Consider the following 137,090-nt stretch of genomic DNA (forward strand, 5'->3'; position numbering starts at 1 on the left):
GGCCCCTCCTCCCCTAGGCTGCCGCGCCGAGACAGCGCTGGAGAGGCCGAAGATGGGGTTCCCGAGCTGGAATAGCGCCGCTTGCCGCAAGGAGAGGAGGGCCTGGGTGAGGCAGGGGTGGGCCCCGGAGCGCTGAGGAGTAGCCAGCTGTCCTCGGGGCCCCGGGCTCCGGGACTCGGACCGTACAGGCTCCAGGGGTCCTCGGGGGTCCATGGCCTGGGCGAAGCCCGGGGTGAGGGCAGCGGGGAGCCCAGGCCGAAGCGAGAGGCTGCCTCGTTTAGCTCCGACTCCACCTCGTCGCAGGCCGCATACAGGGCTGCCTCGTCAGAGGCGTCGGAAAAGAAGCTCCAAGACGACAGGCTGCTGCTTCCAGGACTTGGGCTGAAGAAGGGCCCGCCGCCCTGGCCCCCTGCATCTCGGTAGCCCCCAAAGCCTTCTGGAGCCGGGTAGTCTCTGGGGGAGCCGTCCCCCCAGGCGTCGGGGTTGTCCTCCAGCGGGGTGGGTGGCTCCGGTGTGGGTGAGATGGAGGTGATGCGGATGCTGGGACACTCGAGGACCCGGCCGCCCCCAGTCCCCCCGGGCCCTCCGCTGGGCCCCCCCAGTCTCACTGACCGGGCTGGCTGGCTTTCCCAGGTGCCCGGTGAGGGCGCTGGGCGCGGAGGTGGAGAGTGCATGCCAGGCCGAGGGGGTGGGGGCCTGGGGATGCCAATGGGGGCCGCGCCATAAGGAGGGGGTTCCCCCAGGGCCAGGCGGCAGCAGGGTGGGGCGTCCTCTGAGTCCAGTTCTGTGAAAGTAGGGAGGGTGGAAGGGAGGGCGGGCACAGAAGAAAGGATGTCACAGAAGATGGGGAGAGAGAGCAGCACTTGAGACAACCGGGCCCATCAAATGGCCAGACCCCCGTGTCTCAGCCACCCTCTCTCCTCTCAGCAAGGAGGGGGTTTCTGAAAAGCTCTTCAGAGTCACAGACAAAAACCCAGGAGAACCCCTATTGAACCTAACTTTATCTCGAGAGAACGACTCAGGCCCGTGGGGCCTGGCCCCACTGTCTATCGCCCCCCAGCCCCCCCCCCACCCCCGCCCTGGGGTCCCGACGGGGGCGAGTCCCAAAGCGGAGGCGGCACGTCGACTGGAACTGGCAGGGACCTCGGAGGCGGGTTTAGGGAGGGCTGGGTTGGGCTGGGGGCGACTCACACATGAACCCAATTAGCAGCGGTTCCCAAACCCCCAAACACCGCTGGCTTGAGCCCCAGTTGCCATCGCAACCGTGGGCTGGGGAGGGGAGCTCCTGGGCAGTGGTGACGAGGGGGAAGTGACTCCACCCTTCTTCCCCCCACCATCCCGGGGCGGGGGTACCGCGGAGGGGCTGCTGCGTGCCGGTCCCGGCTGGGGAGGGGCTGTGGGCAGCCCGGATTCCGTGCGAGCTGTAGCCGCCGCCCCCGGCGCGGTCCCCGCCATCTGCCTCTCATTGGGACCAGACTGGGGAGGGGGAGAGGGAGGGGAGGGCTCCCTGGCTGGACTGGAGAGCGCCCCGGGCCCCGGACGCCCAGTCTTGCGGCCTAGCCCTCCGTCCCGCCGCGACAAGCTCCTGCGCCTGACTTCCCCTTCCCTCTCCCACCCAGGGCTCTAGGGGACGCTGCGCCCGCCCCCCCCATCCCAGAGACTGTCGGCCCAGCGGAGAGGCGGCACGCAGCCAGCGGCACCCCCACCCCCACCCCAGTCACCACCTAAAAAGGAGAAAGTGGTGCCGAAGGCCCCCAATCTCATCTCTGCAGATCCCCGAGCCCCCAGACTCCCATCACTCTCTGATGCCCTCGCCACCCCCACCCCACCCCTAGATTCACTGTTCTAAACTTCCCACATTTGGGGTCTCCGGACTCTACTCTCTCTGACCCCCAAACCCCTTCCCAGCCCCGCACTAACCTTCCCCCGACCCCCCCGCGCCCAGCGGAGGGGCCTCCTTTTCCTCCCCGAACACCAGCTTAAACTCCAGCTCCTCATCCTCGCAGCTTGCTGCCCCCATGGATTCGGCCAGAGCCCCCAGGTCCGGGTCTGGGTGGGAGGGGGAGCTCAGGAGCCTGTTGTGTCTTCACCCGCGGCTCCCTCCCTCCCCTTCTCCGAGACGCCCCCTCCTCTGCCGCTGCCGCCTCCCTCCGGACGCCCCCTCGTTATTATAGAAACTTTTCCAAACTTTTTCCCCCAAACTTCTTCAAAGCGGGGCCCCCCCACCAGCCTGTCCCTGATTGGCTGCCGGGGATGCTCCAGCCCCTCCCCCTGGGATGAGATGGGAAAACCACGCGCCCCTCGTCCTCCCCCACTCTCCCTCCCTCTGTCCTCTCCCCACTCCCTCCCCTTAAAAAAACTGAATTGGAAACTGGTCCCTCGCCGCTTGGTAGGACCCTAAAGTGCCTATTGGCCCACGTTTGTGACGATCTTTGCCACTTGGGAGCCCCACCACCACCTTCCTTAGTAATTCAGCGGCCCCGGGTCTGAGTTCCTTAAAGCCACCCCCTTGCGCCCCACCCCGCGACCCTTCCTTAAATTCCGAAGGTCCGTGCACCACCCGGTAACAAAGCTGAACAATCCCGTTCCCCTCTGCTTCCATCCAAGTCCGCGGTGGGCTAGCTCCGGGTGCAGAGTGGCCATTCCTTCGAAGTCCTTGACCTGAGCCTGCCCCGCCTGGGTCTATTGGAATCCTTTGCCCTGGTGAAGGACGTTTAGTCGGTGTAGCCAACCCGAGTGAAAAGATTTGGGGAACTAGTTAAAGGCTCATGGCCCCAGATAAGCATTAATCCAGACCGGGCTTTACCTCTGCCTGTGTCTTAGCCGCACAGTGCCCCCCACGCCACCCACCCCCCAAAAAAAAACAAAACCTATGCCGTCGAGTAGATACTGACTCAAAGCGACCCTATAGGACACTAGGGCCATTAATTAGCCTCCGTGGGAAGTCAGTTCCCTCCTGCCTAGACATGTAGTCGGAAATGAAACCCTGACTCGCTGACCTCCCGCTCCAGCTGTCCTGGAAATCCTGGCCAGGTTTACCAGGGGTCTGGAGCCGAACGACCCAGCGGGCCACCAAGCAGGACACCTGTCACCTAGGCGGGGAAGGAGGGACCGTTCCAGGTGGAATTTCCAGGAAAGACAAACAAGGTGGGGCTTCGTAGGGCAGGGAGTTAAGGACGTCAAACTCCATTCCCCCCCCTCCCCTCCTGCTCCCTGGTAGCATCCCCAGCCCCGCCCAAACCCGGAGCCTAGAGGGTTAAGGCGGCGGCGTCCGGGTCAGACGTTTACAAACTCGGGAGCCGGGCTGGACCGCGCCCGCTACTCTAATGAGAAACAGGCTCTCCGGGGCTGCGGGAAGGGGAGAGGGCTGGCCTAGAGGCTCCGAGCGCGGCTGCCGCTCGGGCGACTCCCTTCCTCGGTCGCTCGTCCCCAGTCCCGCCCAGGGGACCACCACCACCCCCCTCCTGACCCCCGGGGACTCCAGTGACGTGCGGAGCTACCCCGGCAGCGAGCCCGGGGCCGCGACGCTGGAGGGCGGGAGGAGAATCCTGGCTGGCGGGAGAGAACGTCCGGAGGTCGGGCGGGAAGGCGGCCTGGTTCGATTCCCCCACCCCCGGTGGGTCTCCTTGGGTTACATTTCCCGGCGCGGCCTCATCCAGAAAATACAGACGCACGCGAAGAGGGAGAACGAGGCACACCTCCGATCCGACGTCCACACGCCACCACTGGGGCGAAGAACGCCCCCAGCCCCTCCCCAACCCCCAGAGGAGGGCGGTGGGCGGCGGGGCTGGAGACGCGGGGACCCCGCCCAGGCCAGCCCCGGCTCCCGGCACGCTCGCGGGCGCGCCCTGCACCAGCAGACGTGCGCATTCTTTTCAAATGTCATATTTCCTTTGATCCTGGGCAGCGTTTCTCCGCGCGTCTGGCTCCGCTCCTGCGCGGCCAGCCGCCTCCCCCCTCGTCCCCGCTTTGTGTATTTCTTTTCCCGGTGAGCCCTCCCCCTCCTGGAAGCATCTGGAAGGCCCAGGAGGCTGGCCGCGGCGGCGCTCCTTCCCCAGCGGCTCGGGCCCGGCCTCGCGGTGACTCAATTTCCCCTCTCTGTGGTTTGAGGTGGGGAAGTGGGGCGGGGGTGGGGCGAAGGGAGAGGGGGTGAGCGCTGTTTCCGCTCTGAGGGGCGCGGAGCCACCCGGGGGCTAGTTTTGTGGGTACAGAGGGCATCCCCTCGGTTCCGAAAACCCACTGCCAGCCGTGCGGGCTGCGGGCGGCACCCGGCTGGCGCGGTGCTTGGGCAATGCCTGGCCCCGTGGCTGGAGCAGCGCAGAGCAGGTCCCCGTCCCTCGGGGTGACTCCCTCTGCCCTCTGGGGACCACGGAGACCCAGCGCCTTCCTCCTCCCCCTCCCTCCGAGCACCGCCCGGATTTCTTCGGGGGGCACCCGCCTTGTGAAACAAACGAGGTGAGGTGTTTGTTTACTAACCCAGGCTGCGTTCTCCTCGGAAACGATTCGACACACACACAAACATACGGCAAACCACGAGAGTCACAAGTTTGTATGAAGTTAGCCAAACCAAAAGAAACTCAAAACTGCTCGCTGGCACGGAGCCATTTCGACTCGTGCGACCCTCTGGGACAGGGTGGAGCCGCCCCCGGGTGTTTCCCAGAAGAGAAAGTAACTGGTACCACGAGGGGAGAGCCCAGTCTTTCTTCCCCGGGTGGCTCTCGATCCATTCCGCCGCTGTACCGAACTGCCCCAGAGAGTTTTCAAGGATGAAATGTTTGGGAAAGAGATTGCCAGATGTTTCTCCCGCGGTGGAGACCAGCGCTTCAGCCACTGGGATTCCTTCTCCGCTCCACATACGTCTAAAAGTATCGGATTTCAGCTGAACTGGAGCGGATTTATTTCTAAGAAAACGGGTTTTAAAACGACTCTGCCATCAGTGAACAGCTAGCCACCTTCAGCCATGCATTTGTCTCCATAGCCAGCCTGCTGTTAGTGCGTTGATTCTGACACCGCAGCCCAAAGGGAGCAGACGTCTTCCTCCCCCAGAGCGCTGTGCGCTGGAGTCCCCTGCACTGCTTAGTACAGCGCTTAACCCGAGCGTCACCAGGGCGCTTTAGTTTCTGTCCCAGTGCGTTATTCTGACGGCGGGGCAGGGGGGGCGATTCTTCAGGCAACTTTCCTCGCCTTTTTCTTACCACTGTAGTTTTCCATTTTCTTTAAATTGGACAAAATCGTTTTCATTCGCGTCTCTCTTGCTTAAAAGACTGGTGGAGAGCCCCACTCTTTCAGGTGGATCATCTTTCCTTAACACTTATTTTTAGTGGCGCTCTTCCCCACCTTTAGGAACCCAAATGAGACCACTAAAGAGCCCTGGTGGTGTCGTGGTTACGGATTGGACAGCTAGCTCCGTGGTCAGCAGTTCCAGACCACCAGCTGCTCCTGGGGAGAAAGATGAGGCTTTCTACTCCCTAATGAGTTAGTGGCTCAGAAACTCACAAGAGCAGTCCTGCCCTGTCACATGAGTCACACAAGTCGAAACTACTCAATAGCCATGAATTGGGATTTTTTTTGTTGTTGCCATTTTCAACTTTTAATTAAACCTCCACTTGGCTTGAAGCCACCAGGACACAGGCCCCCCCAACACCCTTAATCTTCTCTTCAGCTCTTCTGCTGAAGAATTTGGCCTTTAGATGACGGGCTGCTTTGGAAGCTGACCTTCCCCAGAACTTTGTAGTAGCCCTATCGCCCCGCATCAATGATGGGAGCAGCTCCAGTCTTCTTTTTGGCAGCATTTACCCTGGTCTGCTCACTGACTAAAGTCCACAATTTATCGAGGTTTACAGTTGGGCAGAAGTTCTGGTTCCTCTTCAAGTGGTAATGTCGCATACTGACTTTTCCAAAGTAACCTGGATGGTATTTGTCGAAGTTGATCCTGTGATGATGCAAGCCACCAGCATTACCCCGGCCTCCTGGATGCTTCCTGTGCTTCCCGATGCGGCCGTGGCCGTGGCTCACGTGGCCCCTAAGTTTCTGGGTCGTCCTCAGTCTGGAGGGCATGTCGGGGGCCATGACGAAAGAGCGGGATTTTTTTTTTAATGAGATTTTGTGGAATGAATCTCCCTGGGCCTAGTCGTGGATTTACCAATATCCCCCAGCAAGTAGGGTTCAAAGTAAAACAGTGGCTTCTGAAGAGATCTGCCTGGCCAGCTCAATTTAAGGCACAGAGGTCAGCTCAAAAACTTATGGCACTGTTTGATGAGATTCTAAATGGGTGATTGGGGTTTAGTTTCTCAAAGAACACAAGATGATGACTGGGGTTTGTTAGAAAGGAGATTAAAGAAAATGAAAACTACAATGGTAAGAAAAAGGCCAGGAATTGTTTTAGTTAGCTAGCTTAGGGACAGGGGATTGCCCCTCCCATGTCCCCACAGAGGAAATCTGGCATGCCAGGAGATACCTAGGAAGACCCCAAACTGACCATGCTTGTACTCAAGCCCCCAAGCCAAGTGGGAGGTACACCTGGGCCGGCTGAACTAGGCCCAAGCTCATGACATAACCCAGGTGGGCTCAACCCAGCCAATACCATCCCAACCCAACCCAAGCCTCCCCAGGCAGAGGCTTGAAAGATCCTGGCTGTGGGAAGGCCTGCTCTCTTACCCTGCTCCTGGGCAGAGGCAGGTGGAGGGAGAGGGTCCCCCTTCCCCAGTGGATGCACATGCACCCGCTCTGGGCCTACTGGGGCGGGGTGGGGACACAGCTTCTTGGCCCACATGCTCTCAGCCTCTAGGGTTCTTGGCCTTCTGGCCTCTGGGGACACACACACACAATGTCCACACACATGGTGCTCTTTCCATGTGGTTGTTCGTGCCCAATTGTGAACCCTTTTGAGACTCTTAAAACCTTTGTCCCGTTCTTCATAAAAACTTAGTTTACAAAATGGGCTTCGGTGTGAATTCTTTCATCACCAAGAACCAAGGTATTACCGACTCCAGAAACCTAACAAGTTGCCTGAAGAATGTTCTCCCCGTCAGAATAATGCGCCTGCCTGCTCATTCTTCCAGGCGGGCAAAGGGTGTCCTAGGAGAATTTCATTGGGAAACCAGCCTCAATCTTACCCTTTCAGACTGCTTTTTGCTCCCCAAACTCCAAGAACAGTTCAGAGGAACATGACTTGAGTCCCTTAAAGATGCCCAAACTGCCATCTTGAGGGGATGCAAACAGAAGGGAGGGTTGGAGAGATGAAATCAGTCCCTATAAAGGGGGCTAGAGCAGACGGAAGAGCGGCCAAGAAACAGGAGCTTCATTTTCTGGCATGTTTGCCGGACAAAGGTCGCTGTGGCCTCGTGGCAGCACTTTGCAACTCACCCCCATCCACACACATATGTTCCTTGTATGCACGTGAGCTTTCCACACCAACATTGTTCTTTACTTGCTGTGGTAGTTACATAGTTGTCAGTTTAAGGATTGAGAGTGAAGGAGTGGAGTCTAGCCTGTCAATCAGATCATAGCCAATGAGGCCTCTGTGAGGGCATGGCCTTCTCCTGAGAATTCTGGGAAATTCTGATTTTCCTCCTTGGAGGTGGGAGACACTTCTCTCTTTCTGCCACTCCCTGGGAGACACCGCAGCTGACAAGACACATGGCGCTACCCCCTGGGAGCTGAAGAAGCCACATGGACCTCCCCTGATGCAACCAGACCTCTGAAGCCGGAGAAGCCACGTAGAGACCGCTGCCAGTGCTGAGATGCTTACGATGCCACTGCACCCACTGGCCTGTGATCTTCCTGCATTCGGCATCATTGCATGCATTTCATGAGTTTGAAGAGGACCTTATGAATTGGTTTCAGACATATGGGCTAATATCGGACTTATGGACATGATCTGGACTGGGCTGGTTTCTCAATGTTCAATTCCTCTTGTATGTATATCTCTTTCTTATACACATAGGTGTGTCCATGGATTTGTTTCTCTCTAGTCTACCCAGACTAACGCACTTGCTGTTTTGTTTTGTTTTTATCGCTCTCTGAGTTGACAAATGGCTTTGGAATATCAGGACATGAGCATCTGGAAATGGTGATAAAAATGTATGTTCAGTTGGTAAAGTGACTTTCACAAAATCAGGTCGATGACAGAGCTGACCAGGCCTCCTGGATCCTGGTGCAATGTGAATTCCACTATGTGACATTTTAGATGGGAATCTGTCTTCACCTGGACTCATCCCAAAAGGGGGGAAACTGAGACAAGAGTTGAGGGTGGCTCAGTCGGCGCAAGAAACAGAATACAGGGCATAGAAGATGAAGAAAGGGGGAAAGCCCATCCAAAGGCATAGTATTGAGCTGCTTGCTATGCAGAGAACCCAGAAGAGTATCCCACCAGGGACCTTCTATGGAGCCTTGGGAAATGGAACTTGCAGCGTAAGTAGATGAACTTGCATCCACCGGTTCTCACCCTGAGTGTGAAATCTTTTACCAGACAAACAAAAGAACTGCTGTCAAGTCAATTCCAACTCGTGGTGACCCCATGCCTTACAGGGTAGAACTGCACCCCCACCCCACCCCCAGGGCCTTCTAGGCTATCATCTTTTAAGAATCCAATCATCAGGTCGGTCTTCTGCAAGGCACCCTGGGTGAATTCAGATGGCCAACCATTCCATGACCAGGAGGCAAAGTTAGGCTTCTCATCAACTTTGGTGGACCAGGATTCTCCCAGGGTCCATGGTCCATCACAGTGTGATCATGATGAGAGCATCTGTGAAGTAGCCAGGCATTTGTGAGGAGAATGCTGTGTTGTTGTTGTTGTTGCTGTTGTTTTTGTTGTTGTTGTTGTTGTTAGGTGCTTTCCAGCTGGTGGTTTTTTTAATCATTTTATTAGGGGCTCATACAACTCTTATCACAATCCATACATGCATCAATTGTGTAAAGCACATTTGTACATTCCTTGCCCTCATCAGTCTCAAAACATTTGCTCTTCACCTAAGCCCCTGGCATCAGGTCCTCATTTTTCTCCTGGCTCCCCCCTCCCCGCTTCCTCATAAACCCTTGATAATTTATAAATTATTGTTTTGTCATCTCTTACCCTGTCTGACATCTTCCTTCACCCACTTTTCTGTTGTATGTCCACCAGGGAGGAGGTCACATGTAGATCCTTGTAATCGGTTCTCCTTTCCAACCCACCCTCCCTCCACCCTCCCAGTATCACCACTCACACCACTGGTCCTGAAGGGATCATCCGCCCTGGATTCCCTGTGTTTCCAGTTTCTATCTGTACCAGTGTACATGCTCTGGTCTAGCCATATTTGTAAGGTAGAATTGGGATCATGATAATAGGGGGGGGGGAAGCATTTAGGAACTAGAGGAAAGTTGTATGTCTCATCATTGCTACATCGCACCCTGACTGGCTCCTCTCCTCCCCGAGACCCTTCTGTAAGGGGATGTCCAGTGGCCTACAAATGGGCTTTGGGTCTCCACTCTGCACTCCCCCCACCTCATTCACTATAATAAGATTTTTTGTTCTGATGATGTCTGATACCTGATCCCTTCAACACCTCAAGATCGCACAGACTGACGTGCTTCTTCCATATGGGCTTTGTTGCTTCTGAGCTAGATGGCCGCTTGTTTACCTTCAAGCCTGTAAGACCCCAGATGCTGTATCTTTTGATAACCGGGCACCATCAGCTTTCTTCGCCATATTTGCTTATACACCCATTTGTCTTCAGCGATCGTATCAGAGAGGTGAGCACACAATGACATGATTTCTTGTTCTGATGATGCCTGATACCTGATCCATTCGACACCTTGTGATCACACAGGCTGGTGTGCTTCTTCCATGTGAGCTTTGTTGCTTCTGAGTTAGATGGCCGCTTATTTACCTTTAAGATCCCAGAAGGTATCTCTTTTGATAGCCGGGCACCATCAGTTTTCTTCACCACATTTGTTTATTCACCCTCTTTGTCTTCAGCAGTTGTGTCTGGAAGGTGAGCATCATAGAATGCCAATTTAATAGAAGAAAGTATTTTTGCATTGAGGGAGTGCTTAAGTGGAGGCCCAATGTCCGTCTGCTACCTTAATACTAAACCTATAAATATATGCACATAGATTTCCCCATCCTCATATATAAATATATATACATATGTAAATGCCTTCATTTAGACCTCTACAAATGCCCTTTGCCTCCTAGCTCTTTCCTCTATTTCCTTTGACTTTGCTTTTGTCCCACTAAGATACTCAGTCTTCATTTGGGTTTCAGTAATTCCTCTTGGTTACATTACCCTTGATCATGCCCTACCAGGCCTCCCACACCCTCCTCACCACCGATTTGGATCACTTGTTGTTCCCTTGTCCCTGGGTTTGTTAACACCACTACCTTTCCCCCCACCTCCTCCTCTCCCATGTCCCCCCGAAACTGTCTGTCCCATTATTTTCTCCTCCAGATTGTTCATCGAGCCTCTTATTTAGACAGACCTGCGGAGATAATAACATGCACAAAAACAAGACAGAGTACATCCAAGCAACAATATACAACAAATCAATGACAAAAGAAACACAACAAGAAAGAAAAGCTTGTAGTTAGTTCAAGGGCTGTTTATTTACCTTTAGGAGTGTTTTCCAGTCCAGTCTGTTGGGGCACCAAGCCCTGGCCCCAAAGTCCACCTGGCAGGATCAGATCGGGCACAATTCCCACACTGTGTCTCCTGTGTTGTCCCTTGTAGGGCTATGGGTCAGTGAGGGACATCGTGTCTCATAGTGGGGCTGACCATATGGTCCTCTCTGTGGACTGGCTGCTCTGATCGGGAACATCGTCCTCAAGGCCTGGTGGGCCAGGATGTGCTCCACTCTCTCTTCCTCCCCATTCATCTGCTCCCATGTGCTCGGATCAGATATGTCCCTCTCCCTGAGCTGCAGCTTCAGTGCCTTCCTTTGAAATAAATTCTTCTGTGGGGAGGGGCAGGTGTCCATGTAGTAGTTGGGATTGGGACCGGCCTCTCAGACCTTGTGCAGTTGGTTTTTATTCACAGCAACCCTATGTCCAAAAGCACAAAACACTGCCCGGCCCTGTGTCACCTTCACAAGTGTTATGTTGGAACCCATAGTTGCGGCCACTGCTTCGATCCATCCTGTCCAGCACTTTCCTCTTTTTGCCGCCTTTCCGATTTACCACGCTGCATGTCCCTTTCCAGGGACCGACCTCACCTGGTACCCTGTCCAAAGTATGAGAGTTCCTAAGGACCACTGTGGCCGTATTTCTTCCCAGAGAGAGGTTTTTGTTCTTCTGGTGGTCCATAAACTCACGCCATCCAGGCAGTACTGACTCCCAGCAGCCCCCCCCCCCCCCCCCCCCCCCGCCCCGTGGGTTCGTCATGAGCGCGATAGATGAAGTGCTCTGGAACGCCCTTTCTTCTCAATGTTATCTACAGTTGGTTACTTGGGGAGAATAGACCTTCTTAGGCTGGCCATAGCCTTGATAAGAGGATTCATTCAGGGTGTGGCCCACCTTTAGTATAAATTGACAGTGTGTGGGAGCTAGCTCACTTCTCCTGCTGAATTTTGGTCCTGCATCTGCTTCGTCAACCCCCTGCTTGTTGCACAGTTGCTGATCCCAAGAGCCATCGCTGGACTGCTGACTTTGGATTCCTTCTGCCAACCTCAGACTCATTCTGCTCCATATCCGCCAGCTTATGGTCTTCCTGCTTTGTTTTCCTGCTTCCTGTTCATCAGCCCCTGCAGCTGCTGGAATCGGAAGAAGCCTTACTTCTGACACATAGACTTGGACTAGACTAGACTGCTCTCAGCCACTGCTACAACTGTGTGGGCCCTCAGGGACGGGTCTCTCCTGATAACATGTCCAAAGTACATGCCCTGAATCTCTGACTATAGCCAGACACAGGCAAGCAGTCCTGATTTTGTTTCTGTAAAGAGCCCAACCTAACGCAGCAAGTAAATACAAACCAAAGACCCTTGGCTGCCGTGAAAAGGACCCCGAGCAAAAGGCAAACTACAGGAGCTGTTGCTGGGAGCCCTTTGCTGGAGCAAGAAGGTAAAGGGAGGCTATGTGAGGCAGGATACAACATGTCTTCAGCTACCAGCCGCTACACTGGGGGACAGGTGGGCAGTCTGCTTCTGTAATGATCTGAGCCCTGGAAACACTAAGAGGCAGTTCTACTCTGCAGCCCCAGAGCAATCACTGTGAGGCCAAATGGACCGGACAGCCCCAGGTTTCCTATATAAAAGATTACTTACTCATACAGAGAGACAGACAGACAGGGAGAAACCCCCATATCCAGAGGCACTTCTAGTCACTGAGTACAGTATAAAGTAAACAGCACCATACAGGAAAGGAAGAGTGATGGATTAACAGTTGCGGTTCTTTTCACGTGTTTTTACTGTATAAGGAAACACTGACACCACATGCTGGTCTTCACAGGATGACCACAAATTTCTGCTCTGAGATTCGGCTTGTGTACATCTGCCAATGACAGGGGCACAGGGATCTGCTTCGTGTGTGTGTTCGCTGCAAACCTAGGCTGCTTTGCTGATCTGTGTCACCCAGACTTAAACAGAAGAAAAACTTCACAGCTTAAATGTTTACCGAGATCTCATTCACATAGCATCCATCCTTTCAAAATGGAAAATCCACACAGGTTCAGCTAAGAGCTCACGACACATGAAACCCAGGTCAGATAAACCCCTCAGGAACAGAAATGGGAGTAACCATACCAGGAGGGTAGGGAGAAGGTGGAGAGAGGAGGATGGAAGAAACCTCTGGGGAAGGGAGAGAGCAGTTGGTGTAAGACATGAAAATAATAATAATTTATAATTTATCAAGGAGTCACGAGGGTGGGAGGGGAGAAGAGAAGGTAAAAAGAGGAGCTGATGCCAAGGGCTTGAGTAGAAAGTATTTAGAAAATAATGATGGCAGCATATGTACAAATATGCATGATACAATTGATGTGTGGATTGTTATAAGAGCTGTAAGAGTCAGTGGAGAGCAAATGCTTTGAGAGTGATTAGGGCAAAGAATGTACGGATGTGCTTTATACAATTGATGTATGTATATGTGTGGATTGTGATAAGCGTTGTATGAGCCCCTAATAAAATGTAAAAAAAGAAAAGAAAAAAAAGAGCTGTAAGAGTCCTAAAAGTACAATCCAGTAGTTTTAGTGTGTGTGTGTGTGTGTGTGTGTGTGTGTGTATGTTTTAGTATATTTACAAAGTTGGCAACACCACTAATTCCAGGATGTTTTCATCATCCCCCCAAAAAAACCCAGACCTCTTACTAGTCACTGCCCATTCTCCCCTTCCTCCAGCCCCTGACAGTCTCGCAGCTACCTGCTCTTGAGGGAAGGCTGGGCATCTGGTATAAATGAAATCATGCAACACTTGACCTTTCCTCTCTGGTTGCTTCCATTTACCATCACGTTTGTGTTCAAGGTCTGCCCATGCTATATCCTGTATTGGTACTTCATCCCTCTGTGTGCACTTTGACATGTTTACATCACGCACACACACACACACACACACCCCATGACAGACACACTGTTGTGTGTCTTCTGTCCATTCTGCTCTACGGTGACCCAGTGAGACAGAGCCTGGGAGGGTGGACCAGTCAACTCTTAGGCTGACAGCCAAAGACTTGAACACTGTAGCATTGTGAGACCAAGCTCCTTCCAGACATAAAACATAAAACACCCTCACTGCCAGAGAGTGAATACTGACTCCTGGCGACCCTGCAGGGCAATGGGTAGAAAGCCTCATCTTTCTCCTGCGAAGCGACTTGTGGTCTCAAACTGCTGACCTCACAGTTCGTGTCGCATAACTACCACCAGAGCCCCTTCCAGTAGTCAGGAAAAAAATTTTTTTAACCGAAGGCTAAGTTTGATAGAGAATCATAAAAATCCCCTTTCACAATACATTCCACAAGCTACGATACTTTCCATGCCTTTGTTTCTCCAGGGACAAATACTAGCCCTTGTCAAACGTCTCCTTAGCTGAAAACGTTTTTAAATGTACACAAGCCACTCAGAGTGGTTGTTCTGTAAAGTCTTCGTCATCTAGGGAGCTCTGGTGGCATCGTGCGTGCATGAAGAGCTGGGCTTCTCAGGAGAGAGGCGAGGCTTTCTACTCCCGTGAAGATTTACAGCCTCAGTAACTCAGCAGGACAGCTCTACTCCATCCTTGGGTTGCTGTGAGTCAGAACCGACTAAGTGGCAGCGAGTTTTGAGGGGGGCTACTAATTACCTATTAGTTATCTATTGCTCTTAAAACAATCGCTATTGTTATCCCTCACGATTTCTGTAAATGAGCGATTCAGATAGAGTGCAGAGAGGGAGCTATGTGCATGCTCCAGAAGGTCTGGGGGAGGGATCAGAAACCGAGGACTAGATTCATTGAGCGGCTAGCTGTTGGCTCTGACTCTTGGCTGAAACTACAGCACGGCTACAGGCTGTATGTACCACATGCATGTGACTTCTCACTCAACTGGGCTTCCTTACAACATCAGACAAGTGTCAGGAGACAGCGAGCTAGGCAAACGCTATCTCATCTTTCTGACCTAGCCTTGAAAGTCACATTAACTCAACTCCCTTGGTCCGGGCAGTGATACACCCCTGGCTGTAACCAAGGGGTGAGAATGTACCCACCTCCAGCTAGTAGTGTCCGTGACATTGTAAGAAGCAGATACGGAATGAGATAAATACATGCATGTGACCATGTTTGGAAAACCCAGTCTGCCACGATCTGCTCACCAGGTCAGGTTATAAATCTACCAGCAATTCAACAACTCACCAGATTACCTTCAGAATGCAGTTTATAGCTAACTCAACCTGACGTTGACAGGTATGAAATGATGCATCTAGCAGGGGTTGGATTGTCTTTCAGGCTTTGAGGTGGTTAATCTGTGTCTGAAGGTTTTATTCTCACTTTTAGCTATGCACTGGTGGTGTAGCGGTTACACATTGAGCTGCTAACTGAGAGGTTAGCAGTTCGAAACCGCCAGCCGGCCATCAAGAAAATGACAGGGCTTTCTACTCTCCTCAAGAGTGGCAGTCTCAGAAACTCAAAGGGCCAGGTCTACCCTGCCCTCTGAGGCCGCTGTGAGTCAGCGTCGAGGCCATGCCGGTGAGTTTGGAGTTGTGCGATGCAGTCCTTTGAAAGCTGAAACCCTGCCCTCGAACGTGCTCCCTGCTAACCACCTTCAACACCGCAGGCCTTGTTGAGCACGCTTCTCGGGAATGTGGAAGGCTTCGTGTCCTTTGGCCCGATCTCCAACCTACATTTAATTTCAAATGCCCTACACGTTCTCTGAGCTTTCTCCACATGCAAATCCCATCTACAGATTGAGCAAATGGCTTACTGAACAATTAGTAAAGACACTACCAAGCGGTACCAGATTGAGGTTAAAGTGCTTTGGACTTGATGACAAATAAGTATTAATGATTCTGCACCAGAACACAAACACATGGTTCTGAGCAACAACATGTGGGGAGTAGACAGAATACCCATCCTTCCGAAGACATCCATGTTCTAATGATCATGTATTGCCCCACGGTAAAGGGGACTTGGCAAACACAGGTTCAGTTAGGGGCCTTGAAATGGGGGTGGTCTGAATGCACCCAATGGAATCACAGGAAAACTTAAAGCAGAAGAAGGAGGCAGGAGATGCCGTATTCGGGCTTTGAAGATGGAGAAAGTAGCCACAGACCACAGGATGTGGGTGGCGTTAGATGTGAAAATACAGAAACAGCCCCCTTAGGCCCCTCCCACAGGAAGACAGGCCAGACCTGAGTTTTAGCCCAGCGAGACTGGATTTGCCTGCTGGCTACAGAACTGCATACGTGCGTCCTGTTTTAAGGCCCCCGAGCCTCTTTGGAAGAACAAGTCGGCAATCCCGTCCTTGAAAACAACAATGAGGCCAAGGACGAAGAACATGTTCTCAACGCGACTGTGGTCATGATCGTGCCACTCCTCTTCAATACGCTGACACCATGCGCGACGTGTGAATGAAGTCACCAAAGCTGTTGTCGCTGGGGGTGGCTTTCTTGAATCCGTGTCATGTGCGTTTCTGGGTTGTTGTTTTTTTTTTTTCCGGTATAGGAGACCCAGGATGGATGAACCCCTAGAGAGAACAATTAGAATAAGGGTTCCTGGGGGTACAGTGGGGGAGGGGTAAAGGGGAGCTGATGTCAAGGAGTTCAAGAAGGAAGCGAATGTCTGGAAAGGGATTGTGGGCGCAGTTGTGCAAACGTCCTGGCTGCGACTGAACTTGGACTCGTGTGGTGTCTGGGTGACCTCCTAGTCAGGTGATTTGGAAGAAACTGTTGCAAGAAATATTTTTAAAGATCGTGTTCTCTATATATATAATTTTTAAAACAACTTTTGGAGGGGGCTGGGAATAAATATTTTAAGTTTGTGTTCATTTGGGAGCTTATGATGACAAATAATTTGCAAGTTTATTTCCTTTCCTGTAACTACGGAGTTAAGCCACAAACAAGGATAGTCAAGACATTTCATCCCAGGAGCCCCTGCTGCTGTGGGGACCCGCCTCGAACTGACTGGACCGCTAGGCTAGGAGGGGCGGGAAGACTTTCTTAGGTAGTAGCACCCTGAGGCCTGGGGGGATTTAAGAACAGACTGTCACACCTGTCTCTGCTCACTTTTACCGAAGACCAGAGTGGGCAGGGCATCCCAGGTCAAGGCTCTTGACCCCGCCCCCTGGGGGAGGGAGGAGCACCAGGCTCCCCTCCTGTCAAGCCCCAGTGAAGGTGCAGACTTGCCTCCTGATTCCACAGGAAGCCCCGCCCACACAGGAAGCTTGTTGCAGTTAGTCTGCTCTGGAACACCTGAGCTGCTGCGAGTCAGAAGCAGCCCAGGACAACTCCTTTGTTTCTGTTTTGAAAGTACAGAGTTTACAATGTTTTCATGGAAATAATGGGGAATTCGTGCAACATCCGCAGAAACTTTCTTGTACAACTCTTTTTAATTTGATCGAATTGTATGAGATGTGAATTGTATGCCAATAAAACTATTTACAAAGATAATTATTGTTATATCTCATCGATGTTCTTACTGGCCCCACCTTCGAAACGTTGCTTATAATTCCTGTGACTCTCTATAGAATTTTATAATTCAACAGATGTACTAGGAAACTTCCAAAGTTTATGGGGGGATAAAAGAAAAAGGAATTAGATCCTGAGAATTTTTTCATTAACTTTTGGAAGCCCCCTCTTGTGGGGTGCTTTCATGAAGAACTTGATAAGAACTCCACGACCGTTGGGTCATTTTAGGCCCATTGTGCCATTCAAGAACCAGAACAAGAACAAGTCACAATATTCTTTACCCCTAGTGTGGCTGACTGGGGGGTCGGGACTTTCTATTCCTGTAAAGAGTTACAGTCTCTGGAATATGCTGAAATCACATCATCTTCACAATCAAAAGATTTAGTCAAATGTGGGAAACTGAGGAAAGGGAAGAGAGTGTATGTGAACAAATTCTTTATTCTCATATTTTAAGAAGCCTGGCAGGTCAGGATTCTGGGTGGAGGGACGCCTTCACATTTGTGGCGTAGAGATGAGGCCCAATCACATTCTCATAACTAAGGCTAACCCCCACTCTATCCTCCCATAATTGTGCTGCCTTAAAGTGACCTCTTACAAGCCTGTGGCTAATGGCTATCTGGCCGGCAGCTTTATCCATAGGAGCAGACAGGTTGCTGCTGCTCTCACTGCTCAGGGGACAGTCACCTCCCTTACCTGCCCCAGCACTGGTGTCAGGTTACTCCTCCCATGAACTCAGGGACCTCTAGGGATAAGGGTACAGCCCACCTTGTTACCTATGTGTTACCTGTAACTAGGGGGGCTTGCATGCCCAAGACTATGTAAGTTGATGTTAAGAAAACATGTTCTCTCTCTGCGTGGACCTGGCTCCAGGAGCCATGGCAGAAGTGAGCATCCCCACACTCTTGTCTGTCTCATCATGGCTTCCCTTCAGTTACATGACCGTCCGTCTGGATGTGAGACTGGATCCCACAATAAAAAGAGTAAAACGATAGCCCACAGATTGGGGGGCGGGGAATTACCAACGACACACTGGACAAGAGTCTAACTACCAAAATCTACAGAACTCTACAATAGCTCAATAAGAAAATAACAAATGAAAAAAAAAAGAAAATAACAAATGGTCCATTTAAGAAATGGGGGGGAAGGACATGAGCAGACCGTTAATCAAAACTGAAACACACCCACACACAATGAAGTACAAATGACTAACAACAACACATGAAAAAAAATGCTCACAAGCACTAGCCTTTGGGGAGATGCAAATTAAAACCACAATGAAGTATCACCTTACACCCACAAACTAGCTCAATTTAAAAAACAAAAAACAAACATGCCCGGGAGGCTGTGGATAGAAGGGAACTTGCATACACTGCTGGAGGACTTGTAAATACATACAGCCACTGTGGAAAATGACACGCTGGTCCTTAAAGCAACTGGGAATTAAAACCCCATATAATCCAGCAATGCCACTTCTAGGTAAATACCCCAGAGAAATAAGAGACACAGCACAAGTGGATGCACATGCTCCTGTTTGTATGGCAGCACCGCTCACAATAGCAAGAAATTGCAGGCAGTCCAAAGGCTCAATAGTGGAAGAATTGATTTTTTAAAATCATTTTATTGGGGGGGGGCGCTCATACAACTCTTATCACAATCCATACATTGATTGAATCAGGCATGTTTGTACATATGTCAACTTCCTTCTTTTCTAGACATTTACTTTCTATTGAGTCCCTGGTATCAGATCCTCTTTATGTTTCCCCTCCCCCCCCCCATAAATCCCTGATAGATTGTACATTGTTACTAGCTTCATCTCTCACACCTACCACTGTCTCCTTTCCCCCATGTTTTCTGTTTTTCTTCCCCCGGAGAGGGGTGGATGGTAATGTGTCAATCATTGCGATCAGTTCCCCCTTTCTCCCTTCCTCTCCCCCTCTTCTCCCTACCGTTCTGGTGTCACTATTCCCACTCCTGTCCCCCGAATCTGTGTGTCATGAGTGCCCATCTCTTATCTATGCCTGTACATGTGTTCCGGTCTAGTCTGAATTGGGAAGCAGTACTGAGGTCATGGTAGTGGAGGGTGGGTGAGGGAGACTCAAGGAACCAGAGGGCTATAGTGTGTTTCATCAATGCTTCACTGCACCCTGGTAACTCATCCCCTCCCTGTGGCCCCTCTGTGGGGGGATTGTTGCACTGTCTACACATGGGCTTTGGATCTCTGCTCCACCCCCCTTGTTCTCAACAATATATTTTTGTTTGGAAGAACAGATTTTTTTTTTAAGTATTTTGCACCCACACAGTGGAATGCTATGCAGCCCTGGAAAACAGTGATGGGAGCATGAGACACCGCCTGACATGGAAGGGCCTGGAAACCATCATGCTGAGTGAAGCTCTTCAATCACAAAAGGACAAATGTTGTATGAGTCCACTACTATATGGACAACTACTAATTGAACAAATCTTAGAGACCAATTCCCAAACAAAGGGATAGAATGCCTACCTTCCATCAACCGCCTTATGTGCTGCTCATAAGAACCACCTCAAAAGAGGAGACCTTTCATTGACAGGAGTCACTCCTTCCAGAAAGGGGAAAGGGGGAAAGACCATCCACTTGATGCTGTACCACCCTGAGACAAGCTGTGACAAATCCACAGGCCTGAGAGCACACCCACTGGACCATCAAGTTCAGACCAGGAAGGGGGCATCTGCACTTCAGAGGAGCCACTGACTGTTCTGTTGGGGGGTGTGGTGGGTAAGTGGGGAGGAGCACTTCACAGCAGGAAGGGATGCTGAACAATTGTAGGGAACCTCAGTGGGGAATAACCCCAGTTTTGTGTTCCTGAGAACGGGCTTCAAATACATTTCTACCCAAACCTCAGTGAACCACACTATGGACAAGCACTGTGATGACCTGGGACACTGGCCTTACAGGGAACACGGCATTCTCCAAGGGCCACCCCAGATGGACTCAGCATGGGAGCCAGCCTGAATGACCTGGGTCCTACCTGAAAACTACCCGCACCCTTGGTCTCAGGACTGAAATACTGCAATGGGAGAGAAAGCAAAAGCTGGCCAAGCCAAGACTGTAGATATGGCGATCATTGGATCTTGGGACCCCTGACTTAGTGGATGTCCTATAATGAAAAGGGACCCAGAATCACCTCATAATCAGTAGCTAAGTGCTCCTCTTAGAGTAATATGACAGGCTTTCATCTGGGAGGTAAGGACCTGCCCTTGTAAGAACTGGTACAGGAAATTTTCCCCTAGCACCCACCCCACCCCCATGTTCAATGTAAACAGATCTCAATCAATTCAGATCAATGTGTACAAAGCAGCAACTCCTGGATTGCAGGTCCCAGTTGGACCACATAAACGGTATCTTAAATTCTATGCCATTGAATAAATTATTAATGTTCTTAATGCAGTCACCTCATACCCCAGGAGGAATGACTAGCAATGTTTTTCTTTTTGTTTGTTTTTGTTGGCTTTTGTTTTGTCATACGATGACTGCCAAAGTAAACCAGAATCGTCCATAACCTGTGGACAAGCACATGGATTATGGGTTCCCACATAATTCTAGCCCCAATCCAAGAACAATAAGTTCTTATAACACAGCCCTGCTCAATACTCACCTTCATGAGGAGATCACTGAGGATAAGGGCGCTACAGCAAAGTGTGGTGAAGAAAGCAGATGGTGCCTGGCTATCGATTGGAATAGTGTCTGGGATCTTAAGGGCTTGTGTTCAAGCAAGCAAGGGAAGCTTCAGCTAAGTCCACACCAAAGAAGCACACCAACTGTGTCATCAAAAGATGATGATAACAAAATCCAAACATGATGCAGGTAAAAGTATCAGAGCTTACATTGTGAACACCAATTTGTAGAAAGCTATGGAGCACTATGGGAGCCCAAAATCCATCTGCAGAGTATCTGGTCAGATTAAGCCTCTGGCAGATCTCCTCTAGCCACAGACGATGGAAACAACAGCTTTACTATCAGACAGATGATAGTAAACTTGATTATGGTGGCTTGAACTGTGGTGTAATATGACACTTGGTCAGCCGACCTCCCCCTTGACCCAACCAGAATTTGCTCTAGGCTCAAATATTTTCGCTTATTCCATGACAGAAATGTCTTCTCTGGCTTTTAAAATATTATCAGTGGTCTTTTCTTTCTTACTCTTTATTTTTATATTATTGTCATTTTCTTTCTGTTGTGTTCTTGTTTTCTATTGCTGTGGTTAACTTTCCCAGTTTGTGATGCACAGAATGAGTCGGTGCATAGAGACAGTAACTGGTGCCATGGTTTGTCGGGTGGCAGGGGGTGGGGTATGCAGGGGGGCAGGAAGGAAGGGGAAGGGGAATTTGGAAGCAAGCAATAAAGGCGGGGGATGCAGGGAGCACTAAAACTGATCGTGACCGTGTATATATGACTTTTTAAAGTGATTTAACAATGGAAGTGTATGATACGTCAATATTATGTCAAGGACAATACTAAAAAAAGAAAGAAGCCAAACTTGACCAGTGGTTATCATGGGTGAAGGAGGAAGAGTTTTTGCTTAGGGGACACTGAGTTTATGGGAATGGTGGTGGAATAATTTGGAAAAGGATACCAATCATGCCGGTACAACACAATGGCCCTGAATTATACGTGTACAGGTTGTTGAATTGGAAAAAGTTTTCTTTTTTATATTTTTGCCACAATTAAAAAATAATAATTACACGAACCACAGTGAGTACAAGGAAGAAGAATGTTCTAAAATGGATTGTGGTCATGATTGTACCACTCTTCTTGGTGTGATTGAACTATTGAATTGTAAATGTGGATGAAATGCCAATAAAACTGTTTTAGGACTAAAAGAGTTATCGTCTCAGAAACCCACAGGGGCAGTTCTCGCGTGCCCTCGGGGTTCCCTGTGAGTCAGCCTGGACTCTGACGCGGGAGTGAGGGTGACGGTGACTGACCCCGGCCACAGTGGCCACGGGAGAGACTCCAGGGACTCCACTGAGTGATTCCGACCAGCCCACCTGCTCAGGGTGAGCAGAAGAGCGGCACAAGCCCAGACAGGCCCAATCCCCTACAATGACGGTATCACCAACAGCAAACAAGGACCGCCACCAGCTCAGGGGCTAGCCAAAGAGCAGAAAAAGAATTATTGTAATTATAAAAGACCAGCGAGAAGTCAAAATATCAGCTGTAACTGCCTGGCCAGTTAACTACCTGCCTAGAAACAAGGGCGGACTCTTCATTCCCGTTCCTACTAGAGTGTCCAATAAATAAACTACTTCCTCTCCTTGCTTTTCCTCTTCCTCCTTAAAATCAGACTAAGGATACTTTGTCTTTCTTTCTAGGATAGTTTGTCTTTCTTTCTAGGATACTTTGTGTTTCTTCACTTTGCTCCCTGTTATAACAAATCAATAGCTGTGGGTTAAGTTTGTTTAAAATCAGACTAAGGATACTTTGTCTTTCTTTCTAGGATAGTTTGTCTTTCTTTCTAGGATACTTTGGCTTTCTTCACTTTGCTCCCTGTTATAACAAATCGATAGCTGTGGTTTGTTGATTGGCTGGACAGTGACCGAGTTAGCACCAGAAAGTTTGTATCCAAGAGCCTTGGGGCAGCCGTGTAGCCCTGCTTTCTTGCGAGTAGGATCTTAGGAGGCTTCTCGTGAAGTGATGTTTGCATAGCTAGCAAGCTATCTGTCTACAAGGTACATGTTTGTTGGGGATGACCTTTGGGCAAGGCCAACAGTGGTGGCTGCAGAAGGTCATGAAGAACCTGGAGGAGGAAGCAGACAGACTCTGGGAACAGGGCACTGAGATTTGACCTCTAAAAGAGACGTTCCTCGAACTCTGTCTGGTCTCTTTCTGGACCTAGTAAGTGTGCTCCTGGTTGTGCAAGGACGGAGTCATCTGGGGAGTGTAAGCACAGGAAGAAGGGTGTGCTGATCAGCCTAGGAAAGCATTTCAGGCAGGAAGAGGTTTGCCAGCCCCTTTTCTCAGTCAGCTGCATGACCCTGCTTCCCTGACCACAGCCAATTGAACAGAGTGGACAAGCGACCCAAACAGCCGATCAAAGGATTCCCTCTGGACCTTGCACTGACACACACAGACGCCCGGCGTGCAAACTGATTCACTATAGTGGTATGAATTCATAGGCTGGGGTTCCCCAAACTGCCTCAGTTCTTTAAGGCCCCCCGTTTAACATTTGCTTAGATCCTATAAGCTAGGATCCCTCATGCTTCATTGTCTCTGTTTTCCCCTCCAGCACCTTTCTCTAGCTTCATTCAACCTACATCACATAGACCTTCTTGCTCTCTGGCTCCTGACTGAGTTTGGTGAACCTTTGGGCAGAGGCTGGATTCCTCCACCAAAGGGGTCAGTCAGCTCCAAGGTCTTTGCTAATACTTGTCCCCTCCTCCTTTTCCCTTCAGGTACCCTAACGTTGTCAGACTTGGGGTGCTTCTCCAAAGGTTCCTTCATTAAATCCATTTTCTATAGGAGCCTGGGTGCTTAGAGGAGCTGGATGAGTGTGTATCCATGGCGATGAGAAGAACCGGGAATGGTGGTGACAACTTAGAAGCAGCTCATCCTCCGTGTGCATGAAGGATGGGAAGAGCAGGTTTGGAAACAGGGAGACGAGATAGATGAGAGAAACCTCGGAAAAGATTATGTTCTGCAAGGTCTGGCTAGGATCGGATCACTCACTGCCCCCCACCCCCACCTGGCACTGCCCCTGTGACGGCTGGGTGCTGCAATCACGTCATTCTAAGCTGCCCCTGCACCCGTGCATCGCTGACTCATGACTGCAAGTCCTAAGGAAGAATCGAGGTCCCGTTCCCATTCACTGATTGCCAGGCAGTAAAATGAGACAGCTGGCTTCCGGTCTTCCTCTGGGAGTTGTGCGTGGGTGGCACCAACAGTGAAGTTCTCCGTTGACAACTACAAGGTGAGAGGTTCAAGTTCACTCAGAGGCCCCTGGAAGAAAAGCCTGCAGATCTAATTCTGAACCCCTGCCGAAGGCTCATAGTAAGTCACAGGCAGACACACACATGGGGTTTCCGTGAGGTGGAACTGGCTCAATAGCACCTGCTTTGGGTTTGGGTGTGAGTCTGCTTCCTGAATAAAAGGGAGGGCCCCGCCTCTCACAAAGATTCAGGTGATGTTCACCAAAATCCCACTGCCACCAAATTGGTCCTGCCTCATCGTGGCCCTGCAGGAGGGGGCAGAACTTCCCTGCAGGACTTACCAGGCCGAGGGGACTCAGAGCCTAGCCAGGAAAGAGACTGAAGTCTTTACTTAAAACCAGTCATGTCGGCACCTCACCCCCACTCAGAGACCCTCGAGGGCCAGACCCGCATCTGGTTTCTTTCTGTCTTCCCTAATACCGAGAGGGCTTTGCCCTTGGCATGTGCTAATCAAGATCTGTGGAAGGAAGGCTGCTTCAGCAATATAGCTCACGTTAACATGACGCCTTCATCCAAATAAGCTCCTCTGCTTGACAACCTGTGTCGCTGTGATGTTGTTTCGCCATCCACTGTTGGGTGAACATTGTTTTGTGTCCTTCTGGACGGCGTTTCTGTCAACAGGGCAACGGTCACCCATTTTTTAGGGCCAAAATGAAATGTTCACATTGTGAAATGAGTAAAGCCGTTTCAAAGGCAACCTAAAAATAAAAAAAGGTGAAGGGCACCCACAGGCGCTGCCATAGAGTCGAGTCACACACACAGTCACCTTGGTAGGGTCCTGGGGCTGAGAATCTTTCCAGGAGCAGACAGCCTCCATCCGGCCTGCAGAGCCGCTGCTGGGTTCTGAACCGCTGACCTGGGGTTTGCCCGGACAACGCTTCCCCAGCTGTGGCCACTAAGGCTCTGTTTAATAGAGAAAAAACAAACAAGCGATCGCCTCTGGTGGGTTTTCGTGGTTTCTGGTCGTTTGTTTTTTAAGAAAACGGGAATTACAGGTGTCAGTAAGAGCCAAGATCCCTAAGGCTGAGATAAAATGTCCATGTCCGAGGAAGACCACCGAGCCCATTCCATCGGCACCGCAGAGTGAATAGGCACAGGGAGGAGCGCAAGGCTCACTGGTGGAGAAGTTGTCTGAAAAGCTGCCCCTCTGAATCTGTGGCGGGGCTGCCAAGACGGTGCCAGGAGAGCTCGCGATTGGGACATGCTGGCCAGGTCCATGAGAAGCCACCGCTGGGTCCTGGCGGCCACTGCGCTGCACCCTGAGGGCGTGAAGCGCTGGCCGCAGGAGCCCCGCAAAGGGCGCACAGCAGCACCCTCTACTGAGAGCAGCTAGCAGGACACCAGTGCCTGACGGCATTGATCAACAGGCCACTTGAATGGCCTGCCACAAAAGGCCTCCATGGCTCACCCGCTGATGCCTACTTCCTCCTCAGGAAAGTGTCACTCTGAGATTCGGGAGCTTTTCTAAACACAGACAACTGGGAAGTGGGGAGCTGACATCCCGGTCCCCATCTTTTGGTCTCCACCACCATGTTTCCCCGCGGGCGTTACCGGGCCTCCCTCCTCCTGATTGATCTGAGCCAGCAGAAACCTGCTCTCCTTTTCCTTCGGGACCCTGAACATAGCTCCCCATCTTCACCTACTGCCTGGGCTTTGCTTGTCGTGACGGCATCTGTACTTGCACTCCACCTGCTCCTGAAATCCATCCTCATACCTCGTTGCCGCCTTCATCCCAGCCACTCTTCCTTCTCTGTCTTCTCCACACTCCCAAGTTGCCTCTCCGGAAAGAAGGAACGCATTCCAGTGACCCTTCCCCTTGCCTGACCTGACATGCCTCCCTGCCTGTCCCTTCGCTGTCTGGAGTCTCAACGGCGGCCCACATTCTCGGCTTCTTCCACTGCCTCGGATCCCATTCATTCATTAACTCACTACACGTGAAACTCCTCTCTCTAAGATCATCAAGGTCAGATGCACTGCCAGGCCGCCGCCAGCCTGTGGCGGTGTGAGTCCTCGGCTCCTCCAGGTACCATCTCTAGCCTCCGCTGGGCCACAGCCTGTGTGAACTCAGGCTCACCTCGCTGGGCCTGCCCTGGGCCTGGACTCTGCATCTGAGCGGGTCCCCACCATTTTCCTACACCACTCTTTTAGGGTTCTCATGCAAACCCAGCCCGGAAGTGCAGGGACATGCGTGTCCCAGGTACTAATCTCACCAAGGACAGGTCTGGCCAGTGCAGGGTCCATTCCTTCAGAGAAACCCGGGGAGCATCCTCTACATTCAGAGCATCTGCTGGAAGCGAGCCTCCTTGGCCCCAAACTACAACCTCAATGAGCCTTTACTTTGAACCTGGCCATCATGACGGCCTTTGCCTTACACCGTGAGCCAAGGAGCCTCCTTTCTCATCTCGCTTTCTGCATTCCCTCACTCCTGTTTCCAGGGATCACTCCACCACCCCCCACCCACCCCCCAAAAAATCTGCAACTAAACCCATGCTCAGACTCTTCTTTTGGAGAAACCCAAGCATAGGTGCTTCTCAGCTAACTACGGTCCTCCTCTGCTCCCTGGGGTTACTCAATCCTGATTCTGCTCCCCATGATGAAGGCTCTTCACTTTCCTCCCTGGCTTCTCAGCTGCTGGCCTGACTTGCACTTCTTCCTTCCTCCCTTCCCCTTCCCTAGATGCTTGCTCTCTCTCTCTCTCTCTCTCTCTCTCTCTCTCTCTCTCTCTCTCTCTCTCTCTCTCTCAGAGGGATGCCATGCACCCCCCACGCCTCAACACAACCCATTCCCACACAGTCTATACCCCTTAGACAGCATCGCTCCCTCCATGTCCTAGCGGAGGAACTTCAAATGCTCCTCTCTCTCCTTGCTCAAATCTTCCACTGGGTGCGGTCCTGGAAGCCAGGGTAGAGCTCTCTTTGCGGGCTTCTGAGACTGTAATTCCTTAAGGGAGTAGAAAGCCTCACCTTTCTCCCACTTTCTCATTTTATTAGGGACTCCTACACCACCCATCTCAATCCATACATACATCAATTGTGTAAAGCACATTTGTACATTCGTTGCCCTCATCATTCTCAAAACATTTGCTCTCCACCCAAGCCCCTGGCATCAGGTCCTCATTTTTACCCCTCCCTCATGAACCCCTGCTAATTTATAAATTATTACTTTGTCATATCTTGCTCTGCCCCAGGTCTCCCTTCCCCCACTTTTCTGTTGTATGTCCCCCAGGGAGGAGGTCACATACAGATCCTTGAAATAGGTTCCCCTTTTCCAACCCACCCTCCCTTTGCCCTCCCAGTATCACCACTCACACCACTGGTGCTGAGGGGATCATCCTCCCTCACTTCCCTGTGTTTCAGTTCCCATCTGTACCAGTGTACATCCTCTGGTCTAGTCAGGCTTGCAAGGTAGGATTCGGATCATGACAGTGGGAGGGGTGGGGAGGGAGGAAGCATTTAGGAACTAGAGGAAAGTTGTATTTTTTATTGTTGCTACATCTTACCCTGACTGTCTCGTCTCCTCCCCAAGACCCTTCTGAAAGGGGATGTCCAGGGCCCTAAAAATGGGTTTTGGGTCTCCACTCCACACTCCCCTGCTCATTCACTGTGGTAAGATTTTTGTTCTTATGATGCCTGATAACTGATCCCTTGACACCTGTGATCACATAGGCTGGTGTGCTTCTTCCATGTAGGCTTTGTTGCTTCTGAGCTAGATGGCCGCTTGTTTACCTTCAAGCTTTTAAGACCCCAGATGCTATATCTTTTGATAGCCGGGCACCATCAACTTTCTTCACCATATTTGCTATGCACCCATTTGTCTTCAGCGATCATATCAGGGAGGTGAGCACAAAATTGTATGATTTTTTTTGTTCTTTGATGCCTGATAACTGATCCCTTCAGCACCTCGTAGTCACACAGGCTGGTGTGCTTCTTCCATGTGGGCTTTATTGCTTCTGAGCCAGATGGCCGCTTGTTTACCTTCAAACTTTTAAGATCCCAGATGCTATCTCTTTTGATAGCCGGGCACCATCAGCTTTCTTCACCACATTTAGTTGTTCACCCACTTTGTCTTCAGTGGTTGTGTCAGGAAGGTGAGCATCATAGAATGCCAATTTAATAGAAGTAAGTATTCTTGCATTGAGGGAGTACTTGTGTGGAGGTCCAATGTCCCTCTGCTACCTTAATACTAACCTTATAAATATATGCACATAGATATATTTCCCTTTGCATATGTACATTCTTTATCTAGACTTCTATAAATGCCCTCTGCCTCCCAGCTCTTTCCTCTATTTCCTTTGACTTCCCTTCTGTCCCACTATCATGCTCAGTCCCCACCAGGGTTTCAGCAATTCCTCTTAGTTACGTTACCCTTGATCATGCCCAACCAGGCCTCCCACACCCTTCTCACCACCAATTTGGATCACTTGTTGTTCCCTTGTCCCTGGGTTTATTAACACCACTACCTCCCCCCACCCCACCTCACTGTCTCCCATGTCCCCACAGAACTATCATTCCCGTTGTTTTCTCTTCCAATTGTTCATCCAGCCTATCTTATTTAGAGAGACCTGAGGAGATAGTAACATGCACAAAAACAAGACAGCGCACATCCAAGCAACAATATACAACAAAACAACAACAAACCAATGACCAAAACAAAACACAAGAAAGAAAAGCTTGTAGTTAGTTCAAAGATTGTTTGTTGGCCTTTAGGAGTGTTTTCCATTCCAGTCTGTTGGGGCACCATGCCCTGGCCCCAGAATCCACCTTCAGCATTCCCTGGGGACCTTGCCGCTCCATTCCCTTGCTGTTCTGTTGCACCCCCTTAATGTTTTGCCTTGGTGTGGCGGGATCTGATTGGGTGCAATTTCCTCACTGTGTCTCCGGTGTTGTCACCTGCAGGACTATGGGTCAGTGAGGGACATCGTGTCTCATAGTGGGACCGGCCATGTGGTCCTCTCTGTCGATTGGCTGTTCTATTTGGGAACATCAACCTCCTGGCCTGGTGGGCCATGATGTGCTCCACTCTCTCCTCCTCCCCCTTTATCTGCTCCTATGTGCTCCAATCAGACATGTCCCTCTTCTGGAACTGTAGATTCTGTGCTGTCCTTTGATATAAATTCTTCTGAGGGAAGGGGCAGATGTTCCCTTAGTAGTTGGGATTGGGGCCGGCCCCCCAGACTTTTCCACTGGTTCCCTACTCCATGCCGGCATGTTGCATTCACATCTTGGAACATCAGGTTGAAGTCTGGTTCCTCTTTCCCTGTGGAGACACAAACAATACCCTTCCCTTGGGTGGGTTAGTGCCCTGAAGCACATCTCTCTCCCAGAGGGACTGCTGGTCTCAAACCGCTGGTCATTCCGTTAGCAATCCAACTAGTATCCCACTGCACCACTCTCAGTCATTGAGGAAATGCAATGAAACCACAATGAGCAATCACTGCACATCTGTCTATCAGAACGTTGTTCCTATTGTTGTTGTTGCTGTTGTTGTTGTTGTTAGGTGGCACCAAGTCAGTTCTGACTCATAGCAACCCCATGTACAACAGAACAAAACACCACTCAGTCCTGCACATGCCTCACCACTGTGATGTGCAGCTCATTAGTACAGCCACGGTGTCAATCCCTCCTGTCAGGAGTCTTCTTCTTTCCCTCGGACTCTCTCTCCGCATCACCAAGCAGTTTCAGGGACTGGGCTCTATTGATAGTACATGATAGTACATGAGCCTTTGTCCGGAGTACATGAGACAAAGGCTCGCCAGCCATGCTTCCTTAGGGGCATGCTGGCTTAGAAAGATGTCCTCCAAGATAAATGTATTTGTTCCTCTGACGGTTCCCAACACATTTGCTATTCCAGGCCAACACCGTAACTCAAGTGCATCTGTTCTGAATCTCCCTGCCGGAGGTTTGACTTGCAGGTGACCTCTCAGAAGCAAATGGACAGGTTTCTCTTCTGCAAAGACATTGGGTGGGTTTGAACCTGTATCCTTTATGTTAGTAGTCAAGTACACATCATTTGTTCTCCCCAGGGACCTCCAACTACCATCATCACCACCACCTCCAAAAAGGAAAAGATGTAGAACCTTCTAACACAGATAGTCCATTGCAGTTGCAATATGAATTTCTTTCAAAGCACTGGGTTGGTGTGTTAGTCTGGGTCCATTAGAGAATCAAATCCACAGAAACTCATGTATAAGAGAGAGTTTTATATAAAGGTTCAGTACACATCAAGAAAACATCCCAACCCAGTGCTGCCCAAGCCCACAAGTCCAACATTAGCCCATATATTCGACACCAATCCACAAAGTCCTCCTCCATCTCTCAAAACACATGCAATGATCCGGCTGATTTGGAAAGCCAAATCAGTGAGCGTGTAAGCGTGTAAGCGCTGGCAGGGGTCTCCACACGGCTGCTCCAGCACCCAGGGCTGTATCAGGATTCGTCCATGTGGCTTCTCCTCAAGGATGTCTTGAAGGAAGTGGGCCTTGCCAGCTGAAGCCGGGAACTGGCTAAGGCAGCTGCACCCTGGTCCGACTGTCACAAAGCAAGAGACCCAAGAACTCAAAAGGCAAGGCTCACCAAGCCATTTCTCTCTCCGCTCTTCAATTAACCCCACATGTGTTTATCGGCCTGGTTGGCACAATAAACTAACTACCTCAGTTGGTTTGTTTGATTTCACTTTCTGAAGTTGATTTTTTTGTTTGTTTATTTTGGGTCCCGACCGCACACCCCACCAGTGAGGGGGATGGGGCTGTCCTGGTGTGTTAGAAGCCCCTCCAGGTTAACCCCTTTCTCCAAAGGCCCCGGGTTCTTATTCTGCCCCTTCCAGAAGCTCACCACCTCACGTGGAGGATGCTCAGAGTTCCTGTGAAAATTCCTTTGTAACTGAGACTGGGCTGCAGGTTAACTTTTGGAAGTATCTTTGGAAACTCATTCTCAGGCAAAATGCCAAGAAAAGAAACACGTGATGAGGAACTGACTTCATTTTTAAAACGTTAATTGGGGTGGGATGGGGCTATGAGTGTGTCTCTCCTCACATATATCTGCATTTTGTCTCCCTCTTTTATTTGTTTACTTTCTCCTCTCTCCTCCCTGCTCTTCCCAGACACCCTCTAACCTTCAAAGCCTGCTTCTTTTGGTGTGATAAGCATTTTTCTTCATAGTTGTTTCCATTTGCATTTCTCTTGTAGCTAGTGGTGGCGAGCATTTCTTCACATTTGTTGATGCTTGAACATCATCTTTTTGGTTCATGTCTTCTTTTTGGATATCTTTTCTGATGAACATCATCTTTTTGGATGATGTCTTCTGCCTATTTTTAATGGATTATTCATATTTTTCTTATTAGTGTTGACATTTTCTATACACTTTAGAGATTAGCTTTTTCCCCCCAAGAGAACAATGCCCAAATTTTCTCCCAATCTGTGGGTTCTCTTTTTACTCTTTTGATGTAGATAAATGTTGTATTTTTTGGTCTTCCCACCACCCCAACAGTTTTATTGGCACATAATTTATATATAATTCAATAGTTCAATTATTTAATCATATCAAATGTTGTATTTGTGAGATATTTGATCCCTTTATTATATCTTCTACAATGTGGGTGTTTTTCATTATGTCAATATTACGTAAAGTGATCTATAAATACAACATAATTACCAACCAAATACCAGCACTATTCTTCAAAGAAGTGGAAAAAACTTCATATGAAAGTAAAGAAACCCAGGATAAGCAAAACACTACTAAAAAAAAAAAACATAAAAAAGAAACAAAATAGAAGTTCTCTTGCTCACAGATTAAAAACCTATCACATAGTCATAGCAGATAAAACAATTTATAGATAGATGGATCAAAATAATGAATCCAGAGATAAAGCCAATACCTACAGACACCAGATGTTTGATAAAGGCCTAAACCACATTAAATGGGGAAGTGATAGTCTTTTCAACAAATGATGCTGGAAAACTAGGATCTCCATCTGCAAAAGAATGAAACAGGACCCACCCTTTATGCCATATACAAAAGGGAACATGAAATAGGGGAAAGATTTAAATATAAGCACTAGAATTAGAAAAATCATAATGAGAGAATAAAGGACAAGTTTAATGGCCCTACTGCATAGCATAAACACACTACCAAACATAAAGAAAAATATACACGACGCAGAAGACAAAACAGAGGAAGTGAACCTCCTAAAAAAAATTTTTTTTTAAAGACAGGAAAAAAAAGAGAATCTCCTAAATATATTACATATGAGTACATCAAAAGTCTTTATCAAAAGAGTAAGAAGAAAACACAGAGACTGGGGAAAACTTTGGGGGTGATGATAAATCTGGAAAAGGGGGCAATCTCAGAAGTCTATAGAAAACTGAGCAATAATAAGAAAAACCCAAGAATCCAACTTTTTAAAAGATGACCTCCGGGCAGGCAATGATCATATGAAGAAATGCTTTTGGTCACTAGGTATAAAAGAAATGCACATTAGAATGATTATGAGATACCACCTCACATTAGCACGGAATTGCAGAATTAACAAAAAAATAGCAAGTAAATCCTGGAGAGGATGTAGAGAGACTGGTACTCTCATACACTGGTGAAAATGCAGAGTTGTACAGTTACTTTGGAAAACAGTATAGCCTTTCCTTAATCAATCCAAACAGAACTACTCTAAGATCCGGCAGTCTCTCTCCTCGGTAGATACTATATAGAAATAAAGAATAAAACACAGACCGATATATACACACCTATGTTTATTGCAGTACTATCCACAATAGCTACAGATTAAATAACCAAAATGCCCATTTGTGGGTAAAACCCCAAAAAAACAAAATTGCACTTTGCAATTCCTCTGAGGAGAGGAACTTACTAGTACGCATTTTTTTCCACTAGGTGAGAGTTGAGCAACTCACTCTGGGTTAGTTAGTGCACCCAGTGGCATCACCTGGGAAGGTTCTCGCTGGTCACAGGGAATTTTTTCAAAAAAGCGGTTTTGCTGGAACCTCGATTTTGTGTGTGATGACCGATTTCAGAGAACGGTGCGCAGCTGTGAAATTTTGTTTCCTGCTCAGGAAAATGCCACAAAAACTGTTGTGATGTTGCACACAGCTTACAATGATAATGCAATGAAAAAAACTCAAGTGTACAGGTCATTTTCTTGTTTCAAAAAAGGTGAAATATCGATTGATGACAAACCTCACTCTGGACATCCCTCAACCTTCAGAATGGACGAAAATGTTGGCAAAATGTGAGTGCTTGTGCTAGAAGACAGATCATGGCCCATTGAAGAGATGGGGACGTTACCTGGGCTGTTTTGGACCTTGGTTCAGTGAATTTTAATGGAAGATTTGGGAATGAGAAGGGTCGCTGTCAAATTAGCGTCTCGGGTTCTGACTGCTCAGGAAAAAGAATATAGACTGCAAATACAAAGAACCGCTGCAAAGTTACCCAGACATTTTTTTTTTTTATCATTTAGTTACCCAGACGTTTTTTTCTAAGGTCATTACTGGTGAGGAGACAGGGTGCTATTTTTACAACCCTAAAAGCAAACATCAATCAAGCCAGTGGAAGACGCCATCGTCACCTTGCCCTCAAAGCTAGTCAAGCAAAATCAAAGATCAAGACAATGCTCACTTGGGTGTTTTTTTGTTTATTTGTTTTGTTTTGTTATGTGAGGGGGATAGTACCTTTGGAGTTCATTCCACCAAGTCAGACTGTTAATCAAGCTTTCTATTTAGAGGTTCAGAAAAGATTGCGTAACAATATGTGACCAAAAAAGTCTTGATTTGTGGCAGATGGGGAACTGGTTTGCCACCATGATAATGTACCTGCTCAAGAAGCCATCTCAGTGTGTCAATTTGGGGGGGGGGGGGGAATAGCATGCCTCTTTTGCCCCATGCACCTTACTCACCTGACATCACTCAGTGCGACTTCTTTTTGTTTCTGAGAATGAAGAGGGACATGAAAGGACACCGATCTGATGATGGAGAAGAGGTGAAGAAAAACCCGAGGTGTTTGAAAACTGTTTTCAAGAATGGAATCGCAAATCTAACAAATGTATTAAGTGTAATGGAGAGTACTTTGAAGGTGACAAGGTTGTTTTGTTTAAAAAATAAACTAAATACAAAACTTGGGGGGAATTCTGGTTTTTTGAAGGGTACCCCCTTGTACAGTGGAATATCATGCATCTCTAAAAACAATGATGAAACTGTCAACTGCCTCATAACATGAACGAATTTAGAAGCATTAAACAAGCTCATAAAGAAAATTAAAAGAAAGAAGCATCCAAGCTGATGTAATTTTTTGGTTGATCTCAAAAATAAATTTTTTAAAATTTTAAGAGCACAGCTTCAAGCCGTGTCTGGCAGGAGAGCATGCATGCCTGGGGCCACTGTCCGGGAGTCTTGTCATCATATTTGAGCAACTACACCTGGTCCCCTAGCCGAGCCCTGATGCCTTATCATTCTGCAATGTTGGTCATGAGGCGGAGGTTCACGTTGATCTCCATTCAGGGCTGGGGATCTCTCTGGTACCTGTACCTGCCACAAGGTAAGGACTGTTAAGCCCAGGGGGGACACAAACAAACACCTTCACAGGCACAGTTAACGGCAAGTAAGTAAGGCCTCCACCATGAGCAGAAAAATCAAAGTCTGCCAAGCCCCCAAAAGAAAAGAAATCATTGCTGATGTCAGGTGGAGCTTGACTGAAAACAGAGGAACACAGAAAGATGCTTACCTGGGTTTTCTTGATGTGCAGAGGCATTTGGCTGTGTGGAGCAGAACACATGATGGATAGCATTCCAAAGAATGGGGGTATTCCAGATCAGGATCCACAAACCCTTAGGTGTGCTCATTCGGAATCTGCACAGAGAACAAGAGGCCCGTGGTCAAAAACCATGTGCATATGGTTGTATGTGTCCTTTCACCACACTTATTCAACCTATATGCTGAGCAAATACTCTGAGAAGCTGAGCTGTATTGAAAAGAACGTGGCAAGCAGATGGGAGGAAGACGCATTAATCATCTGTAATACACACTCCTGCATGCTGAACGTGAAGAGAACTTAACACATTGGCTGATGAAGATTAAAGACAACAGTCTTCTATATGGATTATACACCTCAATGTAAAGGAAACAAAAATTCCCACAAGTGTGTCCATAAGGAATGTCATAGTAAACAGAGAAGAGACGGGGGTCGTCAAGGGTTTCATTCTGCTCCGACCCACAGTCAGCACTCATGAAAACAGCAGTTAAAAAATCAAGTGCAATGACAGTTCTGATATAAAGCTCTTTCCTATACACACAAGGAAACAAAAGTCAAATGACTTGTTGCATTGGAAACCTTTGCTGCAAAAGACCTTTATTTTAAAAATAGATTTATTGGTCTATACTTTGCACATCATACAATTTAATTTCTCAATCATATTAAGGAGCTGTATGCATCATCTCCATAATCAATTTCAGAACAACTCTGTTGCTCATTGTTGTTCTAGCTCCCCATGTCGACCCCTCCTCCCTGCCCTGCCCCTTTGCAATTATCAGTCCAGGTACCAAATCATACAAAACAGAGACAGGACGCAAATAAACAAACAAAAACCAACAACCATGACTAGAAGAAGAAAAAACAAACAGGAAAACCTCATTCAAAAAGAAAGCAGGAAAAATTAAAAATGAAAACAACTTTAGAATGGATCCAAATGAGATCAAATGATAAGGTATTACATTTCAACCTATGGATCTGCCCCAATTGATTTAACAATGCTCTCTCTCTGATAGTAGGCTATTCCCATCCCTGGACTGTGATCAGAGGGGAGTCACTGGAGGGTTAATCCATGTGGGGATCCTGTAAATGGACTTGGGGCTTCCAAAGCCATCCATGGCTGTCTGCAAGCTAAGTGTTCTGATACCATTCCCTCTTTCCAATTTGGATTTTGTTATTCACAATCCTTGGATCACACAGGCTGGTATTCTTCTTCCATATGGACTTAGTGGGCACCTCATTTAGATGGCTGCTTGTTTTAAGACATGCCTTTAAGACACCAGATGCTAGTCTTTCTGAGAGCTGGGCACCATCTGGTTTCGTCACCACACTTTTCTCTAGAACCCATATCTTCAGTGATCTCTTCATGAGTTTCGAGCAGGGCCGTGTCATAAGAATGAATTGTTTTTAGACTGGGACTAGAATTAAGTGTGAGTCCAAAATCCATTAATGTATCTATGGTTATACATGTCTCCGGTTCTCTTTAGAGGCCCTATTATCATTTTATGTAGATAGAGAGCATTATAAATCATCTCCTTGAGACATAAGGTCATTCTATTGATCGTGCCATTAATTTAGCTAATGGTATAGAATTTAAAACACTATTGAGAAAAGGGAACTATACAAGTATAGGCCTACTTCAGACCCCAATACATGAACTCGTGACTTGTACAGAATAAGCTCTTAAGGGACTGGACACTATTCACACAGCGAGGGGCTTATTGATAGGGCAAAGCTTTCAAGAACACTCGTGCACAAAGGCAGAACTCTGCCTATCAGATTAATACATGAGAAAGCAAAAAGGACATTAAAATAGTAAATGTCTGGTGGTCCCAGGCCATTATTTACAGGACACCCTTAAGGCAAGAGAGCCAAACCGAGGTCCAATCCCAGGTCCTTGGGATTGCTGTCACCTAATTCTTAATTTGGACATTTTAGCATTCTCTAAATCTGCTACAGGTGATGTTGAGGTAAAGCCCACTTTATACAGTGGGGTTTGCACACTTAATCCTTTTAGTGTGGCCTATGATGGGTGTTGTGCCCCTCAAAAGAATCTAAAGTCCCAGGAGTCTATAGTACCTGACCTGGGTCACCAAGGAACCAAAACTAGGTCAAAAGTGTCCAAGTCAAAAGTGTTCGTACTGGGTGTATTCTTTCCCCGGGTTCTATAGAGACATTGTTAAGCGTCTTTTCCCCAACGAGAGGCTGCTCCCACCAACAGAAATGCAGTCACCTTCCAAACAACATACATGCTCCCCTCCCTCCATGTGGACTTGGATTTCCAGTAAGGTTCGCTGAGCAGTCTTTGAGGAGAACCTGTGGATTTGGGGTGGATTTAGCACACTGTTGTATGGCAGTGATTGAGTGTTCTTCTCCCTCTCCCTCCGTCTTCAGAAACTGATGGCAGCTGAGGTGAGATCTTCTCAGTGGAAGTGGAAAAGGTGCACTTATAAAGGGGGGAGATATGGTCAGGAGCACTAGGCAGGCTCTCCACCCTTTTGCATGGGAGACCAGATTAGAGGATTACATGACTTGAGGGCAGATGCCTGCCTTCCATGGCATCTTGAGGAAATTAAAAAGCAAAGACTAGATTGTGTCAGACCCAAACCATAGTATTTTCTGGAAATCCACAGGGATCGCTATGAGTCAGTACTGACTCAACTCAATGGCAGTGAGTTTGATTTGTTGGCATTGTATTTTCAATTGCCTCATATGCATGCCAAAGCTGAACGGTGACTAGGAAGATGTAAGAAGCATGAATTCGTTGGATTATGCTGGCGGCAAGAGTATTGACTATACCGTGGGCCACCAGAAGAACCAACTTATCTTGGAGGAAGTCCAACCAGAACATTCCTTAGAAGTGACGATGGCAAGATTTTCTCTCGAGCCATTTGGATATGTTATCAGGAGGCACCAGTTTCTGGAGAAAAAACCATCATGCTTGGTAAAGCAGAGAATCTGGGGAAAGAGGAAGATCCTCAGCAAGGTGGATTGACAAAGTGGCCCCAGCCCTGGGCCCCAGCAAGAGGACCACTGTGAGAAGGGCGAAGGACCAGGCCCGTCTTGTTCAGTTGTGTAGATCAACTCCACCACAGAGCAAGAGCGAAAGCACATTGTGTTGGGGACAAGAGATGTCCTCAGATTAGAACCCATTAAAGCTGGTTGAAGTAATACCTAGCACTTGTGCAAGTCCTCTGGGCCAGGAATGTGCTGGGTCCGTTCCTCGAGCCTTACTTCACCGCCTCCTCACAGTCACCCAGTCTGTTAAGTGAAGCCCAGAGAGACTGAGAAATTAGAAATTAGCCAGACACAGTGGCAAAGGAAAGAGGGACTCTGCATGAACAGAAAGCTGAATTAGGGTTGTGAGATGGGTGTGGCCATTGATCATTTATGACTGTCCAAATCTCTGTAGTCCTCTTGCACTGACGTGCCAGAGCCCTGGTGCCACGGTGGGAGGACCACTGGACTGCCGTCCACGTCTGGCAGTTCAGACCTACCAGCCACTCTTGGGGAGAAGAGTGAGACTCGCTGCCCCCATGAAGACAGGCAGTCTCAACAGTAGTACTGCTGTCGGTCCGAATCAGCTTGATGGTATTGAGTTTGTTTGGGGGGGCAGGAGGGTGGAGCTAATGTGGAGCCAAAAACTGGGGGGGTGCTTTTTTGTGTTAAGGGTGTAGATATGAGACTTAGGCTCTGCCACATTGGACATTTCAGGATGTGATTCTTCTATGTGCTCTGTGAGGAGCCAGGCTAGGGGCAGGGAGCCCACTGGGCTGAGACAGGGGGCAGTCCAGGCAGTGTGGCTCCTCATCAAGACCTCAGGCCCCCTCAGCTTGGTAATAAACAAAAAGAAATACACAAATGAGCGCTTGACCTTCTTGGAGGCTAAAGGAGAACTTGTCCTGGCTCTAAGGTGTTGAAGACTCTCCAAAAGGATGGCGCCCAAGGGTACGGAACAGGGGGCCTGTGGGTCGGTCCCTTTCTACACCGAAAGATGTCCCCCAAAACCTTTTTGACTTCGCTCCCTAGTGCCGCTGTAACACACATGCCACCAGTGAGTGGCTTCGCGGAACAAACATGTATCTATTCTGCGTTTGGAAAGCTCCAGGTGCAGATCAGTGTCGCACTCAGTGGGTTCCCACCTCAGGCTCAGGGGCCCCTGGCCTCGCTTCGGTTCCTCAGCGCCACTGATTTGTAGGCAACTGCCACGTCACAGCCGTCTTTCCCATGCGTGTCTCTGGGTCTGTGGGTCTTAATAGAACTCAGAAGTGAGGAGACTTAGAAGCTACCAACTTGGGTATGGTCTAATTAGTATAACAAAGAAATTCTCCTTTCTTTTTAAAAAAATCATTTTATTAGGAGCTCATACAACTCTTATCACAATCCATGCATACATCCATTGTGTAAAGCACATTTGTACGTTCATTGCCCTCATCATTCTCAAAACATCCACTCTCCACCTAAGCCCCTGGCATCAGCTCCTCATTTTTTTAAAAATCCCCTTTGTAAACAAGATCATATAACAGGTATAAGGGCTAGAGTTTTAATACACATTCTGAGAGACACAAATCTATCCCTCACAGTCTTCTTCTCTGCTCAAACCCGAGTGTATGTGTGTGTGTGTGTCCTTTCCATGATCTAGTCTCAAAAGAGTCTTGTGCAAATAGTTTACACTCAGCTACTAACCTAGGGGTGGGTGGTTCAATCCTACCCATACATGATGTGTTTCTTCCATCTGTTTCCATAGATTTTTTAAAATTTTTTAACTATATAACTCATTACTACTGCCACCATGAGTCAGGATCAACTGCTTGGCATATTTGGGTTTATTTTTATTTCCTCCCCAACGTGATAGCTCATTTTGCCTGTATTGGCACCTGGTGAAGTTTTGTTTATCAGCAACTTGAAGCAAAGATCAGGAAACCCCTGACTAGCTGGAGGAGCCCCGCCCCTGTGGGAGGGATCTGCGTTACCCAAGTAAAAAGCATTTCCTAGCACTTTGGAAGGTGCCCTGGTGGCCTAGTGCCTTATGTGTTGGGCTATAAGCCACAAGGTCAGCAGTTTGAACCCACCATCCATCTGAGAATGATAAGGAGAGGTTTTGGCGCCCTTGATAATTTACAGTCTTAGAAACCCACAGGGATAGTTCTCCTCTGCCCCAGATGGTTGCTGTGGGTCAGAACCAGTGGGATGGCAGGGAGCTACCATCTGCTGTTTTCACATGCAGACCAAAAGTGAAGTCATTGTGTATCTTCATCTGCAGAACCAGGACAATAACTCCAGCCGGCAAGATTGCAACAGTTTGGTGAGAAATGCTTCGTAAACCATCAAGTGTTAGAAAGTCTATCTTACATCATTGCTGAGGTTCTCATGACAACGGTATTGGGAGCACAAAGGGCCCTCCATAGGTTTGACTCACCTTGCCTAGCCCACAATGAACTTCGCACCTTCGTTCATCACACCCTCAGCTGGACTTCTGTTTGTCCAAGTTCTACTCGTACCCTGGAAGTCCAAAGGCTGACTTTGGGCGAGTGTTAAAGGTGATGTCACCAGGCCGAATTAGAGTCGCAGGAAATCAAGAGGGAGCAGCAAAGAGTGGCATTCTGGGTAGAGTATTGGCAAGTGGGAGCGAGACGCTGCTACACTGCTGGCCAATGTCCTGAGAGGAAAGGCGGAGCAGCCATGCGTCATGATTACAGATACTTTGTAAATTCATTTTAGGGATATTAAAAGTGCATATTGAAAATATAAGAACATAAAATTCATTTGTAATCCTATCACTCGGGGGTGCTTGAAATATTCTTTTTTTTAATTCATCATTAATTGGGAGTTCATACATAGACCATTTCACTCCATAGTTTAATTGATTATTTTTTTAAATACTCATATATGTAACCTATAGTTACAAATATTGCATATACGTATATATAATGGTCTTGACAGAGAATGTTGAAAGTACTGTGGACAGCTAGAAGACCAAACAACTGTGCTGACCAGAATGCTCCTGCGGCTGGAGAATGGCAGGTGTCAACGGGATCAGGTGTTAGGCATCAGAAGACCCAAAACAAACAATCACCTGGATGCAAACAGGGGGGGGGGGTTGGAGTGGAGACCCAAAGCCCATCTGTAGACAAAGGGGCATCCCTTCACAGAAGGGTCACAAGGAAGGGATGAGCCAGCTAGAGTGCAATATATGATGTTCCCCTCATTCTTTAATGCTCCCCCCCCCCACTATCATGACCCCAGTTCTACCTTAAAATCTGGCTAGACCAGAACATGTACACGGGTACAGATAAGACACGGAATCCAAGGTAAACCCTTCAGGAACAGTAATGGGAGCAGAAATATCATGAGGATAAGGGGAAGATGGGGAAGGAGGGAAGAAACAAGAAACAACATATAACACTCCCCATGGGGACAAACAACAGAAACATGGGTGAAGGGAGACAGCAGACAATGTAAGATATGAAAATAATACTAATTTATCAAGGGTTCATGAGGATTGGAGGGGAGGGGAGGGGAGGGGAGGGAGGGGGGAAAGAGGAGCTGATATCAAGGGCTCAAGTAGAAAGAAAATATTTTGAAAAGGATGATGGCAACATATGTACAAATGTGCTCGACACAATGGATATGTGGATTGTTCTAAGAGCAGTAAGAGCCCCCAATAAAATGATTTATTTTAAAAAGTGGGGATGGCAAAATTTCATCTCACATACCAGGAGGGCACAGATCCAGGAAAAGGACAAGAAGCAAGTCAGCAAGGTCTACACCACAAGCTGGGCTACCAGGGTGGCTGCGGCAGGAGAGCGCCGACCCTGGGGTGTTGTGTTTTGTTGTAAGCGGTCAGGTCAGGACAGGCTCCATGGCATCTGATGACAACATCTTCCATATCCATAGGAGGAGAGATACTTTTCTCCGTAAGACTGAGTGTTCAAATCGAATACCAGGATGTTTATTTACTATTATAAAGGTTCACGTTTCTCTCTTTAGTCCATGAAGTTGTATCTTCAGCAGGATCATTTTTAAAGCCTAACCCTGACTGGCACAAAGGGCTTGTGGGAACCTCTTGTTCAAACAGATCAGAATGGGAACTGAAACTTTCTAGAAAAGCAGCCCCTCTCCCCTTCTCCTTCACAACAAGGAGACCAAGCCAACCCACCCAGCAAACCCCAAACCCACCGTACTTTCTCCTAAGGAGCCCCCTCTACCCCAAACTGCTGCCTTGACAGTTCACCCCGCTCCACCTCCAGGGTTCAACCAGGGATCAGAAAGCCCCACGGCCTCAGAGGCTGCAGGAAGCCGATTGTGGGTTCCTGGAAGGCGAGGGCTCCTTTCCTGACACCCTAAGGACCCAGTGACCCTGAGCCGGCACCAGGCAGGCAAATGGGAGCTCCGGAAGAAACCCCATTCAACGCAAGCTCCAATTAGAAGACGCAGTGCCCCGTGCCTCGGCTTCCAGCCCCGCCCCGCCCGGGAGGAGGAAGTGTGTGCAAATCCGCTCCTTAGAATCCTTGTCAGGTCTAGGTATTCACGCGAGTCCCCCCCACACCCCCGCCCGAAGAAGTCACCCCGTCCGAGCGGATCGACACTTCCAGAAGCTTCTCGCAACCTTCCCGCGCCATGTCTTCCTCCAAGTTAGGGTGAGTGGGGCGTGCAGAGCCTGATCCGGAGCGGGCTCCCCCCGGGCGGGCGGGCGGGCGCGCGGGCGCGCGGACAGGGGAGAGCGCCGGCCAGGCGGGAAGGAGCGGCTGGGCCCTGGGGCCATGGTGGGCTGGTGGACGCAGCGCCTCTTTCAGGCCGATGGACCACGACGAGCTCCTGGTGTCCATCGTGGACTTGGAGAAGCCGAGGATTGTGGGTCAAGGCGGGTTCGGCACTGTGTTCCGGGCGCATCATAGGAAGTGGGGCTTCGATGTAGCGGTCAAGATCGTGACCAGGTGAGTGATCCCGAGAACCTGCTGTGAGTCCTGGACCCCACCCACCCCAGCCGCCTGGGGGGTGGGGGGATGGGCGTGGCTAGGGGCAGCAGGGGTCTGTGCAGGACCCCTGCCTGACTCCGCAGCCCTCTCCTGGCTTGTAGAAAATCGATCTCCTCCGAGGTGGAGGTCATGACAAAGCTGCGAAGCCAGTACGTGCTGCTCCTGTTAGGAGTCATTCCTGGTGAACTGGAGTGGGACAACGTGTCGGGACCGGCTTTGGTGACGGCCTTCATGAAGAACGGCTCCCTGTCCAGGCTGTTGCAGCCCGGGTGCCCTCGGCCCTGGCCACTCCTGTGCCGCCTGCTTCACGAGATCACGCTTGGGATGTGCTACCTGCACAGCAAGGAACTGCTGCACAGGGACCTCAAGCCGTCCAACGTCCTGCTGGACCAAGAGCTGCACGTCAAGGTCAGCCCACTTATGCCTCAGGCCTGTCACAGGACCACTCCACCCCCACTGGACTCGGGTCCTGCCTGCTCCTGCCGGATACCCTCCACCTCTCCCTCTGGACACAGAACTCTGCGAGGGCCAAGACCCATTCAGAAGCGTCAGCCCCTTCCCCACCAGGAGATTAAAACCTTCACCCACCACCATCAATTCCACAGCTCAGGTCTTCCAGAGAGCCCAGGACAACCTAGACGGGCCTCTGAACTCTATCGCAAGGAAGCCGCACATCCTACCCTTCCTCTGCTCCATCTCACCTATTTGTAATAGGGCTGGGGCTCTACCTGCTGGGCCCAAAGTTCTGCATGCCCTGACCCCTTCTTTTTTCCCTTGCAGCTGGCAGATTTCGGCTTGGCAGAGTTTCAGAGGGGCTCACTGTCTGGGAGAAGTGTCAGTGAGCCCGGGGGCACCCTACACTACTTGGCCCCAGAATTGTTGGCTGATATAAACCAGAAACCCTCCAAGGAGAGCGATGTCTACAGGTATGACACCAGCTATACCTGTGCGCTCGCCTCTCTGACTCGTCCAAGGGGTGCCTGGCCCATGGGGTACCTCGGGTTTTCCTCTCTGCAGCTTTGGAATCCTGATGTGGGCTGTGCTGGCTGGAAGAGAGGCCGAAGGTAAAACTCTAGACAGGTGTGGGCATTCTGAAACCCTGGGTGGGTGTCCTTCTCCCACAAAACACAAGCTTCCAAGCCCTCCCCTTCCTGCTTATCTCAGAGGGACCTACTCCCACCCCTCTTCAGTTTCAACCACACCCCCTGCCCCTTTTGAGGTGGGAGCACATTTCTTCTCTGATCCTAAAGGCCTTCTCTTTTCTCCTGCTCCCCCCTCCCTGCCCCTGCTGCCTGCCAAGTGGTGGTCTGTCCATCCCTGCTGCCGGTGTCCGTTAGTGTGAATCAAAACCGGCCCTCTTTGACGGAGCTGCCGGAGCCTGGGCCCAACACTCCGTGCTTGGAAAAGTTGAAGGAATTGTTAGAGAATTGTTGGAGCCATCAGCCTGCGGACAGGCCTTCCTTTCAGAGTGAGTTGATCATTCGGCAGGCAGCTGGGGCAGAGCTGGGTCTGTCTTAGAACAACATTTGGCTCACCTGCAACCCGCTCTGCTGTCCCTCCAGATTGCAGATCAAAAATCGGTGATATCTTTGCACTGGTTGAGGAAACAGTGGATCCTGCTGTCTCTGAGGTGAACCCCAACCCAGGAGAGGGTCAGGGAGGGCACGCCATGGCTCCCTTTGCCACCCAATGACTCCCCGCTTACTCCTTTATACCTTACCCATCTGCCCCCACCACCACCACCAACTCTCAAGTTGCCAGGCAGTAGATATAGCCCTAGAGGCAACTCACTCGTTAACTCCAGGCTCCTCTGGTTCCTGCAGGTGAAGAAGTTTCTTTCAGAACACAGGGAACCTGACATAGGGAGCTCTTCCCCAGAGCCAGGTCCAAGAGGGGAAGAAAGGGATGGCCTATGCTCTGGGGATTATTCCACGGTCTCTGAGAACCTAAGCAGTCTCCACCTGGAGGAGAGCTCCGGCTGTCTTCCAAAGAAGAGCGTGAGCCTTGCTGAGAAGGTCTGGTCACGTGGAGAGCCGGCTACGGGTACCAAGATTGCAGAAGCATCTCCAAATTCCACTGCCCAGCCTTCCCAAACCCCAGAGCCCTTACCTCTCAGAAGGCAGATGCCCAACCCCATCCCAGCTTGGCCCACAGGTCGTGGGAGCCCAGGGAGTTGGGTGAGTCATTGGTGAGATTGAGGGATGGGCTGGAGTGTCCTGTGAATCCTATTCATTTTCCAGTGAAAAATTGGGGGCTGATGGGGTGAGTCATTCAGGAACCGACCCCCTGGAGAGGGGTCCTGAGAGCTCTGAATTCGCAGGAGACTGAGAGAACTGACAAGAACAGCCCCCACGGGATCTCAGGACCAAATCCAGTACCAGGTACCCACCCTCCACCTTTCTCCTGCTCAATCCTTCCTCCAGCTGCTTCTTGGAGACCTGTAGGTCCAAATATCTTGGGTCGTGAGGGTGGGGGTGGAAGCAGTAATTACTCTCTCAACCCCTTCCTTTAATGAATGAGGATTCCGATGCCCACTGGAGAGGGTCCCACTGAGATCAAATAGCAAAATCTGGATTTGTCCCTGAGCCTTCTGATTTTTTCCAGCACCAGCGCTTGAAGGCCATCGAAGTCCCCCACCCCAGTCCAAGTTCCCTTGTGGCTACGTCAGCCCAGAGGGCCTCTGAATGGAAGAGGCTGTTACCACTTCGTTGTTTTGAATGTCTGTTACCACTTTTCTTAAGCTTCTGCAGACCCCAATTCTAGAGGGGCTGCCTGAAGGGGAAGGTCATGGGCACTCTGACTCGGCCACTAGCTGGGTCAGACCCCATGCTTGCATTTCCCCAGAGTGAACACGAGGTGCCGCTGCTTCTCCTAATATCTCCTAATTTCTCTTTTAGGACAGTCTTTTGTTCTACATGGGTGCCAAGATGTGCAGATTGGAAACAATAACTACATGAACATACAATGCAGACCTGGCCAGCCCACGCAGAGTCCAGCGGCTGGCACAATCCCCCCCGGAGTAGGTTCCAAACCGTGGTCCCAGAGAAGCTGACGGCCGGACTGGGACACTGTGCAGACACAGTGTGAGCCGTACCGCGGCACCATCTACCCCGTACTGTTGAGGCAGCAAGCGTAGGGGTGACTTTCTCGGAGAACTGACCGGCCAGCCAGCTAACTGTGGCTGCTGCTCCGTCAATAAATGTGAAGTTTTAGCCAAAGCGTGAAGTTGGAGTCCAAGGCGCCCACCGGAGGCGGGGACAGACAGTGGTGGTGGGCCTGGACCAGGAGGCACTCTGACCTCGCCCAGACCGGAAACCAGGACGCTGGGGGCTGGGAACGGGCAGTGGTGTGGCACACAAGGTCAGGGACCAGACGGCGGGCAGGAAGGAATCCCGGAGGCCTGGCTCCCCAGGCCGCTCTAATCACAGGGCGGAGCACTTCCTCTGGAGCCTGGGGACCGTCATCCCACCCTAAACCTAAGCTGGGGATGGAGGCTGTGTACCCCGAGGTCCCACCCCTTTTCTTCTGGGCTTCAAAGACAATGGGGATGGTGGGCTCCATGGGAATTAGCGAATCCGAAACCCGCCCGGTACACTCAGCCTTGGTACGGTGGTCCTTAACAATGGGAAAACGGTTGTTTGGAATTTCCCCTTGAACTTTTTGAAGCCCGCTGGTGCCATCACACACCCTCACATGCATATAGCTTCCCAGGTGTGACAGTCCTTGTGAGGGTCACTTGGGTCCCCCGCATGGGGAGCGCAGGAACTTCGACAATTCACAGGCCACAGCGCTGAGCAGAGGGGAGAGAATGCGCAATCCCCAGCCTTATCTGACCCCTCCACCCCCAAGTGACATCTCAACCTCCAGGACTTGCCCTCCCTTCCTGCCTTGGTCGCTCTTGGTTCCAGCCTTCCCCCCAGTCCTTCCATGTCCAAGAGTCCCAAACCCCAAACTTCTGCCATCAAGTTGAATCTCATTCATAGTCACATGGGCTACCATCAGAAACATCTGCAGAAATCACCAGCCCCCCCACCCCACCCCCCAGGAGGAAGAAAGATGAGACTTTCTACTTCCATAAAGAGTTACCATCTCAGAAACCCGCAACCTGTGGGTCACTGAGTTGGAATCGACTTTGAGAGCCAGGAGTTGTCTTGCTTTTTTTGTTTGTGGTGGTGGTGATTTTTTGTTTTCTGTTTTTAACAGGACAGAGACTTGCCCCGGTAAAGTTTTGCAAGGCTGTAAATCTTTACGAAAACTACCATATATTTCTCCCACAGAGCAGAGAGAGTGAGCCCAAGTCCCCACCTTTAGCAACTGACCTGCGTGCTACCGGCTCCTTCAAGCTTCCTACTGCTTTGCGTACTTCCTCCATTCTCTTTCCCAGAAACCTGTGGCGGGCGCTGTGGTTATGCATTGGGCGGCTGACCTCGAGGTCAGCAGTTGGAAACCACCAGCTGCTCCGCGAGAGAAAGAGGAGGCTTGCCAGTCCCCGGAGAGTAACCATTTCAGAAACCCACAGGGGCAGTTACGCTGTCCTAGAAACCCACAGGGGCAGTTACGCTGTCCTATAGGGTCACTATGAGTCAGAACTGCCTTGATGGCTTTGCGTTTTGGAGTTTCCGCGTCTCTTCCCCCACCTCCCTATCTCCCACGGTCCCCATTCCCTTCCCCTGAGCAAGCCGCAGGGGGGAGGTGGCGGTTTTAGGAGACAATCCGAGCCGGGGAGGAAGGCAGGGGAGTCGCCTGGGGCACGGAAAGGGGCCGGGCTGTGCTGTCTGGGAAGTGGGAGGGGGCCTCGGCGCCGGGAGGGAAGCGCTTGTCGCCCAGGGCGCAGAGCCACTGAAGTCGCAGCCTCCACAGCCACCGCCCCCGGGCTCGCTCCCAGCCGGGCTGAGTCCTCGGTGCGCGGCGACGGCGCGGCCGTGAGTCCCGGGGAGAGGACCACCCGGGCTCCTCCGCAGCCCTCCCAAGTCCGCGCTCCCGGCGATGAGGCCCTGGCCAGCGCCCCTCCGCAGTCGGGGTTTGAGGACCGTGGCGGAGACACTCGGCCAGGCCCCCCATCGGCACCGGGAGAGGCCTGCGAGGCCGCGGGGAGGGCCACAGGGCAGCCGGGCTGGCCTCGAGGTTGGGGGCGCGCGCTGCCCAGGGCTGAGACCCAACGAGGGAGCGGCCGGGGCCGACGGCGGGCGCTAACTCGGCGCCCCGGCCCGGGACAGCGGGGACCATGGGCCGCCTCTTCAGTCCTCGGCCGCCCCCCAGCGAAGACCTCTTCTACGAGACCTACTACAGCCTGAGCCAGCAGTACCCGCTGCTGCTGCTGCTGCTGGGCATCGTGCTGGGCGCGCTGCTGGCGCTGCTCGCCGTCGCCTGGGCCAGCGGCAGGGTGAGCGGGGCTTTTATCCACGGCGGGTCTCTCCGCGGCGGGTGCACCGAGGGTCGTCACCTAGGGAGCATTTTCGGGGGCTGGGGGCAGGCAAGAGGGATGCGGTTTCCTCGTGCGTTTTTCTGCTGTCGTCATTGTCCCTCTGCGCTCTCGATCTTACTGCAAACCTACGGTGACGGCCCGAGGCAAGTCGCTCCACCTCTGTGCGCCACCGCCTCCGAGTCCGCGCAGAGAGGTCGCTACGCCCGGGACGCTTGCCGCAGACCTTGCGGAGCGTCTTGGTACTAAAAGAAATCCAACACCGGATTTTCCCGTTTTCCATGGGGGGTGGAAATTCCACACAGGCCCCGGGGGAATTCATTTCCTGGTTTTCTCTCCCTCCTAGGGCCGGTAGGTCAGTGGTACCCACAGACCCCGAGGCACCTCCACCTCACTCTCATTTCATCCTTGAATAATTGGCAGTTTCTGCTGGGGGCGGGGCTTGCTCGGAGGACAGGGTAACGACAGGGGGTCTGCAGATCAATTTTGGCCAATGTCTTGCTCCGGTTCTCCTCGGAGGAAAGGTGAAAACCCCGCTGGGAGCGCCGGTCTTGGCTGGTCCCGCCCAACGTTCCGGACGGACGAGGCGGAGACCGAGCGCAAGGAGCGCGGCGGGGAGCTTATCCCAGAGGTGGGGCAGGTGGCCAGAGCGCAGGCGGAGCTGGGCAGGGAGGCGCTGGGCCCGGCGGGCTCCGAGCTCCCCCTGCCGGGCTCGGGAATTGAGCCAACAAGTTAGCCGGAAAGTACGTGGGATACGGTTTGGGCTGCTAACCGCAAGGTCAGCAGTTCAAATCTACCAGCCACTCTGCAGGAACTCGATGAGACTTTCTGCTCTCGGAAAGGTTTCCAGTCTCGGAAAGCCCCGCGGGCACGTTCTACGCTGTCCTGTGGAGTCGCTAGGAGTCGCGATGAATGAGTGAGAAATGCCTTCTGTGAACTAGGATCTTCCACTCAATTCAGGGACGCTGGTGTGTGCTATGGTTCCTATTTGAGAGCTGAAAAACGATGCTCTGAGAGGCCATGGATTCACAGGTGACCAGGTCTTGGGCCGGTGTCCCACGCTCAGGCGCCATGGTGCAGGCAAAGTGGAGTAGTAGGTTGGATGGTTTGAACCTGTGACTACAAACAGAGGACTAGCAGTTTCACAATATGAATGACACGCAGAGATGCCTGGGCCCTTTCCAGTCTTGGATTTGAGGCACTTTTGAGAACTGGATGGAGGGGGTGGCTGCCGGCTCTTACCTAGGTCCCCCTTTACCTCTGACGAGCACCTCTAGCTCCCCATCCAGCCTTTGCCTAACAGGAGCTCTCCTTCCAGGAGCTGGCTTCCGACCCGGGATTCCTGGCCACTGTGCTGTGCGCTTTGGGCGGCTTCTCGCTGCTGCTGGGACTGGCTTCCCGGGAGCAGCGACTTCAGCGCTGGACTCGTCCTTTGTCCGGCCTGGTGTGGGCCGCGCTGCTCGCGCTGGGCCACAGCTTCCTCTTCACCGGGGGCACGGTCAGTGCCTGGGACCAGGTGAGAAGGGTGACTGCTGGGCAGGGGTGGGCGTGGGGGTCGGGGGCTGGGTTGGACAGGGGCTTGGAACTGGCGCCCAGGGTTTCAGCAGCTTCTCCTCAGCTTGCTGTTTCCTGCAACTCTTGCCCCTCCAGGTGCCCTTCTTCCTCTTCGTCATCTTCACTGTATACGCCATGTTGCCCCTGGGCATGCGGGATGCTGCTATCGCGGGCCTGGCCTCCTCAGGGTCGCACCTGCTTGTGCTGGGGCTGTACCTTGGGCCGCAGCCCAAACATCGACCTGCGCTGCTGCCCCAGGTGAGCACACAGGGCAAGCCCCGGAAACAGGCTGCGACCTGCTTGGCTCTCCAAATGTGGACTGGCCGAGAGCTGTTATTCTCAAGGTGGGCCCAATACTGGGCACGGGGTACAGTACAAGGGCATGTAGGTCCTGAGCATGCCAGGTGGGGGCAGTGCTGCCACTAGATAAGGGCTCTAGACACAGGGACTCTGGGTGACAAATCGGTGAATAAGGATGACAGATAAAGGATGACGGAAGCTTCGCTCAACCCAAAACAAAACAAAACTCACAGCCATCCATTCAAGACTGACCCTACAGGACAAGGTAGAACTGCCCTTGAGAGTTTCCGAAACTGTAATACTTTATGGGTCTAGAGAGTCCCACCCACCCACCCTTTTAGTTTCTCTGAGGAGTGGCTAGTGGTTTCCAACTTCTGACCTTGCAGAAGTTGGGAGGATGTCAAACGCGAGCGTGAGTCGTTTTATGAGACACAGGGTGATGTTGGAAAGGTGGTAGGCCAGCACAGGTTTTTACACATGCAAAGGTTTCTACAATGCCGGGTCATTCCGGCTGGTGCAGCAGCCAAGCAAGGGTTGGAAGCAAAGGGAATGGAGTACCCTAAGGAGCTCACACTATGGCCGAGGCTTGTCCCACAGTAGCTAGGTCCCTAACTGTGGAGCCTGGTGCTTCCCAGCCATCTTCGCCACCAACCTCACATAGACTCCGCCCCAACCCCCCACCCTGGTCTCACCCACAGCTGGCGGCAAACGCGGTGCTCTTCCTGTGCGGGAACGTGGTGGGAGTGTACCACAAGGCACTGATGGAGCGTGCCCTGCGTGCCACGTTCCGAGAGGCACTCAGTTCCCTGCATTCACGCCGGAGGCTGGACACGGAGAAGAAGCACCAGGTCAGCAGGCCGCATGGTTATGACGAGGGAGGTGTTTAAGTCAAGCAAGCACGCACACGGACTAGCTTCCCAAGCTGACTGACTTTGGACAAGCCACTTGACCTTCCCTTGCAAAATGAGCCAAGTCGGAAGGTTATTATTATGAGACTCAAACAGATAGGTTCTTGTAAGAACGCTCCAGAGTCCTGGTGATATAATGGTTAAGCTTTTGGCAGTGATCTGAAAGGTCAGCAGTTCTAAACCACCTGCTGCCCCGCAGGACTGGACTTTTTAATCCCATCGAGAGTTATTGACTCAGAAACTCACAGGGGCAGTTCTGCCCTGTCCTATAGGCTGCAGTGAGTCGGCATCTCAGCTCCATCGCAGTGAGAGAGAGAGGAAAGCTTTTGAATATTATGATACTAAGTGAGATGTGATTCTAATTTGGCCAGCTGTGCTGGGAGTACAGTCCCTAGAGATGAGTGCAGATGGGGTCCTGGGACCCAGTTATGTGCTTCAGGGAGGACCCGTGGAAGTATGTCGGGGAGGCACCTGTTGGGGGTGGGGCCATGTGGGGGCTCTTTGGAGAAATGGTTGGGGCTGGGCTCCTTCCTGGAGATGGACTGCAGAAGGATTGGCACTCATCGGCCCCTCTCCCAGGAGCACCTCCTCTTGTCTATCCTTCCTGCCTACCTGGCTCGGGAGATGAAGGCCGAGATCATGGCGAGGCTGCAGGCTGGGCAGGGGTCCCGGCCCGAGAGCACCAACAACTTCCACAGCCTCTATGTCAAGAGGCACCAGGGAGTCAGGTATGAGGAGCGATGGGTGGCAAGGGGGGACCAGTGGGCTCAGCGCCCCTCCCCCGGTGATGTGGGCTGTGCTCGCTCCCCCAGCGTGCTGTATGCAGACATCGTGGGCTTCACCCGGCTGGCCAGCGAGTGCTCTCCCAAGGAGCTGGTGCTCATGCTCAATGAGCTCTTTGGCAAGTTCGACCAGATCGCCAAGGTCAGAAGGGGCCTCGTTCCCCACCCAGGGGCTGGCAGACACTCCCACCCTGGAACGCCCCTTCCAAGAGAAATGCCTGCCTCAGGAGACCCCAGTGCCACTTCAGAGCTCTCCGGGAGAGGCCTCTCATCAGCTCCCCCCATGCTCCACGATACCCTCAGATACACAACATCTGCGTCTCCAAACACTACAACCCAGACTGGAGCCATTGTTAGATGCTTTAACCCTGGGAGACCTCGCCAAGGGACAGCTGTGCTCAGTCACCTGCTCCGACCCCAGGGGTGTCCCTCAGCCACCTAACCTTGAACCCCTCCAGTGACCTCCATCCTGAGGCTATTTCTGTGTTCCCAAGTCTGGAGACAAGCTCGGTAGAGCCTCAGACATCCCAAACCTTGGGGAACGCTTCTGAGAAAGGCACCCCCATGGGAGACCTCGGCCAGTTCCACAGCAAGTTTAGGGAAGCCCTACACCTGAACTACTTCTCCACACTTCCATCACAACCCCAGCTCTCCCCAGCTCCCTCTTGCCGTCTCTGGCTTCTGAGTGGGCGCCTTCTCACCCCCAGGAGCATGAATGCATGCGGATCAAGATCCTGGGAGATTGTTACTACTGTGTCTCCGGGCTGCCCCTCTCTCTGCCAGACCATGCCATCAACTGTGTGCGCATGGGCCTGGACATGTGCCGGGCCATCAGGTCAGCTCAGGATGGATGTGGGGAAGGGGCAGGCAGGCTGTCAGAAGTCTTCCTTGGGAGAGGGTGATGTGTGGTAAGGAGGGGATGCGGAAGGTAGAAACTGTCTCCCCTGACCCCCTGTTCAGGAAGCTTCGGGCTGCCACCGGCGTGGACATCAACATGCGCGTGGGGGTGCACTCAGGGAGTGTGCTCTGTGGAGTCATTGGCTTGCAGAAGTGGCAGTATGACGTCTGGTCCCACGACGTTACCCTCGCCAACCACATGGAGGCAGGTGGTGTGCCAGGGTAAGGCCAGGCCCCTGGCACCTGCCCTAGGAGACCATGCAGGCCTTCCACGCATTGCCACACTCTCCCCACTACCACGTGGGGCACGCTCCGGGATGCTGGGGCCGACGAGCATCACCTGCAGCTCAAGGGCTCTGTGTCAACTCTGGGAATGATCTGGGAGAGAAAGGAGAGCGCAGGGGGTCCTCCCTGCTGACCCCAACGCCTCCTCCTTCCAGGCGCGTACACATCACGCGGGCCACGCTGGCCCTGCTGGCAGGCGCCTATGCGGTGGAGGACGCAGCCATGGAGCCCCGGGACCCATACCTTCGGGAGCTCGGGGAGCCTACCTACCTGGTCATCGACCCCCGGGTACAAGCCCAACCTAGATCCGTGGCTGGCTGGTTCACCCAACCTACCCCCCACACCCACCCCTCCAGTCAGCAGGCCCGGCCCTTCTCCTCAGCCAAACGTTTCATTCCTGAGACCTAATTGGGTGGGAAGGGGGGCTGGGAGACAAAGCTCAAAGGGCGTGGCAAGGGGGGGATGAAGAAGCATCGGTGGTCTTTACTCTCTGCCCTTTAACACCCCTTCCCCCACCCAGGCCAAGGAGGACGAGAAGGGCCCGGCTGGAGGGCTGTTGTCCTCCCTGAAGGGGCCCAAGATGCGTCCGTCGCTGCTAATGACCCGCTACCTGGAGTCCTGGGGCGCAGCCAAGCCGTTTGCCCACCTGAGCCATATAGACAGCCCAGTGTCCACCTCCACTCCGCTCCTGGTAGGTGCACCGCTGGTCGACATACACACAAGCCCACCGCCAGTGTGTCCTTGGGCCTCAGTCTCTGTCTCCCCAATTCTCCCCCTGCCCCTGGTAAGCCACTTGATGAGCCTTGACATCCCACAGTGAAGCACCATCTGATCACCCAGTCCCTGGGTCCAGACCCTTCCTGGTCATCTACCCTCCTCCCCACTGAAGAAAGCTCAAAGCTCTCTGCCCTTTGAGCTCACCTCAGAGTGAGGCCTTGTCCACCAATTCCCAGACATCACTTCTCCTGATCCTGCAAAGGTGGTCCATCCACTTCCTCCTGACTGGGGAGACTCCATTCCTACCAAGACCCAGGGCTGTTCAGCTCACCTCCTGCTGGCTGTACGCTCTCCCCTTCAAATCAGTTGTTGCACCTGTTCCCCAGCACGTGTACATGGCGACAGGATATATGAGTTGACAGGAGAAATCACAGATGGCCTTGAAAAAAGAGGAAGTCACCTTCAACAGGCTGGGCAGGGCAGGGAGGGATGATTACCTCTGGTCTAGGTGAAGATTCCAGGAGCCCTGTTGGTGTAGTGGTTATGCATTGGGCTGCTAACCTCAAGGTCAGCAGTTTGAAACCACCAGCCAGCTCCAAGGGAGAAAGATGAGGCTCTCTACTCCCATAGAAAGTTGGTCTCAGAAACTCACAGGAGCAGATCTACTGTCGGGATTGCCTGGATGGCAGTGATTGATGGCAGCGGCTGATTCTACGTACAGCACCTTCAAGTAATCAGTGACTCATGGCTGGTGGGGGACCCTGAATCTCCCCCACTGGCTGGCTCTTCAGACTGACGCTCAGCAACTAGCTGACAGACCCCTTCGTGCAAGCACCCAGTCATGTCTCTGAAGACCTGCACCACAATTAGGCTCCCATCTCCTCAGCTTGTGTCCCTCCACTGGCCTGTCCTTCCCAAAAACCTGTTTGCCTTTCCCAGCCAGTTCTCTGCTCATCTTCCCAGAATCCCCTCTACAGGGGAACACCTGACCTTCTGCCTCCTCCTCTCACCCAGCAGGAAGGCAGGATGAGGTCTCTAGAGGGAATGGGGTGCAGCACAGGGCTTGCTAGCAGCCCAAGGACTGTGGGATGCAACCCCCTTCGTACAAGGGTCCCCCAAGCCCACGTGAGACCCACGCCCCCACTCCACTGGCATGCCAACTAGGCAGCCTGGGGGTGCAGGGCAGGAACGCCCTGTCCAAAGGAACCAGGACGTTCGCTTCTTGGTCCCTTCTCTGTTTGCTGCCACCGAACAAGCCCTGGACTCTCGGGACCTTGGCTATCAGCGAGTTGGACTGTCCCACGGGGGGTTCCGGGGTGTCTTCTCGGTGGAGGCAGACCCAGAGGCCTTTCTTCTGGGAAGCCTCGGGCAGGCCGCACCACCAACCTCTCCGTGAGCTGTCAGCTGTGAATGCCTGAGCCCCTGCCCCCACCCCTGAAAGTCCCAGGGGCTGGATGGCTGTTGGAAGTCGGAGCAGCAGCAGCAGCGATAGACTGGACTCTTGTTCCTTTTGTTGTTTTCCTGCTTTGTTTTTTCTGATCATGGTGAAATAGTGGTAACAAAACTCCCCTCCCCCTCCCACCCTTTGTCCGTGCACAATTCAGTGACCCCTGAGGACATTCACCCTGTGGGACCACCCCACATCTGTCTCCAGATTTCCCCATCAGCTTTGTGGAAACAGCACCTCTGAGCAATCGCTCCCCATGCGCCCCACCCCTGCCCCGCCTGCCCAGTAACCACTCATAAGTGGTTACTAGTATCTTGCTCACCACACAGGGGGCGGGACCTGGGGTGGGGACAGTGTTTGTGCTGCTAGATGCTATTGATGAACACTTTCATGTGCGAGCTCTGGGCTAGGTGTTGAGAAGACCAAACCTGGAGGATTTCCTCGCGAAATAACGTCTAGGCCCTGGGGGGAGAGAGGAGGCTGTTGTGGGGAGTTAGATAAACTACACAGACCCCACACCTAGAGCAGAGGATGCATGGTCTCCCTCCCTTTTGTATATGCCTGGGGGCAGGTACGGAGTGGAATTGCCACCCTGCTTCGTTTACATAGCTGAGGGGAGCAAAGGAATCCAGCCATCCTGCTTCTCCTTCTGGGTGGGGGGGCACCCTCAGGGCCCCCTCCTCTGCCCTCCTCACCCTCCTCGCCTTCTGTATTTGGTCGCTCAGCTTCCACTGTGCACCTCCCTCAGCAGAGCAAGTAGCTCTCTCTTCCTCTTCCTCTTTCCCCTGCCTCATCATGCTTGGTAATCTCCGGGCCACCTTTCCGCACCGCCCAAGGGGTGTCACCAACGGCCCCCAGTCTGTGTCTCCCAACGAGAACATTTTGGCATCCAGAGGGAGCAGTAAATTCCCTGCCTCCGAAGAAAAACATGTATATTGGCCCAGGGAGGTGGGTGGGAGGGTCTTCAGAGAAATTGAATCTCAGAAAATGGAGATCCACTCCACGGATAGAAGATAAACAGCTGCCCAGCTCGGGGGAGCAACATTCAGAAAATCAAAACATAGAAAGATCCCCGGGGAGTCTTAAGAAGTCAGGAGGCCCCTTGAAGGAGGAGTAAGGTTTGGAGCCCCTCTTCCAGGGAAGTGGCATTTGGTGGACAGGGAGGAGAAGTCATCGAGACAGGGGACACAGCTGGGCCAAATGCCACCATTGTGGGTAGGACCATGCAGTCCGGCCCCCCATCTGTCTCAACTCGACTGGCTCTGGGACACTCACGGTCTCCCCTTATCCCCCCTCCCCCTGTCCATCACCTGCCCTCCCCCGCCTTCCCCTCTCCCCCCACCCCCCCACCCCCCGCCCCTGTGCTTTCTTAGCAGGAGAAGGCCCTGGCTTCCTTCAGCCAGCAGTGGAGCCTGGACCGGTGAGGAGGCCGGAGCACCTTGGCGGTGGGGCTGTCTGGGTGAACGACTGGGGGACCGACTGACTGTTCCTGCCGCCTTACCCAGATGCTTCTGAGGGTCTCAGTAGTGACAGGCTGGCCTTCCCTGTGCAGGAGCCGTACCCCCCGAGGCTTAGACGCTGAGCTAGACACCGGGGACGCCAAGTTCTTCCAGGTCATCGAGCAGCTCAACTCGCAGAAGTATGAAAAGCACGGGGGGCGGGGGGAGGGAGGAATCAAGGCTCTGGAGTCCCTGGCCAGCGGGCAGGTGATGCTCTGTTCACCTGGGGGGCAGTGAGGGCTTCCCTGTTCTGAGCCAGGCACCAACTCGCCCGACCTCGCCCCCTGCCCTCTCTCTGCCCTGCCCACTCCTCTCCGGTGCTGACCCTCCCCAATGCATGCCAGACAGTGGAAGCAGTCAAAGGACTTCAACCCACTGACGCTGTACTTCAGGGAGAAGGAAATGGAGAAGGAGGTGAGCAAGCAGTGTGGGGGTGCCTGAGGGGGTGCCAACCTTCCTCCCTGAGCCCCTGGTCGGAGTCAGGCCCCGGGACCCCACCTCCCCTACACGGCTCTGCTCAGTTTGTTATCTAGGGGGGTGAGGGGCTGTACTTGTCCTCTCAAAGGAGGGCCACTCTGTGGAATGAGGAGGGGGTAGCTCTTTGGGGAACAGGTAGGGACTGCGTGGAACTGAACTTGGAGGGAAGCTGGGACCCGCTCTTGTCTGGGATTGACTCCTTGATTCGCTGGCTCCACCGGGCACTCCCACTTCCAGTACCGGCTCTCTGCTCTCCCTGCCTTCAAATACTATGCAGCCTGCACCTTCACGATCTTCCTCTCCAACTTCATCATCCAGATGCTGGTGACAAACAGGTGAGACACCCCCCACCCAAGGAAGACCCTGCTCCATGTGCCCCATCAGCTTCCTCTCCCTGACCCACCACTCGCACCTCCCCCTCCCCTTCCCATCTCGGGAAGCACCCACAGAGGCAGCATTGTCGCCCCTGGGTCAGCAGTTCAAAACCACCAGCCGCGCCTGGGGAAAGACAGGGCTTTCTTCACCCACAAACAGTTGTAGTCTCTGAAGCCCACAGCAGTGGTTTTAGCCTGTCTTACAGGTCTCGGCTTTCAGCCTTCTAGGTAGAATGATACATATAAGCCAGGCTTACCCAAAAGTGTTTCTGTACTTGTAGCTAGCTACTGGGAGAGATTTCTTGTGTGTGTGTGTGTGTGTGTGTGCGTGTGATATTTCTACGGCAGCATGGTACCTTCCTTTTGGTGTCACGCCCTCTGTGCCTACCGCCCGGTACCGTCTGCACCCCTGCACCTCCTCAGCGACACCACTGCACAGAGGAAATGTGTGTTCGGGAGGCCAGTGAGAGTCAAGACCCTCGTTAACATCATACGTCCTGTGGACTTTGTACAAAGCCCTAGCGCTTTCACGTGTGCGTGTCTTTCAATTATAACATTTCTGAAGTCAGTTCACACCCTGAGGTCAGCTGAAACCCAGCCCTAGGCCACCCTAGGGACATGTTAAGACTCAGCCTGCGTTGAAGAGTTTAAACAGCTTTGCCCTCAAGGCCCGGATGATTGGCGAGATGCAGCCACTCTTGTAGGTCCCTGTCTTCCTCCAATACTTGTCCCCATGCCAGCACTGCCCTAGGCCCATTGGCTTTCCCAAATGCATCAGAACGTGATGTCTTAGCAGCCAATGGGGACCCCTCCCAGGACCACCCCCCCACCTTATCTCCCAACCGGCCCGCAAGGCACCCTCACAGCACCCAGAGAGCCTCGCCTAATGCTTGGCTGCCTCTCACTCTTCTTTCCCTACAGGCCCCCGGCGCTGGCCATCACCTATAGCGTCACCTTCCTCCTCTTCCTCCTCCTCCTCTTCATCTGCTTCTCGGAGCACCTGACGGTGAGCTGGTCTTGGGGATGGAAGTGGCAAGGTGGGGCCCAGGCCTGGAGGGGGCCCTGTGATGGCGGACCGCTGTGCTCCCTCCACAGAGGTGTGTTCTGAAAGGCCCCAAGATGCTGCACTGGCTGCCTGTGCTGTCGGGCCTGGTGGTCACCCGGCCAGGCCTGCGAGTCGCCCTGGGCACCGCCACCATCCTCCTGGTCTTCCTCATGGCTATGAGCAGCCTGGTGAGGGTCGGGGCAGGGGCAGGGACTCCATTCAGCCCCGGGAGGCTGTGTTGGACTTGCTGGGGGCTGAGAGGGGTGCGTAGCTCAGAGCTCAGAGCGGTGGGAGGAAGGCTGGGGGAGTGGAGGTGGGGCTGCAGTGGGTGTTGAAGAAGTAGAGAGAAGACGTGCAGTCACCCCAGCCTCCCTCCCTGGCAGAGTCAGTGGTGGGGTGTGTCCTCGGTAGCAGGTCTTCTTCCCTTAGCCTGCTGACTATGATCTTAGAGTGACAGTTGATGGATTGTCTAGAGTGCAGAATAATAAAGCCCTAGAATTGTGTCCCTGGAAGGCACCTTAGGGATGGGCATCATACCCACCCTACGCCCACCCTCAGCCATAGGAAGCTGAGGCCTGGAGAGGGTGAGTGGCTGGCAAGAGACTCAGGCCAGAGTAGCACCCTCGACACCCAAAATGCCCACCCACAGGCCCTGCATCAACCGCAAATAGCAGAGGCCACCCCTTTGGTCCTGACTCATCCCTGGGTCAGTTGAGACCCAGTGCAAGGCCCCTTACACCCCTCAGTGCCTCATTCGTCTCCTCTGCAGTTCTTCTTACCAGCATCGCCCAGCTGCCCTTTCCAAGCCACCAATGTGTCCTCCATGGCTTTCAACCTCTCCTGGGAGCTCCCTGGGTCCCTGCCTCTCATCAGCATCCCGGTGAGTGCTCCCTACAGCCCGGACCTCCTTCACCCAGACTCCTCCTTAGTTGAAATCCCCTCGCTGTGGATTGGAACCGACTTCAGTCACTCCGGTGTGTGTCTGACACGCCTGAGCTTCGGATGGACATGGGAGGGGAGGACCGGGAGGCCTCTGCCCCACTCCTGACCCCCTGCCTGGCCCTACAGTACTCTGTGCACTGCTGTCTGTTGGGCTTCCTCTCCTGCTCCCTCTTTCTACACATGAGCTTCGAGCTGAAGCTGCTGCTGCTCCTGCTGTGGCTGGTGGCCTCCTGCTCCGTCTTCCTGCACTCCCACGCCTGGCTGTCCGACTGCCTCGTCGCCCGCCTCCAGAGGGGCCCCTGGGATTCCAGGTGTGCAGGACTGCTGGCCAAGGTGCCCAGGCCCTGGGGAGAGAGCAGAGCTTTGACCTCACCTCACCTCATGGGCCTGGACCACCCACCAGGAAAAGGAGAGGGAGGCTCCGGACCCAGTGGGGCAGTGGAGGCAGGGAGGGGGCAGGCAGGAGTGGGGCAGGGTGAACCACAGCCCTGACCGGAGGCTCCCTCAGGCCGGGAGTGCTGAAGGAGCCCAAACTGATGGGAGCCATCTCCTTCTTCCTCTTCTTCTTCACCCTGCTTGTCCTAGCTCGGCAGGTGAGTCCCTCGGCCCCTGTGAATGGGAGGCAGGGATCCCCCTATCTGTGGCTTGGTCGCTCTCTTAGTCCTAGATCTTTGGGGTTCGGTTCAAGTGGTGTGGCCGCTGGGAACATCCAAGGGCTCCTTCAGTTTCCCCTTCCGTACCCAGCAGGAGTATCCTCCCCTCCTCTCCACCCTCCAATCTGCTGAAACCCTCGCTGAAAGCAAAATCTCCCCCATTCCCCCCAGTCGGGTTTCAATCTCCTTTCAAGGGTAGCTGGGTCTCTCCCAGAGATCCTTGCAGCTTAAATCTATTTCTGTTTGGGGAAGGTGGCGGGCAGGGACACTCAGGAGCTTTGACTTCCCCTGCACTGTGTGGCCCCATGACCCCGGGTGACCCCTCCCACACACCCGCAGAATGAGTACTACTGCCGCCTGGATTTCCTGTGGAAGAAGAAGCTGAGGCAGGAGCGGGAAGAGACAGAGACGATGGAGAACCTGACCCGCCTGCTCCTGGAGAACGTGCTCCCCGCACACGTGGCCCCCCAGTTCATTGGCCAAAACCGGCGCAACGAGGTGACCGCAGGCCCCTGACTCTGAGCCCCCGGTCATTGGAAGGACTAGCTGTAAAAGGAAATCCATCCTCCCTGGGGGGCAACCTCGCAGGCTCTTGTCCGCGCCAGATGCCTGCGTTTTCTCCCAGTGCGGGCTCTGTCTGTGTGTATCTGTAGTTCAAGTTCTACTGCACGGCAGGAATGTCTCTTCCAACGTTCAGCCCCTAACCCTCTCAGAAGCTGAATCAAGTGTCGGGAGAAGTTTGCTGCCCAGCCATGCCTCTAAGCCCTTCCAACAGGGCAGCCACTAGGCGTCTACGCTTTCATTTGAAGTTCATGAACGATTCAGTCCCTTAGTCACAATAGCCGCGCTGGGGGAGCTAGTGGCCACCAGGTTGGACAGAGCAGATGCAGAAAGTCTGGGTGACGCTCCTCTGCTTTTGTGCATCAACAAGTCGATTCTGACTCAGAGCGCACTCCAGGAAGAGAGAACTGCCCCCAGAAGGTTTCCTGGGCTGTCACCTCTCCAGGGGCAGACTCGGCCTCTTCTCCCAGGAAGCCCCAGGTGGGCTCCAAGTGCTGACCTTGTGATTACAGCCGAACTCTTAGCCGTTGTGCCACCAGACTCCTGAATGCTGCTCTCAAACATAACGAAAAAGGAGCACGGCCATCGCGCCCAGGCTGCCTCACGGCGACCCTGTAGGCACTTTGCAGGGTGAGGTAGAACTGCCCCTGTGAATTTCCGAGCCGGTAGCTTTGTGCAAGACCAGAAAGCCCCATCTTTCTCCCGTGGAGCAGCAGGTGGTTTCAAACTGCCGGACCTTGCAGTTAGCAGCCCCACACCACTGGACCGCCAGGGCTGCTCTGGAGCCTCCCGAGTCCCTCTATCGTTGGACCATCGGGAAGGCACCAGTGTGGGCACTTTCTTCTTTAGCCCACCGGCCCACCCACCTCCTCTGCTCTGGATGCAGTCCTGGCGCACAGGGAGGGCCGCCTTCACGGAGGGACCTCCCACCACCAGCTCTTCACTCTCCGGGTCAGAAGTACTCTGCTTCACCCAGCCTCCTCTCGTCTAGACACCGCACATCTTCTGACCGATCCTGTTTCTCTCTTCACACTGGCTGCTAGAAATCTCAGGGCCAGCATGAAGGGCCAGCCTCCTTTGTCCACAAACCTCAGACCCGATTCTGTCTTTGCCTTCTTAGCCTTGTTTTCCCAATCGCGGCTTTGTTTTCTCTTCCGAGTTGTGCACGCTTGTGACTGACTCAACACCTCTCAGGAAGAAGCCAGGACATACCGTTTCCAGGTGATTCCCGCTTCTAGACGTGATGCCCTGCCTTCAGCCGGGAGGTGATCCTGACCCCAAACGTTGTTCTCTTTTATTATTTTTAATTTTTTTAATTGAGCATTAAGTGAAGGTTTACCACTAAGTAGACCATCACTCTGACATTTTATAATCCCTACCCATTTTGTCTCTCAATGCATGCTCATCTATTCCGCTTTCTCCGTGTTTGCGGTTTCTGTCCCGCCTCCTTCCCTAAGCCCTTGAGCTTTGCCATTGAGTAAATGCTGCTGCCTTTTTTAAAAACCATGACTGGTAATCATTCTACCACAAGGGTAAGTTCAACTCTAGACCTAACGGCTGACTCAGGGCCATAGTCTCAGGGCTTCCTCCCATCCCGTTCTGACCAGTAAGTCTTATTTCTTTTACAATTTTGAGTTGGGGTTCGCATGGTTTTCCTACTCTGTCTGGGACCTGCTCCTGTGATCCAGAACCATCGGGAAGGGTAGCTGGGCACCATCTAGTTCTTCGGGTCTTAGGGCTGTGGAGACTAAGGTTTGGGTGTTTCGTTCGTCCATTGGACTGATTGTTTCCATATGTCTTCCTATGTTTTTTTAATCACTCTTCTTCCTCCAGACTGGGAGAAACTAACGGTCCCACATTCGATGGCTGCTCGTGAGCCCCTAAGACCCCAGGTGCCACTCGCCCAAGTAGGATATAGACCTTGACCTTTGTGAACGTGTATTGCACCAACAGATCTTCCTGTCTCCCTTGCCTCTCTTAGAAAACATAATGACAGCCCTCTTTGACTCCCAAATCCGAAGCTGGCCTGGCTCCTGTCCCTCTTTCCAGATCCCCCTTCAACTGAAGGGCTAGGAATGTGGACGCAATGGGAAGGTCCCGTGCAAACCTAGAATGGGGAATAAGAAGATGGTGCTCACCCTCCCCCCACTCCCTCCCACCTTCTCCAGGACCTCTACCACCAGTCCTACGAGTGTGTGTGTGTCCTCTTCGCCTCAGTCCCGGACTTCAAGGAGTTTTACTCGGAATCCATCATCAACCACGAGGGGCTGGAATGCCTTCGCCTGCTCAATGAGATCATCGCCGACTTTGATGAGGTGACTGCCCGCCCTGGCAGCTGCGAGGCCAATCTTCTTCCCCTTCCCAGCTTTTCCTCCTCTACTCTGGTCACCCCCTCCTACCCTACCACTAACACTCCCTCCCCTGCCGAGACTGCACACTCGATCCCTCCCCAGATCCTGGGGCTGGGCTAGTGGGAGGGAGAAGCCCAGAGCTTAGAGAGAATGGAGACACGACCTCTTCCCGTCACAGCTGCTCTCCAAGCCCAAGTTCAGTGGAGTGGAGAAAATCAAAACCATCGGCAGCAGCTACATGGCAGCCACAGGGTTAAATGCCGCTGCCGGCCAGGACGCACAGCAGGTACGAACCCCCCTTCCTCACCTGCAACCTCGGACACTGGTGGATGGGCCCATACGTGGGACTTATTCCTGTTCCCTCCTTGGCCCATCCCGGTGGGCCGCCCTCTGCCAGGATGCCGAGCGAAGCTGCAGTCACCTTGGCACCATGGTGGAATTTGCCGTGGCTCTGGGGTCTAAATTGGATGTCATCAACAAGCATTCTTTCAACAACTTCCGCCTGCGTGTGGGTGAGGGCCCACCTCCCTGGCTGTGGGCATCTAGCACTTCCTCCTCCTCTCAGGCTCTTCCCCCACCAGGTCTTTTGTGAGCTGCCCCAGGGCATCCCTGGGACACCACTCCCTGGCCCTTCTCCTCCTCCCTTCTGAATCTCCCCAGTGGGGTGGGTTGGGAGCTATAAGGCAACTGCACCCTGTCCCTAAACCAGACTCCTCGGGCCGGAGACCTCCCCTCTTCTCTAAGACTCTCCGGGCCTTCTCCTCTCCAGGCCCTTGAGCTTCCCCTTCCCCCTCCTCCCTCCAAGTTTCCCTCCATCAAGTTCCCCACTTTGCCTCCCCCCTTAATCAGGGTTAAACCATGGACCAGTGGTGGCAGGTGTCATTGGAGCCCAAAAGCCACAATATGACATCTGGGGCAACACGGTGAATGTGGCCAGTCGCATGGAGAGTACAGGCGTCCTGGGCAAGATCCAAGTGAGGGGGCCACCCTGGAGGCATGGGAGGTGGTAGGACGAGGCAGGGTCACCCCACACCAATCCCCTTCCAATTGCAGGTGACTGAGGAGACGGCTCGGGCCCTGCAGTCCCTGGGCTACCCCTGCTATCGACGGGGCATCATCAAAGTCAAAGGCAAAGGGCAGCTTTGCACCTACTTCCTGAACACAGACTTGACACGCACCGGACCCCCCTCAGCCACCCTAAGCTGAGTCTCCCGAGACCCCCAACAAGGAGACTCGGCGTTTCTGGGAGCTGACTGCTGCCAGGAGCTTTGGGTAGAGCCTTTTCCTTTCTTGCCAAACTGACTGCTTCTCTGTGGGAACGTGCAGGCGCGAGCCTGGGTGAGCCTGGGGGTGTTGCAAGTGGGTATTCTGTTTGCAAACTGAGGAAGGTGACTGCCTCCGACTTCCTGCCCACTTACCAACCAGATTCCAGTACAGTGTGCACCTTGGAAGCAGAAGGAGCTTGAATCGCATGATCCGAAGCAAGGACTTGTCCTTTCCTGTCACCTGCTCACAAGCATCGGAAGGGATATCCAGGGAAATACCATGTGACCCTGGTTTGTTCAACTAACACTAAATAAGCACCTATTATGTGCCTCGCAGGCAAAGGAGTCACACGCCTACGAAGCAATCCACTAGGTCCCTCCCAGTTTCAGCTCTTCTCAGACGGCCCGCCACGCTTTCTGATGGTACTTGTAGACAACTTGGGGGTGCCCCATGATCAGATGCCCTCTACCCCTACTTCCTTCTGCACAGCATCACCAGGGCCTTGAAACTTTGATGGCTTATTCCCACCTGCCCATAATTTGGAGTCCAAGAGCTGCCTAGGCACACCCAGGTCTTCCTAGCTGTTGCCCATGGAATTTGGGGGCTTGCTTCCCTGGTTAGTCTTTTGGAGAGGTTTCAAAACTATGGGTTCCGTGGCCACTTCCATCTTCCTAAAATGGTGTTTGAGCAGAACCGGACTGAAGCGCTCGAAAACATCAGTCAACCCTACCAAATAAGGCCTCAATTCCTCTCACTCTGGGATTCTTTCCTTCCTGGGGGGGGGGGGGTACCAGGAGCACAAAAGGCCACCCTGTGCCATGGTGCGTGCTGGAATGTTGACATATGAATTCTAGGAGGGAAGAAAAGGATGGAGATTCCCTAGATCGGCAGTTCTCAACCTGTGGGTCGCGACCCCTTTGGGGCTTGAACCACCCTTTCAGAGGGGTCACCCGATTCATAACAGTAGCAAAAATACAGTGATGAAGTAGCAACAAAAACAATGTTATGGTTGGGGGGGTCATCACAACATGAGGAACTGTATTAAAGGGTCACGACCTTAGGAAGGTTGAGAACCGCTGCCCTAGATGGTCTCCTGGTGAAAGGATGAAGCTTATTGGCAGGAAGTTGGGAAGTCACATTATCAAAAATCTCTCGTAGGCTTCCGGGTGGATGATGTCATGAGTTTTCTCAGAAGGGCCTGAGTCAGGGAGTCTGGAGGGCTAAGGCCACACAAGAGGTCCTCCAAGGTTGGCTTCCCTGGGAGTCTTACACCCACCATCATCAAGCTGGCCCTGACTCGTATCAGCCCTGTGGGACTGAACAGAACCTACTGTATAGGTTTTGTAAGGTTTCTGGAGTGGATAATACCTCAGTTCTTGGCGTTTAACGATTTGAGAATTCCACCCAAAGCCATAATCCAAGTGGAGTCTTATGAAGGACAGAAGTTTCCAGTTTTACAGTCTCAAAAGGGTACACGCTATTTCTGGGAAGCGTGCCAAGCTGTGCAGAAGTTTCGCTGAGGTTCACACCTGGACGGAGCAACCTCGTGGAACAATGCACCCAAACATGCAGAACTGGGGCCAGAGGCTGCTAGCGGGCACAGGAGAGTCAGATCGCAGAGCCAAGGGCGGGGAGAGTCTGTGGCCCTAAGTCAGCCTGGAGTGGGCGTTTGTGCGCCCTGGGGGGAGGGGGGAGGAGACCTCACCCTCCGACTTGCCACTGGTAAGGTAAAAGAGAGCTGCCTTCCCATGAGGCTACTTCAAGCCTCAGGCTGGGGAGGCGTGGTTGATGGTATTGGTTGACCCCATTGGCTGGGTTGAGCCCACCTGGGTGAGGTCATGGGCCCAAGCCTAGTTTGGAGTTCCCAGCTGCACCTCCCACCTGGCTGGGGGCTTGAGTATGAACACGCTCCATTTAGGGGTCTTCACAGGTATCTAATGGTCGCCTGATTTCCTTCCAACCTCCTTTATGGGGTCCTTTGGTGGCATGGGAGGGACAGCCCCCTGTCCCTATGTCTTGCTAAATGTCTGAGGCCATCCGTCTTTATAGAAGCCTACAGCCTCGTCTTCCTCCAGCAGAACCACGAGTGGATTCGAAACACCAACCTTTCAGTTAGCAGTCCAGCTCTTACCCACTCCCAGCCTCACCGGAGTTCCTTTGTCTGTAAACAAAACAAGATAAAATAAAAAGACCCACTGCCTGCGATTTCATTCTGAATGAGCGCTCCCCCACAGGACAAACTAGAATGGAGCTTAGTTTCACTGAGGTGCTAAGTAGTGATGGAAGCAGACAGCCTCGCCTTCCTCTCATGGAGGGGCTAGTGGCTTCGAGTCACCACCACCGTGTGCCTCTTCCCAATGCTTGCATCGTCCTGCCCTCAGGAATAGGTCGACCTGAATGTTTCTAAGCTAGCAGGCTAGCTACCTCGGTTACCTCCTGAGGGGAGCTGGGATGATTTCTCTGCCCCCCTTTGGGCCCCATCTTTGAGGCAGGTGGTGCAGTTTGACAACTAATCTAAAGATCTAAAGACTGGTGGTTGGGACCCAGCCTGTGGCACCATCAAACAAAGGCCTGTCAACTGCTTCTGAAAAGATTACCACCCCCCAAAAAAAAACCAAAAAACAACCCAGACTCACTAGCCTGGATGGCAGCTTGTGGGACCACAGTTCTGCTAGATAACACAGGCATTGCCGCAAGCCCACCAAAGCCAACTGAACACATCCGCGGCTTGCTTGATTGATTTATTTGTTTGTTTGTTGGCTGTGATTTATTTGTTCATTTTTATTTGGGAGGCGGGGAAGCCCTTCCCAAGTTGAAAATCATGGGGCGCTAGAGGACGTGACTGCTCAACTTTTGGCAGCTGACCCAGGGTTGACCCAATTTCAGACTTCGGTTTTCAGAGTGAAGCGGCCACTGAGAGCCAGGCCCCCCAGCATGCTTGCTTCCCCTGGCCGTCCCTCGCCCCCTCCCTTCGGCTCTTCCGTTCCAGCCCCCATGCTCACCCTCCTTCCTGGCGGACAGAACTAGGTCAGGCTGAGTCAGGGAGGAAAGCACCCCTCCACCCCCAGGGCACAGGCCCGGGTCAGTTCCCAACGCCATCCAGGATGTTGGTGGAGGTGGCTAGGCTGTCGGTGGTGTTGGGTTCCTGCGGGGTGGGGGTGCCTTTCACGGTCTGGCCCAGGGTGCCCCCTCGGCGGGAGCTGGACACCTCAGAGCCCGTGGCCTCCAGCATCTTGGCGATGAAGCCCACTCCGGCCGAGCGCAACAGGCCCCCGCCGGCGCACGAGTACAGCACGGGGTTCACGCTGCTGCTCAGGAAGGCGAGCGCGATGAGCACCTTGCGCGCGAGCATCAGCTGCAGCCCGGCGGCCCCGTCCTGCGGGCTCCGGCCGGCCAGCGAGCGGCCCGCCTCGGCCACGTTCACCACGTGGTAGGGCAGCCAGAAGACAGCGAAGGCCAGGATGATGAGCACCACCAGGCGGCCCGTGCGGCGGCTGCGGCGGAAGCTCCGGGCCTGCAGCCGGCGCCCTATGTCGGAGTAGCTGGCCACCACGGCCATGAAGGGCAGCAGGAAGCCCGTGAGAGTCTCAAAGAGCAGGTGGAATTCCATGTGGCCCTTGGAGGAGTAGCACACCTTGCAGATCCGGGTCTTGTTGTCCCCTGCCACGATCACCTGGCGGTACACCAGGACGGGCGTGGCCAGTATCAAGGACGCCACCCAGATGCCTGCCAGCACCCGACCCACCATCGCCTTGGTGCGCAGCTTCTGGGACAAGAAGGGGCGGGCCACGGCCAGCGAGCGGTCCAGACTCATAGCCGTGATGAGCAGGACGCTGGCGTACATGCTGACCCCACAGATGTAGAAACAGAGGCGGCAGCCTGACAGTTCAAAGACCCAGGTGCCCTGGGCGAGGAAGGAGAGGAAAAAGGGGGCGGTGAGCAGGACAGCCAGGTCGGCCAGAGCCAAGTGAAGCACCATCAGTGCGGTGACAGAGCGCTTCTGCATTTTTACCAGGATGCTCCACACCACGAATCCATTGCCAGGCAGCCCCACGGCCAGTGCCACCGAGAGTAAAATGATGGCCAGTGGGGCGATGAGGGCATTCACCGGGGACACGGTCGTGTTGGGGGAGGAGGCCGTCATGTTCTCAGCCATGGTAAGTAAAGGACCTGGAGAGCGAGAGTGGACATGCCTGTGAGGGCAGGCGCCAAGGCGCTCCTGCTGACCTGGGGGATGAGTCCTGGGAGAAAGTCTGCTTTCTTGACCAGGCCCCGGGGCTCCTTCCTGCCCACAACCCACTTGCAAAACAGACCCCACCACCGCAGCATTTCCAGATCTTTCCGGCATCCTTCTGTTAGGAACCCTGAAGCCCAGGAACAAGCCCAGTCCCTTGAAAAGCCAGCAGCCTAGCTGCTCGGTCCAAGGCTGGGCCTTAAGCTCCTGGGGTCCGTGGACCTCCTCCAGCCGCCTGCCCACTCTCGGGAGTCTGCCCACTAGATAGGGAAGAGTGAGAACAAAGGCTCACAACTCCTCTTACCACTGTAAGTAAGGCTACTCTTGCCTCTTGCCTCACCGCGGCACCCCCTGCCACCGCCACGCACACACACCAACCACCACCGGAGGTACTCACAGGCTTTGCCAAGGGCTGGCTGGATGCGGGTGCCAATCCCAGGGCCAGGGCAAGACCGTGTAGCCTATCCCTGGGACCTAGCCCTGGGGCTGGGTTCTGTCAGCTAAGTCAGCCAGAGAGGAAGTACCACAGAACAGGAGGTGGCGGGGAGGCGCATCTTCCTGAGGGTGGGGCTGAAACCCCCACCCTCTCCCTTCACCCTCTGGGTTTCAAGAGAGCCAGTGGAGAGGAGGAATCCTCTGGGGGTGGAGCTAACTGAGGGGAGGGCAGAAAGGGGCAGTCAGGGGAATGTGGGGCAGTGGGAGTGAGTTGGCTGGGCATGGCTGGTCTCCAGACTGAAGAACTGGACAGAGTCGTAAATTGTGTCATGCAGAAGGGGAGAAGGAAGCAAGCGAGAGGAAGAGACTCAGATTGAGAGGGCAGATTCTGGTCTGGTAGTTTTCGCTTTTGGGGTGCGTGGATAATGTAGATGCTTAGATTCATAGGAAGTGCAGTTGCAGATGTGACTAGGCTCTGGGTACGATGAGGTAACAGCACGGCTTGAAGAGCGTGAAAGTGTCGCACCTTGTCCTTGACTGCAGTTCAAGTGGTGAGCACCCCATCCCTCACATGCCTTCAGGGGATTGGCTACACATTCTAGGTCAACCAATCTTCTGTTTTCTTGAACAAGAGCCAGAGGCCAAAGACCTCCATTAGATAGAATGCCACTTCCTCTCACTGGCCCTGGGCACTTGTCTTCTGCTCGCCTGTATGGGATTTAAGGGCCGGGCGCTAGGCAAGGCACCTGCCGACCACTCGCACCTGTGGCACACAGATAGAGAAGGGGGCGCGGGCCTGAGAGAGCGAGACTGGGCTAGTGTCGGGAAGCAGGACTGGAGAGCTAAGGCAGGGATGTCCCCAGCCATCCTGCCAAGAGGGGAACCAGGAAGGTAGAAAAGCAAACCAGGCCCTCTCCCCTGCCTAGGAGGGCATACCTCCACAGAAGTTAAGAATTGGGAGGCCCTTCTTCCAATCTGACTGTGAGCCTCCTTGCTTCATTCCCAACCTGTTTCCCTCTGGCAGTGCTGAGGAAAGCTGCAGGGTGGAATGGTAGTCACGGAGGTCTCTAGTGGCTGACAAAATGCAGAGTGGACCCAGTGACTGTCAGGTAGAGGATATGATGAAAAGAAATGGACTAAAACCACAGCAAGAACTGAGGTCAGAGTTGAGGAAGAGCGTTCTGACCACACCGGGTGTGTGAGACGCTCTATGTGACAGAGGAAGTTAGGAAACCTCTGTCCCCACTGCTCCTGAGAACCCAAGTTGTTGCTCCCGGCCTCCAGTTGCTGGCAACCCCCTCTGCCTTGCTGGTCCGCTCCATCTAAGGCCAGACACTCTGAGCTCACTCCCTGTCCCCAAGCTCTGAGCTCTAATCCAGCCCCAGTTCTGTGCTGTACAGTGGCCCTGGAATGACCCGGAGGCCTAGATTTCACACACACACACACCCCTACCCCTCCAACCTTGATCTTTGCCTGAGTGTATAAACTATCACTAAAAGAGGAACAGGCTGTCAGTCAGCTTGCCAGAGGTCACCCTGGTTACTGAGATACACAGCTCTAGACGGAGAACTCCAAGGCCCACTTTGACAGGTTGGTCACCACCCGAGGGCCCATGTGTGTGCGCCTCCATGTGCCCTGAAAAGAGCCCCTCCCTACATACCCAAACTCGAAAGTACCATGGATCCAGGTCACCGGGGCTGGGGAGGGAAGGCCAAGATGCCCAATCAGAGAACCAGGTGGCTGCAGCGCAACCTAGGCAGGATGCACCACCAGGAGGCGCACCCTGACCCCCACGCTTCACAATCACAGTTCCCAGCAACTAGCAAGCAGTCCTGCCACATGGGCACATGCCAACCTGCAAGCTCACAATACCAGGGACCATCACCACCCTACAAGCCTGCAGGTGGGAAACATCTGTGCCTGCCGCCGAAATACAATTCTGTCCAGCCAGCCGGTGGTCCGAGAAGAGTCCCCGCCACCCCACCCCCACCCACGAAAAAACACCCCTAAACACCTTTCTGGGGTGCTTTTGAGCGTCCCGAAGGGCAGTGGAAGGGATGGGGAAGACGCAGACCCCGGCGCAGGGTTTGATGTCAAAGGTCTCATCCCTGACTGTCCCTCTCCACTCTGGCCCCCAGGCCCCCGTTGATCCTGCCCTGCCCCCCCACCTTGAGCCGCGGGGTAGCTCGCAGCTCCATGGTGCCCTCCCTAGAGCGGCTGCTCCCTAAGCCCTCTCCCGAGCCCTCGAAGAGGCGCGTGAGGAAGCGCGGGCCGGCCCGGGGCAGGAGGTCCCCGGCGGTGAACACGTAGAGCACGGGGTTGACGCTGGAGCTGAAGAAGGCCAGCGCCGTGGTGCCTGCGCGCACCGTCTGGCACGCCCCGCCGAGCCGCGCCAAGCGGCCGCCCTGCGGGGCGAGCGCGGCGGCCGCCTGCAGCAGGTTCACGGCGTGGTACGGCGCCCAGAGCAGCCCGAAGGCCAGCACGATGGCGCTCACCAGGCGGCCCACGCGCGTCCCGCGCCGCCCGGCGCCCCAGCGCGCGCCCCGCAGCCGCGCCAGCGTCACGCCGTAGCAGCCGAGCACCAGGCCGAAGGGGAGCACGAAGGCGCTCAGGGTCTCCAGGCCCAGGTGGGCGGCGGCGTGCCCGGCCGTCGGGTGGCACAGCTGGCACACGTCGCCGGGCCAGAGGCGGCGGTAGACCGGGGCGGGCACGGCGAGCAGCAGCGCGGCCAGCCACACGGCGAGGAGCAGGCGGCGCGCCAGGGCCGGGCTGCGCAGCCGGGGCGCCAGGAAGGGCCGGGTGACGGCGAGGCAGCGCTGCAGGCTGAGCAGGCTGGTGAGCAGCACGCTGGCGTACATGCTGAGCGAGCACACGTAGTACACGGCCTGGCAGCCCGCCTGGCCCAGCGGCCACACCCGGCCCGTCAGGAAGGCCACGAAGATGGGCGCGAGCAGCAGCACGGCGCCGTCGGCCAGCGCCAGGTGCAGCACGAGCGTGGCGGCCAGCGGTCGCCCTCCCGCGGGCCGCCAGCCGGCCAGGCTCCACACCACGAAGCCATTGCCTGGCAGCCCCAGCAAGGCGGCCAGCAGCAGGAAGGCGGCGCCGGTGGCTCGCGAGGCCTTGGAGCTCAGCAGCGTCTGGTTCTCAGGAAAGTTGTAGCAGTCCATTCTGGCGCGCTCGCGCGTGCGCGCTGCAGTAAAATGGAAGGGGCCCTCGAAAGGCACTGAAAGGTGGGATGGAAGCCGGGGTTACCCCAATTGTCCGGAAACACTGGCCTTTGCCATCCCACAGCCCTCTGCAGCTTGCTCTCTCTTCTGCCTGGGGTCTCTGACTCCCCGCAGGACCCCAGCCGCAGGCAAGCCCGACTGCTTCTTTGAACCCCAGTTCCCCTACTCCCAGACAACTGACTCCTCCCCACACACACACACTCCTGACTCCCTCCCAGAGACCCGCGGTTTCCAGCCCCGTCTTGCCCCCCAGGCTCTCCACCTCCACCACTCCAGCCCCACCTGGCCATTGTCCAGGGGCTAGGAAAGGCACTAGGGCTGACCCACTTACCCAGCTGGTAACAAGGAACCTGGGAAGTTGAAAGCTGAAGCAGCAGGGCCCACGGAGCCTACTCTGGTCCGGTGCCTGTCCGATTTGCAGAGGGTGAGGCGTGAATGGGGAGGGACTCGCTCAGGCTCATCCTGCACCTTTTCTGAGGCCTCTCCCTCACCCCACTCCTTCCGAGCACTAGCAGGTCTGGGCCTGCCTCCCCCAGGAAACTGGATTATCTGAAAAACAGGTAAAAGGCCTTGCTCATGGAGGAGAGTAGAGACATCCTGCCGAATCCTGATCCCACGCTTGCTTCTGCTCAAGCCCCTCCTCCCAGCTCTGCTCCCAGTGTCCCTAGCCACCACATTCTTAGGAGGTGGGAGATGCAAAAACAAACAAACAAAACTCACTGTCATTGAGTTGATTCTGACTCACACCGGCCCCATAGTGCAGGGTAGATCTGCCCCCTGTGGGTTTCTGAGACTAGCACTCTTTTGGGGGAGCAGAGAGCCTCATCTTTCTCCAGTGGTGTGGCTAGTGGTTTCGAACTGCTGACCTTGCTTTTATCAGCTCAATTCATCACCTCTATGTCACCGGGGGCTCCTGTGAGGAGACCATCTCCTGGGCTGCACCCTGGCATCAGGGAGGATTAAGGAAGATCACGGTGGTGAGAAGCAGCCCTCTGTGATGGAATGGTCAGTCAAGGTCGGAAACGAGGGAGGGATTTCAGGAGAACCTGGGAAATGGATGGAGTTGAGGGACGGGAAGCCAGGACGCCAGGAGCATGGTCCAAGCAGTCTGAGTTTAGGGCTTGGGGTCACATAAACCTATGCTGGGGAGGTCAGCTTGGCTCAGGGATCAGGATGAGGGAGTAGGGTAAGATGAGAGAAGATGAGGAAGAGATGTGGGACCGTTCCAGAGGCAGACAGAGGCTTCCTTCCAGAAAGACGGAGGCGGGGAATTGACTTCCCAGCTCCTGCTGTGCAAGGGTTGCCCAGAGGCATGCAGGCTCGACACACGTCCAGCTGGTACTTGTCAGGGGTTGAGTGAACTGCCCAGCTTCGGACAAAGCCCCTAGGCAGGAAACTGGGATGTCGTCAGCTCATTTGAGAGGTTCCTCCCAGCCCAACCCAGCCCATGCTCACAATTGTTGCTATGTTTGAATATGTTGCTGCTGCCACTGTGTCCATCAGTCTGTCTACTAGAGGGACTTCCTCGCTTGCTGAGTCACCACGTTGCCCAGCATGATGCTCCTCTCCAGGGATAACCTGCCGGAAGCACAGGAACTGAAGTCTCACCATCCCTGCTTCCAAGGACCATTCTGGCTGTACTTCGTCCTAGTCCGAGTTGTTTGCTCTTCTGGAAGACCCTGGTGCTGAAATTCCAGCGCATCTGTTCTTCTCCAGTCTTCCCCACCCAGTGCTCAACTTTCACATGTAGAGGAGGCGCTTGAAAATTTCATGGCTCAGGTCAGGCCCCCTCGACAACCTTGCTCCTCAACACTGCGGAGTTGCCCGTGTGATCTCCTGACTGCTGCTCCCGTGAGCATCCATTGTGGAGCGCAGCAAGAGAGAACTCCGTGGGGAGCGAGAGGCCATACGGGGCACTCAGGGCTGAAGTCTGATGCCATCCAAGGAGCACCCTTCCCCCACCACACACAGACACCAAGAATTCCTGCCCCCTTCGTGCACAGGATGTAGCAAAAGGAGAAAGGTGGCTTGTCCAGTGAGGCTGACACGGGTCACCCTTCCAGTGAATGAGGTCAGGGAAATGCTGACCCAGGCCCTCCCTGGTCTAACCGGAAAGCGGAAGGAGGCCGGAAGAACAGGGCTCCAGGCAGGATCCCGACTTCAGTGGACAGAGGCAAAGCAAGCCCCTCCTCACACACCACCCTGGCATTTGCTCATGGTCTTCAAGGTCTTTCTCTAAAGCCGCAGTTCATGGACTTCCCGGCAGGTGGCAGCACATACAGCGCCGCTCTCTGGGAACAAGCCTTCTGAAGAAGGTTAAGAGCCAGAAACCATCCCTGGAAATAGTCTTCCAAAGAATGGGAAACAAAAGGGGCTACAGGCAGTCTTCTTCCATTGCACCCGTTCACTCTCGAAATACACCACACACACACACACACACACACACACACGCACGCAAGCTTCTGCGACCTTTTCTAGCCAGTTTTGGGCCACGAGCCTTTATCTGTGATCCCATCGAGGCCCCTCCCCCTCTCGCTCCCTTTGGACTTTGTCCTTCTTACAGGCCAGGCATCGGGGCCAGAGTCCGGAATTGACTCATCAGCCACTTGACTGTCTGTCAGATGGGAAAACAGCAATAGAGCACACCAACACTTCAGCCCCAAGCCAGCAGAGAAGCCACTCAGCCCTAAATTCACTTCCCTCCTTGGGCGATGGAGTACCTCTCAGCCCTCAATCCCAGCGGCCTGCTCAGGTGACTTCTCACTCTCCTTTCCGCCCTCTGCCCCATTGGGTCCCTCTGCATTTACTGGGGCCCCTGCTCCTCCTCCCAACTCCCACCCTGCCCGTGGGCTGGCCCACTGCCCTCACCATCCCTCCAAGGTAACTCCCTGGGCTACCTTAATGTGTAAACCTAGATTACCCCTTACCCCCCCCCCACTGCCCCACCCTCTTCACCCCGGGCCCTTCCGTGACCTTTCTCCCCAACAACCAGGTCTGTCTCTAATGTGAGCTCGGAGGTGGGCCGCAGGGTCTGGAACTCGGCTTCACTGCCCCAGAGGCCGTTCCGGGTCTGCGACCACAAGCGGGCCACCCGGAAAGGTCTGACGGCTGCCACCCTCCAGGAGCTGCTTGACAAGGTGAGTGGGCAAGCCCTGGGCCCCTGAGAAGGGCCCGCCAGGGGGGCAGGCAACGACATGAGAGCTGGCCTCTCCCCGGGGCTAACAGGGATGGGCACTCTTTTTTTTGGGGTTGGGGAGCAGTGGGTAGGGCGGGCTGGATGGGGGGACTGGCGCTTCAGTCATTATATGGAATGGAGATTTGGACGGTAGACCAAACCCTGATTCTGCTGTCAAACCTTGAGAAGTTATCCAACCCATCAATGCCTGTGTCTTGTCTATACAAAGGGAGTAGGAAATCCACCACCTCTAAAATAATCTATGCAAATGCTACAAAGGAGCTGGCCCCTGGGGAGGGCTCCACCAAGGTCAACGATCATGATCAGGGGACTGAAAACACAGGGTGGTGAGGAGGCCCTGGCGTGTGGAGGGGAGTGGGAGTGGCCAAGCAGGAGCCAACCGGGGAAAGGACCGCTCAGGATGAGAGCCCCCCAACAGCACAGGAAGACTGAGGGGCTATGAGGGAGGGTGGCAAAAGGCCAGGACGTAGTCAGGACATCCTCCTGTGTCTGCGCTGACAGGGGGATGCTGGGCAGTTGGAGAGGACAGGGCCCTACCCTTCCCCCCCCCGCCTCTTCCCGGACACAGGCGCTAGAGACCCTGCTGCTCAGTGGAGTCCTCACGCTGGTGCTGGAGGAGGACGGGACCACTGTAGAAAGTGAGGACTTCTTCCAGGCGCTGGAGGATGACACCTGCCTGATGGTGCTGGAGCCAGGGCAGAGCTGGAGCCCCAAGGTGAGAAGTCCGCCTGCAGGTTGCTGTGGCCTCTATGTAAGGGGCCCTGGTGGCAGAGTGGTCACTCGTTGGGCATGGTCAGCAGTGGAAGCCACCAGCCACTCCACAGGACAAAGACGAAGCTTAGGAACCTGCAGGGCGGTTCTACCCTGTTCTCTAGGTCTCTGAGTTGGCACTGACTCCCTGGCAGAGTTGGTTTGGTTGGTTGGTTGTTATAGGCATTCGTTGCTCTCCCCAGCTTCTCCTCGAGCCCCCCACCACCACCTGCTCTGGTGGGGAGGGCGCTGGAGAGATGAGGGGCTGTCCACAGCTGTCCATCTTTACAGTGGATGACCATCCAGGGCTGACAGGGGATTAGTGGTGGGTCAGGATGAACGGAACCATTGCGCTGACTTTGGAACCCGACAGGGTGGGATGCTGTCGTATGGCCTGGGCCGAGAGAAGCCCAAGCACAGCAAGGACATCGCCCGCATCACTTTCGACGTGTACAAGCAAAGCCCCAAAGACCTCTTTGGCAGCCTGAACGTCAAGGCCACATTCTACGGGCTATATTCTATGAGCTGTGACTTTCAAGGGCTTGGCCCAAAGAAAGTACTCAGGTGAGAGATCAGCAACAGTTGGGTGGCCCCCACAATTCCTGCACTCCACCCCCAACAGCTCTTGCTTGTGGAAGGCCCTGATCCTCCAGCTCAGTGGCCTTTCCCATCGCCACCCACCCTCTGCCTTCCCTCGTCTCTCCCCTCCAGGGAGCTCCTCCGCTGGATGTCCACGCTGCTCCGGGGAGTGGGCCAAATGCTGCTGGGCATTTCCTCCACCCTGCGCCACATAGTGGAGGGGGCTGATCAGTGGCAGCGGCAGGGCCGCCTCCATGCCTACTGAGGGTCCCGAGCTTCAGCCCCAGGCTTGTTCCGGGAGACCCACAGGTACAACTCCATGACACCATCAGGTTTCTGGACTGGGGCAGTGTGATAGGTGTTCTGTGCCACCATGGCACCTATAAGATCGGGGTGGAGTCTAAGCTGTCAATCAGGTCACAGCCTGATGGTACCTCTTTGTGGGTGTGACCTTCTCCTAAGGAGGGTCCTGGGAACCTCCCCACCTCTCTCTGGTGAGCCACGTGGCTCACGTGGCTGAGACCTCCAGAGCCTTGTGATGCTTCCACCCCCTATTGGATCCACAAGACTCTACACCAACCGGCCCATGATGTTCCTGCATTCTGCATCATTGCACGTGGCTGCGTGAGTCTGAAGAGGGACTGATGGACTAGTATTGGACTTACGGACTTGAGTTAGACTGGGCTGGGATGTTTTTCTGATGCATAATTACTTCTTGATATAAAGCTCTTTCTTACATATTTATGAGTGCCTCTGGATTTTTCTCTAGTCAGCCTGGCCTAACACAGGCAGGTAGGGCGACTTGATCATTTGCTGAATTTCCCCACTGTCCTCTGGCCCCTTCTTGGCAGGAGCCATCAGGACAAAGCTTCCCGCCCTGAGCCCACACCCTTTCCTGAAGAATGCTGCCCCCCTATCCAGGCCCCGTTTCCAGCCTCCCACTTACCCCGCAGGGTCAGAGGCCTGCCCCCCGACACCTTGACCCCTCCCTGACTGCTGCTACATCGAGCCTTCTTCCCAACTCCTCCGTCCTGTGCCCAGAGAGAATCCTTGGAGTTTACCTGGAGATATCTCTGTGTACGTCCCCCACAAAAATAACCACCACATTTCTCATAAAAATATAGAAAATATTTACTGACAAGAATCTTTGACTCTGTCCCCTGTCCACCCACCCCATCCACAATGAGCTCCGGATGCGACGGCTCAGTCCTCCAGGATCGAACTCAGGACACGCCTCCGCTTGGCCACAGCCCCCTGCTGCTGTTCCCATGCCCCTCGCCGCTTCAGGAAAGCAGTCAAGGCCACATTTCGAGCCACATGGTGGCCAAAGGGGTCTCTCAGCAGCTCTTGGTTCCGCTCCCCTGCAAGGGAAACCACGGTTTCATCACCACAGGCCCCTGCCAAGCTTTCCCTGAGCCCGGGCCTGCCTCTAGGAGGGCGCGTCTCCACAGAATGGGCAGCAGGGCTGGGGGCACACGACCACATGCCAGCGCGGGGAAAGAGAGAGGGGGCTGCTAAGAACCCCGGGCCTAGAACAGCCCGTGGACCTCAAGCCTCTGCCCAGTTTTAAGTCCATGTCTAACCACCAACCACCTGGGAAAGCACAGATGAGTCCAAAGCGCAAGGGGCCTCTGGTACTTACCCAGCTCGGCAGCAATCTCCTTCCGGGCCCCCAAGGCTGCTGCACCCCAGATGGCATCCAGCACACGGCTGCCATGGCGACTACAGGCCAGGGCCACGTACTGTCCCTGCATTGAGATAAACAAGAGAGCGGTCCCCGTGAGCAGTCCAGGGCAGCCCTGATGGCAAAGTGCCTACACAGTGGGCTACAAACCACAGGTCGGCAGTTTGAGGCTACCTGTTCCAAGGAAGGAGACCTGAGTTTCCACTCCCAAAGAGCAGGACAGTCTCAGAGACTCACGGGGCAGCTCTAACCTGTCCTACAGGGTCGACGTGGAGTTCCGAGGGAGTCAGGAGGACTAACGTCTCAGAGTCAAAAGAGGCCTAAGAACTACCTTCTGGACAAACGGGTGAACAAGCAAATGTGGTGAAGAAAGCTGATGGTGCCTGACTATCGAAAGATAGTGTCTGGGGTCTTAAAGGCTTCAAGGTGAACAAGCGGCCATCTAGCTCAGAAGCAACAAAGCCCACATGGGAGAAGCATACCAGCCTGTGTGATCACGAGGTGACAAAGGGATCAGGTATAAGGCATGCAAAAAAAAAAAAATAATTATATATATATATATATATATATGTATATATATATATATATATATATATATACCATAGTGAATGAAGGGGGAAGTACAGAGTGGAGACCTGAGGCCCATATATCGGCCACTGGAGATCCCCTCATAGAGGGGTTTAGGAGAGGAGATGGGTCAGTTAGGGTGCGAGATAGTACCAATGAAGAACACAGCTTTCCCCCAGATCCTGGATGCTTCCTCCCTCCAACTACCATGATCTGAATTCTACCTTGCAGGACTGGATAGGGCAGAGGTTGTACACTAGTGCATATGGGGGCTGGAGGCACAGGGAATCCAGGGTGGATGATACCTTCAGGACCAGGGGTGTGAGGGGCGATCCTGGGAGAGTGGACGGTGAGTGGGTTGGAAAGGGGGGAACTGATTATAAGGATCCACATGTGACCTCCTCCCTGGGAGATGGACAGCAGAGAAGGGCGGGAAGGGAGACTCCGGATAGGGCAAGATATGACAAAATAACAATCTGTGGATTATCAAGGGCTCATGAGGGAGGGGGGAGCGGGGAGGGAGGGGAAAAAAAAAGAGGACCTGATGCAAAGGGCTTAAGTGGAGAGCAAATGCTTTGAGAATGATTATGGCAAAGAATGTACAGATGTGCTTTATACAATTGATGTATGTAGATGTATGGATTGTGATAAAAGTTGTATGAACCCCTAATAAAATGTAAAAAAAAAAAAAAAGAACTACCTTCTGACTGGAAGAGCACGTCCCCGGGCACACGCGGGTGTAAATGGGTGGTGGGCAGACCAGACAGAAGGGAGAAATCTAACCTTTAGGATCTGCAGCAAACGGCGGCGGCGCTTGCGGGTCACCGAGGGGCTGGTGAGAACAGCATCGAGCACGTGGGAGCCCGCAGGGCTCTGGGCCAGAGCCAGGAGCTGTGGCCCTGTCAAGGCGCTCAGGCTCTGGAGCACAAGACCAGGGTTGGAGAAGTGCAGCAGATGCTGTAGCAGTAGGGACCCAAGGACGGTCACTTCCCCCAGTGGCTTGGCCTCGGCCACTTCCACCTGGCACGACAGGGACAAGAAATGAAGCAGCAGCCACCAAACCAGAGGCATGAGCCTGTGGTCGGGTCACTGCCATCTCCACCGGGAAGCGGTCAGCAACCTCACAACCCTCGCCTCGGGTGTAACAATTCCCAAGCCCTGCGAGGCCTAACCAGCATGTGTCACCTGATGCTCCGCAGGCACTGCATCCTCCTCCTCCGCTGCCAGTCCGTAGTACACCTCATACGTCATCAAAGTGGCAAAGAGCGGTGCACAGGCCACCTGCCGGGATGAGGGATCTGCGCAGTGGAACGCCTGGACAGGGAGACAAGGCTCGAGTCTGGGAAGTACGCACTCCTACCCGATTTTCGAGGCAGGAGGAAGCACCGGAGAGAAGGGAGAGGCAGCCTAGCTTCACAAGCCTGACCTCCACGAGGGCAGGACTTCATCTGCGTGGCTGTCCCTCATCTTCTACACATGCGCAACCGAGAGTGAGTATGCAGTTCTCCCTAAACCACCCTCTCCCTCCATAACAATGAGGTGGGTTCTAGGCTCCCTTCCCTGTACCTGTGGACTCCCTGAGCACTGGACTTTCTGAGCTCGCTGGAACAATGACGGATGATGGGCTCGAACTGGACCGAGGCCGTAACTGGGCTGTAGGTGACCCTCACTCACCTTCAACAGCAGCTGCAGGACCTGGGCTTGGTGGGCCCTCACTCTGCGGCAGGCTCCCACCAGGGCGATGACCACTCCTGGGTGGCCCTGAGCCAGCACAGCTTCCAGGGCAGGGCTCAGCTCCTCAAACACAGGGGTCAGCTAAGGGGAGACATGAGATGAAGAGCCACTGGCATTCTGGTAATGGCAGGGCAGGTGGCTCAGAGACAGCCCTGCTGGGAACAAGCGCGCGTGCTGGTCAGACACAGAAGCGCGGCCTCACAGGCAACCCACACGAGCCAGCTCAACTAGTCTCTTCAAGTCCGTGTCTTTATAGACACTGGCCCCAGCCCCCAGGACCGTCCGGACTTGCTGGGCACCAGCAGAGCGATGGTGGCCAGGCTGGGGCCGAGGCTGCTGCCCCTCCCCACACAGGTTTATTCCAATCACACAAGTGCCAGCACACTTCCTCGTCATTCTGTCTAGGGTGCCTTGGCTGCCACAGACCCACCTAATGCCACAGGAGGACGGAGGTCCTTTGCCGCGTACGCCCAGTGTCCTCCTGGTCTCACTTCCCCTCCCCCATCTCTACTGTTGAGTCTTGGGACAGGGGGGCGGGAGCGCTAGAGCTGACTGTGATCACACAAACACATTGTAAAGGAGATTTAACCTGGGGAGTGGGGAGGGGAATGCTCTAAGACTGAGGTGGTGGTGACACCACAATGACCCTTGGTATGATTGAACAAGCGAATTGCATATGTCAATTATGAGCCAATAAAACTGCTGGGGGGGGGGGACAACGACTCAGGCCAAGAAACACGTCTACCTCCGCATCTTCTAACCCAAACAGTGGCTAGAAACCCAGTGTGGCAAAGAGACATTAGCTCTTCAGCCAATCAACCGTTTCCACCCCATTTTGTCAACACAGAAAAGGCTTAGAATCCTAAAGTCCATGGATCTGAAGGATCTGACTGGACAATGAAGGCCAACAGTATGTTTGGAGTTTCATGTACAAGATGAACAGTGACAACCTCCAGGAATTAAGAGACAGTTTCTTTAAATGTGGACTAAGAACATGGACACTTAAGACTACCTTTAAAAAAAACCCCAAAACACAGAAGTGTGTTTTCTTCTGGAGATAAAGAATGGAAGGTGGCATGGAAGTTCACATTTTATCTAGTTCATTAATTCCACAAGACCATAAGAAGAGGAGGGAACAGGAGAAGCCCCCGTGGTTCTACTCCATGCTACATGCGCATGGCGGAGTCTCTAGACGGCACTGCACATCCTCCGTGCGTCGTTTCGGCAGCTCGAACGCATGCTCAGAGTGGTGCAGTGCTTACAACTGGACTGCTAGCCCGAAACTCACCAGTTTGAAGCCAGCGCCCTCCCTGGGGGAAGGCTGCCTTCTACCCTGTAAAGCGTTAGTCTCAGCTATCTCGAGTGTCTATAAACCAGACTTACTGCCATCAAGCCACTTTTGAGTTCTGTGAGTTTAGACTGTACATTATTAAACTATCCCTGTTCCCTTGGGAATTAAACTCTTACTTTGAGGCTCTGAGTTTGGCATTGCATTTGGCTTTTTATGTAGTTAAGCTGGGCTAGAGGATAATGGATTGTGATGTTGCCTAAGTCCAGTGCTTATAAGGTCACATGGTAGGCATGTCAGATCACCTAGTCCCATCCTCCAAGAGTACCAGGTTCATTTAGCAAAATCCATTCCAAAGAATGGGGAGTGCGCTGACCTCAGCCAATTTCAAAATGCTCTTTACTCTGCATCGGCTAGATGATGCAATGTAAGAATGCATCTGTTCTGAAAGCCAAGCCAAAGAAATGTTGAAATCAAAACACATGAGCCAAAAATCATGTAAATCAAGAATCTGAGAACTGAAGACCATGCTAAGTTCCATGCAATAAATTGCATTAAATGCACCTAAGACAGTTTTACTCTTTCTGTAACTTTTAAAAAACAAAACCCTTCCCGACAGAATCGCTGAAGACAGAACGGGTGCATAAACAAATGTGGTGAAGGAAGCTGCTGGTAGGGCAACGAATGTACAAGGTGCTTTAGTCAATTGAGGGATGGATGGATTGTGATAAGAGTCGTACGAGCCCCAGTAAAATGATTTATTAAAAAAAGAAAGAAAGCTGATGGTGCCCATATCTTTTATCAAAAGGTATAGTGTCCGGGGTCTTAAAGGTAAACAAGCGGCCATGTAGCTCAGTAGCAACAAAGTCCACGTGGAAGAAGCACATCAGCCTGTGTGGTCATGAGGTGTCAAAGGGATGAGGTATCAGGCATCAAAGAACAAAAAATCATATAATTGTGAATGAGGGGGAGTGTGGAGTGGGGACTGAAAGCCCATCTGTAAGTAACTGGACATCCCCTTACAGAAGGGTCATGGGGAGGAGAGGAGCCAGTCAGGGTGCAGCGTAGCAACCATGAAACATACAACTTTCCTCTAGTTCCTAAATGCTTCCTCCTCACCATCATGATCCCAATTCTACGTTACAAAACTGGCTAGACCAAAAGATGTACACTGGTACAGATAGGAAGTGGATACACAGGGAATCCAGGGAGGATGATCCCTTCAGGACCAGTGGTGAGAGTGGCAAGGAGGGTGGAGGGTGGGTGGGGTAGAAAGGGAGAATTGATTACAAGGATCTACATATAACCTCCTCCCTGGGGGACGGACAACAGAAAAGTGGGTAAAGGGAGACGTCAGACAGTGTAAGATATTACAAAATAATAATTTATAAATTATCAAGAGTTCATGAGGGGGGGGATGAGGAACTGATGCCAGGGGCTTACGTGGAGAGCAAATGTTTTGAGAATGATGAGAGTAACGAATGTACACACGTACTTTATACAATTGATGGATGTATGGATTGTGAAAAGAGCTGTATGAGCCCCAAATAAAATGATTTTTTAAATGTCCTTTATGAATCAAAATAGGCACATCTGGAACACACTTCCTCTATCAGTCAATATTTTTAGATAGTTAGAACCTGGTCCTAAGTCTCAAGGAGACTTGATTCTAGAAAATAACTTCTTAGCAACTGCCTGCCTCGGTGTCATCTGTTCACAGCCACGCACCGACGTATACTTGTTCCAGCGTCTATTATGAACACAGCCGTTTTGGAAGCCAAGGTCATTTTCCCCATGTTTAGAAACCTCCTCACGGGAACCACCAGCTCCAACAGGCCTCAAGCTGCTCTGTGTGTACCTGAACACAACTCCCTTTTGCTTCCGACCCGACTGCTGTGCATGTTGGTAGTGTCATTCTGTGTATTTATGCTTTGATTCACAGCAGCCTCTCCTGTGATGGAACTGATTCAGGATGAACACAAACTGAAAATAAAAATAAAGGCTGGAAAAGCAACCCACTGGGAGGGGAGAGGGGTGACTGCTAGGTCTGAAGAGACCTAACAGGCATTATTAAATCGCCTCCAATACCAAACCAATGCCATCGAGCCAATTCTGACACAGCAACCCTATAGGGCAGAGTACAACGACCCCTTATGAGTTCCTGAGATTATAAATCTTACAGGAGCAGAGAGCCTCATCTTTCTCCATGGAAGGCTGCAGGGTTCGAACAGCTGACCTCTTGGTAGTAGCCCAACTCATAACCCACTATGCCACCAGGGGTCCTCTTATGGAATTCAAGTTCCTAATTGGACAAACTAGCTTCACAGAACACTGAGCAACTTGAATATGGACCTGATATTACGTAAGACAGACCTTCTTACTCAAGGTAGAGATTGTGGTCTCAGAGGCTGACATCTGAAAAAGGGTAGAAAAATGCGTACTCATAGCATGAGAGAGATGACTATAGGAGATCAAAATGATAGCCCCGACTTGAACGGTTACGTCTTGGCCTGATCTGGTTTTCAACACTATCTGTGGTTTGGTTTGGTTTTCCACACTGGGGTTTACCCGGATGTATTTTGTCATTTGGGGCCACCGTCTTGAAATTTTGTTATATGTCTTTCTGTTTTTAGGTACATGAAACCCAGGATTGACGAACCTATAGAGACAGCAAGTAGAATAAGAGTTCCTGGATTGGGGGTGCGGTTTACAGTGGGGTGGGGGTGGGTAAAGGGGAGCTGCCGACGTCAGGAGGTCAAGAAGGCAGAGTGTTTTGAAACTGACTCTGGTAACAACTGTACAATGCTCCTTGGTGTGACTGAACTATGGAATATAATCACTGTATTAGATGGTTTGGGGGGGAAATACATACTTATTTCACTATGCTAAGAATTTCTTAAAGATAAAAGACAAAACTATGTAGTGGTTCATAGGACCAACGCACTGCCATCAAGTCGATGCCGACTCACAGCCACCCCACAGGAGAGAGCAGAACGGGCCTGTGGGCTTCCCGAGACTGTAACTCTTTACCCCAACTTCTTCCCGCAGAGCAGCTGGTGGTTTCGAACTGCTACCCTTTCGGTTAGCAGCCCAGCTCAAAACCACTGTGCCACCAGGGCTCCACACCAACCACCAACTCATGGTGCTAGCAGAACTAGCAGAAACTGAGCCTAGAAACCCCTACGGGCCAGCTCCCGAGACTCACCAGCTCAGGGGTAGTGACAGCATCCAGCAAGCGCTGCAGAGGGAAGTTGGCAATGGGATGTGCAGCCAGGGCCTGCAGCTGCCCCTTGAAGTGATCCTCAAAGAGGTTCTGGAGCCTTGGGGGCTCCAACACCAGAAGCACCTGCTCCAGGAGTCTGGAGCTGGTCTGATCCCGCAGAAACAGCAGCAGGGGGCTGGGGACAAGGAGGAGATCAGCACTAGCCATCCTAGAGATGCAAATCAACATGACGACATCGCAGCCTACACTAAGACTGACAGCAAAGCTAAAAAACAAAGCAAAACAGAAAGTAACACTGCTGGAAAGGATCCAGAGATTGGAAGCCTCATACAATGCTGGTGGGACTGTAATTACGTGCGGCCCTGTGGAAAGCAGTAAGGCTCTTCTTCAAACTGGGAACAGAAAACCCATACAACCCAGTAATCCCTCTGCTGGGCCTAAACCCTCAAGTAAGAGGCACAACATGAACAGACATGCGCACACCCACATTCATCGCAGCACTGATAACAATACCAAGATGGAAGCAACCTACAGGCCACCCGTAGAAGCGTGAATGAAGCAGCGTTGGCACGCACACAGGCCCGGTGAAACCATAAGCACTCAGGGCTTGGAGGGACATGAAGGGCACTATGCTGAGGGAAATTAGTCAATCCCCAAAGGGCCAATATTGCATGAGACCACTGTTACAGAGAAGAAAGGGAGGGCAGTCAAAGGTCTTCATACCAAAGGAAAAGTCTTTGAAGGTTACCAAGGGAGCAGACAGATAGTAATTTGGGTGAAGGGGAAGACAGTATTCCACAAGAGGGAGAAAAGAAATCAAAGCAGGAGGGGGAGGTTGGTAGGCATGCTATTGGGGGAGATTGATAAATACTTAAATCACTGAACACAAAATTGATGAAATGTAAGCCCCACCTAATTCACAATTTTTTTTAAAAGTGTTTAAAGACAAAGCAAGAAATCAAGCAGTATTCACTCTACTCCATTCAAATGCAATCGCATCCTATCACCCACCCCTTTCACAGTCCGATCCACCTTGGCCTTCACCATACCTGCCATCTGCTGAGGCCTGGCGAGTACTCAGGTAGCCGATCACTGCACTGCAGAGATCGGCACAGAGCTGGGGCCATCTGTGATGTAAGATCTGCAAGGCCACTTGAAGGCAGAAGCTGGAGATTTTGTCGGTGATAAACACTATGAGAGAAGGTAGACATAATCAACGTAGCTTCCTCAAACGCCAGACAACTGGTACAGCCGGCACAACCTCTAACCTTAGGCACAACTTACAAGCCACGAGGGACACAAAAGGTCTTTACAGAGTGCTTTGCAGTATCAACAAGATCAGATGAGAAGACACACAAGGCTGATGTAAGCCAGGGCCTTGTTTAAAGGTAACCAAAAAACCAAATCCACTGATACTGAGTTAATTCTGACCACAACCACCCTGTTGGACCGCAGATCTGCCCCTGTGGGTTTCTGAGGCTAAAAATATTTATGAGAGTTGAAAGCCTCCTCTTTCTCCAGCAGAGCAGCCGGTGCTTTCAAGCTGCTGACCCTGTGGTTAGCGGCCCAATGTGTACCCCACTACGTCACCGGCGCTAGAGCCCTCTCCTACTTTCCTCCTTACCAGCAATGTCCGTCAGAAAGCAGGCGATCAAGTCCTGAAGGCGATTCGAGAAGCTTTCAGGGACCTCAAAATCAGTCGGCTTCCGTTCCCAAGCGGGGGCCCTTGGCACATCTGAAGGCGGACCAAGAGCATGCGCAGTAGTGAGACCACACTCACCCAGGAGATCGGTGATGGCCACACGGAGCACCCAAATGTCTCTTCTCATCTGGATGGCTGAACTGAGACGACGCTTTGTGCTTCGATTTTTCTAAAACACTGCCACCGGCACCCCATGGGCAAAAAGAGATGGTCCAAACGCCCCAACCAGGTATTCCGGCCAAAATCACACCTCATCTCAAATCTCTAACCTTGTTTCCCTGAAGTTTTCAAAATAGAAGTCACAGCCTATGCATGTGACACATTATCGATTTTGTAGAGATCAGAGAGCATGTTCTTGTTTTTTGTTTTGTTTTGAGGCTATATTTTAATGAAATAGGACAGAATACAAAAACCAAAGAGAGGAAAGAAAACAGCAGAATAGATGGCATGTAGTAATCTTGAGCTTGAATTCATAACATGCACATATAGACATGCTCCGCTATGTTTTCGTATTTTTTGCTGTTCATACAGTAGACGGTGTTTTTTTAAAAAAGGCTGAAATCCATGGCTCTGTATGAAACACACACACACACCAGCCTCGGCATACACATAAGGCCTGTCCTAATTTCTCTACTTCTTTAAGGTCAAGTTCCTCCATGAAGGCTGCTTACATTCTCCTTCTGTACTTCCTCAGCTCTCCTTCCCTCTACCATCCACTGCCCCCTCCTGTGATACTCACCAGATGACTGGGACCCACGGGCCCTGCCTCTCTCTGACTCCAGAAGAGTCCCTGCTAAGACCTGCAGCAGAGTTCTGACCACGAAGCTGCCGTGTGTGTCTCCACAGTAGAAAAGAAAGTCACCCGACACCTCTGTGGCTAATGCCAGGACCAGGTCCTCCAGGGTCTCAGCAGGACCATCCTTCCCGTGGTCGTCGCCCTGCTCCTCCTCTTCTCTCGGCGCCGCCGCCGCCTCCTCCTCCTCCTCCTGCCTCCCCAAGAGGCGGGGCAGCTGCAGCAAAGCGCTTTGCATCACATGGACCCCACACCGATGACAGGCCACAAAGCGCAAGTTGGGGTGCAGAGCAGCCCATATCCGACAGAACGGTTTCAGGGGACTGAACCCCAACAGTTCTTGGAGCATTTCACTGCCAGTCCTGTTAGTGGCCAAGGCTAGGGCCTGACCCTTCACTTCCTTCAGTACATTCTGGACCATCAACTCTGGAAAGAAATAGTTAAGGAAAGCAGAGAAAAATAAGGTGATGCTCCATCACTCGGCCAACGGGGGCGGGGGAGGGGGGGTGAGGGGGCAGGGGCGAAGACGAGGCGATGAGCGAGAAAACTTGGTCCCCACGTTCTGAGGACCCTACCAGTCTCCATGCCTGTGCCGGGAATTTGTCCGGATCGTACTTTCTCTTGGGCCTACTCAACCATGCTGCTTACCTCTCTCTTCCCCCGACTCAGGCGCTTCTTTCAGCGCCGAGAGCGCGCGGCGGAAATACCCCAAAGCTTCGGGGCTCAGGTGAGGGTGCGCATCCACTGCCGACTCCGGGCGCCGGTCCGGAGGCGGGCGGGGTTGCCGCTCGCGGCCTGGCGGGGCGGCACCCGACCCCGCGGCCCCGCGCCCTCGTCTGCCGCCGGCGGGGCACCGGCGCCCGGGCCTGTGCGGGGAGCGCGGACCCAGCCCCATGGGCGCGCCGACCGTCCCGGCTCGGAAAGCTGCCGCGGAGGGCCGCACGCAGCCCAGCTCGCTACCGACGCGCCGGCGTTCCCACGTCGCCGCGTAGTGCGTCATAGCCGCGCGACACCGCCGGCCGAGCGCGGGGGCGTGTCCTCCGGAAGCCCCGCCTCCTCGCGCTTGTCCCGCCCCCTGGGCCGCCCCCCGGGCCTGGGAGCGGAACCAACTCCGACCCTAACCCGCAGCGGACTCTGTCCCGAAGCCACCGCTCTCCCGGAGCCCCGCCTCCACGTCTCCACAACCCTCGGGATAGCTATCCTCCTTCGACCCCACCTTTGACCCTGCCTCCCTCACCTTCGACCGCGATTGGCGTTCTCGAGCGGCAGAGGGGCTGAGCCAGACGCCGCCGGCCGGCTGCTCAGGTGCAGGTGAGGAGCGCGGGGCGCGGGGCGCGGGCCCCGACTGGGCGGAGGGACCCCAGGCCTCGAGTTCATCCTGGACCAGGAAGCGGTCCCCCGGGCTCGGTGGGACTGACCCAGACCAGAGGCGCCAGCTAGTCCGGGACACTTCCTGGGTGCTCCGTGAGGGGCTGCCGCCCCAGGACCCGCCCCCCCGCCCCCGAAGTCAGCCCCATTCAGAGGGTCCCCAGAGGACTCCAGCCCACCTGACTCCACGCCCCACTCCCCACTCTCCCAGAGAGTCTTGTCGACTCATAGCGACCCTACAGGGCCGTGCAGAGCCGCCCCTGGGAGTTTTCAAGGGTGGTTGGTGGTTTCGAACTGCTGGCCTTGTGGATCACAGCCCAACGTGTAACCATTGGGGCCCCTAGCTTTAACGCCCTCAAAAAAGCAAAACTCAAAACTCATGGCCAATGAGTCAATTCTGGCTCATGGTGACCCTGTAGGGGAGGGGGGAACTGCCCCTGCAAGTTTCCAAGACTAACTTTAAAAAAAAATCATTTTATTGGGGGGGTCTCTTACAAATCGTGTGACAGTCCGCCCTTTAATTGTTTTAAGCACACTTGTACATATGTTGACATCAACATTTCCCAAACATTTTCTTTCTACTTGAGCCCTTGGTATCAGCTCCTCTTTTTTCCCTTCCCTCTGCCAGCCTGCCACCCTCGTGAATCCTTGATCAATGATATATTGTTGTTATTTCATGTCTTACACTGTCCATTGTCTCCCTTCACCCACATTTCTGCCCTTTGGGGAGGAGCTATATATCCAACCTTGTGATGGGTTCCCCCTTTCTCCTCCACCCCCACAGTCTCTACCATCCTCCTACTCTCATGATATCACTACTCCCACTACTGTTCCTGAGGGCTTTATCTATGCTGAATTCCCTGGGTCGAGAGCTCTTCTCTGTACCCATGTGGGTACTCCGGTCTGGCTGGATTTGTAAGGTAGAACTGGGTCAAGGTATTGCGGGGAGGAAGCATTCAGGACATCAGAGGAATGAGATACTGTAACTTTACGGGAGTAGAAGGCTTCATCTTTAGCCTGCAGAGTGGCTGGTGGTCTCTAACTGTCCACCTGATAGTCAGTAACCCTACGCTTAACCCTTCCACCACCAGGGCTTCTTTCCTTCACTCCCTGGGCCTCCCCAAAGAGATGCCAAGCCCTGCCCTGGGACTCCCATTCAGTGGGCCCCTCTGATCTCTCTCCCCTCCTCTCATAGGACCCCAATCAAATTTGCTCCCTATCTTACCCCACCTGCCACCCCCTCCCCACACTAATCTTCAGAGAAAATTTTTGTTTCCACAGTTTTCCTCCTTTGCTTGAGTCCCAGCAGCTCTCATGAAGGGTCAGGTGTGTGTGGTAACTGGCGCCTCTAGGGGTATTGGCCGAGGCATCGCACTGCAGCTCTGCCAAGCTGGAGCCACGGTGTACATCACGGGCCGCCATCTGGACACACTCCAGGCCACAGCTCAGGAGGTGAGCACTTCTGGGACCCAGGGGCAGAAAGGACCTGAGTGGGCCTTTCGGATTCACCATTCCTCTCTAGCCCTCCCCTAATCCCAGAGGGTTGAGCCAAACAGGATACTCACTCAAAGTGAGCTAGGTAAGCGCCTCAAGTAACCAGATCAGGTCAGGTTTTGCCCCCAAGTGAGTTTCATAAGAAAGAAAGAAAAAACGTGTAGTTTGAGCCCTTCAGGAATTTTGGGATTTCCTCTAAAGGACTGTGGATGTGTGCTTTGTACCATGCTGGGCAAAACTTTGTGGAACCAGACATTTTCCTTTGCCAAGTCAGACTTCCCAACTCCATTTCTGTGTGACAAATATTTGGGTGCTGGGGGGAGCCCTGAGATTACAAAGATTACCAAAATACAGATCTACTTTTAAACAGTAAAATTCAAAAAGAAGGCAGATGCAGGAGGGATTGTTTCCATATTGGGATGATGGTGAGGGCAAGTGTGTGTGGACTGTGGGGTGTGCAGAGGGGGAGCATGCCCTGGAGAAGGTGGTTTTGAGCCGGGACAAGTCATTTTCATGCATTTCGGTTTCTTCCATGAAAATCACAGAAACCATTTCCACTTACCTCCTACCATTCATTCAAGCTGACTTTTGTACGCGACAAATATATCTAGAGCATCATTTTCTTCTACCCCTTCTAATCTCGAAATCCTGTGTGGCATACCCATGTCTGTGGATATGCGTCAATTGGACATGAACGGATGTCAAGTCTCAGTCTCAGTAGATCAGTTTCATTCATGAAGGCATTACTTCAGCAATGAAGATAAACGTCGCCGGAAGCTCTTAGAAAGCACACGTCAAATGTAAACACGAGCCATGTGGCGGAGAGTGTCAGACTGACCAACCCAGGCGAGCTTTATGAGTACAGCTAACCCAGTGTCTTAAATGCTGTGACTGTGAAATGTCATAAATTTTATAAAGCCATATAGTTTCACAGTTTCATTTATAAGTTAGTAGTGTATAAGTGCGTTGTTTTTAAAATACAATAAGTTGTCTAAAGAAAATATGCGGTCCCCTTCGGGCATCATTTTGACACGTGTCTGTAGAGACAGGTATGTAGGAAATGCCCATGAACCTAGTGTGAAACTGAGTCGTAAAAGGAGCCCTGGTGGTGTGGTGGTTATGTGTTGGGCTGTGATACTCGAGGCTGGCAGTTTGAAACCACCAGCCACTCTTCAGGCAAAAGAATGACAGTCTTGGGAACTCACAGGGACAGGTCTACCCTGCCCTATAGGGCCTCCAGGAATCAGGATGAACTCAATGGCAGTGAGTTTGACTGTGTTTGTTTTGAGCTTTTTTATTTTGTTTTTAAGTTTTTTGCGCCAGGTAAGAAAAGCTAGGGGGAACCGTCCGTCAGAGGGCGCTACACAAGCAGAGAGACCGCAATAGAAGATTCCGTAGGCTGCTGCAAGGACTAATGCCCGAGTGGGACGGCACCAGGCAGCCCACTCCAGCGAGCCGAGCTGGACGAGAGGCTGGAAGGCAAAGAGTGGATCTGGGGAAACCATGACGGGGAGCCCTGAGTTTGTGCTTTAAGCAGTGGGGTTGGTCTCAGTGAAAACACTAGACCGTCACTCTGCTAGGACATAAAACAAACGTGTTATTAAGGGACTAAAACCATTTTAGCAAAACTGATCAAGATTTACACACATTTGTGCAAGATTTTGCAGTACTCCAGACTTCAGCGAGAACAGAATGTGTTTTAAAAGTCCTGGGGGCGCTATGAGTCAGGCATGGGATGATCGAGCCCACTGGCCACTCGGCAGGAGAAAGATGAGTCTGTCTGCCCCCAGAGAGATGTACAGTCTCAGAGCCCCTCTACCGGGCAACTAGAAGTTAAAAGTAACCCCACAGTAGTGGATTTATTTTTGTTTGTTTTTGTAAACAAATGATAGGGGAGCTTTCGCGAGTCTGTGAGACTATAAATGTCAACATTTTCTGAACATCAGTCTGGCTAATTCATTACGTTCTGAGAGGTTGTCACGTATGGACGTTTTCTGCCGGGGGCTAACTGTCTGCCACCCCAACAAATCGAGTGTCAACCTCGGTTCCAAATTTGCAAACGGCTAACAGAAAGAAACAGCAGAAAATCCTAGAGAGGGAAAACCAGTTGTGGAGTCAGGATGGGAAGCGAGATTTAACAAGGACTTATCGTAGCTGCCAGGTTAATTGCAGGCTTTAACTTCTGTGCGTTGCGACCGGTTCTATGTCCGACCTCCTGCTGGCCAAGGCGCCTTCTCTGTATGTTTAACAAGCACATCTTTGTGCAGCTCAGAACCATGACTTTTGCTTCAGTGCTTCTCACGCATGGACTGTGCTTCAGAGAGTGCACGCCGGCTGCAACGTGTAGGATTAATCTGAGAAAGAAAAGCTGGAAGTCAGCTGAGCAGTCATGAGGCGCCTTGGCAGTTCCCACGAGGAGGTCAGAGGGGATCTCCAGAGCGGGGCTCAGGACAATAAATAGCTCTATTGTTCTTGAACGCGTCATCCTTCTTCCTCGGACTTTGGGGAGGGATCATAAGGCTGAATGAGATGTAGAAATCGCCGATGCCCAAGGGCCATGATATATTTATCAGTGTTCAAGAAGGAGAAGGGGACACACAGTAAGCAATAACTAAGCACAATCAGGCTTTATGAGGTGGCCCTGCTCCATACGGGCCCTCACAAAGAGATCGCTGAAGATAAATGGGGGCTGTAGCAGCGGGTGTGCCCAGCATTCAGAAAGACTGTCTGGGGTCTTAAAAGCAACCACCCATTTAAGAGAGGTATCAGCTAAACCTGCACAGAAGAAACACACCAACCTGTAAGATCCAAGGATTATAACTAAATCCCCCCCCAAAAAAAAATCCAAGGTCAGGGGAATTGTATTAGAGCATAAATTCTGAGTACCCAGTTTCATAGTGGCTACACTTGGGGCTGAAATTTGTAGGGTCAGCAGTTAGAAACCACCAGCCACTCTGCAGGAGAGAGACAGGGCTTTCTGCTCACATAAACAGTTATGGTCTCAGAAAATCACAGGGGCCGGCTTACCTGGTCCTATTATGTCACTCCGAGTCAGCATCAACTCAATGGCAGTGAGTTGGGGGTTACTTTGGTTTGCTTTGGGTTTGGGCTTGCTTGGTTTTAGGTGACAGTGAAAGCCCAAATCCATTTGCAAAGTCCCACTTGGATTAAGCCTCCATTGAATTCCCTCGGACCACTGACCAGGGACGGGCGTAGCCTTGTCCTCAGACAAAGTGTATTAGAAAGTGACTGAATGCAGATATAATTCATTTTAAAAATTCTTTCCCTTTTGGGCTCATTTTTGTTGTGTTCAAGTTTTTAATATTTTCTGCTTTCTTTTGGATTGAGGTTTCTCTTTAGTTTTATTTTGTTGTTGTCAGATTTGTTTGTTTTATTATGATTATTTTCTTCATATGAAATCCAGGCCAGGTAAATCTATCGAGAGAAGTAACTGGATTCAAGTTTCTTAGGGTTCTTGGCAGAGGAGGTTGGCGGGGACACGGGGAGCGAATAACAATACAAAAATGAAGGAAATGTTCTCAAATGGTTTGTGGTGACGACCGCGCAGCTCTGTCACATATTCAAGCCACTGGCTTGTGTGTGGTGCACGCATGCTCTGGTAGGAAGACTGATCCTGGAGCCGAAGGAGTCAGGGTAAGCAGACTGGTGAGTGACAAAGGATGGGAGCTGGACCGACCAGGAAGGAGGAAAAGGTAGCTACGGTTTCTCTAGAGAACACCCCAGACCTTACTGCCCTCCAGGTGCCCTGCCTTGCATCTAATAGGCCTGAGGAACTGTGTCTTCGTGTTCAGCCCACCTGCCGCTGGGCCCCGTGAGTGGGCCTCTGTCAATCCTGCAGCTCCTACAACACACACCGCAGGGCAGCATGGCCTCAGTGGCTCCCTACGAGGCCCAGGCTTTCATTGTTCCCAAAGCCTCTTTCACTTGGGGAGTTGCTGGATGCCACAGACTCGTGTGTGACGGTGAACTTTGTCCCTCTGCAGGCGCAGTCTCGAGGGGGCCGCTGTGTGCCAGTGGTGTGTGATTCCAGCCAGGAGAGTGAAGTCCGCCGCCTGTTTGAGCAGGTGGACCAGGAACAACATGGGCGGCTGGATGTGCTGGTCAACAACGCCTATGCCGGGGTCCAGGTGCCCTCTGAACTCCGACCCTGGCCCCATGCTCCTGCCCTCCCCCCCTGACTCCAGAATGCTCCTTCCCACCCCTCCCATCCAGTGCCCGACCCCTCATTGCCCCCCGCCTTCAAATCAGCGCCTTCTTCCTATGCCTTCTAGGCCATCTTCCACAACAAGGATCTTGCATTCTGGGAAAGCCCCGCTTCCATATGGGATGATATCAACGATGTCGGGCTCAGGTGGGTGTCCCCTAGGCCCCCGACAAGAGTGGGGCTCCCCTTGCTCATGGAGCCAGCCTGAGGGATGGGCCCTTTCTCAGTAGGCCCTCCTCCCCTTCGCCTTTTAGCCTCCCCGGCCCACTGCTAGTCTCCTTCTATCTCGTTTGCCCCTCTTACCTCTGGAGAAGTTCCTTGCAGGGGCGTCCGGGCCTGGGGGTATCGACTTTGCCCTAGTGCGATGGGTCCTTGTCATCAGAAGGAGCCCTGGCTTCTCCCCTGCTGCTCCAAGCCCTGCTCCTCCCTCGTGAGCCGCACCACCCAGGCGTGGCGTTTCCAACAGGGGTTAGAGGAAGCCGTGGTTTTGGTTGAGATCCAGAGAAGGTGAATAAGAAAGAGGACTAGCCCCCCCCTCCCCCCCCAGGCATCCTCACTTGCAAGGCTGCATTAGCTTTTCCTGCCCCTCAAGGGTGCCCAGCATTATCTGGAGCCCGCAATGCGCCAAGAGTGTCTCCGAGTTGCTTTCAAGAACGTTCTTTGTTAGTGGAGTCGTGTGCCTTTGTTTCCCCACTGGTTGTTTGGGGACCGACACTTGGACTGTTACACTGCCTGTCTCTTCTCCCACTAAGTTAGAAGAGATCTCTGCAGAGCCAGAGGCCCTGGGCATGTTTTGTAAATCACTCCCCTAGTTGACTGATTCCTTGCATGCGTGCTGGCCCCACACTTTCTACACACTTGGACGTAAATGCATGTGCATGTGTCTGTGTGCCAAAATGCTCATGGAAAATGAGATTGCAAGATCGTGGACTTTGCTAGAAACTCTTTGAAGCTGTGTATTTGCTTGTATTTATGGTCTACTTAAAAAAATCAAACCTACCCATCTTTTCTGTAACAGTTTCTATCTCGGTGTTATGCTGAGAAAAGCCGTCACCCAGGTTTTCCTGTGGCGCTTTCAGTACTTTAGTGCTCTCATTTCTTGTACTCACTTCCTCAATCCTGCTGGAATTCATTTTGAATGATACACTGAGAGCCGAGGTTCCCCCCCACCCCCATTGCCTGGCAGTCCTTCTGAATCTGTGTATTGACGGATCCCGTTTTCCCGTTGGTCTGAATTGCTCCCTGAATTCTCACATACACTTGCATGGCGTGACTCTGGTTGCACAGATTTGTGTGTTGCCGCACCAGCACTGCGAAGGAGGTTATGTAGAGGTTCCGCACTGGGCTGCCAACTGCAAGGTCGGCAGTTTGACAACACCAGCCGCTCCGCAGGAGAAAGACAGGACTTTCTACTCCCCTGAAGAGCTACCGTCTCGGAGACACACAGGGCCAGTTCTAGCCTGTTCTGTCGGGTCACTAAGTGATAGTGAGTTTGATTGGTGAGCTAATGCTTGCTTTAGCTCTCGTGACACACCCACCGCCACCACCACCACCCCTCCAGACACTCCGCCTCCTCCGCTTATTCCTCTCCTGGAGCTTTGAGTTCTTCCGTCAGTTCCTCCAAACATCAAGATGTCAGTCGGCAGAGTTGAATGTGAGGATTGGCTTAATTAGAACGGATGTTTTACATGTTGGTCCTTCTAATCATCAAACGAATTATGTCTACCCTTAGGTTATGTTGGTCAGGATTTTATAATGTTTTGCACGTACATCCTATACACTTTTTAAGTCTCCTCCTCCTCCTGAGGTCTCGTGTTTCTAGTTGCTCCTGTGTTTTACTCCACTGCATGTTCTAAAGACTGTCCTTTCTCACCTGTCGGTGACTGGTTGGTTGTGAGGGCCTCCAGCCCCTGGCCACCCAGGTCTACAGCTGTCCCTGTGCCGACGACAGCCACTAGAGGGCAGTGGACACTGCCTAGGGGCTGCAGCCGCCCGCCCAGCACTGCAGTGTCCACTACCCTCCCCCCTCTTGCAGAGGCCACTACTTGTGCTCGGTGTATGGGGCACGGATGATGGTCCCAGCTGGGCGGGGACTCATCGTGGTCATCTCCTCCATCGGGGGGCTGCAGTACTTCTTCAATGTCCCCTATGGCGTCGGCAAAGCCGCGGTAAGGAACTAGAGCAGGTGGGGGCAGCGAGATGGAGTCCCTGGTGGTCAGAGTGCTAGGGCTGGCTTGCCCTCCCTTTGCCCCGCCGTGGGCAACGAGCACCTGGGTGGGCTCCTGCACTGGCCAGACTAGCACCACCGTGGGGAAGGGAGGCTGCCATCGCCCAGGAAAGGCAGGGCAGGAGGCTGGGGTAACCCCAGGCGAAGCAGGAAGATGGCATGGCTAGGCCCTGGTGCTCACCCTACCTCCGTCCCCCCACAGTGTGACAGGCTGGCTACTGACTGCGCCCAGGAACTGCGGCGCCACGGGGTCAGCTACGTGTCCCTGTGGCCAGGACTAGTGCAGACAGAACTGCTGAAGGAGTATGCGAGCCAGGAGGACTTGGCCGAGAACCCCCTGATACAGCAGGTTGGCAGAGGGAGGGGGAGGGGGAGGGCGGGAGAGATGCGGAGCACGCAGAGGAAGCTGCCTCTCCATCCACAGTGGCAAGACAGCTGCAACTAAGAGCAGGCTCCCCACTCCTGCTCATCAAGGGCCGCGCCCCGCCCCGTGCTGGTCCCTCTCATCCTACTCGGGAGCTCTTCTCTCCATGTTACCGCTCAGAAACTGACACTCACAGTCACGTGCCCCGAGTGGAAAGGCTTATTACTAGGGAGGTGAACACGCTAGGCGCTCGCACACCCATGCTCTTGACCCCCAGGAAGACCAGGTCCTGCCACTCAGGAGAGACAGCGTGCCCTGGTGCCGGGGTGTGGCCCTGCCCTAGAGCACGGAGCGCCGGGCAGAGAAGCTGAAAGCGGGAAGAGAGTGGGGCAATGCACTGGGGTGTGGGTATTAACCCTTCACCGCTCTGCCCTGTGTTTCAGCTCAGACCTCTTTTCTCAACTGCGGAGACCACAGAAATGAGTGGCAAATGCATTGTGGCGTTGGCAACAGGTGAAGAGTTTGGGGGCAAGTGGCCACAGACGGGCTGGAGGGTCTGCAGGGCGGTGGCAGCCGGTGCGAAGGCCCCGGGTCAGGGTGGGAGCGGGGAGACTGAGGAACAGAACCTTCTTCTTTCTGGTCCCCGGAGGTCTAAGAGGCCAGAATTCCAAGTGTGCCGGCTACAAACCTTAGGAACTGGCCCCTAGAGGGGGTAGGCAGCAGCTGCTCTGGAGTAGAGAGAGAGACAGTGCTCCTGGGTTCGTCATCCTGGCCCAGGGGTGCACAGACCCACTGAGCCCAAACCCTGCTCCTCCGTGTGCCGGCAGACCCTGACATCCTGAGCCTGAGTGGGAAGGTGCTGCCATCCTGTGACCTTGCTCGCCGCTACCACCTCCAGGATGTGGATGGTAAGCATCCCAGACCCCGCAGTTCTGTTCCCTGCTTACTCCGTCTCCCCTGCCCTCTCCTTCCCTGTATCCCACTTGGTCTCTTCAGCCTGATTTTGGTGAAGAGTGGGGGGCAAGTATCTAACCCTCCCCTTCCTGCTGTCCCCAGGCCGCCCCGTCCAGGACTATTTGTCGGTGAAAACGGTTCTCACCCACATCCCCAGCCTACGCTGGCTGGCCTCCTACCTGCCCAGCTTCCTCCGAATGCCCAAGTGGATTATGACCCTCTACACGAGCAAATTCTAATGCTCCTGGCCTGGGGGGACGTCGCCTCCCCACAGCTCCTCTCAGCCAGGCCAGGGAGGCCTTGGCCTCTCAGGGCAACCGGGCAGCTGCTTTCACCTCTGTGGACCCTGGATACGACTGTGGGAAGACCTGTGCTGTGTGCCCTTAATGAGCCTTGGGGACCGGCGGGTCCTTTTTGGGGGCTTGGCTGCCCTTGTCCCAGCCTTTTGCTTTCTGAAGCGCCTCTAGTGACATACACCCGGGGCTACGCAAAGTCTCGTTTCCCCTCCAGCTTGGTTTTTGGTTCTGTTTTGTAGCTAAGCTCAATAGCTTACTGATGATTCTTATTTTTAACTCTACAGTGAAGTCGGTTCAAGGCTTGCAGAATAGATCTGGTTTCCAATCCACAACCCTTTTGTTCTGTTGTCTTGATTGTAATCCCCACAAAGTGCCGTCATCTCCCCCTTCTACCCTGTCGCCTGTCACTGTCACCACTCCTGCTCCTTTCCCGACCCCGCTGAACGTTGTCCTTCGGTCAGTGCCACCCGTGTGATTTCAAAGGCCTGACCACTCTGATGCCAGTCACTGGTGTCATCGTCCCCTCAGTGACCTGCCTGAAAACTGAACCATATGGTGAGTTCCTTTCCAGGCCTGGAGGGTGACGAGGGGCCGTAGTCTGTCCGACCCGTAAGGCCGGCCTTTGTGTTGAGATTGTTTTTGAACTGTTAGCCGTGTGTGTGGTGGAGGGTTACAGGCAGACCATCAGCCTGACCCTCAACAGTTCATACACATTCTATTTCCGCTGCTCCATTGCAGTCCCTCAATCCCGCTTCTTCCCTGGGCCTCCCGTTAATGTCCCTCCTCCCCAACCCTCTGTGCGTTGTCCGTGGGAGATGCTGCCTTTGGATCTTCAGTGGTGGATTTTTCCAGCACAAGGATGAGTTTCATTCTAGACCTGAAAGGTGGCCAAGGGCCACAGTCTTGGGGTTCCACCAGACTGTCGACCAGCAAGCCTGGTCTCTTCTATGGCTCTGAGTTTTGTTCCACATTTTCCAACCACTCTGTCCAGGAGCGTCTAGTCCTGTCCTTTCCAGAGCAGCTGGTGGTGGTAGCCGGGCACCATCCAGTTCATCTAGGGTCCATGCTGCGTGTAGAGGCTGCTGTTTGCAGGGCCGCTGGCGTATTGGACTAATGGTTTCCATCTGTCTTCGATTTTCATCATTCTTTCCTCCAGGTAGAGAGAGACTAAGAGTTTCACCTTCGATGGCTGCTCGCCAGCTTTTAATGCGCCTGGCACCACTCACCGAAATAAGCTATAGAACAGCACTCCTCAGCCTGTGGGTCGCGACCCCTGGTCAGACGACCCTTTCACAGGGGGCGCCTGCTTCATAACAGTAGCAAAATTATAGTTATGAGGTATCAATGAGGTAATTTTATGATTGGGGGTCACCACAATACGAGGAACTGTATTAAAGGGTCGTGGCATAAGTAAGGTGGAGAGCCTCTGCTGTAGAGCATTGTCATGGTGAGCTATGTCATGCCGATTGACTGTGGAGCCCCCAGGCCCAGAACTCATTCCTCCAAAGTGTTTGGTTATGCCTAAGAACTCCTCAGAACTCGGCCTCCCCTGCATGCGCGCGCACGCACACACACGCACGCCATGTTCCACCACATTCATGGACTTAAGTATAACAAAGGTGAAATGAGTATGCAAATGTTCTCCATTAGATCTGCATGATATCCTCCCACACCTGTTCAGCCTGCGTGTCCGTGCACCCAGGCTTCTACTCCGGCGTCCCCCCTCTGCAGGGTCGTGTCTCCGGCAGCAGCATGTTCCCAAGGGCTGGCTTTGCGTGCCACAAGATGTGAAACACATGGGAGAGAGCCTCAAACACGAACAAGCCGTTCAGAGTCTCAGGGTCTCCATTCCCAGGATAAGACCCCTTGCTCCCAGACCTGTTCCCACTGTTTCCCAGGCTCGCCTGCAACCCAGGGCAGGCGCAGGACCCAGTCTTGCACTGCTGCTCCACCCCTTATTCCTCGTCTCTTCAGGGATGGCCGCTGCCTTCCAGCTGGGCCTGACCAAGCAGGGGTGGGATCTGGTTCCCAGAAATGTGGGAGAGAGACCTTGCCCGCCTGCTGGCGAGAGGCAGAGGAGCCTCCGACGGCCCTGGCGCTCCTTGCCCTCCTGCCTCGGTGAACAGCACCTGAAAGGACTTCAGCAGAACTGATTGCGTGAACCCAGTAGGGCTGTTGTTCCTGTTCAGGGACTTGTCCTGGCTGAGTCAAGGTGACTGTCTTTTTGTTCCAAAGAGGATCCAAGCACCATTCTGAGGGAACCTTCTAGCCAGCATGAACCAGGAAGGATGACGGATGGCAGGTGTTGGCCAAGGGATCTGAGCTCCTGAAAGCCCCTTTAGACCCATGAATAGGTGGAGTGGGGAGTGGGGAAGGGAGGGGAGTGACGGGGTGAATGCAAAGCTGACCCAGGAGCCTGAGCCCAACAGGTAAACTAACATGAAGTGATGTGACTGGACCCAGGGCCCCTGCTCTCTCCTGAGCCCATTCCCACTCACCCACACCCCCCAGGCCCTTGCCCTTTCCGAGGTGCTGTGTGAAGCATCCACCCCATCCCTGGGACACCTCCTCCGTGGGACACCTTTTGCCCATGACCTGTCAGGCTTCCCAGCCCTCCATACGCCTGCCCCCTTTGCTTCCACCCTCTGGTCAGATGTGCGCTGTGGGCTAGACCCTGGGTCAGGAGGGACTGGGCCTACAGACAGGCCTTCTGAGGTGCCAGTTGGACTTCAAAGCTCTCTGTTCTCACACGTGTATTTTCCCGTCACGGAGGTCTGTCCTAGGAGTTCCTGAGTGATATAAAATAACTGAAAGTGAGGCGGTAGAACAGTACAACACATTGGAGGACCACAGTGGGAACTCCAAGACATGTTCGAGAGACGACCTGATCCCCTCTCCCCCAGCCTGGGCTCACTCTGCTCTGGTTATTAGGAGACTCCTGACCCAGACCCCACGTCAAGGTTATCTCAGCGCAAGATCATGGGGCCAGCGGGGCCCACCTGGACTTGTGTGACAGAAGCAGAGAGGACCTGGGAGCCTAACTTGATGGGGGAGCATCCGGGAGAGAAGACTCACCCTTTGGGCCTTTGGAAATGAAGGCCCTGCACAGGAAGCAGAGAGGAGGCAAGGGCAGGCCGTGGCCAAACAGGTAGAGCTTGGTTCCTCCCCTCATTGAAGAGGTGGTTCCGGGAGAAACACGCAAATCCAAAACTGGGCAGATGCTGCCAGGCAGGTGGGTGTGTCCGTGCCTGGTAGTGCCAGCATCCTCGGAGGGGCTTGTGCAAGAATTGCCAACATGACATGGTACTGATTTGGGCTGTCAGCTTGAAGCCGGTGGATCACCAGGGATACGGTTGAGGGACTGCAGCTTAGGCAATGATCCCAACACTTCACAGAGGTCCCAGTCCCTCCTGCCGCCTGCAGGCTGAGATCGGAACTGCTGCCCCCTGTTGACAGCGGGGAGAACTGGCACCGAAGCGTTGACTAACCCAGCGGATTTAAAAGGCTTAGCACCAAAGGATTCTGGACTTGACCCTGCAACTCCGGCATACAAGCTTTTTCCCTTGCATCATGCTTGTTTGTTTGTTTGTTTGTTTGTTTGTTTGGAGGGGGAGGGGAGGGGTGAGTCTGGTGCTGCCAATGGTTAAGCAGTGTGGTGCTAATCAAAAGATTGGCAGCTCGTGGGCCTGGGCTGCTGAACAGTGTGAAGTAGCCAGATGCTCACCCGCATGCCCTCAACCAGCTGCTGCAGGCCCTCTGCCACCTCCTCCCAGCATCTCCCAGGGACACCCCGAATGCACAGCCCCACCCCACCTCATCTCAACAGCCACCATTATGAGCAGGTGCCCCCGGAACCCCAATGAGGACCCAGAGACCGCCATCCACTGCCGACTCATCCTCAAGCTCCGTGCGTCCCACATCCTCCTGCTTGGGCCGGCCCGGGGTGGCTTTGAAGGATTCTGCCACATATTTTCTGCAGTTTCACGAGGACGGGGGCATGCTGAGAAACGGGCAAAGCTGTAGAACCAACGAGATAGCCGAATTTTCATAAAGGAAGCTGTCCACAATGCCCACCGAATAGAAGGACCCCACTCCCGGGACTTCCCTGAGACATGGTCCCTGAATGAGCAGGTGAAATGCATCAAAGAATTGGGTGACTAGGGAACCCACTGGTGCAGGCTGGGTGCCCCGGAACCTGGCCCAGCTGAGTGTCCCCTGGACAAGCACACCTGGGAGACCGTAAAGAGCGCTCGCTGTAAACCTGGTGTCCCCTCGGCCACAGGAGTAACTTCCAGCGTCACCAAGACAGCAAGTGCACATTGAGGTTACCTTCTCTATAAATTACCAAAACCTCTACGTGTGCTCATTTGTTTCATTCCTTCCCATAAAGTAATTTGGTACCCACCACACACACATACAAACAAAAGCCAGGTGCTCTGCTTCCATAAAGATCGGCGTCCAGAAAACCTTGGGGACAGTTCCCTCTGATCCCTGGGGTCCCCTGTGCGCCAGAAGCACTCAGGCGCCTAACAGCCGAAGGGAGGGAAGCAGGAGGAGACTCGGTTTAGGCAGGCGGGGTGGGAGCTGGGCAGAGTAGTGGCAGGCCTCCAGGCCCAACCAGCATGTTGTCTTCCGAAATGGACCACACTACCGCTCCTCCACCCTTCGCTTAGACTGCTCCAAGTCTCGGAGTGCCACCCCCCACCCCCAAGTACCTACTCAAACTGTCGTTCCCCAGGGCCCATCTCAGCACCCGAAGCCTATCTTCGTTTCGCCTGTCGCTGCTCTTGCTCCCCTCTGGAGACACCCTCTCCAATGGCACGGCCCTGGCCCTTGATGGCACTGTTGTTAGGTGCCATCCGGCCACATCGGACTCAGCCACCCAGCGAGCAACAGCAAAGCCCCGCTGGGTCCTGCACCCTCCTCACAATTGCTTCTGTTGGACGGAGCCCCTCCTTCCAGCCCCGCTATCCATCCATCTCGCCGAGGGTCTGCCTCCTTGCCGCGGCCCCTCCATTTCACCAAGCATGGGGTCCTCCTGATCACGTGTCCAAAGTACCTGAGATGGAATCCTGCCATCTTCGTATCTGAAGGGCATTCTGGCTGCGCTGCCTCCAGGACAGGTTGGTTTTGGACAATATTCTCCACCGGCACCGCGATTAGACACACCAGTGCCGCTCCGCTCTGCTTCTTCAGTGGCCAGCTTTCATGTGCGTAGGAGGCTACTGAAAACGCCAAGGCTTGGGTCACACGTGCCTGGGTCCTCAAAGTGACCTCTTCATAACACTGTGAAAGGTCTTTGGCAGGGGATTTTCCCAGCGTAATATGTCATTTGATTGATTGTGACATTCTAATTCCATGAATGTTGATCGTGCTCCAAGGAAAATGAAACCCTTGACATCTTCAATCTTTTCTCAGTCTATCAGAATGTTCGTTGGTCACATGACAGCCACACCTGTCCTGCTAATTCCTCTGAACTAAAGGGTGACCCCAGTCCTCTAGGTCAGGGGCTGGCTGGGTCTTGGACCCCCATTTCCTCCACCCAGAATTTTTGGACCCTACAGAACAGAAAGGAAACAGACGTGACAGTCTCACACTGGCTGAGTAAGTGAGGACGCCACCCTCCCTCTCAGAAGGCAGGTGGGCTAGGCCAGCCTGCAGCAGGGTCTGTATCCTAGAGTTGGCCCTCTTAGGCTGTTCTGTCCTTTACTGTCCATCAGGCTTGGCCTCAGCCTCACACACCTTCAACTAGGTGGCCTGGAGCCTGGGAGAAGACTTCCCAAGAGGGCAGCCAGTTGTGGGTGCTATGACATCTCTGTGGGGGTGGGTCCCTGAGGAAACTTGTCAACCCTCTTCATGCTCCCTGCTCCTCAACTCCCACTCCTCCCTGTCCTCCCCTGCTGCCTCATGTCAAGTACCAGGAGACAGACAAGCCTGAGTCATGTTGGGCACACAAGGGACAGGGAGGCTCCAGCTGCTTACGTTGGCAGTTTCAGACATGCTCTTTCTTTACAATGATTCTGGGGCTCCACACCACTCCCATCCCCTCCCTCCCTCCCAGCGCCTCAAGGCCTGGAATGTGGCCACCTCCTGACCAACGCTCCAGCTTCGCCCCACGCTCCTGCCCTGAATCTAGAAGTCCCCGCTGCTCATCTGATCCCCCAGAATGCGGCTGGTCTTGTTCTCCCCTCTGTGGTTCACCACTCACCTTCACTCACTCACCCCTTCGGAGGACCACACCTCCCATCAACGCTCCCTCCATGCCCCACTCCAGTTTCTTCTTGGCATTCGTGACTCTGAAAGCATCTGGTTTTGTGCACTTGCCTTATTAAAGCAGGACTGGCGACACAGCAGTGAAAGTACTCAGTTATCAACCAGAAGGCCAGAGGTTCTAGCCCACCAGCTAGCTGTTTGCTCTGTCAAGATTTATAACCTTGGTACATAAGCGTCAGCAGACAGACCTGGAACTATCTATTAGTTTCTGGGGTTTTTTCTTTTTTGTTTTTGTTTGTTTTTCTTTTTATCGTGCCCTATGTCTATGTATAAGATAGGCAGGATAAACAATCCTGAGGAGAAAACATTGGGATCAGTAGTTGGTGGTTCTTGGGGACATGGGAGAGGAGGGGGCGGGGAGGAGGAGTGAGGAGCCAACAAACTCACAGATAAGGAAACAACAAGAGATCTAAAATTGATGGTAAGGAGGGCATATAATACCTAACGGGATTTAATCAAGTGCAATGTATCCGAGAGGAATTACTGAGAGTTGAATGGAGTGTGAGCACGATGGATAGGAGGAAGGTAAAAGGAAATAGAGGAAAGAACTAGGAGACAAAAGCTATTTGTAGGGTCCCTAATAAAATGTAAAAAAAGAAAAGAGGAGAAAAGAATGATTAGGGCAGGGACTGTACAGATGTGCTTTATACAATTGATGTATGTATATGTATGAACTGTGATAAGAATTGTATGAGCCCCTAATAAATTGTTAAAATTTTTTTAAAAAAGCTATTTGTAGAGGTATAGCTATATGCATGTATATATGTAAATATATTAATTTATAATGAAAGGGATAGAGACCAATTTACATCTATTTATAGGTTAAGTATTAAAATACCACATGGATGGTGCCTGGATATCAAAACATATAGCATCTGGGGTCTTAAAGGCTTGAAGGTAAACAAGTGGCCATCTAGCTCAGAAGCAACAAAGCCCACATGGAAGAAGCACACCAGCCTGTGTGATCAAGAGGTGTCAAAGGGATCAGGTATCAGGCATCATCAGAACAAAAAAATCTTACCATAGTGAATGGGGCAGGGGGAGTGTTGAGGGGAGACCCAAAGCCCATTTGTAGGCCACTGGACAGCCCCTTATGGAAGGGTCGCAGGGAGGAGATGAGCCAGTCAGGGTGCGATGTAGCAATGATGAAACATACAACTTTCCTCTAGTTCATAAATGCTTCCTCCCCCCCCCCCTGCCCCCATCATGATCCCAATTCCACCTCGCAAGTCTGGTACAGATAGGAACTGGAAACTCAGGGAATCCAGGGTGGATGGTCCCTTCAGGACCAGTGGTGAGAGTGGCGATGCTGGGAGGGCAGAGGGAGGGTGGGTTGGAAAGGGAACTGATCACAAGGATTTACATGTGACTTCCTCCCTGGGGGACGGACAACAGAGGGGTGGATGAGGGGAGACGTCAGACAGGGAAAGATATTACAAAATGATGATTTATAGATTGTGGAGGATTCATGAGGGAGTGGGGAGTGGGGAGTAGGGAGGGAGGGGGGAAATGGGGAGCTGATGCCAGGGGCTTAGGTGGAGAGCAATGTTTTGAGAATGATGAGGGCAATGAATGTATGGGTGTGCTTTACACAGTTGATGTGTGTGTGGATTGTGATGAGTTGCATGAGCCCCTAATAAAACTATTAACAATAAATAAAATAACAGATGGATTTTGGTCCTCTACTCAAGGCCTCCTTTAACACAAGAACACTTTTTCTGACAACCTGGCACTCTATGATGCTCATCTTCCTGACATGATTGCTGAAGACAACATGGGTGCATAAGCAAATGTGGTGAAGAAAGCTGATGGTGCCTGGCTATCAAAAGCTATAGCGTCTGGGGTCTTCAAGGCTTGAAGTTAAACAGCAGCCACTCAGCAGGGAAGCAAATAAGCCCACATGGAAGCACAAGAGCCTGTGTGATCATGAGGTGTTGATGGGATTAGGTATCAGGTATCAAAAGATCCAAAATAAAAAACTATATTAATGTGAATGAGGGGGGTTGGAGTGGAGACCCAAAGCCCATCTGTAGACAACTGGACATCCTCCCCACAGAAGAGTTATAAGGAAGGGGTGATTCAACCAAGCTGTAGAATAGCACCAACAAATCACACATCATTCCTCTAGTTCCTGAATGCTTCCTCCCCCCCACTACCATGACCCAGGCCTACCTTACAAATCTGGCTAGCCTGGAGAACACACATTGGTACAGATTAGAGCTCTGGACACATGGAATTCAGGACAGAAAAACCCCCCAGGAACAGTAGTGGGAGTAATGATACCATGAGGGGTGGGGGATGGCTGAGGAGTTGGAGGGAGAGAAAGGGGCAACCCATCGCAAGGTTAGGTATATAGGCCCCCCCCACCAAGGTGATGAATAACAGAAATATGGGTGAAGGGAGACAAAGGACAGTGTAATAATAATAATAACAATATATAACATCAAGGATTCATGAGGGTAGGAGGGAAAAAAAGAGGATCTTATACCAAGGGCTCAAGTAGAAAATGTTTTGGAAATGATGGCACCATATGTACAAGTATGCTTGATACAATTGATGCATGGATTGTTATAAGAGCTGTAAGAACCCCCAATAAAATGATTAAGAAAGGGAAAAAATGTACAATATATGCAGGATCAAACTGACGATAACTTGAAAGGTTAGATGGGAACTTGGAGCAGACAGGGAGTTGATGCTAATGAAAGAGAAAAAAACTGAGGAGGAGGTGAGCATAGTTTCACAACTCCCAGAGCATAACCAAACTCACTTCGTTCAGTCAATGCCGAAGCCAAGTGTACCTCACGGAGCAGGGTAGAACTGCTCCTATGGGATTCTGAGGCTGTAACTCTTTACGGGAACAGAAAGCCTCATCTTTCTCCCACAGAGTGGCTGGTGGGTTGAACTGCTGACCTTGTGGTTAGCAGCCCAACCCTTAACTCACTACACCACCCAAAACTCACTGCCACCGAGTCAATTCTGCCCCATAGGGACCGTTAGGCCGAATAGATCTGCCCCTGTGGGTTTCTGAGGTTGTAAATCTCGATAGGGGCAGACAGCCTCTTCCTTCTCCTGTGGAGTGCCTGGTGGATTTGAACCACCAAGCTTGTGGTTCGCGGCCCCACGTGTGCCCCACTGCACCACGAGAATCCCTTCAGAACACAATCCGTGTCTTTGAATTGTACGCCTAGCTGCTGGCGAAGTGTGTCTGCTCTGCTGTGTAGATTCTCAATCACAGCTTAAAAAATACACTTATTTTAAAATAAAATAAAAGTTGTACACCCTTGGGAGCCTTAAGAGGCCGCCCTACAGTGTACTATAGGATTTCTCTGAGTTAGCGTCCATGAAACAGCATTGGATTTCCTCATCACTAAAAGGTGTGCCTCCCCAACTCGAATATAAGTCAGTGGCGTGAGAGGAGGCGGGAACCGAGATGGAGTCCATGGCACTGGCAATGGCAATGGCAATGGCAATGGCAATGGCAACAGCGCGGTGGCGGACGTTGAAGTCCGCCCAGCCCGTAGGCGGCGCTCTACAGTTACCGGCCCGTCGGCCGGACGCCGTAACGCCGGTGGCGCACGCACCGCGGTGCAGCTCTGTGGTCCTGGGGGACGTGCAGGCGCCCGAGCCGCGTGGGCTGCTCCACGTGTGACTGGACGTGGGGACCCCCCCGCCCCACAGAGGTAGTGAGCCGCGACGGAGGCCCGCGGGGCCGGCTGCGCGCAGGGCCGAGAGGGGATAGGCAGCGGAGTCCCAAGACAGGGCGCCCCTCCGCACCCCCAGCCCCTCCCCCGCAAGGAAGCCCACGCCCACCCCGGGGTGGGGGCAGAGCCATCGTTGTCCCCATTTGCTTACGCACCACGCCCTAGAAAGTTCTTTTGGACAGCCCCACCGCAGACCGTAAGCTCCCTGCGGGCAGGCGCGCGGAAGGGACACAGCCCCCACCTGTGTAGTCGATGGAGGGAAGGGAGAGGGGAAAGGTGGGAGCTGGCCCTGCCGCCCAGGGAACATCATCTTCATCAGTGACTGTTTGGTTTCCAGAAGGTTTCCCAGGTTTCAACACCATTTCTTGGATGCCTTTCCTGAGTCAGCACCTACCATATCCTGGATCAAATAGGAAGCACTATCCTAGGGACTGTCCCTCTGGGATCCTCCTCTCTTAGGCTCGGCTTGGGGGCCCTGCCTTCCCCTTTCACCCTCTTGTCCATCCCTTCTCTACTCCAGTCAGGAAGTGTGCCATGGGCACATGGTGACATCAGCCGCAGAGGAATTTCCCCAGCCATTTACAAGATACTTTGGAGCAGGAAGGAGAAAAAAAAATCCGAAAGCCCAGACCAAGTGCACGAGGAGCCTTGAGATCCGGGGGAAATGACCTTCCTGCTCTTCCAGTCATTCCAGTACCCTGGTCTATCCCAGGGATTAGAAACTTTCAGAAGTTCAAGAATCGAATCGGACCTTGAATGCCCTGATGCCCTGTAGTACTTTCTCATAAAGTGGCTGACTACCTAATGCTTGACTATTTCTCATGATGTCAAGCTCACCACCACCCACTGAAGTCCTTTTCACCTTTGGATAGCTTTTTAATTATTATAATAACTTAAATAACTCACTACAATTATTTAATTAATCTACATCCGCTCACTGGTCTTGGGTCTTGCCTCTCAAGATGTGCAGAATCAACGTAGTTGATTGGCCACCCTCTCTTAAGGAATCTAAAGGTTATGTGTTCTGTTCCTCAGGTCTTCTCTCTCCTCAGCTCCTTTCTTTGAAAACAGGCTCTCCTTGCTGTCTTGATTTCTCCCCCTGGACCTTAGGGTTTTCCCAGCTCTCTCCTAAAACCGACCACACGCTCCCAACTAGGTCTGGCTCTCAGAAGCTAGAATCTATGAGAGCTCTCCGTCATTCCAAAGGTCTCCCGGTGCTGTTCAATGTCATGTTAGTGTTTTTGGTAAGTGAATCACATGGCCAACTCCTACTGATGCTGCTGGATCAATCAGAACCCCAGGTCTTCACCCACGGTCGTTTCTTCACTTCCCACACATCCTGCTAGCATGCAGAAGATCATTTGGAGACACATGATTCACACTCATCCTTCTAGCCCTATGACAGACTATCTGATCAAAACCAACCCCACGATCTAACCCATCAAACCAGTTTCCGTCATCCAGCAGTGCCCCCAGCCATGTCAGTTATCTTCACTTTTGAGGAAAGCATCTCACTGGAATATGTATGTGTGTATAATATATATATATATATATGATGGAGCTGCTGCGTGCCCAGCTCTGGCACTGCCACCTCTGGTCTGTGACTTTGTACCACTGAATATCACTGGGCTGCTAGAACATAAGTGAAGGTCAAGTGGCCCAATAAGCCCTCTCCAGCCCCAGTGTCCACTTCTGGGGTGGTCAGGGTGAAAGAGGAACCTGGGGGGAGGGGCGTGCCACAATGCAAAGTGACACTGGGGCCTTGCACACATGGGGAGGTGAGCTGCAGTTCTGCCTGAGAGCTGTGTGGAAAGCACCCTGCTTGGCTCTTCCCCTTTCACTTCCTTGACAACTTGTGCGTCCCCCCCCACCCCTCACACTTGTAACATTTGGCTTTCCCGTCAAGCACCCAGTGTTCCCCAGCTGAGTGTTTTTATTGCAACTTTGAAGAACTGTTCCGGGGGACACTGGACCATCTCTCGCTGTGCTGTTCCGGGACATGGGGCACGCTTGTCACAGTGTGTCAGCATTCTCTATCTCACACTGGATGGTCCACCCCCATTCCCCTCGCTTCCTGCTCGCCCCTTACCTTCTCATCTCTGGTCCGGGGTAAATGCTGACCGCGGGGGCTCGTTTGGACGGTCACTTAAAGGAGCACAGTAGGACTTGCCCGTGACATTGATGAATCCTTCTGCCTTTGGGTTGAGGTGGCCTGCAGGAGTGGTGTGAGTCCCCATTTCAAAGGGTATCCCAGAGTAAGATTGGTGGGGGCTCCTCTAGTCCTCAAAAAAAAAAAACACAAAAAAAACCCCCAACATCGAGCCAAGCTATAGGACAGGGTGGAACTGCCCCTTCCAGATTCTGAGACTGTAGCTTTACAGAGTAGAGTGTCCTGTCTAGCCCCTGAGGAGCAGCTCCTTGTTTCAACCTTGGGATCTTGGGGATCGCAGCCCAACATGTAAGCACCCCACCACCAGGGCTCCCCTTCCAATGTCCACCAGTCCAGTGTCTGGGCTTTTAAGGAATTTGAGTTTTGATCTACATTTTACACACACACACACACACATTCTCTCTAGGACCATGTGTTGTGTCAATCCCTGTATGGAATGGTCAGTGGTGATCACAGGGCACCATGTAGGTTTGCTGGTCTCAAGGGAAATGAGGCCATGGTTCCTGTAGATGACTTCTCCTGAAGACTCGCTTCTTTAACATGTTGGCTTCCTCTTTCCTTCTTTCTTTGTTTTTCAGCCTCTTCTGAATCTCGAAACATTGATCGCTTGAGAACTGGATGATCTAAGAGTCCCTGTGTTCTCCCTGCTGGACACTCACCCCTAGCTTTCCAAACGTCTCAAGCCCTTCCACATTGTCCTCACACGCCCTGCCTTTGCCAGTGAAGCAGAGCACAGCTGGCAGGGTGAGACTGCAGGGAAAGTGAGTGAGAGAGGGTCTTCGGGAACTGGACAGTCCGGTGTGGCACCAGGCTCTGTCACTTACAAGCCGTCTGATCGTGGGCAGAGACTCAGTTTCTTGTGATCTTGGTGGTAAAGCGTTTGGTCATGATCGCTCATTGCTATTAGCCTCAAAGTCACGGCACCTTGTTACCGCCTCTCCGTATTTCATTTTTTCCCTTTCCTTCTCTGGCGAGGCTTCTTTGCCACATCCCTGCAAACCTGTCCTCAATGCGGCTCTGCCAGAGCTTGTTTGTGCGTGCCCTCCCCTGACACACCTCCCACCCAGAGCACCCATTACCCTGTCGGGTAATTACTCCCTGAACACACCCAACCCCAGCTTGACCTCTGCTGTCTTGACCTCCCACACCCTCTCTTGCCACCTTCAGGACATCTTCACATGAAAACAAACGTGTTAGCCTTTTGATCCATTTTACAGCTGTTTCAATGTTTTAAAACAGTGAAGGAGAAATACAGGTGGATTAATCCCCTGGTGAAGCCCCTCTGACCACAGACCGGGGATGTGAACAGCCTGCTCACGTGCAGAAAAGCACTGGGAAGGGGATGGTTGCAGATGCTAAGAGTTGTATGAGTCCCTAATAAAATGTAAAAGAAGAAAAGAGAAAAAAATGATTAGGGCAAAGACTGCACAGATGTGCTTTATACAATTGATGTATGTATATGTATGAACTGTGAAAAGAATTGTATCAGCCCCAATAAATTGTTAAAAAAAAAACTTAGCACCCTGTCATTTGATCTCCCTTATGATCCATTTAAATGTGTTCTCATTTTTAATACATTCTAGTATTTCCTTTTTTTCTTTAATCATTTTATTGGGGGCTCGTACAATTCTTATCACAGTCCATACATGCATCCATTGTGTCAGGTACATATGTACATTTGTTGCCATCATCATTCTCAAAACATTTGCTTTCTACTTGAGCCCTTAATATCGGCTGCTCATTTTCCCCCTCCCTCCCCATGAACCCTTCATCATTCATAAAGTATTATTTTGTCATGTGTTACACTGCCCAACGTCTCCCCCCGCCCTCTTCTCTGCTGCCCCTCCCCCAGGGAGGAGGCGATATGTAGATTCTTGTCATCAGTTCCTAGTATTTTCTTTTTGATGGAGGTTTTTTATCTGTTTTACTTTGTTATTGTTATGTTTTTATTTTATTTTTTAATGTCTTGCTCTATGTGAAATCCAGAATAGGCAAATCTCTAGAGACAAGTAACTGGCTTCATGGTTTCTTGGGGGGGGGTGACCGGGGAGTTTAGGGGGGCAATAGGGAGATACTGACCATGAGTACCAGGATGAAGAACATGTTCTAAAGCTGTCTGTGGTGGTGACTGCACAACTCTTCCTGGTGTGATTGAACTATGGAATTGGTGTGTGAGATGTGAAGTACACACCAATAAACTATGGGGGGGGGGTAAAAGGAGGAGAGATTGAAGAAAGGAAAACCATTCGAAGTGGTCGTTTCTCGTCTCCTGCCGCCCTCCGTCCTTCTAGCCATGTTTCAAGACCTGTGTGGGCTCCTCAAATCCCCGTGACCCTTAGCTTTACAACCGAGTCTGCCTCAAGGTCTTCGACCCACTCTGTTCTGCCCGACACCGACCCTGCGCAGGGCTCCCTTCCTCGCCTCACCTCCAAGCAAGCTGATGGAGACATGGCTCTCGATTCCAAGTTCTGCTGAAGGATTGGGGTTTTCTAGCTCCACACCACCACCCCTGCACATACATAGACAGAGTCCCTGGGTAATATTAACAGGTAGGCGCTTGGCTACTAGCCGAGAGGTCGGTGGCTCTGATCCACCCACAGGTACCTCAGAAAAACAGCCTAGCAACCGACCTCCGCCAGAGCACAGCCTAGAAACTGAGGGATGCCCAGTTGGACCCCGATCCACGCCAGGGGTCCAGGAGGTGGAATCAGGTCAACAGGTACTATTTCTCTCCCCCTTAGTCAACTCCACACCTGTATTTCCCCATCGCAAACCCCTTTCCCCATCCCTGTGGCAAGAATTTTAAGCTGCGGGGCTCAGAGCTGTATGCGCAGGCTCTTACGGTATAGGTGCTTGCTGCATTGTCGAGTGTTACTGGAAGAAAGAAAGGATAATGAGTTTAAGAACCAATATTGTAAGCCATTACAGGTCATCAGGTCTGGAGCAAGCCCCTCTTCACTAGCTTGTGTCTCCCGGGCCCCCCATGGGCCCCTCTTCTGTTCTGACTTGCCTGTTGACATGTCCGCCGCGCCCACCAGACCTGTTCTGCTCAGTAGTAGCCACGAGACAAAAGCCACATGTGGCTGTTTACATGTTCATTAAATGTAAATAAAAGAGCCGGCCACTCAATGTGTCTCGTCCTGTGTCCATAGACATATGTGGTCCCGCAGAAACTCAAGCTCTCCGCCCGGGGGGTTGACAGAGGACCGGAGCCGAAAGCCTCGCTTCCATAAAGAAGAGCTGGTGGTTTCAAACTGCTGATGTTGTGGGTAGGAAGCCACGTCATCACCCACTCTACCGCAGGGTTCCTTCTGTACATATCGATTTAGCGCAGCGGTTCTCAACCTGTGGGTCATGACCCCTTTGGGGAATCAAATGACCCTTTCACAGGGGTCGCCCGATTCATCACAGCAGCAAAATGACAGTTATGAAGTAGCAACGAAAATAGTTTTTGGTTGGGGGTCACCACCACATGAGGACCTGTTTGAAAGGGTGGCGGCATGAGGAGGGTTGAGAACCCCTGATTTAGTGGGTACCACATCGGCCAGCACAGACACTGACCATTTCCATGACCACTGCTCCAGACTGGACGCCCGGAGCGGGCAGACAGAGCGCAGGCGTGCCTGGCTCAGCTCCTCGGCCTCTGCTCACTATGCTGCCGGGGCCCGTGCGGAGGCCACACGTCCGTCACTTGAGTGAATGAGCAAATTGCTGCCCCACCCTCACCTGGCCCACAGGAGCTCCAGCATCTGCTGGGACATGCCCTTCCTGATTTCACACCTTGACTTCTAAGGAGCCGCGACAGAACGCCTTTCCTCCTTCCAAACTGGCTCTGGTCCTTGCCAGGGGCCGTCAACTGGGTTCCAACCCACAGTGACCCTGTTTAGGACAGAACAAACCCCTGCCCGCTCCCGGCCAGGGTCACGGTCGTTGCTGTGGTGCAGCCCATTGCTGCAGCCCCGCTGTCCATCCACCTCGCTGAAGGGCTACCTCTTTCTCGCCATCCCTCGTTTTCATCGCCAACGCCGTCCCTCGGGATTTGGGAGCATGGCGAGTGTCTGAGTCTGTGGCACTGGGAGGGGAAGGGGAGGGTGTGGCCGTGCAAGAGGCGGTCAGCTTGCTGGGAGGACTGCAAGGCTTGAGCTCTTTACTGGAAGCTCAAATCGGTGCCTGCGGCGCTGGTCACACCCACCTGCGCAGTGGACGGACGGACACACAGGCTTGGGTGTTAGCGCTGGCCTGCCCGTCTCAGAGCTGCGTGAGCGTGGGCAAGCCACTTAATCTCAATGAGCCCATTGTGTACGGTGTCACCTCACTGCAAAATGTGCATAATAGTACTAACCACTTGACATAGTTGGTGAGCCCTTGAACCAAGGTATCTGGGGCTCAGTCGATACTCAAACATCCTTTCTGCCTGTCAAGAGCCGGGAACTCCCTTCCTCTGATCAGTGGTCCGCCAGCAGCACCTGGATGGCTCTGCCCTCTCCCACCCAGGCAGCCAAAGAGAACTCCTGGCAGCTCGGTCCTTCTGCCTGGAAGTAAAAGGCTTGTCATCAGTTCCACGGCTCTTATCTCCAAGGACACCTGCGTCAGCTGCGTCTCACCTGCTTCCCTGCTAGCAGATAAGCAGGGAAGTGCGTCTGGCCTTCTTGCACCCACCTTCACGTCAGCACACATGCCTGAAACACCCTCCCTGATCCCTCTTCCCCAAACCGGGGCCCTGCCCTCCTGGAGAAGGCTTGTCTTTCCAGAGACTCACTTCCTTGCTTAAGCGGCCTTGACTCACTCAGCCTTCCCAGTGTCGAGATTGTGACTCAACCAGAAAGATCTCACGCTTATCTCGGCCTTCAGCCACTCCCCTTGCTTCCTCCCACGATGACCACGATGGGAGCCTCTACCTAGAAAATCAGCACCCACGGGCATTTGTAGGTTCAAGTATATGGTTGGACACGGGTGTGTGAGAATAGGAAGCAGGAGCGAGAAGTGCGGCCTTCCCCCCACAACAAGAACAACATGTGGCAAGGAGGGATGGCTAGACCAGTTATGAGTCCCATTGGCCAATCGGCCATCGACATGGCTGCTGTTTACTAAACTCTTACTCAGTGTTCTAAGAAAGCACTTTACATATATCTGTCTGCACTTTAGTCAGAGTAGGCAAGGATTCCCATTTTGTTCCGTACTTCTGGTGAAGAAACTGGGACACACCGTGGTTGAGTAACTTGTCCCAGGCCACACAGCTGTGTCAGGCGCAGTGGCATATGTTTGGACTCGTAACGACCCTGCCCAACAGAGCAAAGCCCTGCTGCCGCCGCAGAGTCGTTCTGCCGTTTGAGCTCGTAGGGAAGCCCCTGTGTTCATTCATCTTGTGTGTGTGTGTGGGGGGGGGTCTTCCTCTCTTTCACCTCGATGTTACCAAGCATGAGGCCCTTTCCCAGGGACTGGTCTCTCCTGAGAAGTTGCCCAAAGGACGTGCTTCTAAGGAGCATTCTGGCTGTGCCGGCTACAAGACAGAGGTTTGTTCTTTTGGCAGTCCACGATACTTTCAGTATTCTTGACCAGAGCCAGAATTCAGATGCACCAAGTCACCGTCCAACTTTCCCATGCTCGAAAATGCCATGGCTTGGCTCAGGCACACAGTCTTCAAAGTCACCTCCTTGCTTGTCAACACTTTAAAGAGGTCTCGGGTAGCAGATTTACCTAATGCGATGTGTCCCTTGACCTCGGAACTGCTGTTTCCATCCACAAGGACTGATTGTGGAGCAAGACTAGATTATTTACAGCTTCAATCTTTTCTCTGTTTATCAGGATGTTACTTATTGATCCACTCGTGAAGATTTGGGTTTTCCTTTCTTTAAAAAAATCATTTTATTGGGGGTTCGTATCGCTCTTATCACAATCCATCCATTCATCCATCCATCTATTGTGTCAAGCACGTTTGTACATTTGTCGTCATCATCATTCTGAAAGCATTTGCTTTCTGCTTGAGCCCTTGCTATTGGCTCCTCATTCTTAGCTTGTTTTCTTTACATTAAGTTGTAATACAGGGGAGAGTGGAGGGTGAGTGGGTTGGAAAGGGGGGACTGATTACAAGGATCCACATGTGACCTCTTCCCTGGGAGAGGGACAGCAGAGAAGTGGGGAGGGGAGACTCCAGATAGAGCAAGATATGACAAAATAACGAGGTATAAATTACCAAGGGCACATGAGGGAGGGGGGAGGGGGGAGGGAGGGGGAAAAAAAGAGGACCTGATGCAGAGGGCTTAAGTGGAGAGCAAATGTTTTGAGAGTGATTATGGCAAAGAATGTACGGATGTGCTTTATACAATTGATGTACGTATATGTATGGATTGTGATAAGAGTTGTATGAGCCCCTAATAAAATGTTAAGAGTTAAAATAAATAAATAAATAAATATATATTTTAAAGATGTAATACAGACTGAAGGCTGCAGGCATTGGCGTTTCTTTTAGTTGCTGTTATGGTTTTGGTGTGGATCTTCATCGCCATGCCCTCCTTGCTTTCAGCGACCAAGGCCCTATCATTTGCATTCTTCTTCACATACCCCGGCTTCTCTGATGGCCCGTCCAGTCTGCAGAGTAAGTAAGGGTGGTGCGAGGATCCAACCCCGAAGCACAGCTTTCTTGATTTTACATCGTGTCTGCTTGCACAAGTGCCTCTTGATCCATGTGCAAGTTCTGCAGGAGCCCAGTGAAATGTTCCGGAATGTCCATTCTTCTCATGGCTGTCCATAGTTTGCTATGCTCCACACAGTCAAACACCTCTGCATAGTATAAAACACAAGTACGGACAAGAGGTGAATTACTAAAGTCGATAGGATTCTGTAACACCTCAATAAGAAAAAGATCCCTAATAGTCTAATTGAAAGATGGGCAAAGGACACGTATAGACAATTCACAAAGGACGACACCTGAATGGCTGGCAAGCACATGAGGAAACGCTCACGATCACGAGCCATCAGGGAGATGCAAACCAAAACCACGAGGAGATGTCATCTTCCACCCACAACGGTAGCCCCATTCAGAAAAACAGAAACAACAAATGCTGGAGCGAGGGTGGAAAGATTGGAACTCTCAGGCACTGCTGCTGGTGGGCTTGCAAGCATGTCCAACCATTATGGAGAATGATGGGGGCACCTAAACAACTGGTAATAGAAATACCATACGGTCCAGAGATACCATTGCTTGGCATATACCCCAAAGAAATAAGAGGCAGAACACGAACAGACACATGCTCGCCCATGTTCAGTGTGGCACAGTTCACAATAGCAAGAGGCTGGAAACAGGCCAAATGTCCATCAGCGGAATGGGTAAGGGAACTCTGGTGCCCACACACAATGGAATACTGCGCATCCCTAAAAACCAGCGATGGATCCAGGAAACATCTCATGACATGGAGTCACCTGCAAGCCATTATGCTGACTGAAGTTAGTCACAAAAGAACAAATATCATGTGAGCCAACTATGATCAAATAAACCCCAAAACTTTAAAATAAAATTGAAAAAGATAAAACACCAGGATGAAGGCATGTTTCGGGTCCCAGTCAAGTAATCTAATCCAGTCTCCCAAGCAACAAAACAGAGAGCCTGTCTAGGGTCCATGAACCATCTATCACACTGTCTGGATGTGCATCCTTAAAACTCACTCGCCTCAACTGGAGTCACTTTTTCAAGGTGCAAAGAGAGGGAGAAGACCATTCGGTGCCTGTCATGCAAAATCATGCTAAGATCACCCCAAATCGACAGACAGTCCCACCAGAATGATAAATGAAGTTCAAGTCAAGATGGGGGGAGGGAGGCATGTATGTTTCGGAGAGGAAATCCATTTCTCTTGGTCGGAAACCAGAGGAGCAACCTCCCATCAGGAACAAAATGCCCTTGGACTTAGGGCTGACACTCCTTGGTGTGAGAAGATGCAGATGACTGCTATCCCAAGGTCTAGAGCTGGTGGTCAGTGGACTTTGGTTCTGATTGCTTGCTTTGAGGATGCCCAATGAATGGTGGGCCAGCACTACCATAAACTTATTATTTCAATGCCCTCTCTGCTTTATTATGACATGCCTTAATCTGGTAGGCATAGTCCGGCTGTTGTGAACGAATGTAATGGAAAGTTTTGCTCAATCACCAACCCCACTGTTTGTGTAAAGAGTGTCCCGTCACGTAAGCGTTTAAACTGTGAAAGTCAACAAGTCATGTAAGGAGTTTCTTAGCCAACCTATGCATGTACTTTTTAATTGCTTAATGGTGTTTTATGTTCTTATTTTAGAAAATCACATTTCCCTGAGCTGATGCCAAGGGCTCAAGTGGAAAGAAAGTGTTTTGAGAATGATGACGGCAACATATGTACAAATGTGCTCGACACAATGGATGGATGGATGGATTGTGATAAGAGCTGTACGAGCCCCGATAAAATGATCTAAAAATGAAAAAGGAAATCACATTTCCTTTGTTCTTTTATTTTCGCAAACCATTTCATGAGGAGCTAATCCAGGCATCATGCCATTCCATAGTTCAATCACATCAAGCAGTGTTGTGCAAATTGCAAAATCAGTTTCAAAACATTTTCCTCCTCCTTGAACTCTTGCTATCAGCTCCCTTTTACCACCCCCTCCCAACTAACTCCCCCACTGTACCCCCAGGGATCCCTTATAGTTATCTCTATATATTCATCTATCCTGGGTTTCATATACCAAAAAACACATAACAAAGTATCAAGAAGGCTACCCACAATGATAAAATAGTCAACGGTGTTTTAACTTTTATATGCTTGGCTAAATGAGTGACCCTATCAGCAGGATTACCTTATGCCCCAGGATGATGGATCATGTTCCCTAACATAGAATGACAATGACATCTCTAAGGTGAACCAGAGGCATATATAAATCATAGATAAATGAATGGAGTTGGGGCTCACAATTAATTCCAGCCCCAGTCTAAGAACAATCAGTACTTATGCCCTGACCCTGCTTGATACTCACCCTCATGAAGAGATCACTGAAGAGATGGGTGCCGAGATAGTTACATTTTATTGTGCCAACCTGGCCAATAAACACATGTGGGGTTAATTGAAGGTCAGAGAGATAAATGGCTCAGAGAGCCTGACGTTTCTAGTCCTCGGGTCTCTTGCTTTGTGACGGTCAGACCAGGGTGCAGCTGCCTTAACCAGTTCCCTGCTTCAGCTGTCAAGGCTCACTTCCTGCAAGACATCCCCAAGGAGAAGCCACATGGACCTACCCTGATGCAGCCCTGGGTGCTGGAGCAGCCGTGTGGAGACCCCTGCCAGCGCTGAGATGCTGACACGCTCACTGATCTGGGCTTCCTCCTGCAGTGGCATCATTGCGTGTGTTTTGTGAGATGGAGGAGGACTTTGTGGAATGGTGTCGGACATAGGGGTTAATGTGGGACTTGTGGGCTTGGGCAGCACTGGGTTGGGGTGTTTCCTTGATGTGCACTTACCCTTTATATACAACTCTCTCTTCAACATGAGTTTCTGTGGATTCGTTTCTCTAAAGTACCCAGACTAACACAAGTGCTATAACAAAGTGTAACAAAGAAACCAGAAGGGGCCCAGCTATCAGAAAGCATCATGTCTGGGCCTTTAGAGTCCTGTCTTGAACTAAGCAGCCAACTAAGGGAGGCATCAAACAAGTCTGCATGAAAGAAGCCCAGCAGCCTGTGTGATCTAATGATTGCAACACAATTCAAATCCAAAGACGAGAATGAAATCAGAGCCTCCCTTGTGAACACCTGGTCTGCAGAAGGCTCTGGATGGAAGTGGAGGGCCAACCCCCACTTGTAGGATCCACACATGGAGTAAGCTTCCCGTGAATCCCCTCAGACCAATAGTAGAGGGGGCTGCACAGCCCTGTTATCCCACGCAGAGCGGTGGGAAGATGGTTATGGCAAAGGTAGTTAGGTTAAAATGCACTATCAGTTGATAGGCCTCCTGACCTATTTTGAGTTTATCCTAGTTTTTAATATTTTCTGCTTTCTTTTCGATTGAGGTTTTTCTCTGGTCTACTTTAATGTTGTTAGTTTTGTTGTTGTTTTGTATATGAAATCCAGAATAGGTAGATCCATAAGGACAGTAACTGAATTAATAGTTTCCTGAGGTCATGACAGGGAAAGTTGGGGGAAATGGGGAGCTAACAATGAGTACATGAAGGAAGAAAAATGTTATAAAATTGATTGTGGTGGTGACTGTACATATCTTCTTAATATGATTGAACTGCTGAATTGTATAGTATGTGAATTATATATCAGTAAAACTGCTAAAAAAAAGTAAAATAAAAAAACAAACCACAAGTAAACATCATTCTTGTATTCTCTGCTTTCAGCCAAGATCCATCCAACGTCAGCAATGATATCCTTTGTTCCAAATCCTCTTTTGACTCTGGTCTGAATTTCTGGCAGCTCTTTGTCAAGGTACTACTACAACCATTGTTGACTGATCTTCAGCAAAATTTTACTTGCATGTGATATTGATATTGTTCTATGAGGGGGTATCTGCCCCCCAGCCCCCGAAATGGGGGAAAGCTCCACTGGTCATTTTCCCCTGCTAGGTGAGCATCGTGTAACTTGTTCTGAGCTAGTGCACCCAGTGGCGTCACCTGGGAAGGTTCTCTGGTCACAGTGAATTTTTTCATAAAAGTAGTTTCACTCAAATCTCATTTTTGTGATGGCCAATTTCAGAGAACAGTGTACAGCTATGAAATTTTGTTTTCTGCTCAGGAAAAATGCCGCAGAAACTGTTGTGATATTGAACACGGCTTACAAGGACAGCATTATAGGAAAAACTCAAGTGTACAAGTGATTTTCTTGTTTCAAAATAGATGAAATATCTATTTGATGACAAACTTCATTCTGGATGTCCATCAACTTTCCACATGGATGAAAATATTGACTCACATAGTACATTTGGAGTTTGTTCCACCAGTTCAGACTGTTTATCAAGCTTTCTATATGGCGGCTCTGAAAAGATTGTGTTACAGTGTGAGACCAAAAAAAGGCCTGATTTGAGGCAGACTGGTTTTGCTACCATGTCAATGCACCTGCTCACAAAGCCATCTCAGCGCACCAGTTTTGGCTAAATAAATAAAAGCATACGTCTCTTATCCCACGCCCCTTACTCACCTGACCTCACTCCGTGAGACTTCTTTTTGTTTCTGCAAATGAAGAGGGACATGAAAGGACAGTGATTTGACGATGCAGAAGAGGTGGGGGAAAAAAGATGGAGGTGCTGTCAGCCATCCAGGCAGATGAGTTTGAAAAATGTTTCCAAGAATGGAATTGCAGATTTGATAAATGTATTAAGTGTAATGGAGAGTACTTTAAAGGTTGGTTTGTATAAAAATTAATATATAGCCTTGAGTATAAAAAAATCCAGTTTTGGGGGGGTAATCCTCATATAATTAGAGCATTCTGTTGGATCACCTTTCTTTGGACTGGGTACAAATATGTATCTCTTCCAGTCAGTTAGCCAGGTAGCTGTCTTCCACATTTCTTGGCATAGATGAGTAAATGCTTCTGTACTTCATCAGCATGTTGAAACATTTCAACTGGCATTTCGTAATTTCCTAGAGACTTGCTTTGGGCTAATGTCTTCAGTGCAGTTTGGACTTCTTCCTTCAGCGCCATTGACTTTTGGTTATACACTGCCTCTTGAAATGGTTGAATGTCCATTCGTTCTTTCTTTATCGTGGAGAATTGATTATATGACTTTATTTCCATGGAGATTTTTTCCATTTGAGTTAGTTATTGTTGGTCCCGTGACTTCTTTTGGCGTTTCCTTATCACACATACGTGTGCACACATTATCTTTAAATATTGCAACTTGAGGCTTGAATGATTTTCCTTCAGTTCAGTCAGTTTCAGATGAGCTGAGCATGTTCTTCCTCTGGTTTTCTAACTCTAGACCTTGCACGTTTCATTAGAACACTGGATTTTGTCTTGTGCGGCTGCCCTCTGAAATGTTCTGTTCAGCTCTTTGACTTCATCATTTCCTCCATTTGCTTTAGCTACGCTACGATTCACAGGACGTTCCTGTCTATCCACTTCGGTTTCTTTCCTTCCTGTCTTTTTTAATGATCTTCTGCTGTCTTCATGAATGTTTATATATATATATGTATATATATAAAATTTTGTCTTTAGCTAGGACTTTTATCTTGATCATATAACTAAAGATTGTTACCACCACCTACTCCAACTATCTTGTAGAAGGGTTAATATAATGAATGTTAGAGAGTGGATATGAACATCTGGAACATCTCGAAGGGCCAAAAGCAACATTAACTAACAAAGAACAGCTTTCTTGTAAGCCATTGCAAAAAAAAAATTAATTATCTTATTGGGGGCTCGTACAGCTCTCATAACAATCCACACATCCATGTGTCAAGCACATTTGTACATATGTTGCCATCATCATTTTCAAAACATTTTCTTTCCACTTGAGCCCTTGGTAGCAGCTCCTCAGTTTCCCCCTCCTTGCCCCGTGCAAAAATGTTCAAGTAAAAAAATTTAAAAAGAAAAGAGGAGGGCAGGGAGGCAACAGGACGTTCAGATTGAACAAAATCCCATTTCATCGAGTGCATTCAATTCTGGCTAGCGCGTTAACACACCGCAGGCCGTAGGACTACTAAAACCCAACCCCCCTCTACAGTACCCTGTACACAGCTGTGTTCCAAGCCCACTCCCTCCCCAGATGTTTCCAACTCTCAACTATTTCCCAGCCTGTAGGACCTGCCAACGAAGGCGCATGGAGCTCTTTTTAGGCAGGAAGTTATAAAGGGCTGGGAGGATGGGGGGAGTTTAACCGGCACAGACAAGAAGAGGCCAGAAGCATGGGCAAGGCTAAATTGAACGATTCCATTCTGTCCTGAAAAAAATGGCAAGGTACCAGAGGTGGCTTTTACACTGAGATGTACTGTCCTGGGTGCTGTTTTGGAACGATGGATGCAGAGACCTCACAAAGACTGATCATCGAGAAGCCTGGTAGAGTTGGGAGACCAGTGGGAAAGTTCTTTTAATAATCCAGCAAATAAATGAGGAGCTTGAAAAGATACTTACCAAATATTACGGGGAAGTAGAAAGCAGTGGTGGTTCAGTGGTAGGATTCTCGCCCGCCCTCAAGAGACCCAGGTTCGATTCCCAACCAATGCGCCTCGAATGCGTCAGTGAAGGCTTGCCTGTGCCTGTGATGCTGAACATGTTTCAGCGGAGCATCCAAACTCAGGCAGGCTAGGAAGAAAGGCCTGACAGACAAACTTCAAAAACCAGTCTGTGAAAACCCTTTTAATCACAGTGACCCGATCCCGTTGCGTATGGGGTACCCAGGGCTTGGGGGTGGGGACCCAATGACAAGGAACAGAAATCACAATGAGAAGCGGAGAGAGAAGAGGGCCATGCCCTGTAAGAAGCACCACTGCCGTCAAGTCAGATGCACCCCATAGCAGCTCCGTAGCCCCCACGGGACTTCTAAGATGCACATCTTTAGGGAGCCGAGTCCTGCACCTTTCCTCGGAGGAATGTCTCGTGTTTCAGCGGCAAACCTCTCCGTTTGCAGCCCAGTGATGCTCCACCGGGAATGTTTACAGCGGGAAACAGCAAGGGCCAACGTTTAGATGGGGTAGAGCAGCAGAGACCACGATATCTTTCTGACTTTCCGTGCTCGAGGTGTCTCTAAGAAGCTCTGAATATGAGTGTGCATATTTCTTTATTAAATCTCTTTCTTATTAAAACTTGCGAGACATCTGGGCTGCAGGTATATATGTGGGTGTCATCGTTTGCAAGTAGTAATTAAAACTCTGAGTGTGGGTGAAGTCACCCTGAGCGAGGGGTCGGAGGATGTGCGTACCAAGCGCAGAGCCCCCAAGGGCTCTCTCACTACAAGCCGCTGGAGGCTGACATTTGTTAACCTTCGCTCTAGAACCGGGTGTGCAGTTAGAAGAGGGTGAAGGAAAGGTTCTGCAAATCACCAAGACACGGGGAGAGAATGCACAGGTCAGAGATGGGCCAAAGTCGGGTGGAAGTCACTAGCATCAGACCCGCTGAGGTCGAGAAAGACAGGAGAGGACACATCAGCTTTGACCATGGCAGCGGCCAATGCGGTGCCAGTGCCAGCGGTGGAGGGCAGGCAGTGAGTTTTCCGGAAGGTGGAGCAACTTCTTCAGCTAGACTGCAGCTCGAGCCGCTGACAGGCCTAACATGCCCCAGACTCCGGGGCTGCGCGAATGCACGCGGACGCAGAGCCGCGCGTGCGCACTTTCGCAGGAACGTCGCGGTCCCGGAAAGCAAAGCGCGCGCACTCGCCCTCCGGGCCGAGCGTACTCCGCGCCCGGTGCCGCTCCCAGCCTGCAGAGGGCGCTGGACCTGCGAGAGCGAGCGGGCGCCGGGCGTGGCGCCGCTCTAGCCTGCTCCCGGGCTCAGTGGCGAGCGCCGCAGCTCCGCGTCCCCCACGCCTCCTCTCAGCGCAGGTGGGTCCGCCCGCGAGGAGCGGGAGTGCCTCGGAGCCCTGGGGCGGGCGGCAAGGGGCGCCCTCGCGTACGCAGAGGGGCACCCATCGCCTCGCTGGTCGGGCTTCAGCTTCTTTGGATCGGCGGTGGGCAGGACCGCTGGGTGGGAACCCGCGGCCAGGTGCGCTCCTGCTTCTGGGCGTGCGATGCTTGCTCCAGGACCCGTTTAATCCTTTGGAGGGGTGGGTCTCTGCGGCGGCCTGCGAGAGGCTTCCGGGGACGGCTGGGGGCGGGGCCCGAGGGGCGGGGCTCTCGTGATTGACACTCTCTTCCTAGGCTTCTTGGAGTGACCTCCAGACCCCCTCTTTTCCTTGAACCCTGAGCCGGCAGCATGGTGAGAACCCCGAGCCCAGCCCCTTACCTCTGCATGCCTGCACCCTCGCCTCGCTTCCCCGTGGCCATACCTCAGTTGCTCTGTAAGAGCGTGCCCCGGCCCCCTCCCAGTGAGGGGGTCCACCGGTCCGCCCCTGCAAGGACAGCCTGCACCCGTGTCCCATCCTCCTGTAGCACGGACGACTGAAGGTGAAGACATCGGAAGAGCAGGCTGAAGCCAAAAGGCTAGAGCGGGAGCAGAAGCTGAAGCTATACCTGTCCGCCACCGAAGCCGTCTTCCAGAAGGTGCGACTCTCAAGGGGAGACATAGCGGTTGAACTCAAGCATCAGACTGCTTGGATCCAAATCTGGGTTCTCACCTAGCTGGGTGACCGTGGGCAAGTTATTGAGGCTTTCTGGCCCTCAGTCTACTCATCTGCCAAATCTGAGTGATGTGGAGATGCTGTGTGGTGGAGATTTCAGTGGGTGAATCTCTGTACGCACTGCCCAGGGTGCACCCACAGACCCCGCAGCAGTTCTGTCTGTCACTTAGCCCCTCTGAACCTTGTCCCCTCCCTTCTCAGCGCCAGGCGGGCGAACTGGATGAGTCGGTGCTGGAGTTAACGAGTCAGATTCTGGGAGCCAACCCTGACTTCGCCACCCTCTGGAACTGCCGGCGACAGGTGTTCCAGAAGCTGGAGGCCCAGAAGTGTGTAGGGGTTCAGGGTCCCCCTCCCCTGGCCCGGGCCGACCCCTGCCCTGCCTGTGTCCAGGGATGGCAGGGAGGAATGGGGCAGCCAGGGGCATAGGCAGAGGGAAGCGGGGGGCTGGGTACATCTGATGGGAGGGAGGGGGAGCTAAGCATTGGGTGTGGGATGGCCTTGACCAATGGCTCCCCATTGGTTACAGGTCCCCAGAGGACTTGGCTGCTCTGGTAAAGGCTGAACTGGGCTTCCTGGAGAGCTGCCTGCGGGTGAACCCCAAGTCCTATGGCACCTGGCACCACCGCTGCTGGCTGCTGAGCCGCCAGCCTGAGCCCAACTGGGCCCGGGAGCTGGAGCTCTGTGCCCGCTTCCTCGAGGCGGATGAGCGGAACTGTACGTGCCACGGACTCAGTGTCCAACCCCACCCCAACCCTCTACTGGCCCCATATCCTGGTCTTGCAGCCTCAGTGGACCCCAGAGTGGGAGGGGTGCCTAGAGCAGTGGGGGGGGGCAAGTGCATCTCCTGGGGAGTGGATAGGGGTGTTTCTGGGGGTGCAGCCAAGGAGCTTCCCTTGCTTTGCTTTTGAGCTGTGCCTTCCTCCATGCCAGTCCACTGCTGGGATTACCGGCGGTTTGTGGCTGCCCAGGCAGTTGTGCCCCCTACAGAGGAGCTAGCCTTCACTGACCACCTCATCTCCCGAAACTTCTCCAACTACTCCTCCTGGCACTACCGCTCCTGCCTCCTGCCCCAGCTGCACCCCCAGCCAGACTCTGGACCCCAAGGGCGCCTTCCTGAGGATGTGCTGCTCAAAGGTGGGCAGCGTGGGGGCGGCCACTGCTGTGCATCTGCCCTCCCCACCACTCTCTTTGACCCTGCTCCTGTCAGCTCAGTTCATTGAGCACTTACTCCTTCTGTACCTGCCTTGGGCATCCGCAGGGCCAGAAAGCCCTTGGTCGCAGGGAGCTCAGTGCAAACAGGCAGATAAAATTGGCCTTCGCATCCTCTGTGCAAGGCCAGTGTAGATGTGAGACTGTGGGCTGGAGGCACTGCCAGCAGAAGGCATGAAGAGTGGGTGTGAGGGTGACCAGAGCCTGCCTGACCACAGCCCACATCCCTCCTTGGCCTTGGCAGAGCTGGAGCTGGTGCAGAACGCTTTCTTCACGGACCCCAATGACCAGAGTGCCTGGTTCTACCACCGCTGGCTCCTGGGCCGAGGTGAGCCACAGGGGAAGGGATGGGGTTTGGGGAGGCATAAAAGAGGCTCTGAGGAGATCTGAGGCCGTCTCCTGCCCTAGCTGACCCCCAGGATGCCCTGCGCTGCTTGCATGTGAGCCGGGATGAGGCCTGTCTGACTGTTTCTTTCTCTCGGCGTCTCCTTGTGAGTACTGCGCTTTTCGCCAGCCAGGGAGCCTCCTGGGGCTGCGGGCCTGGCCACTGTTGGAACTGACGGGTCTGCCTTTGTCCCCGGCCAGGTAGGACCCGGGATGGAGACCTTGCTGCTCGTGGTTGATGAGTCTCCCCTGGCTGTGGAGTGGAGGACCCCGGATGGCAGGAACCAGCATAGCCATGTCTGGGCATCCTAAGATTGGTGGAGCTGACCTGGGGGAGGTGCTGGGAGACTGGGGCTAAGCGGGAGTGGGGGAGGCTGGTCAGAAATGTGAGGCCAGGGTATCTCCTTGACTCGGTGAGCTCAGCTCTGTGACCTGCCTGCCGCCTCCTTCAACGACCAGTTGCCCCAGCACACGTTCCGTGTCATTTGGACGGCAGGCGATGCCCAGAAGGAGTGTATCCTGTTAAAAGGTGATGCTGCCCGCCTGCCACTCCCACCCGCTGAGTGGTCCTCATCCCTCTCTTCCTGTCCTGAGTGCCCTTCTTGCCTGCCGCCTGCTTTTCCCTCAGGCCACCAGGAGGGCTGGTGCCGGGACTCAGCCACGGATGAGCAGCTGTTCAGGTGATGGCAGGGAAGCGCAGACCAGCAGAGGACACTGGACTCTGGGCACCAGGCAGCTGGGGAGGAGGCTGGGAGCTCAGGAAATAGTATCAGACTGGACACTGGGTACGACCCTCACCCCACCCCACCCCCACCGGCCTGCCTTCAGGTGTGAGCTGTCGGTGGAGAAGTCCACGGTGCTCCAGTCTGAACTTGAGTCCTGTAAGGAGCTGCAGGAGCTGGAGCCGGAGAACAAGTGTGAGGCCCCATTGCCCGAGTCCCTGTTCTTCAGGCCCCCCCACTTCCTGCAGGGGGGTGCGCCTCTCTGGAGTGACCCCTTGGGGAGAGCAGGAGGATGGGGAGCAGGGCCAGTTTAGGCGAGAGCTTCCTTTGCTCCCGTTCCTCCTCAGGGTGCCTGCTCACCATCATCCTGTTGATGCGGGCTCTGGATCCCCTGATGTATGAGAAGGAGACCCTGCAGTACTTCCAGACCCTCAAGGTGCGTCGGGCCTCAGGGAGGAGGCAAGGGAGACCAGTGGGCAGGAGGGTGGCCAGCGTGCTCACCCACATCACCCGCACCAGGCCGTGGACCCGATGCGGGCTTCCTACATGGACGACCTGCGCAGCAAGTTCCTGGTGGAGAACAGCGTGCTCAAGATGGAGTATGCTGACGTTCGCGTGCTGCACCTGGCTCACAAGGTAGCAGCTGCCCGGATCGCGCATACCTCTCCCCACAGCGGTGCCTGACGCCCTGCCCTGGGCTCCAGGACCTTCCTGGGCTGCTCTCCTAACTTGGACTGAGCTCAGCACTGTCTGTCAAGCGTACTGCCCATCCAGGCCTGGCTTTCTGCCCCTCACCTTGCCCTGCTTCTCGGCTCCTTGGCCCAGTGTCCTCTCCTGAGTCACCAGGGCCGCCTCCTGTGGCCCCTTCCAGTGGGCTGGTCACAGGTGCCTTCTTCCTGGAAAGCGACCCCTCTCTGCCCCTACTCTGTGCCCTGCGTCTCACCCCCACATCATTTCCACAGGTTTCTCACCAGCTGTGCAGACTCTGTTCGCTCTCCGCGCCTCCTTCCCAACCAGCCTTCCTAACGTCCTAACTCATCTGCTCTAGCCTGTCTGTGCAGCCAGCTCAGCGCCTGCCCTCCCGCCCACCAGCAGATTCCCCACCCCCACCAGTCCTCTCCTGCCAGGGTCTTTGTTTACCCCGTGCCCTCCTGTCCTCTGGGCCGTCCTCCTCCTGTCCATTCCCCTGCTCCCCCCCACCCCCAGCACTCGCGCTGCCCATGCTCTTGAGACCTGCGTGAACATGTCCTGCCCTGCTTCACCCTTTCCTCTGCTGGGGGCCCCAGGAGCCCGAAGAGAAAGTGCTTCTTGAACAATAGCTGAGGACCGTGCCTCAGGTCCGTGACCCTCTTCACCGTCCATCTCCTCAGGACCTCACTGTGCTCTGCCACCTGGAGCAGCTGCTCTTGGTCACTCACCTTGACCTGTCACACAATCGCCTCGAGACCTTGCCCCCAGCCCTGGCTGCCCTGCGCTGCCTGGAGGTAAAGCACCGGCGCCTCTGTCGGAGCCCTCGGTGGTCCTTCCCGCCTGCCTCCCCACTTCCTCAGAAGTCTCCAAACAGAGGCCCACACCGCTGAGCCCCCATGTGGGCCAGCCTCGCTCACCCCCACCCCGGAGCCCCCCGCCCCCACCCCCTCCATGCCCTGACAGCCGACAATGCTCAGTTGCTCACCCCAGTCCTCGGGCTGGAAGCTGCCCGCTCAGCCTCGCTCTGCCCTGCCCCCCCAGGTGCTACAAGCCAATGATAACACCCTCACATCCCTGGATGGCATCACAAACCTGCCCCGACTACGAGAGCTCACACTGGGCAACAACTGTATCCTTCCTGCTGGTGCCCCAGTGGACGGAGGGTGGGGCTGCCCAGGGCTGGGTACGTGGCCCTCCGATGAGAGAGGGAGGACAGGCTGGCCTGGGGGCTGGGTGGACTGCCCCTGACCTGCACTGGTAGATTCTGCAGGCAGGCAGCCAGGTTCACACACGGACAAGGCTACAGATGAGGAAGTTTCTTTTTTCTTTTAAATCTAGATCTGCGACTCCTCTTCCAAAAAGTAGAAGTTAAAACAATCTTTAGCCAATCTTTCCACCCGAGAGCCCTGGGCCACTACTGAGTATCGGGGCCACTTTAGACCAGGTTAGGCCTCACCCCCATGGCCAGGTTTTTGCAGCCCCTGCCTTGAAGCTTACTCTCCCTTCAGGGAAGCAGGGAGATGCCCGCCTGGAAGATGGGCTTCTGGGTGGCAGTGCCCCCGCACATGAGAGCGAGCCTGGCGGGCACACAAGAGCCGCAGGTGGGAGGGAGCCTGCAGAGTTTGCCTTGACTCCTTCCTGTCCAAGGCCTCCGGATGCCCGCCGTGCTTCAGCCACTTGCCTCCTGCCCCAGACTGGCTCTCCTCGATCTGCAGGGCAACCCGCTGTGCCATGTAGTGGGCATCTCGGAGCAGCTGGCCGAACTGCTACCTTCAGTGAGCAGCATTCTCACCTAAGGAAGCCCCTCACCCTTAACTTATTGGGACTAAAATAAAGAATGGGGAGAAACGACAATATAGTACACTCGCTGCCTTCAAGTCAATGCCAACTCAGCGACCCTGCAGGGCAGGGTGGGGCTGGCCCTGAGAGTTTCCTAGACCATAACTCTACGGGAGTAGAAAGCCGCCTCTCTTGAGGAGCAACTGGCGGTTTTAAACTGCTGGCCTTGCAGTTAGCAACCCAACACATAAACCACTACGCCACCAGGACAGAGCCCCTCGACTCACCAACCAGTGTCCTCAGCCGCCACCACCACTGCCACATCTGGGAGAGAGTGGAGAGGCGGGCTGGTTCCGCTTGTCGTCTGCCCTCTGTCTGTGCTCTCCAGGCCTCTGCCCTGTCATGGAGAACTAGTACCTCGGGGTCTCCCCCCCCCCCCACCACCGTCAGGGTTCAAGTTCTGAACCAGTGAGCTCAAGGGTTCTATGTTCCCAGGAGGGGTGGCACAGGCTCCCCTGCTCTGCCCTGTAACAGCAGATCAGTCCCCCTAAAGACCTTTGGTCGAAAAGCCCTTGCAAACCTTTGATTCTCACGAGAAGGTGATTGCACTTCCTGTTAAAACTGCCGCTGAGACTCAAGCCATCGAGGCTAAGTGGCGGCACCAGAATCATCTCTGTCTAGGATTTCTAGACTCCGCGTTCTAGCTCCTGCCCGAGATGCCCAGGCCAGATGTCTTAACCTGGGCAGCCTGCTGTCTGGAGTTGGGTTTTGCCTCCCAAGGTGCCCCCAACACACCTGGGAGACTTCCTGTCCTGACTCTAAAAGCCCTGAGGCGCCTGGCCTTCCTGGAGGGCGGAACGTAAGGAGTGGCAGTGTGTGTGGGGGGTAGCGGTCCAGGGCACTGAGTCAAACCTAACTGGGTGGGGAGGAAAGAGAAACTGCTCCAAAGGAGGGTGAGAGTATGACAAAAATATTTTCCTGGTGCTCAGGAAATCAGCCTGGGCCCACCTGGCTGGGACACTTAGGCCTTGCTCCTTCCCACGACCTTGCCCATGCATAGCTGCACCTCCACAGAGCCCTGTGTACGTACACCTGCCCACCCAGAACTTGGTTCTCTGAGGGTGTTGGGGTAGAGGCAGACCCCCTGCCTACCTCGGGCTAGAGGCCAGACAGGAAAAGATCAGCATGGGTGGGAAGGGCTGCCTGCCAGGTGCCAGAGCCTCGGTGTCCCCACTTCCTGGGACACCTCCCTGCTCGATGCATCACCAACCCAACCTCTGCTTCCTTGTCTCTTCCTGCCCACCCTGCTTGCACTGCCTGCTCAGGGGCCTGGGAGGGAGCCAGGACGCCTGTGGGGTGGAGTGAAAGCCCTGGCTGATGGGTCCAAGAACAACCTCCCAGAAGAGCCTCCTGGCCTCTTTCTGCCCTGGGGTCCTTGGTGGCACCCCCTTGTCTCCCCGTGCAGGGGGTGGAGTTGGGATGCCCACAGGGCAGGTACCCAGAGCCGGTTGGTCAGCATTCCCAGCAAGAGTTCCAGAAAGAAGGGGGACTCCAGCTAGTCAGATACTCCTTGGGGAGGGGAGGGGGAGGCCTGGGTTCCCACCTTGACCTCAGAGCAAAGGCTTAAGGCTCTCTCTCAAACCCCCTGGCCAGGAGGAGAAAACAGATCCACCCCACCCCACACCTACACCCACTCCAACCTGGAGTGATATAGACACACACACACACCATGCTAGGCACTGGAGCAGCTGGAGGGACAGGAGGGCGGCGGAGGGGGGGTGTCGCTGGAGCTGGTAGAGCCGGCAGGTCAGGGGCTGGCTGGTGGAGCCAGTCTGCGGGCCTGGCTGCTGATGTCACCAGCTGCAGCCGGGATCCCAGGACCTCCCTGGGCAGGATGAGTCCCAGGCCCACAGGCCTGTTTCGCAAGGCAGAGGCTGGAAGGCTGCACTGGCAGGGAGGCAGGTGCTGGGTCACAGGGTCTGCCTGGCAGGGCTCTGGATGGAAGGGCTCCTGCCTCCTGCCTGGGGCTCAGGGCTTCTTCCCTCCTCACCCACATCAGGGCCTGGGCTCCCTGCACTTTGACCCTGACCTCTGACAGACCCCCACGTGGCCCCTCCCTGGCTCCTGCTCCCTGCCCCCTGCATTATCTCAGTTCCTCGAAAGGGAGACGGAGGAGTCCCGTGTCCCTGCCTCCTGACAACCCCCACAGGGCCTGGAGCTCTTCCTGGGTGTGTATGGGGGCGGGGAGGGGGGCTGGCGTGGCACCCAGCCTAGCGCCTAGCGAGCTTCCCCTTCCCAGCAGCGCGGCTCCTCCCTCCCCTCATAAACTACTCGACGGCCCGCCCCGCAGCTTCCATTCGCCGCCGTGTCCAGCCACTCGGTTGGTCCTGTCCCATCCCATCAGCTCCGACCCGGGACTCGGCATCGCCGCCGCCGCCAGGTGAGGGGATCCTGGGCCGGCGGGCTCAGCCCGCAGCCAAGCCACGGCCCGGGACGGCAAGGCACGGGCTCGGCTCGGCTCGGGCACCTGCTGGGCCCCGCCCCTGCCCGCCCGCCCGGAGGATGCCCAAGCCGGGACCCCGACGCCCTCCCGCCTCCTTGGCGGGGAGCCTGCGAGAAGTCTGCTGACAAATGGGGGTGACCCCGTAGAGCTCCCCTCTGCTGGGCGCAGGCATCCGGGCTGTCGGGCTGGTCCAGAGGCTGAGACAAGTACCTGCGAAGGGAACGTTTCGTGGGATGGGTTCTGCGTGGGGGTCTTGATGGGGCACCCGGAGTTGGGGCCGGTGTTTGGGGGACATCAGTGGGGGGGGGAGAAGGCTCCCTCTGGGTGAGCCTGCATGAGGTCTTTGGGGTGGGGGTCTCGGGATGGGCTCCTCGGGCTGGCGCTGACTCCGCTCGCACTAGGTGGCTTTCTCCCCAGTGTGTGACCGCGGCACCCGCCTCTCCCCAGGCCCAGTCATGGACGGTCCGCGGTCGGACGTGGGCCGCTGGGGCGGGAGCCCCTGGCAGCCCGCTACGCCTTCGCCGGAGCCCGAGCCCGAGCCGGAGCCGGACCGAAGGTCCCGGCGCTCGGGCCGCTCCTTCTGGGCCCGCTGCTGCAGCTGCTGCTCCTGCCGGAACGCAGATGAGGACTGGGAGCGAGACTATGACCACGACGGGGGTCGGGGGTCCAGCGCGGGCGGACGAAGGCCCGGCTCCCGGGGCTCGGCCTCCCGGGGCTCCGGCGCCCGCCGTCCTCCCTCGCGGGGCGGAGGAGTGAATGCAGCTGGGGATGGCACCGTCCGAGGTGAGGCCTGATCCCGCCGTGCAGCCCAGGGCCCTTCATGCGGCCATTTCTGGGGTGCTGGGAGGCTAAAGAGAGGGGCTCCACTCGCTGATGGGCGCTGTGGCCTTGCAGAGGGCATGCTGGTGGTGACCGGCGTGGATCTGCTGAGCGCCCGCTCCGACCACAACCGCCAGGAGCACCACACGGACGAGTTCGAGTACGACAACCTGATTGTGCGCCGCGGGCAGCCCTTCCACATAGTCCTCTTCCTGTCCCGGCCCTACGAGTCCTCGGACCGCATCGTTCTAGAACTCTTCATCGGTTAGTGGGGACGGATGGGGCCAGGGCCCAGGAGTGTGTGTGTGTGTGTGTGTGTGTGTGTGTGTGCGCACGCTTCCCAGGCCTGGCACTGGCTCAAAGAGGCATCTTTAGGTTCCACCCCCACCTCACCCCTCAAGGCCACAGGATAGGTCAGGGACCAGCGTTTGAGTGTGTCCCTAGCTAGCTGTGTCTCAGGGTCACACTCTCCTCAAGCCCCCAGAGCCACGTGCCCCCTCTTCACCTGCCTTTCTGGAATCTGCCTCCAGTGTCTGTCTGTCCGCGTCTGCTCCTTGGGCAGGGCTGGTGTTCTCCCTCTCCCTGCCCCGCTCCGTCTGGCTCTGGCACTCTGGTCCCATGGCTCTCGGCATTGCTGGGTGGCCCCCGTTGACTGCCCAGGCTGGTGATTATGCTAATGCTGGGGGCAGGAGACTCCTCATACCCTTTGATTAGGGCCTACCCTTGCCCACCCCAGCTTCTAATGTCCAGGTGCCCCCAGCACCTCCACCAGGGAATGCCCTGACCTCTGGAGGCTGCAGCCCTAAGCAGCAGGCTGTCCTTTCATGAGGGATGGAGGGCTGGAACGCTGCCTGGTGGCCAGGTCCTGAGACAGTCAGGCGGGTGGGAGGGTGACAGTGGCTCTCCTCCCCACCTCCGAGCTTTGTGCCAGGGAACAGGTTTGGGATGTTGTCCCAGAGCCCTGCCCAACATGCAGGCGAGCACCGGGTGGGGACACAGCTGCTCTCAGAGACACCATCACAGACTGAAGCAATGACCCAGCTCAGGCTCAAATGCATTCTGGGTGTGGGTGGGGCTGGTCGTCCCAGATCGGGTTCCCCCCTCCGCTGAGAGTGCTCTCCAGCTCATGGGCGCTTCTCCCATTGTAGGTAACAACCCCGAAGTGGGCAAGGGCACCCACGTAATCATCCCAGTGGGTAAAGGGGGCAGCGGAGGCTGGAAGGCCCAGGTGACCAAGGCCAGTGGGCAGAATCTGAACCTGCGGGTCCACACCTCCCCCAACTCCATCATCGGCAAGTTTGAGTTCACGGTCCGCACACGCACAGATGCTGGAGAGTTCCAGTTGCCCTTTGACCCCCACAACGAGATCTACATCCTCTTCAACCCCTGGTGCCCAGGTGAGCCTGCTAGAGTCAGAAGCCGGTGGGACAGTGGGGAGGGCGGGGCAGAGGGGCCGGGCAGGATATCCTTCCCTTGAGTCAGTCTGGGCACCTAGTGCCTGCCTTAGGACAAGCCAACCCCTTGTCCAGGTCGAGAGACCTAGTTCCAGTGTAGAAAGGGGACCACCCGAGGTCATACAGCTTCCCCTCTGCAGGTACAGGGCCCTGGGTCGGTCACTCTCCCTCCTTCCAGGGAGCAGTCCTCTCCGGCCAGGAGCGTCCGTCTCTCTGTGGACTTGTGTCCTGCAGAACTGGTCTGGGGGCAGGTGGGGCCCAGGGAGATGGGGTGGGCAGCCAGACATGTGTGTTGTGGGGCCGCAGACGACATCGTGTATGTGGACCATGAGGGCTGGCGGCAGGAGTACGTGCTCAACGAGACTGGGAGGATTTACTACGGGACCGAGGCACAGATTGGCGAGCGCACCTGGAACTACGGCCAGGTAAGACTGGCGAATCACACACTTTCCCTTAACCCCGCCCTCCCCTGGTGTGGGGGCCAGCTAGAGGCAGGGGTGGGGGAGTAGGCTGCAGGCATCCATCTGACCCTCCTTTCAGTTTGACCATGGGGTGTTGGACGCCTGCTTGTACATCCTGGATCGGCGGGGGATGCCCTATGGGAGCCGAGGGGACCCAGTCAGCGTGTCCCGAGTCATCTCTGCCATGGTGAGCACCGCTTGTCCACTGTGTGTTGGCCGGCCAGGCCCTGCCCTTTCCAGAGTCCTGCACAGGATATCCTGAGAAAAGGACTCCCACCTCCTCCTCCCCCTCTTGCCCACCCTGGCTCTGCTGTGCCTCATGTAGCGTGCAGAACCAAACCTTGGGCTGGCACACCGGGAATCAGGAATTGCATTCCTGTGTGGAGGGCCGGTGGAGCCTGGCTGCTGTGCACACATCCTGAGGCCTCCAGGGGTGAGGGGTGGCCCCAGGGTCAGGCGCTGGGCTGCAGAACTCCTTTCCCCAACTCGCCCCTCCTCCTCTGCCGGGCAGGTTAACTCCCTGGATGACAATGGGGTCCTGATCGGGAACTGGTCTGGAGATTACTCTCGGGGCACCAACCCATCGGCATGGGTGGGCAGCGTGGAGATCCTACTGAGCTACCTACGCACCGGCTCTTCCGTCCCCTATGGCCAGTGCTGGGTCTTTGCTGGCGTGACCACCACAGGTAGTGAAGGGGACCAGGGTGGGAATGGCCTGGCCCCAGTGGGCAGGGAGGGGGCAGAGAGGCCAGGCTCCTCCTCTGCCCAGTCAGGCCCAGCTGTGGCTACAGAGCAGGGTGCAGGCGGGGGAGTGCATGTAGGCTGCCTTAATTATCATTAATTAGTATTAACTACAGGGAGAGGCCTGAGGGAGGGGAGGGAGAAGGGGCGGGCAGGAGGCCTGGTGTTCCCTAACTCCAAAGCTCCCTGACCTGAAGGAAGGCCTCCTTAGCCTGGTGACCCCTGGTGGTTCCAGCCCAGCTTGGCCATCCCAGTTGCCCCTTTCCCCTGACGTTTCTGACCTGATCCCTCCCTGCCCCTGACTCTTTGCCCAAATTAATGCTGGCCCCACGCCCCCTGGCCCCTGTGTCCTCTGCAGTGCTGCGCTGCCTGGGCCTGGCCACCCGCACTGTGACCAACTTCAACTCA

The 137,090-nt window shown here is 53.2% G+C and overlaps 10 protein-coding genes and 1 pseudogene across 14 annotated transcripts in view; 6 read left to right on the plus strand and 5 right to left on the minus strand.

Annotated features, from left to right (window-relative positions):
* NFATC4 (nuclear factor of activated T cells 4) overlaps positions 1-2,163 on the minus strand; it is a 9,393-nt gene extending 7,230 nt beyond the window's left edge. Inside the window, exons 1-2 of one of the 2 annotated variants that reach the window (XM_075531097.1) lie at positions 1,921-2,163; positions 1-784 (exon numbers count right to left, since the gene is read on the minus strand). The exon at positions 1-784 is cut by the window's left edge and continues 312 nt beyond it. In XM_075531097.1, the coding sequence (XP_075387212.1) occupies positions 1-784; positions 1,921-2,020 (884 nt within the window). In that variant the 5' untranslated portion in view covers positions 2,021-2,163. The remainder of the gene's footprint in view (positions 785-1,920) is intronic. The other variant, XM_075531096.1, reaches the window with a different exon arrangement.
* Positions 2,164-5,580: 3,417 nt separating this feature from the next.
* LOC142425514 (large ribosomal subunit protein uL15 pseudogene) lies at positions 5,581-6,073 on the minus strand (annotated as a pseudogene).
* Positions 6,074-42,211: 36,138 nt separating this feature from the next.
* RIPK3 (receptor interacting serine/threonine kinase 3) lies at positions 42,212-46,615 on the plus strand. 2 transcript variants are annotated; one of them, XM_075531629.1, is made up of 10 exons: positions 42,212-42,396; positions 42,541-42,693; positions 42,837-43,143; positions 43,516-43,661; positions 43,753-43,799; positions 44,036-44,203; positions 44,298-44,365; positions 44,559-44,912; positions 45,056-45,116; positions 45,633-46,615. In XM_075531629.1, the coding sequence occupies exons 1-10, from the start codon at positions 42,377-42,379 to the stop codon at positions 45,785-45,787; spliced, it is 1,479 nt and encodes a 492-aa protein (XP_075387744.1). In that variant the 5' UTR covers positions 42,212-42,376; the 3' UTR covers positions 45,788-46,615. The 2 variants fall into 2 exon arrangements, with proteins under 2 accessions (XP_075387744.1, XP_075387745.1); XM_075531630.1 differs by having other exon boundaries at positions 42,553-42,693; positions 45,633-46,611.
* Positions 46,616-47,679: 1,064 nt separating this feature from the next.
* On the plus strand, positions 47,680-66,387 carry ADCY4 (adenylate cyclase 4). Its single transcript, XM_075531541.1, has 26 exons — positions 47,680-48,118; positions 49,476-49,673; positions 49,808-49,969; positions 50,710-50,859; positions 51,499-51,647; positions 51,732-51,843; positions 52,409-52,536; positions 52,662-52,820; positions 53,039-53,171; positions 53,404-53,574; positions 56,421-56,467; positions 56,600-56,686; positions 56,891-56,960; positions 57,261-57,358; positions 58,319-58,403; positions 58,493-58,630; positions 59,212-59,326; positions 59,409-59,416; positions 59,511-59,695; positions 59,893-59,977; positions 60,377-60,535; positions 62,767-62,913; positions 63,128-63,235; positions 63,347-63,461; positions 63,799-63,923; positions 64,003-66,387. The coding sequence occupies exons 1-26, from the start codon at positions 47,960-47,962 to the stop codon at positions 64,153-64,155; spliced, it is 3,246 nt and encodes a 1,081-aa protein (XP_075387656.1). The 5' UTR covers positions 47,680-47,959; the 3' UTR covers positions 64,156-66,387.
* An 873-nt stretch (positions 66,388-67,260) lies between these two features.
* Positions 67,261-68,371, minus strand: LTB4R (leukotriene B4 receptor). The gene has a single exon (XM_075532034.1). It carries the CDS (start codon positions 68,369-68,371, stop codon positions 67,298-67,300), a length of 1,074 nt encoding a protein of 357 aa, XP_075388149.1. The 3' UTR covers positions 67,261-67,297.
* A 2,606-nt stretch (positions 68,372-70,977) lies between these two features.
* LTB4R2 (leukotriene B4 receptor 2) lies at positions 70,978-72,051 on the minus strand. Its single transcript, XM_075532321.1, is given in 1 exon segment — positions 70,978-72,051. A coding segment is annotated over 1 exon segment (1,074 nt).
* Positions 72,052-74,822: 2,771 nt separating this feature from the next.
* CIDEB (cell death inducing DFFA like effector b) lies at positions 74,823-76,901 on the plus strand. 2 transcript variants are annotated; one of them, XM_075531921.1, is made up of 5 exons: positions 74,823-74,863; positions 75,104-75,248; positions 75,876-76,022; positions 76,431-76,621; positions 76,769-76,901. In XM_075531921.1, the coding sequence occupies exons 1-5, from the start codon at positions 74,823-74,825 to the stop codon at positions 76,899-76,901; spliced, it is 657 nt and encodes a 218-aa protein (XP_075388036.1). The 2 variants fall into 2 exon arrangements, with proteins under 2 accessions (XP_075388036.1, XP_075388037.1); XM_075531922.1 differs by lacking the exon at positions 75,876-76,022.
* Positions 76,902-77,756: 855 nt separating this feature from the next.
* On the minus strand, positions 77,757-88,602 carry NOP9 (NOP9 nucleolar protein). The gene is made up of 10 exons (XM_075531183.1): positions 88,276-88,602; positions 87,574-88,053; positions 86,757-86,867; positions 86,182-86,323; positions 85,115-85,307; positions 80,562-80,702; positions 80,073-80,201; positions 79,671-79,907; positions 78,279-78,384; positions 77,757-77,997 (listed from the first exon to the last, which is right to left on the minus strand). Exons 1-10 carry the CDS (start codon positions 88,520-88,522, stop codon positions 77,840-77,842), a joined length of 1,944 nt encoding a protein of 647 aa, XP_075387298.1. The 5' UTR covers positions 88,523-88,602; the 3' UTR covers positions 77,757-77,839.
* Positions 88,603-88,697: 95 nt separating this feature from the next.
* DHRS1 (dehydrogenase/reductase 1) lies at positions 88,698-98,887 on the plus strand. Its single transcript, XM_075530806.1, has 9 exons — positions 88,698-88,938; positions 90,277-90,447; positions 94,494-94,637; positions 94,782-94,861; positions 96,750-96,882; positions 97,144-97,290; positions 97,749-97,818; positions 98,133-98,213; positions 98,362-98,887. Exons 2-9 carry the CDS (start codon positions 90,310-90,312, stop codon positions 98,496-98,498), a joined length of 930 nt encoding a protein of 309 aa, XP_075386921.1. The 5' UTR covers positions 88,698-88,938; positions 90,277-90,309; the 3' UTR covers positions 98,499-98,887.
* Positions 98,888-125,085: 26,198 nt separating this feature from the next.
* RABGGTA (Rab geranylgeranyltransferase subunit alpha) lies at positions 125,086-130,779 on the plus strand. 2 transcript variants are annotated; one of them, XM_075531524.1, is made up of 17 exons: positions 125,086-125,186; positions 125,502-125,559; positions 125,733-125,843; positions 126,122-126,246; positions 126,447-126,634; positions 126,851-127,054; positions 127,374-127,457; positions 127,538-127,620; positions 127,715-127,816; positions 127,937-128,042; positions 128,142-128,193; positions 128,342-128,430; positions 128,583-128,671; positions 128,755-128,871; positions 129,606-129,719; positions 129,967-130,054; positions 130,573-130,779. In XM_075531524.1, exons 2-17 carry the CDS (start codon positions 125,557-125,559, stop codon positions 130,719-130,721), a joined length of 1,704 nt encoding a protein of 567 aa, XP_075387639.1. In that variant the 5' UTR covers positions 125,086-125,186; positions 125,502-125,556; the 3' UTR covers positions 130,722-130,779. The 2 variants fall into 2 exon arrangements, with proteins under 2 accessions (XP_075387639.1, XP_075387640.1); XM_075531525.1 differs by lacking the exon at positions 125,086-125,186 and adding an exon at positions 125,206-125,346.
* Positions 130,780-133,662: 2,883 nt separating this feature from the next.
* The window catches only part of TGM1 (transglutaminase 1), a 13,854-nt gene continuing 10,426 nt past the window's right edge, over positions 133,663-137,090 (plus strand). The window contains exons 1-7 of the mRNA XM_075531182.1: positions 133,663-133,990; positions 134,102-134,290; positions 135,175-135,423; positions 135,787-135,905; positions 136,021-136,128; positions 136,453-136,627; positions 137,041-137,090. The exon at positions 137,041-137,090 is cut by the window's right edge and continues 89 nt beyond it. Of these exons, the coding sequence (XP_075387297.1) occupies positions 133,663-133,990; positions 134,102-134,290; positions 135,175-135,423; positions 135,787-135,905; positions 136,021-136,128; positions 136,453-136,627; positions 137,041-137,090 (1,218 nt within the window). The remainder of the gene's footprint in view (positions 133,991-134,101; positions 134,291-135,174; positions 135,424-135,786; positions 135,906-136,020; positions 136,129-136,452; positions 136,628-137,040) is intronic.

Source organism: Tenrec ecaudatus, chromosome 14 (assembly GCF_050624435.1).
Source record: "Tenrec ecaudatus isolate mTenEca1 chromosome 14, mTenEca1.hap1, whole genome shotgun sequence".
Taxonomy (NCBI): domain Eukaryota; kingdom Metazoa; phylum Chordata; class Mammalia; order Afrosoricida; family Tenrecidae; genus Tenrec; species Tenrec ecaudatus.

What these genes read in the sequence shown, in the direction of transcription:
- RIPK3 (XM_075531629.1), top strand. Translation starts at nt 42,377, where the DNA reads ATGTCTTCCTCCAAGTTAGG. An exon ending in AAGGAGAGCGATGTCTACAG is followed by an intron (nt 43,662 to 43,752) that starts GTATGACACCAG and finishes TCCTCTCTGCAG; the next exon opens with CTTTGGAATCCTGATGTGGG. An exon ending in GGACAGGCCTTCCTTTCAGA is followed by an intron (nt 44,204 to 44,297) that starts GTGAGTTGATCA and finishes CTGTCCCTCCAG; the next exon opens with ATTGCAGATCAAAAATCGGT.
- ADCY4 (XM_075531541.1), top strand. Translation starts at nt 47,960, where the DNA reads ATGGGCCGCCTCTTCAGTCCTCGGCCGCCCCCCAGCGAAGACCTCTTC. An exon ending in GCCAAAACCGGCGCAACGAG is followed by an intron (nt 60,536 to 62,766) that starts GTGACCGCAGGC and finishes CACCTTCTCCAG; the next exon opens with GACCTCTACCACCAGTCCTA. An exon ending in TCATCGCCGACTTTGATGAG is followed by an intron (nt 62,914 to 63,127) that starts GTGACTGCCCGC and finishes TTCCCGTCACAG; the next exon opens with CTGCTCTCCAAGCCCAAGTT.
- LTB4R (XM_075532034.1), bottom strand. Translation starts at nt 68,371, where the DNA reads ATGGCTGAGAACATGACGGCCTCCTCCCCCAACACGACCGTGTCCCCG.
- CIDEB (XM_075531921.1), top strand. Translation starts at nt 74,823, where the DNA reads ATGGAGTACCTCTCAGCCCTCAATCCCAGCGGCCTGCTCAG. An exon ending in AATCCCAGCGGCCTGCTCAG is followed by an intron (nt 74,864 to 75,103) that starts GTGACTTCTCAC and finishes CCCAACAACCAG; the next exon opens with GTCTGTCTCTAATGTGAGCT. An exon ending in TCCAGGAGCTGCTTGACAAG is followed by an intron (nt 75,249 to 75,875) that starts GTGAGTGGGCAA and finishes TCCCGGACACAG; the next exon opens with GCGCTAGAGACCCTGCTGCT.
- NOP9 (XM_075531183.1), bottom strand. Translation starts at nt 88,522, where the DNA reads ATGGGGCTGGGTCCGCGCTCCCCGCACAGGCCCGGGCGCCGGTGCCCC. An exon ending in CAGTGCCTGCGGAGCATCAG is followed by an intron (nt 79,908 to 80,072) that starts GTGACACATGCT and finishes CTGTCGTGCCAG; the next exon opens with GTGGAAGTGGCCGAGGCCAA. An exon ending in GGAGATTGCTGCCGAGCTGG is followed by an intron (nt 77,998 to 78,278) that starts GTAAGTACCAGA and finishes TTTCCCTTGCAG; the next exon opens with GGGAGCGGAACCAAGAGCTG.
- DHRS1 (XM_075530806.1), top strand. Translation starts at nt 90,310, where the DNA reads ATGAAGGGTCAGGTGTGTGTGGTAACTGGCGCCTCTAGGGGTATTGGC. An exon ending in ATCAACGATGTCGGGCTCAG is followed by an intron (nt 94,862 to 96,749) that starts GTGGGTGTCCCC and finishes CCCCTCTTGCAG; the next exon opens with AGGCCACTACTTGTGCTCGG. An exon ending in CATTGTGGCGTTGGCAACAG is followed by an intron (nt 97,819 to 98,132) that starts GTGAAGAGTTTG and finishes GTGTGCCGGCAG; the next exon opens with ACCCTGACATCCTGAGCCTG.
- RABGGTA (XM_075531524.1), top strand. An exon ending in CGAGGCGGATGAGCGGAACT is followed by an intron (nt 126,635 to 126,850) that starts GTACGTGCCACG and finishes CCTCCATGCCAG; the next exon opens with TCCACTGCTGGGATTACCGG. An exon ending in ACCAGCATAGCCATGTCTGG is followed by an intron (nt 127,817 to 127,936) that starts GCATCCTAAGAT and finishes CGGTGAGCTCAG; the next exon opens with CTCTGTGACCTGCCTGCCGC.